This window comes from Bactrocera oleae, chromosome 3 (assembly GCF_042242935.1).
Source record: "Bactrocera oleae isolate idBacOlea1 chromosome 3, idBacOlea1, whole genome shotgun sequence".
Taxonomy (NCBI): Eukaryota; Metazoa; Arthropoda; class Insecta; order Diptera; family Tephritidae; genus Bactrocera; species Bactrocera oleae.
Window position 1 is genome coordinate 11,466,898 of NC_091537.1, and position 108,945 is coordinate 11,575,842.

Below are 108,945 nucleotides of genomic sequence, written 5' to 3' on the forward strand. Positions count from 1 at the left end.
AAGATCCTTCTGGATTTGGCTGGAATTAATATTAACCGCCTTATTAAGTTTATGCAAGCTTAAAATGCTTCGTCGTTCTATGATGATCTGATGATCCACTTTAAGGAGTTTATGGATAACACAAAGAACGAATATCTGTCTAAGTATGATTTTACCTTGTATTTCGTATTGGCCAAATTTATGTTAATGACTTTAGGCTTTTAATACACCAACGTTGTTATGTTTTGTTAAGGTCTGAAAATTTAGTTCACTATCAACTTTTCAATGCATTTTTTTTGTTGATATGTTACTAAAAAGCGAGCAGCACTGAGGTGTAGCTCTGCGCTAACATGTTCTCTTCTTTTTTTGGTAAAGAAATTTATAATTTTTTAGTTTCGTTTTGTATAAACAGTTATAAAAACAATATAAAAATATATAAACGTTTGTTTTTTAATGTTTGACAGTTTTTTGTCGTTTGAGCTATTCACAATAGTAAAACTGGCCTAAAACCTGTTAAATAGAACTTGGTAGCGTTGTAAAAAGCGGTTATACAACTTTAAATATGTATTCGCATATTCTCTTGTGTTGAAATCAACGCGATAATTTTGTTGTTACTCTCACTTGCAAAATTTTTGACAGGAGTAGAGCGAGCGTTCAAATAAAGCGGGTAGAGAAATAGTGATATGAACATAGCTATTATATAGTTCATGGATGACTAGAACGGATGGGTTAACTAACCCATGTACTAATATGTATGTACTAATATCTTGTTATTTTAAATCAAAAGCCATATTCTTTCCTTTATAAAAAATCAAAATATTAGTAAACAAACCAATACATCTTTATATTCACTATCTTTCTAGTTTGTCTCTTTATAGAGCCATAACTCAAACAGTATTGCGAATAAAGCCTTGATCGCGACCATGAAATATAATCACCTACTTGCTATACTGTAACGCTTAATTTAGAGTTAATGTAGTAGCCTGTCTTTATTTTAAGTGAATGGCGAATTTTAAAGTGTTGTTTCGTTAAAAAAAAATATCTCGTTATTGGTCTTTTAAGTGTCCGACAGATTGAATTCCATCATAAAATTGTACTGTCATATATTTGTGGCTCAAAAGCGCGCTACTGCATTTTTAATAGGTTATACGTAATCCAAAATACAATATTTGCACTATATACTTGTATATGGACATAATTGGACTCTTATGCTCTAGCATGCGCATTTAAATTATGCATGTATTGACTATAACCCTTTGAGGGAAAATGTAGAAAAGTTATTAATACTTATATAACTGTTATGGTTATATCTTTCGTTAACCAGATATTAATTTTGGATATTATAAAAAAAAGGAACAAGTTCATATCTTCCGGTAAGATGACTCTGAGCTCAATATGTATGGTATTTAATATATCTGGATATATTTTTGACTTATATTCAATAAAATAATTAAACTATATGAGTTTGTGGCAAATAAATTGCTTTTATGTATTATTGACCACATGAGGGTTAATGGGAATTATATGACTTGGTGCATGCATCAAACATTTATGTGAACATATATACACCTACATAGTACATATATGATATAGATATGTATGGTCGCTATGGCTCAATTGCCCTTAAATGTCTGACCTCATTGCAAGTCTGGCTATTAATCAAAAATACTTTTGCATATCGCCTGAAAAGGCGGTACGAACACATAAAAAATTGTGCTATAAAAATAAAGTCCGAAATAGAACTGTACGGCACACTCAACACTCAACGGTAAATCTAAACGCGTTTGTGGCATGCTTTTAGCAACACGGTTGACGGGGCGTCGACAATTTGAAGCAAAGTCACGGTGGACTTCGAATTCAAAGTCGATATTCATATATGCATATACATATTCACATAGAATTTCCTAATGCATATACATATATAAAATATGTGGATATCTTTATATAAATGCAATAGATTTGTTCGTAAGTGTAAAATGTAGCAAAACTATAAAATATAGTTCAAATGCAATCTTGTTGGAGCCTTTTGAGTTACATAAAGCCATTTGATTAATTTGTAGTTTTTCATGTGCCACTTCTTCTATTAAATTACTTCGTAAATGGCATAACTATATGCATCTCTATGTGTTTATACTTATATTATACTTATACCACTTTTTTGTTTGATTCCGTAGAACTCTAAGGTGGTTTCTCTTTGACTAAGTCAATCTATTTTACTTATACAAGTTGTGTTCAACTGCATGTTCTCTAGCAAGACCTCTATTCTGTTCTATATGGTATATTCCATTACACTATTCCTTTATTTTACTTTATTTATGCGAGTTTTGTTATATTCGATACGCTTCTGGTGGAACTCTTTGCAGTTATATATACATCTATCCTATTATACCAATTATTTTACTAATACCAGTTGTTTGCTTCACTTATTCCACTTTTTGTTTTTGTCTGTGTATCTCCAAATAGGCTTCTATTTTGCTAAACAAATCTATTTTATTTATACCAAATGTATTCGACTCGATACACTCTAGTAGGTATTCTATTCTTTTATATCAACTTTTCGATTCTGTGGATCACTAAAGCGCCTATCTATTTTATTTATACCAGTTGTGTTCAACTCGTTGTGCTCCAGAACTTACTCAATTCTGTTTCTATTCTACCAACTATTTTAATTATGCCAGTAGTTTCTTCGCTTCGCCACTTACCTAAAATTGTATACGCGTCTATATCCTCATATCCATGAATTTCCAGAGGATTTGGTGCGCACTAATCGCAAATAAAATCTTAAATTCTTTTAATCTCTATTTTATCATATTTATGTCTATGCAATCATTGATATGCATTATAAATGATTTATTTCGCAGAAAATATGTCAACTTAATTAGCGTAAAAAGTCGTTGCGGTAATCATAGTGTCAGCCGTGATGGATTGCTCCAATACTTGTATTAGTATGTACGTGATTTACTACAAACTACTCGTATGCAAATGTTTATTTATCTTTATGAACTTAACATGCAAAACATTTAGCGATTGTTCGAATTATCGGGAATATCAGTGCAAAAGATCGCTATGTCAGCAATTATAAGCAACACCTGGAGGAACTTTTATTTGGCGCGACGTTGTAATATGAGTAAGCAGTTTTTGTACTAATTTATAGCGACAGTATTATATTTGTATACCATAATATAGACATATTCTGCACATATGGAGTTTTATAATAATAATTGCTTATGTTATGACAGCAGTTTCAAATTTCAGTGTATTTTATTTGTATTTGTATCAATACAATAAATTATCGTTTTTAAACACAATTATATATATGCTAAAGGTCTTATTAATGCAATTTTTCTATTTCAGTTAGACTATTCATTCGATTTGATTCCGAACTTGAGATTGTTTTGTAGTCATTCCAATGTAATTTTACCCACACAGTGCATCATCTAATCTATAACGATGGACAAAATCGATTATGCAATATTTTCATCGATTGTAAGCAGAATAACGATTTTACCTTTGAAAGTGTTCGCTAAAAGTCTTGATAGTATTGCCAAACCTTAACCTTGGTTTTTTATAGTGGTTTTGTTTCAATAAGTATTATTTGGGAGTTTAGTGTCAAATATTTATCATTTTTTTGAAAGGATACGATCTAATTAACCTAAAAAAGTATCGTCTTATGACTACCCATGATGATGTTCGAGGATATCCCGTATTTCTGTGACGAAAACGATAGTCATAAAAAACGATCATTTGTAGTTAATTTAAGACTTTTACTATGATCTCTCCAGCTAGCAACAAGAATCTAGCTAAGATGCTACATATACATATATATAATATATATATACTCATATGTCTTCTTAAATACAGCATTAATAATATATATCCGCTTTTAAATCCGTCACAAACATATTTTTTTATAGTAGTTCCAGTCACCTCAATTTATTTTATAATAACCTTTTTTAGTCTATTAAAAGCCTTTTATTGAACGGTAAACAAGTTCTTTAATAGTTCACATTTCCTGCAAGAACTCCGCCTACGTTTATTGTAAATCGTTAAACCAGATCGCTTTTTTAATTGAATTAACTGCAAAGCTCACTTCGGGCAATTGGGGCCACTTGAGGCTCTGTGTGCCGGCGGCCACTACAAATCTTATAACCGCTTATTTTTTGTGCAATACTCTTTGGGAATGTGGGCGTAGTCCTGAAGTGTAGGTTATTTTTACTTTTCATTTCTATGCGCTGTTACAAAAAAGCACATATGTTGATTTGTATTTGCACTGAAGGCACATAAAACACAAGCCGCTTTTGTTCTGTTATATTATTACTGCCAATGAAATTGCTATGGCTTTAGTGACACTATCTATTGCAACTGACTTTATTATTATATTATTGCTAGAAACTCATAGTTTTCTAAGTGGAGCGGTGTGCTGTTAACTCTATTATTTGGTACTTTAAATTTACATTTTTTTGTGAATGACAACTGACCGTTATTTGTAGCAAGCACACCTTAAATACCTTATTTATTACATATTGAAAAAATATAGTATATATATGTTACCAATGTACATGCATAAATATCCATATATAATTACTTACATAGTGTGTAGTATTTGTGGAGCTAATAATAGAACCACTGCTCTGCAGCACAGTCCTCTTCAGACTGGTTGCTATTCACTCCGTTAGTCGAGTGGTGACACTAGCCTTGATCTTACTGTATGCTCGAGACTAGTGCCTACACTGGATTGCGAACGAGTAGTAGCTGCGCAGGCTTCTTGCTGTTTCTTCACTAGTCTAACGCACTACATAGCTTACAGTGAGCATGAGACTAGTGAATGGATGTCTAGACTACAACACGAACAGGCTTCTTGCTGTTCACTACTGGATGAGTGAGCACGGCAAGCGCTGGTCAGCTGCTAGAAATTACGCCGACGCAAAGTCCTTCTAGCACAGGGTAAATCGTAAGAAGTCCAGGGAGCTCTCCGCTTTCATCAGGAGTTCTAACTGGCCACAATTCGAGCGGGGCTTATGCGGAACTTTCGCTACCGGAGACCAGTTTCGAAAACTGCTTGGTAGAAGTGTATCTCGTCTAATCTCAGCATTTCCTTTTTGAATGACCCGCCTTTGCAATATCAAACGTAAAATACCTCAGATCTCATACTTTTAGCTATCCAGGTGAAATAGCGGAAATATAAATAATACGTCTAAGCAGATTTGTGATAGAGTCAAGGTGCTTGGTGTAGATTTAATATTCAACTATAGGAGTTTTTATATGGCGTTGCAGAGGATTATATATAAAAGACTAAGTGTGATCCCCACACCTTCTTGGGAGATTAGCTATGTAACCTAACTGAGATCTAACCTAACAATGAGGCTGAGCTTTCATAATATATTAAAACGAATTTGTTTTAAGTTTTCAATTTTCAACTGCAACAAGTCATTATGTTCCTGCAGTATTAAATGAAAACATTTACAATACCATTTTCGTAAGCTGTTCGACATGCTACTTACCCCAAAATCAAAAATCTCTAAACCAATGAAATAAATATATGCCACCTTATTTAGTAGCGTATAAAATCAGTGTATGCAATATAGTCCGTCATAGCAATTATTGTAACAATCATTAAATAACTGTTTTCATATAATCATATCATAACAAAACAGGTTATTTACTAAGAATTTGTATTTTATATTAGTTTTTTTTTTCAAACTAATCAACGACAAAAACCTTTCAACAACAGCGAAAAACAAAGTAACAGAACAAAAACAAAAACTAATTCAGCAACAAATTACTCATACCAACAAAAAGTCATCGCTGATAAGAAATAATATATATGCGCAAACAATATTTTAAACGCCTTCAAACCAAAAGCTAAAAGCATATGTATAACGGTGTGCTGTGAAGTTTTGTTGCACGAAAAATATACAAAAAAAATATGGGCATTCAAATTGTATGGAAAATTAACTTGTAGCAACATAATTTAGCGCAGATTGAGAATTGAGTAAAAATATTAAAATAAAGTTGCGCTTTTGTTTCCTACGATTACTTTGCACATTCTACATAACATACTTTGGCATGCAGAATACAGTTGCAGCTATGTACATGTATGTATGCATGACAATGTAACTATGTGACATTTAATATAGTTTCTGGCATTTTTTTTTTTAGAAATATCGATATTTATAAGTGAGTGTTGTGGTGCTGTCATTCCGCAAATACACCAGTGGCTGCCAACAGCACCTCTGACTACTTTATCGCACTTGAGTCGTTAAATCAAGTCGACAAACTCGCCACAATCAGTATAATTGCTTATGATTATCTGTTGATCAAAACAATTAACTGAGATAATTAGCCTTGCAATTATAAGGCGCATTTTAGTTATTTTTTATTTGTGTCAAAATTTGATTTGTAGACCAAGTATTATTTATTTATGTATACCACCCTTCTACCATTCTTTATGCTCTTTGACCAGCATTTAGGAGAGCTAAATAGACTTACGTGGGCGTGCTGGCTGAACTATGTATTGAATTTTGTATAACCCCTTCACCAAGCTTGAATAACAAGGGCAGAAATGGATGATTAAGCCACAGCAGAATCTCAGCAATGTGTGAATGCGGCTGACCTTTGTTAAGAATATTTTCATGACTTACCCAAGTGTCTTGCAATTAAGTTTGTTTGTTGTACTTGAACGCCTAGCTGATAAATATTCATATATGACGTTGTAGAGCTATCAAATTACACTTGTAAAAGTCAGCGATAACAAGTATTTGAATAGTACATGAAAATACCTTGTAGCAGTACTTTAGACTACCTTAGCAATTATTTTCTGCATATTTATTAAAATAGTACCGATAACATTTAGTAATAATTAATGATCCTATAATATTATAGAATTACTTAATAATGATCTTAATTGCTACAATTACCGATCGGCTATCACTAAAAATATGTTCAGTGTGAATGGATTATGGCACATACTTGTATTGCAGCTTGTAACATCGTACCTAAAGAGTCTTTCAAAATGCGTTGGATACACCGCTTGATATACAAATTTGTAATTTGACATAAACTGTCTTATTTTTAGGACAATCACGGTAAAATTACTTTGTATATATAATATAAGATCACTTATAGGTTAAGTTATTTCTAACTTAACTAACTCAAAAAAGTTAGGAATACTTACTAAAATGACAATAATGTAAGCCAAGGGGTAAAGCAATGACCTAAAAATGACTTACATACATAACGCGCAGTGAATACTATTAATTATACTTGTAGAATAAAATAATGTACTACGACTTTGCAGAACATATAATTACCTACAAAAAATGTCGCCACTGTACAAGTATATGTCTAACTCTAACTCTAAAAAAAATAATAATTAAAATGTCGCCTCTGTAAAATCTCTTTTACTATACCATTGTATTGTATTGTACCGTATATTGTATTGTACCAAAATTATTTACTTCATATTCAAGACTCATTCAATATCTGTATATAACTCTTTGAATTATTCGATTCGTAAAATGCATTCGAAAGATATCACAAATATAAAAATGTAAGTATTAGAAAAAAGTCGCGTGAGTGAGGCCCATCATCGGCGACATCAAAATTATTCGGTTTCTGGAACAAGCAAATTGGATTTTCAAACCTAATCACTTCTTAGTTATGAAAATGGTTTTTTTTATACCTCCTTTTAACACTCAGAAATAAACGTCAGAGACACTATAAAGTAGTGCTATCTGTGGTAAATAATCAGCAATATAAATCATCAGAAAGAAAAGTTGAGTCCATTCAGGCATGTCCGTCCGTCTGTCTGTATATACGCGAATTAGTCCCTCAGCTTTTGAAATATCGATCTGAAATTTTGCACATGTACTTCTGACCCCAAAAAGCTGATCATTCGTCGGAACCGCCGATATCCGACAATTATAGGCTATATCCACCATACAAACTAAATGATCGAAATCAAGCACTTGCATCGAGAACTTTTTGATTTGACAAGACATCTTCACGAAATTTGGCATAAATTATTGTCTAGAATCCGCAAAGATAATATTATATACAGATCGGATCACCATAGCATGCAGCTGCCATACAAACTGAACGATCAAAATAAATAGATATCTTTTTATACCTCTCAAAGCTATAAAAATATGCACGTGTGAAGGGCATTATAGCTTTGGTGCAGCCGTAGTTAACTTTTTTTTCTTATTTAGTCTGCTTTAAATAGATACATTTTCTTAATTTAACAGCTTTACGCTGAATGATAAATTATTTCATTATCTCAAAGACACAGTTTCAGTGTAAGCACGCGACCATTATTTTGTAACTGCCAAAGCTAATTGAGATTTAAGCGCCACGAAAAAATCATAAAAGTAATTCAAAAACAACTTATATTAATATTTAATATAGATATGCAGATGTATGAATGTGTACACTCATGCAAGTCAAATCGGTGAGTGAGTATATTGAGTGAATTTACGTTTGGTTGCAACGACCGACGATATGCGAGTAAAATATATATATGCATGTATGCATACATATATATACCGAAATATGTATGCATGTTCGTATGTGTTCTTATGAAATTTACATGTCATTCGAACACAATTATTAGGTTTGCTTCATTTTTCATTAAAATATTATAATTCATTAAAAGCTTGGCATATTTTACTTTTAATTGAACTTATAAGTTATTCATAATTTCTGCGTACATATCCGTATATTAATTATACAATTAGTATGCTCATCAACAATAAAGGGGGCGGGCACTAGTGCTCTTGTGGCATTGCTGAAGCAGCTGTCTAGCACGAGAGCATTCAAAATGACAATCTGACAGGCGGTTTCCAGCACATTTCTGGCGGTTCTTTAGACTATGCTACTAAACACATAACACTAATGCAACATTTTGCAAAACTAGCAATAATACATAAATATATATTCCGGTGTTTACATTTGGCCATTGAGATTTTTTCAAACCGATTACAGCCGGTATATATGCATAAATGTTGGTGCATACGTATCGTTGCATTGGAGCAGCGTTGAGCTGAGTTGAGTAGATTTGAGTGGGCTGAGATCGGAATTTCGTATTGGTGGCGGCTGCAGAGGCAACCGGCAGTGAAAGGTTATTTTTGGCTTTTGTATAGACAACAGACTGTTTGGACAGGGTGGCGGTTGAGGGGCGTGCAAAAACACCAACACCAAATATTACTCTACTTCCATTGCATTTATGCGGTCGCTCACACATTTGCTATATGGAATTGTTGTTGCTTTTTTTGAGTACGTAACAAGACAAGTTTCGTTGCAATTTGAAGTTTAGCCGACGCCCGGCGTTTGTGCTCCTGTCGCTCTTGCTGCTAAATGCTAACTGTTAATGTTTTGTAGTTATTTTTTGTTGCTTCTTATTTATATGTAATGCACTTGTTGTTGCTGCAATTATTTTACAGTGGCGCTGCATATGAAGTTCAGCGAATTTTTTAGTATAAAAGTTGGTATAATTTCGTATTCGAAATCAGAATCAAGTCAACACTTCTTGAGTGTGTCTAGTAGCGATACAGCAAGTCCTTTTCTTCACTTCTCAACTCCTTCTCCGCTTTAATCAGCAAACATGAAGGTAATACATAGTAAAACAGTGCCACAGAATTTACGAGGAACATCGATGCAATTGAGAATTGTGAAAATAATTAAAAAAATATAACGTTAAAATGACAAAAACTAATCTCTAAACTTAAGTAGTAGTACAGTTTTAATAAACCAAAATTAAAAAAAAAAAGTTTTTATTAAATCACTTTAAAGTTTTCTCAAAATTTTGAAGATATGGAAAAGTATTAAAAACAAAGAAAAAGAAAATTTAAAAATAACTAGAAAATAAAAATACTAAATAAATAACTTAGTAGCATAAATGCTTTAAAACCGCTAATCTATATCCCTCACTCTTTTCCAGTTCGTTGTTGCCGTAGTCATGTTGGCTCTTGCCGCTGGTGTACACTCTTCTCTGCTGACCGCTCAAATTGCTCCAGCTGTGTCATATGTGACCTCTTCTTTGGGCGGTGGTCCTTTGCTAGCACAGGGTGCTTGGGGAGGACCTTCCGCGTGGGGAGGACCTACCGCGTGGGGCGGATCAGCTGCCATAACTGGATTGGGTGGCGCTGGACTCGGTTTGTATGGTGGAATCCCCGGCATCTCACTCAGCCAAGGACCTGTAGGTGCTGCCATCGCTGCTCCAATTGCCGCACCTATTGCTGCCCCTCTTGCTTTGGGCCATGGTGCTGGTGTGTATGTGGCAAAGACCCGCGGTGCTATTCATACTGCTCCCTTAGCTGGACACGTCAACTCGGCGACTTCATTGAACTTGGCACCAGCTCCTGGAACACACTAACATGGTTCATAATGTTTTACATTCAGATCACCGCATATCCGTTCATATATAAACCCAAGCAAAAATATGTATGGTTGCATGCTGTCAGCAGCTATATTTAATACAAATTTGACGACATTGATGACAAATGGAGGATGCCACCGCACACACTGATTATGTATATTTTAGAGCGAGATACAGATTTCCGCCGTGTCTGTAGTTTCGTTTCCGATATCCCACAACCCACATCCTAATGCACTTACCGACATTTTTATGCAACATATGTTTAAGGCATATCTATATTTTTTATGTATAATAAATAATATAATATGTACATAGTACACATATACATACATATAGTTCATTTTAATTGCTTAGATTAATTTCAAATTTCGAAAAAAAAAAATAGATGAATGGATATTCGTTTGTTGACATTAAGGCATATAATATCCAAAATCATATTTTATAACTCCAATGCATCTTCAGTCTATTTTTGTACAATAATTTTGAGAACTTATGACAAACGTAAAGCCTTCTTCTAGCTTTGACCTTTCTGAATTTTCTTCTTTTATAAGTTGTTGTTCTTATTACATTACATAACCATTTTTTTTAAACTTGACAAAATATATTTTCTGTATATTTTCTCCAACCACATCAATCCGTTCTATCTATCCAGTCATTTATATAAATACCACAAACTAACCATAAATGTATGCCATATGTTGTATATTTTAAATGTATATTAATCGTGTAACAATTTGAAATTGTTGAATATTTTTGTTTAAATAAAGATTTTGCAAGATTTTTATAAAGTCAAGATATTCTTATGTATGTATTTATGCACCGTCGGGCTCAAAGTTTTTGATGGATCTGCAAGCTGAATTCACTGTTACTCTCTTAATTCGCTTAAAATTATTTTTGATACGATTGCTTGATTTAAAACCACCACTAATACCCTGAATAGCGAGGACCGAGAGAGAGAGAGAGAGAGAGAGAGAGAGAGAGGACGATAGTTAGATGTTTCAGTTCTTGGTTGGACATTACGGTATCCTGTTGTAGAGAAAAAATATGTGAAAAATTTTGCAGCAAATATACTTTTCATATATTTATTGCGGATATAACCACTGCGCTAAGCTTTGACATTAAAACGATCACCACGCCGAGGTTATTCAGACAAATTATTCGAAACGGTCATACTGTCAATTAAGAAGAACATCTCAAGTTCTCATGTCAGACGTACATACAAGGGATTGTTTTGGATCTATGCCTGCTGAAGAATTTTGAGCTCTATAGCACAATTAAAAAAAAAAAACCTTAACTTCGTTTGCACCAAAATCCTTACAAACTTCACATATAAAAAAGTGCTTCACAACTAAAATGTTTCTATAAAAGAATTTGATTTCTATTGGTCAGTGTGTATGGCAGCTATATGTAACAATGGTCTGATCCTAAAAATTTGTTCGGAGATTGAATAATAATCCATACCAAATTTCGTGAAGGCCATTTTTTAGCTTTGATCTTTCAATTCGTATGGTAGCTATATCCTACAGGTGTCCGTTTCCAACAAATAAGCAGCTTTTTGAAGAAAAGGATGTGAGCAAAGTATTAGATTGATATCTCAAAAACTGAGCAACTAGTTCGCGCATGTACAGACAGACAGACGAACATGGCTTAATCGATTCAGCTCGTCTCGCTGATAATTTATTTATATCTTAAAGTACCTCCGATGTTTGCTTCAGGGTTGTACAAACTTGGTGTTTTTAATAAATTGTTTCTTTCTGAGTAAAACTTATGTTGCACCTGTTTCCTTAAACAACCCATCTCATTGATGTGGCAGTGTCCTTGTAAGTTTTGGACTTGGTTCTTAGAAAGTTGTATATAGATACTGATTCCGGAGAGTCAGCGGTATATTTGAGTAATGTACATAGTCAAGACCTTTAGAACCCCATACGAGTAGTCCCAGAACAGATAAGTAAATAGTGAATTCAAAAGCTTCAATATAAATCACTTTATTCTGTGTATATGTAGGTGTTCAGAGATTCAAGAAGAGGAGAAGAGGAAGATTATATTGACTACGTTACCGAAAAGCCACCAAAAATCGTCCACTAAAGTGTTGTCTTGGTAACACTTGATAAATAGCTTCTTTCAGGTTAAATACTAGTAAAATACCATTTAACTTGATAATGCTAAAGTTAATTGAGACTTAAGCCTTTCACTAGTGCATGAAAAGAACGAACGCTAAATTGAAATCTTTGCTTAAATGCATTGAGTTAATTATTACAACAACTACTTAATATTAATGCATATGCACCACTTTGTTGTTGTGATATACTCTGCGCTTTTATTTTATTTCAGTGCCGCGTATTGTTTACATCTATTTGCGCAATAATATTGTTGGGTGGCGCACAGCTAAGTGTAGAGAAGGTTTGCGAGGGAGCGGACGGTATTTGTTTTGGTATCTTGCATAGCCAACGGCTGTTGTCCATCAGCGCATTCGAATGCAAGCCAATTTTACGAACGATGCACTGACACATCGACGGTTTGTTGTTGCGAGCAAACGCCAAATTCGCAGGTTGCACTATTACATACAGCAATTGTGGAGCGTTCTTTTGGGCCTTGCCGCGCAAGATATGCATCAGGGTAACGCCAAAAGCGTGCCCACACACACCACACACATATTTATATATACATATGTACTAACAGAGCATGTAAAAGGCTTCCAAATATAATACTTTGTTGAGCCAACATTCAGCTGTTGAGATATTTCCATAACGATTGTAGAGTAAATTGTAGTGCGGTGCAGTCCCGACGAGCACAATTGAGTTAAAGTGAGTTGAGTGGTTTCGAGGTTCGGCAATTTTCCATGCAGCTCACCCAGTTGATGGCGGCGCTGGTGGTGGCCGCCTGTGAAAGATTACATATATTTTCGGTAGTGTGTGTGTGTGGACAGGTGGTTGGCAGGGTGGTGGCCGGCAGGCGTGCAAAAAAACAAACACCAAATATTACTCTAGTTCTGTTTGCGTTTATGCGGCCGCTTATGCCAATGTTATTGTTATTTTTATTAAGTACGTTGCCGTTGTTGTTGTTACACAACAGTTTTTTCCTAGCATTTTTTGAGTGTGTAACAAGACAAGTTTCGTTACAATTTAAAGTTTAGCCGGCGCCCGGCGTTTCTTCGCTGCTTACACCTCAGCCATGGCTATTGAATATTGTTATTGCTATTGTTATTATTGTTGTGTTACAGAATAAGTTTTTTGCACACCCATATTGAACTTATTGCTGCTGCAATTAATTTATAGTGGCGCTGCATATGAAGTTCAATGAATTTTTTAGTATAAAAGTTGGCATAATTTCGTATTCGAAATCAGAATCAAGTCAACACTTCTTGAGTGTGTGCAGTAGCAGTACAATACATCCTTTTCTTCACTTCTTAAATCCTTCTCAAATTTAAATCAGCAAGCATGAAGGTAATACTTACTAAGTTGTGATGCCTTAAGGATGTATATATGTTTATACGCTTTTATAGTAGTGTTTAAAAGTGCTTTTTTTAAAACTATAAATAATATTTAAATAAAATCTAGCCCAAAATAAAGGGCTAACAAGATGTGTTTTAGAAAAAATGGCTTAAATAAATAATATATGTGTATGTGAAATTTTTGTGTAAAATAAATTGTTTAAAATGTTAAAAAAAAACGATATTATCAAATTATTTGCTTTTGAAAAAATTTGTACACATTTTTGCTCCGTAATAATAAATATTTATTCATATTTTCCAGTTCGTTGTTGCCGTAGTCATGTTGGCTCTTGCCGCTGGTGTACACTCTTCTCTGCTGACCGCACAAATTGCACCAGCCGTGTCGTATGTGACCTCCGCAGTGCACCCTAGTCCATTGCTTACCGCAGGTGGTTGGGGAGGACCTACCGCATGGGGCGCACCAGCTGCCGTTTCCGCATTGGGTGGTATTGGACTCGGTGGCTTGGGACTAGGTGGCCTGGGACTCGGTGGTCTCGGACTCGGTTTGCGCGCTGGCATCCCCGGCATCTCACTCAGCCAAGGACCTCTAGGTGCTGCCATCGCTGCTCCAATTGCCGCACCTATTGCTGCTCCACTTGCCTTGGGTCATGGTTCGGGTGTGTATGTGGCAAAGACACGCGGTGCTATTCATACTGCTCCCTTGGCTGGACACATTAACTCGGCGACTTCTCTGAATTTGGCACCAGCACCTGGCACTTGGTAAACTCAGTATGCGCATACCAACAAGATCCTCACAAAGAATTAGTAAAAACTGACATTCACATACACACACACACGCACACATTATGCATATATGCTGGAGTATAGAAGCGCGTTGCCAACTATAAGCACAACAAACAATTTGACAGCACTTATTGATGCCAAATGAAAGAAGATGCCACCGCACTGATCTAATATGTATAATTGACACCGAGCTCACCTATTCGCCGTTATGTATACCGCGTTCCGTTATCCGCAACTGCAATCCACACCCTGACACGCCTACCGACATTTATATGCGACGCACACACACACACTGTCTAACGCATATCTATGTTCTTAATTATTATATTAAACGATATATTATGTACCTTGTACACTCATATATTCCATGTTATTTACTTATCATAATCACTATGTTACACTTTATTTGGCGCAAACTCGTAGTCGTAAATGTTTGCCGATACGCCATGCTAAGGAAGGAAAGGATTTTAAGCACAAATCCGTTACAACAACTGCGATAACAATAACAACAACAATGATACTGATATTTTTACCGACAACACTATAATATATGATGTTCATTCTAGTTTCGTACAACAACTTTGAGAACTTTTCACCGCTCTGTATTTCTAAATCTTCTTCTTCTTTCTAACTATCTTTCGCTATTCTCGTTTTACGAGAAATCTTTTACTTTCACCTCATTTTTACACCTTTATTCTTAATCTTATACAAAACATATCAATATATTGCATAAAGAAGCAGAAAAAAATCAATAAAAATAATTAAAGAATTAAAAAATAATCGCTTTACTCTTTTTACTTCTTTTAGGCTTTAGATTTTTGATTCTTTGTTTAATGTTTTTGTGTTGCTTATTTCTGCAGAAAATATACAATTTCATTTCGTTAAAAACTCATATGTTTGTATAACTGCAACCGACTATTTGCTAACTATGAAACAATAGAAAAGCTTCGAGTATAAAAACTAACCATCTCAAATCTAACACATCCACCCTATTATAGTAATTTAAAGCTAAAAAAAGTTAACTTCTGCTACACGAAGCACAGTAGCATTTTTTTATAGCAACAAAGGTATAAAAAGATGTTTATAAGGTATTTATATTTAGCAGATGTGCACATATGTACGGATATTGTGGTGATGTCTTCAATAATAAGCTATGCAAAATTTTGTCAATATATCTTGTCCAATAAAAAAGTTTGCCATACAAGGACTTGAGTTTTAGCTGTCAGTTTGTATGACAGCTATATGCTATAGTTGTCTGATCTTGGCGATTTCGACCAATAAGCAGCTTCTTAGGGAGAAAAGAACGCATGTAATATTTTAGACCATTATCTCAAAAACTGAGGTATCTGGGGGACCTGACTAAATCGACTCAGTGTGTCAGTCTTCTCACTCTTTTCAGTGCATAATGATTACGGGAATATGGAAGCAACTATTAAAATTATTATACTACGAATATTATAAGATGAGGTCATTTGATTGAGCTAAAATTGGAACTATTCAAGCAGGCAATGAACCTATATCCCACCGTACTGTCGGTTATCTTCACTGCTACTCTCAATTAAAGATTTTATTTTTTAGTAGATTTATTGTATGGACATATTGTTTTGGATCTTTGAACCAACTATTGCATAACTATTTCTATGGATATTTCTAAAGTATGTTTATTTCGCAAATAAAATATTATGGTACAAATAAAAGGGCAAATATAAAAAGTTTAGAAGCTAATATATTGTTCAATGTTACCCAATAAAATCTATTAAACGTCTAGCACAAAAAAAAATATTATCTTTCCAATAGATGGCGTCAGTGACCTATATCTCGCAATTATAAATATATACTTTTTACCAACAATACCTGATCTTTTTTAGTTCGAAGGCGAATTCGGAGTATTTTTCTTTAGAATTTTTACTTCTTATTATAAAGTCTGGAAATATTTGTAGCTTATCGCCAACAAGCCCTTTTTATAATAAGAACGTGATGCAATAAGGAATCTTAGGGATTAACTTTTTGATTAGCTATTATACTACAATGACTTTGTGGGGTTATGCACTGGAAGCAAAGTGTCCATTAAGATTTTTTTCTTGCTATTAGAAAAAACTCTTGTTAGATATTTTGTAAGAAAAGTTGAAATAATTAAAAAGAGCATAAATTAGAGACTTCAGTTTTGTATTGTAACAATTTAAGACTGCTGTCTGATTTTCAATTGTTTTTTTTGCGAATCAAAATTCAGGAAATCGCACTAAATGCAACGGAACGCAAAGTTCGATTAACCATTGCAATGTAAATCACTTCAGCAGCAACTAAATGTAAATGCATATGAACATATGTATGTACATATTTATAAATATGTTACGCCCACGTATTGGTCGGTGCACAGCGAAGAGAGTTGTTCGGCGTCGGCAGATAAAGCTTTAATTGTGTGCAAAAATTGCGGAAAAAGTTGGACCATTAACCCAAAATCGCAATTTACACCAAAAGCTGCTAACAAAACTGCAAAAAAAAATTATTTTAAAACAAAAATGCAAATATCTAAATAGCAAAGCAAGTTGCAGATAAACGCACAACCTTTTATATATGTAATAATTTTGTCATCGAATGGACATGAATCACTTCTGGTTTGACTCGTACACAGAAACAATAATCAAACACGAAAGAAAAGAAAAAAAAACTAAAAATAAAAATAAATTAATAAGAGTCAAAAAAATTACAACAAAACGCAAGTACATATAACTAGATTGACAACATTTGCAAAAATATTTGACTTTTTGCGCATTTCGATTGCAAAATATTGAAACCAACACCTTCAATCACGAGACGAGGGCAGCGAGCATATGCCGATTGAGATAAAAATCCTACGGACAGGCAGTGTGTGTTGCTGATTGTTGAATACCCTGCAGTAAATTCAATTAGGTATAAACGACTGAACAACTAGTAACAACAGCAATCCCAATTAGTTGGCCAACTGTCTTTTTCCTATACAAACATTTGGTATTTGTTGATGTTTTACGAAATTTAAATCGATGAAACGGTCACGAGTTTCAGTTGAAAACTGATATACTTGTATAACGCTAACTATCTAGTTGAATTTATTTGAGCCATCATCGATTCGTCAAACGTTACAGAGTAGCGTATCGAACGAAGAATACAAACTTATCAAACAGACTGACAGAAAGGCTAGACCTTAATTTATTGCATCCTATTTCACTTTCGCAATTGATGTTTTCAAATATTTCAATGAGAAGAAAAAATAATTTTGCCTTAGCCAAGGACAGTAAAAAAATGTGTTAAAAATCTAATATTAGCTGTCTTCGATTCGCCGTTTCTCTGCTCACTATCTCTGCGCGTCGCTCTCTTGTCAAAAAATATTACATTCAAGATTTTTAAGAAAAGAAAGCTGGGATTGGCAAATCGGTTACAGCTATTCTCAAAAACAGTTTTTTCTTCAAATTTTCCGTTATTTTATTAAAAATATACTGATTCGTTAACTTAGTTAGAATTTCTTTCTAAACCTCTTTTTCACAAAAACTATATAAACCTGACGCTTTACGATTTTTGTTATTTATTCCGACTAGTTTGGCGTTTCAATTCAATAGAGTAAAATTGATCCAGTTGTATTGCAATAATCAATATTATTAGTAGGCATGTATGACTTCTTTTATTTTATCCTGTTTAGGGTTAAATTTGTCACGAAGTTTGTAATGCCCAGAAGGAAACGTTGGAGAACATATAAAATAAATATATAAATGATCAGCATGATGAGCTGAGTCGATTTAGCCATGTCCGTCTACCTGTAGGACGGTCCTTCTGTCTGTATATACGCGAACTAATCCTTCAATTTTTTAAATCTCGATCTGAATCAAGTTCTTGCAAGGAATCTTTTGTATTTGTGAAGTGTGTTATTGCCTCAAATTTGCTTCCCAAAGCCTAGTCGATATCTTGATGAAAACGAATAGAAAAATACTGCTTAATTTCTTACAGCATTACAACTTACTTTTTAATCTACCACGAACTAACAAAAATTTGTGCATTTTCACTAGTTTGGAGCTTCATAGTTTAGACTGTGTCTTCCTACTGGGCTTTTGTATGCGTTTTGTTTGTTGCGACTGCGTCGTTGCCGCTCGCAAGTAGGTGGTGCAACATTAGCATGGCACAGAGTGGATCGCAATGACACAGAACCAAGGCAACACGATGTGCTGTATAATTGAACCGTTTGTTAATATAACCCATACATATGTATATACAAATATACATATATTTAGATAATGTATCTATTTGGTGGCATGCAACCAAAAGTGCGCGCAAACTACAATGCAACCGCTTAAATAACAATTGGCAAACTTATGTAAATTCGTACGAGTGTGTATGTGTGTGTTAGGTTAGTTCTGCATGTTAACACATATTTATCGTTCAATGATAATTAGCACTTTAAATGCCGCAACATTTTAGTTATGGATACTTCTGTTATTTATTTGTAGCAATTGCATGTGTTTGTATGTAAAGTAAACTGTATTATACTTTAAGTAATTGTTAATCGTCCAACAAAATTCAAAATTCTCACACATACACACTTATACTTAACTGCAACTATACGAGTATTTCAATCATTTATTACTTTATTACTTTAGCGATAAGGTACTAAAATCGAATTGTTCGCAGCAATTGCATTAAATGTAGCGTGAATCGATTTGGAGCAATCAAGTACTCGCGCTGGAATTATTTATGCATTTTTGCAATACCAAGTAATTAATAACCATCAACTGTTAATTTTAGTTTCACATCACTCTTACGTAAATATTTATGTACATATGTAGAACAATAGGAGTGGTGCTTAGTATCCTCTTGCCGCACTTGTACTTTCGCACCCCTTCTAATCGTAGCAGGTGTTACAAATCGCCCCGCGAAGGTTATAATTTATCAATCATCGTAAAGTATTCATTTAATTACCACTTTAAAAATAATTGTATTGAAGATTTAATAATACAATAATACCACTACAAAGTCCAAAGTCATATCCATAACGAGTGTTGTAATCAAGGTTAGACTACTTGCTACACTTCTTTAATTAATGTGTGTAACGTGTGATTTAAAATTGCATCGCAATAAATTTAAACGAATTATGCCATTTGTAGAGCATAGTTTTATTTGCATTTACAAGAACTGGGTACAAGAATGCTGCCGGTTATAAAATAATGTGGGAAAACTAAAATGCAAATTGCCACACATCGAGCAGCTGGAGCGCGGGTGATGGAGTACTTGGGAAAAATGGTATTAAATCGCAAACATTTTCGCGCAATTATTTTTTACAACTTTCCACGTGGTTTAACTCAGCAACAGTACATCGAAGAACTTAATTAAATTTTTGGCGATAAAGCTGTATCAAAGACCAGTTTTTACCGATGGTATCGTCAATTCAATCGACGTCGTAGACCACACCAAGACGCTGTTTCCAAATGAAACGAATTCAACAAAAGTTGTTCGCGCACGAAGCACTTCCAAGCAAATGGACAATTAATCAGAGGCGCTAAGGTGCTTCGACAATTGATTGTTTTTCTTGAATAATATTTGTTTTTGTTCTCTAATCTTGAAATATAAAAGGTCTTACCTTCTTCTAAAATCAGAAAGTTTAGTTTTTCTATGACATTCAATAACAGTTGCCATAAGTATACTCTTATTTTAATTTTTTTTTGAGTATATTAATACCCCTGGCTGCCTCCAGCTGCCTTTTCAAAAAAGGCCTTTCTCGACTGATTATTGAAATAATTAAATTTGAGTGAACGAACCAGTACAGATTTAATTCCAACCTAGAACTGTTACTTTAGTTACATTCCTGGAATATGTACTAGAAATTTTTATGGCATGCAAGTTTTTTATATTAATAATATATAAAGCAAATTACTCACACATATGCATAAGTGTTGTTAATTTGTTATTTTTACAATTACAAACATAAAAAACTTAATCAATATAGTTTTATATAAGATATTTTTTTAAATTCCTTTTGAGTAAGTCGTTGCAACATTTATCGATTTCCAATTTTATTTCCTATGTAAACTAGCTCGAAGCATATTTTAAATTAAATTTATTAATAGATCAACCACATAAATATTACTTAATGTGGACAATTGAATTTGTGAAGTAATTTTAATTACTCCATTAGTACAAATGCGTAATCTTGTAGGAATAAAATTATGCAGTTAGACAAGTGTGAAACGGTGAAGCATTGTTTAAGAGCACTTACAGAGTTAAAATATTTCATGGCAAGACAAGCGAAAATTGTAATTAGTACAAAAATTACTGAGGAAATCAAAAAAGTATGTAATCTGTGGTTGTTATTGGTATTTGTTAATTAAAAGCGAAGGGCATTGCTTTGGTCGGTTAAACACAGATATACACAGAATTATGCAATTGATTGGGAATTCGAATTATTTTGTTTCGCTAAGATAGAAGTTAACTCGTTGCCTTTGTCAGGCTAACTAAGATGGCATGATTTTGATTATACATATGTGTGTCTATAAGTATTAGAGACTTCTTAAAAAGAATTTTCAAGGTTCTAAGATATTTGCAAAGTATAATGTGATGAAAAAATGGTGTTGCCATATTTTAGCCTAAAAAATATGACACATTTTTTAAGAAATCCAGTTGGAATTTTTTATTAAAAAAAAATTGCCAGAAGTTTCCCTAAGTCTGCGGTCGTGAAGCTTCATACCAGCGTTTTTCATCAGAAGCCCCGCCCATTTAGAAAGCTGAAGATCGGCTGCTTTGCCATGCATCCCGCTTGAGTGCGCATTCACTCTGATAGCAGAGTAGCGATATTAGACCTGAGCTTGCTGATAGTATGTTCCAAACTAGTTATGGATTGCTTACCCTGTGTTTCGATTACTTTGAACAATTGATTTAAAGGACCCTAGCTTTATTATGATCGCTGTAGTTTGTAAGTCCGAGGAACCTAAGTACAATAATAAAGTTGCCTTTAAGGACATGTAGAAACCCGCTTGCCTTCTTGCGATTTAGTATCGCGCGGCTAGCCTTCACGTAACCTAAACAAGCGCTGGACAATCACCGGCATTTGGGCGGCCGCAAAATTCATCTAGCAAGGGATAAAGCTGGTTATAGGTGTCGGACTAGTCACCAGCTGATTAGTACCCATGTGGCTTCTTTTTTATATATCTATGGTTGAAGCATTTCGACTCTCATTGAGTCATATAGAAAATTTTTGGTTTTGGAATTAGTTATTTTAAGGAATTTCTGTTGGACTGTCCTCAGCCGTTGTATAAAAATAATAAAATTGCATAAATTGTTTAATAATTTTCAATTCATATATGTATATTTTATAATAAAAATTATAAAAAAATGCAACCGTGTTAATGTATTTAGAATGTGTGAAATAGCATCTGATGCTAATATTTTGCACTTAGTTGTAGTGACTTCCATGTAGCACTATGTCAACTATTTCTATCACAAATAATTACGTCAAGTTAATTGAATGAAGTGATCAATTAGAAGTACATATACCAGAGGAGCGGAAAAAATTAAAAAATACTTTTATTTACACACTTGTCTATGTACATTCGTGTACATAAGAAACACTTGCATTCATTGTGAGTTAATTAATACGTTCGCATAGTTACCGGAACTGCAATTGCAAATGGGTTGGGCGTGGCGTCGTGGCTAGCCGTGCAAGAAACGCTTTGACAACATATATCGTCGCTAAATTGTCGCGCAAACGCAGTGAATGGTAAATCAAGTGCGCAGTCAAGTGGCAATTATATATACCCATATATATATATATAACATACACTTCCCAGTAGGAATATCTTCTACCTAACACGTATACGGATATGTCGGTTCAGCTGAGTCGATTTAGCCATGTCCGCCCGTCTGTTCATATATACTTCTATATACTTCCTCAGTTTTTGATATATCTTACTGAGATTTGCACAAGTTCTTTTTGCGCTAAGAAGCTGCTCATTTGTCGGACCACTACAGCATATAGCTGCCGTACAAACTGAACGATCAGAATCAAGTACTCGAATGGCAAACTTTTCCATTTGAAGAGATATTTTCACGAAAATTTGAAAAGGTTTTTTTTTTAAGCATTAATATAGTATCCGAAGCAATTGTTCAGATCGGATCGCTATAGCACATAGCTGCCATACAAACTGGCCGATCAAAGTCAAAGTCATGTATTGAAAAATTTTTATTTGACAAGATAACTTCACGAAATTTGGCTTAGATTATTGCCCAAAGCAATGCCATAATCGCTCAAGATATTGTCCAGATCAAACCACTATATCATATAGCTGTCATACAAGCTGAACGATCAAAATCTAGTTCTTGTATGGAAAATTTCTTTCTCTGTGATGGACATTATTGCAACTGAAGTTAACGTTTTTTCTTGTTTCTGTATAAAAAATAATATATTACCTGAGAGGATGTTTAGTCTGCTGTATAATCTGCTTGTCTACCTTGAAATTTTTCACCTAATGTAAGCTGGCGCTTATTTAATTTGAATGAAAGGTATAAAGTTTATGATGTTTAAATGAAAACTAAAATTTAACCATATGACTCTCTACTTTTTCCTACTGGGTCATTATTTATCTGTATCGAGTAAGACCAGTTGCTATTTGCATTATGCGATGGCGGAAGGCGGTTTACGAGTATTTACCTTATTTATTAAATACTACTTTTCATTATTAATTTAGCGATAGAATGTTAGGTTATAGAGGTCGTCGTTGCTCGCTGCGGTAGAGAAAAAAATCAATGTGATACTGCTTGTGCATATGCAAAAGAGAGGCGTTGACAAAAGCAATCACGTTAGAAACCAATATATAATAAGCTTTTGATTGAATGCTTGTTGCTTTTTTATATCACCTGACGGTAATATTCATGTGCATCAATTAAGTTATGTTTGTAGGCGTGATATTGGCGGGTGTGCTGTAGCGCATGCGCACGTCATATAAGCTAATATTTAATTATCTGTGTGTGTGTGTCTATTTTCTTTCTTACACATATATACATTTTTTGTTCTGCTTTATATTTTTATTGGCTATTCTTAGATGAATGTGGGCCCAGACACAGTGGTTTTGCATTTTATTAGAAACCGGCAGTTTTAGTTACACATTTATATAAGCGCATATGTATTTATATTTGTTTATAGACATTATGAATTTTACATTATATGCATTTATCTACAACTAATAATAAAAAATCTTTTAAGTTCTTGTTTTACATGTTATTTTTTACACTTTTTGTGAGTAATTGCTTGAACAAGAAGTTTTTTCTTCCTATATTCATACAGGTGTCGATATACTGACCACTCTCGCTTTCATTGCGACACTAAATAATCTGATTTGGTTTCGAATAAACACGCTGATTAGTTTTCTGTATAAAATCACCGTGTTTATGGTACTGAAATCAGAACGGAAAATTAGTCCAAACGGTCAAGTACAATAATTCGCTCAGCAGCAATTAATCCCTTAAACAAAATCAAAAATATCAAAATGAAAGTAAGTGGAACAAGGATTAAAAATTACTTACAATGTGTTATTATTGTAATTGTGTTATTAAAATGAAATATTAAAAGGATTGGCACCATTTATAAGAAAGAAAAAATCAATATAAATCGTCAAAATCGAAATAATAATTCATAAAATTAATAAATTTTATTGCACAGTGCTCCACACTTTTGTGAAAAAATTAAAATGAAAAAGTATGCTTTTACATTAAAAATATAAATAAAAAATTGTTGTGAAATTTCTAAATTTTATTAAAACATTGAAATGTTCAGATTTTTTTTTTAAATCGTAATTTCAAAAACTACAATTTTTTTTAAACTTTTATTATTACAAAATTATCTATTGAACCAATTAATACATGAAAATCATATTCTTATATTTCATATTTTTATAATATTTCATATTCTTATTATATTTATTTTTCTTATTCTCCTTCCCCTACCCAACTAGTTCGTCATCGCCGCTGTCTGCACTTTGGCTCTCGCCATGGGTGTTCAATCCTCAATTATTCCCGGTCTGCTGCCCGGTCTTACACAAGTCGCCGGACACGGTCTCTCCTACACCGCCGTCTCTGGACCATTGGCCGTTCCCGTTGCTGCTCACGCTCCAGCTGCTGTAATTGCTGCCGCCTCACCACCATTTGCCTTTGCTACTCGTGCTGCTGCTTATGCTTCACCTTCTTACGCTACTTATGCTTCACCCTCTATCGCTGCTTATGCTTCACCCCCTGCCGCTGTGCAAGTACCTTCTGTCGCAGTGCAAGTACCCTCTGTCGCTGTGCAAGTACCTTCTGTCGCTGTGCAAGCACCCTCTGTCGCTGTGCATGCACCCGCTGTTGCGGCGGTAGGTCATGCTGGTTTAGTAGCCGGTGGTGCTTACGTTGCCAAGACCCGTGGTGCCGTGCATTCGGCTCCATTGCCCGGACACATCTCCTCAGTGGCCAATCTGAATGTTGCTCCCGCACCAGGCACTTGGTAAATTCAGTCAATCTAGCTACACATCCATCTACCTATCCCCTATTTCCATAATACTACCACTAATACGGCAAGTAAATGCCGTGTGTAGTGGTGACACGGCTAACTCCATAAGGACCTGGATTAAAATTATAAATGTGTGGCCGAGGCGCGCATTAGTCGATAAACTCAAGAAGGCGCAATTTTGTACACACGCAGAATGCAATGAACGAGCAACAACAATAACTATATTACTTGATTTCAACAACATTCATCACAACAACAAACGCAACAATGCAACAAACCCTAAATTCATGTGGTTTTTTTCATCTTCTTCTAATCTTCATTCACATTGCACTTTCACTCACTCACCCCCCTCCTATTGTAAATTCCTCTTTTCATCGAAGCTTACTTCTGCAGATGCTTGTAAAAAGTATGGTTGTAAATGAATAAAATGATTACGACTAAAAAACAAAACTAAAAGATTTTTAATTTTTTAAATATACAATAGTTGGGTTTAAACCGAAAAAAACGATGAAGTCATGATCACCTGTCCTAGTATTTGTATCAAAGATAAATTTGTGACGATGTAGAAATGATATAAATTAATATTACAAAATTTGTCTATAATTGACAACTATATTTTAAAAACAAAATAGTCTAATTTCCATCTAAAATGGTTAGGTTTTGTATTAAGACTGACTCTGAGATAGAAGTCCACAATTCAACAGTCCCAGACAAGTCCTTTGTGTTCCCAAAACTACTTCAGAGAGATTTAAGATCTCTTGAGCTCATCACAAATCTGCGAGTTCGCCGGGATGACTTAAGGTCTGAGATGACATATGTTTTAATCTTAATATCGCGATAGTTGACTATCCCAACCTTTTACTAAACAAATTCGACAATTGTCATCCGGCACGATTTTTAGCCTCACGGCATCCGCATTATGATTAGTATGAAATTCTAAAAAAGGAAAAGCGAGCCTTACTGAAGACAGAGAGCTTACCGAACTTTGTCACCACATAAGTAGGCAGTAGGCAAACGCTCGTAAAACTCACGTGAGACTAAAATGCAAGAAAAAAGCAAACTTCGATTTTGATTCGAACAAACAAAACAAAACAAATATCGTTAAATCTTGAAAATCTTATAACAGATAAAATTTTAGATATTTTTGGCTCTGCATCCAATTTGCAGCTGCTATTAATAAAAAGAGAACGGATCGAAGCTCCGCTCTCTTCATGCGTTTTAATACTGGATAGCTGGACTTCGTGTGAGCTTTGGCAGCGCTGGGCTACCGTTAGTTCTTGCGCTGTCATAAGATTTTTTTAGCACAACGTGGATCGCAAGAGGTATAGTAAGCTCTTCGCTGTACTGCTCTTGCGAGATCAATGCTTAAACACCTGAAAGCTCACATTTTCAGTTAGCCCGATGAGTTAGTAGGTATAGAATTAAACGGCAAGGCAGATTTGTATTGTAAGTCACTTTGTCGGTTTATAACATCTGTTCAGTACAATTCTACAACGTGAAATGATGATTAAACGATATTTTTTCTGTTAACTATTTTGATTGCTATATATTATGTTACCTGCTTCTGATAAATTTTTTCGCAGAATGAATTATTCAGTCTGAAAACAGTTAACAACTAAAGATGACGATAAACGTCAAATTAATTCTGTCTTCAAATGATTCAAAGCATTTATTCAAAAAAAAATATACCACAATGGATGTGTTTTTTGTGATTGTGCGACTACTATTCCTCTCACTTTTAATACGAGCCCCAAGTACACATGTATATCAATTTAAACTGGAAACAGCTTTAATTTCACAATTAACTGTCAAGACAAAGTCCGAATCTACGTAAGCTTGACATACCGAATGTCACGCAAGTTCAAAATTAATTGGTTAATTAAAATCAAAGTGGATACTTTTATTGTGAATACAACAATAACTGCAGTACACATGAACATACATATATATTTATAGGGTCGTTTTCTAGAAATATGAGTTTTTAGTATTAAAGAAATTGGCAATTATGAAGTTATATTATTTACCAAAATTCTTCTGGCATGTCACAGTAACTGTGTGCTAAGTTTTCTCATAAAAAAATTACTTATAATGAATATTTTCTACTCTCAGCGAAATAAAGGAATATGTATATATATATGAGAACCAATATTTTACTAAATATGTTTTTGTTAATTTGTATAAATATATATATTTTTTATTTTCTCAAGTACGGGCACCCTTTTATCCTAAATACACAGCAAGTGCAGTTAAAAATAGAAAACGTAATTGCAAACAATGGAATGACCCTCAAATGTAAGTGGACCATTTAAACGAGTTTAAAAGATTTAATTACCATTTGTTTGGCATAATAAATACTTGCAACGTGTAATACAAACACACATTCTTGGCTAATCGCCACTGTTTATATTACTGCTATTTACATACACATGTCTTAATAAACAGCAGAAAAGTTATAAATTGCAGAAGACTCCACGTTGAATATATATATATATTTTTAAATTTTGATATCAAGTTATAAGTATATATATGTATATAATATCGACAATTCGAAAATCTATAATTAGTAGAATGTTATCATTTTTAGTCCAAACAGGATATTCACTGGTTTTTTAAATACTAAATAATATTTCAATGAAAAAAAAATCATTTAAAAATAAATCTTTTAATTATTTGCTTTGTAAAATTATCGTTTGAAATATCGGTTTCAATTGATTTGATATAATTGCAGTTATAAATATTGATAACTATTTATTAGCGTAGTCAACCAACACATCTTACTTATTTACTCACTGCGTTTTTGTTTGCGATACAAAAATATAAACAACAACAGTCAAGTGTCCACATATTCATATTACTTTTCAAATTGCACCCTTCAGGAAATTCAGAGGCAAACTTTTTGCATAAAAAAAAAATTAAAAATTAAATATGAAATTGATAATAAAATATTATATATACTTATTGAAAAACAAGAAAAAACGGCTGCACCGAAGCTATAATAGCCTTTAAAAACAAGTTACCATACAAGAACTTGATTCCGTTCGTACAGTTTGTATGACAGCTATATGATATACTGGTCCATTATCAACGGTGCGACAACTGAGCATCGTGTTAAAGAGTAAAGGACGTGTGCGAAATTTCAGATCGATACCTCGAAAACTGAGGGACTGGTTTGCGTATATACAGACAGACGGCCGGACTAAGTCGACATAGCTCGTCATGCTGATCATTTATATACATACTTTAGGGTCTCTGACACGTGACAAATTTAATATACCCTGTTCAGAGTATAGAAGAAAAAACGGTTATTTCGGCTGCACTCAAGCTACAATACCCTTCACAGGTGGATTTTCTCTTAGCAAGAAAAGTATTAATGTATGATACTGATCAGTAAGTTTGTATGGCAGCGATTTTAAATTCAAAAATTGTTTGTTAAAACTAAAAACTTTTATGGTTTAAACCTGATGTTGGGAGACAAAATTAAATAATTTAATGGATAATAATGATGCATCTGTACCAAATTTCGTGAAGATATCTTGCCAAATAAACAAGTGTTCAATAAGTAATTGATTTTAATCGATCAGTTTGTTATATAATGTAGTTGTCCGATATCTGCGGTTTTTTTCTTGGAGAGAAAAGCACGTGTGCTAAATTCCATCGATATTTCAGAATCTGAAGGACTAGTTTGCGTGTAACTTACTTCACTTTTGCCACTCGATATGCAAAATATGCAAAAATTTCCTACCGACTACAATACGTATGCGAAAGAAGATGTTTTCCGTACATTGGCTTTTGGACTCGCGCCTTTTCGCAATACTCGTAGCAACTGCACAAACGTAACTATACAAACAACACTAAATGAGCATAACAAATACACGAGCTTAGCGAAAATCTCTCGCCAACTCTCACGGCAATGAATATTCGCTGGCGGCGCTGAGTGATGCGAATAATATACAAAAAAAAATCGAATGCCGGTGCTCCAACGAATGCTTTTGTGCCTACTCGGCGGAGCGACCAGTAGGCCTCGGCTCTCCAATATCAGCAGCCAACCAACAATGCCAACTATTGATAATAAAAGGTAATGCCAACAACAAAAATACAAATACAACAGCAACTATACTAACAAATATGTACACAAACATTTGGTGGAAAAAGTGCAATGAAAATGAAAATGAAACGCTTCGTCGCAGCTTTTTTTGTTTGTGCTGTGTCACATCATGTGGATTTGCTGTCTCAGTGCTGTGCGCTTTGTGTCGGCAACGACTTCGGGTGGACGTACGCGTCATTGGTGTCGGAGCGTTGCATTGATTAAAATCGATTTGGGAGCAGAATAAAGAAAATTTGCCAGTTGTTAGTTGAAAGAGTTGGAGATTGCTATTTAGGTGTCTAGCTCAAGCAAAGTAGGTTCGGTACGGCAGATGAGCGTTGTGTATTGAACGGCGGTGTTGTTGCTTTCTCGCCTTAGTCGGTATATGCACACGGCGTAAGTTGAAGTGATTTTTCTGCAACTTTTCCGCGTTCGATTTGGCTTTTTTGGTTGCACGTAAGTTAGTTGTTTTGCTGTGCTTTGTTGTTGTATGCTTTATGCAATGTGTTTTGCAATTTGCCATATTGTTGTTTGCAATTACATGACGGTGCTAGTCGAAAGTTGTTGCTGGTATGGCTAACTGCAGAGATAAACAAAATAGAAAACAACAATAGCAAGAACAACAATAACTCAAAAACCACCAGTGAAAAGTTGAAAGCATTGCACAATAAAAACTTCTAGCCGAGCCGTCGCAGCGAGTGTGATTCGCAGGCCGCAGGCCGCAGACAGCAATCAGCAAGCAGTAGTTGTGAAACGGTGAGCGAGTGTGCAGCTTACAAAATTCACCAGGAGCGTAGCGTGAAGTGCGAAAAAAAAGAATTCTACTTAAAAGTGTTAAATTTTTTGTTATTATAAAAACAACAGACGCTCTGTGTTAAACGGAACTGAAAAAGGTGTAAAATATATGCAACAACCATTACAAAGTGCATAATTGTGGGTTTTCCGTTGAGCAAATGTAATGCATGTATGTAAGCAACATAGGTCGCAAGTCGCAGCAACAACAGCATAAGCAAGAAGTAATGCAACAAATATGCATACTCATGCTTATACCATTCATATGTATGAGTGTGTAAGTAAGTGGCGCCAGCTTGGTCTGACTGTGTGTCTGCTTGATATTTTCTGTTTAGCTGCAAAGCTTTGTGCATACGCACGCACTTGGTGCGCATATATACAAACATACGTACATAAATAAGTTTTATTTTCAAACCTATGCAAAACTGTGTATTACATAGATGCATATGTATGTGCCTATTAATATTATATATCACTATGAGCATCGCTGTACTTATTCAAGCAAAGTTATGTCTTAACGTGTGCGATTGCAACAGCTCTACACCCACTCTAGCACTACCCAACAAACCAAATTGCGGCGAAAATAATGTCAAAATACATAGAAAACAAGAAATCTTCGACTGCACCGCAGCTATAATACCCTTCACAGCTGCATTTCTTATTGCTTACAAAGGTATTAAAAGATCTGTATCTTGATTATTATCGATCAGTTTGTATGGCAGCTATATACTATAGTGGTCCAATCTGAACAATATGTTGAGAAATCATACCGTTGCCCTAGATAATAATCTATGCCGAATTTTCTGAAGATATCTTGTCGAATATAAAGTTTTTCACGCAATAACTTGATTTCTTTCAATTTGTATGGTAACTATATGCTATATTGGACCGATAAGCGCAATATATGCGAAGATTGAAGCGTTGCGTTGGATAATAATCCATGCCAAATCTCGTGCAGATATCTTGTCAAATTAACAAGTTTTTCAGACAAGGACTAGCTTCTGAACGTTCAGTTTGTATGACAGCTATATCCTATAGTGATCCAATATCGGCAGCTCAGGCAAATTAGCAACTTCTTGGAAAGAAAAGTATGTGTGACAAATTTCAGATCGATATCTCAAAAAATATATACATAATTTTTATTCAATCTAAGTATACTTTATAAGTATAACGAGAATTTTAGACATTATCAAAATGTTCTTAATTTTGTTTACTGGTCACCACTTTTGTGTCTATTTTAGTTGCGACCTCTTATCATTATCTCTTGTTGTTGCTACTTGTTGTTGTTGGTAGTGCTCCTTGTTGCTCTTAAACTTGTGTCTGCGCATATTTGACGCTGCGCATAAATACTTGTAGTCGGATTATGTGTGTATGTGTGTGTGAGTGTACTTGTAGAAAGCAGTATAGCCAAGTATTTACCAAACTCAGCCGGAGAAAGTAAACAAGAATTTATGAAAAGATAATTCTTCAAGCGCTAATAAAAATAGAGCAGCCAACAAAATATGACTGATATATGGCATGAAATAAGCACACGTCCAAAGCCTCGGTAAATAGCGATTTAAATTAAAAATACTATGAAAATATTATAAATAAAACAGGTAGTTGTTGTATAAATAAGGATACAATTTTGATAAAAAGTGATAAAATTAAACATGAAGAATAAAAAAACTTGCGACGAATTTGAAAGTGCGCAAATTAAAAATAAATGCAAAAATTAAAAATAAATTGTTGAAAGTTGAAAAATAATGCGAAAATTTGAAATAGTATGCGTGTGGAATTGAAGTTAAAGTGAATACAAATACCTAGCAAATAATAATAAAATATTTGTTTAACAGAAATATATAAAAATATTATAATAAAAAAAATTCAATAATATAGAAAATTTAAGCGATGGCTAAAATTAATAAAGTCAATATAAAATGTGCCTTTGCAATAAAATAATATATTAGATGGATGTGCTGTATTATTATAACTGGAAGATTCAAATAACAAAGAGTGCACAATAATTTCGCATAAATCATTTTAATCAAATAAATCTTTAGCTATTCTAAGTTTATTAGCATTTTTTTTGCCTGGCAAATATTATCGCTAAATTATTACACATACACACAAACAACAGTAAATAATCAATTTAATGTGCTTGGCAGACTGGTAATAAATCGCTACGACTACCAACAAAACCAACAACAATGAGCTATGCAAAATGCTAAAACTTATAGGCTCTTTGCGAGTTGATTTGACTTGCTCACGAATAGCATTAATAATGTCTAATTGCTGCAACAATCCACAAAATGACTCAGATCCATTTATAAAACCGCAACTTTGTACTACAAATATATGCACATACAAAAGTAAATAGCGTGTGATCAAATTAGTAAATGACTTTTGCACTTCAATGTTGATTTAATGAGTACAAAGAAAAAATAAACAAATGATTAGAAAGGAAAGGAAAGCGCATTAACGCTACACAAAGGCAATCACTCGTTGTGTTAATTTGTTTAAAATAAACAAGCGTTAAGCCAATTCAGTAACGATAGGCACTAAGCTGCTATTCGCATTGGCATCAAAACAAAAATCAGCTGTTTATCAACATATGTGTATATGTCTGTATGTATATGTGTGGCTATGACGCTCTTTTGGCAGAAAGTTTGTTATTAGCGTGCAAATGAGCAAAGCAGCAACCCTCAGTTTTAACTACTCTCTAATTCACATGTTCTCTCTGAGATTTTTAGCGCATTGTCTATTATATGAATATATATTAATGAATGTATATGTATTTGGTTTTGAGCATTTATTTTGTCAAAATTATGCAGTTTGGTATTTTTGCGCTTTTCTTTCTTTTTGTGTAACGTTAATTCGGCAATCGGGAGAGAAAGAGAGAGAGGAAGCGAAGGTTTTTAGCGAAAAACCAAAAAAACTTAACGCAGCAGTATAGTTGAGGGGATCCTGTTGTAAATAAAAACATTTAACAGTATGTTTAATAATAAAAAAAATTTATTTTAAATTTGTTGTTAAATATTTCTTCCATTTTTACTTAATTAAAGTTAAGTTATTTAGTTAAGTTATTTTAGAATTTAGTAAATATTTACGCATTTTCTATGTTTGACTAGCAATTGCTTTGAATTATTGTATTACTACTATAAGTATATGTATAGTATTACATATATATATAAGTATATATATAGTATTACATAACCCATAGGTGACAGATACTTATACGCCCTGTGGGCTCAAACACGTATTTTAGACGGTCGTTTTTTATTAATCATACGCCCTGGCGACATTCCTGAATCCTTGCTCAAAACAAGTTAAAAAGATTTTGCGTTTGAAGTGGAAACTTAGAATTTATTTTATTTTATTTTATTAAAATAAATAAATTTTAAAGGAAGCGATACGAAAAATATTTACAAAATAATAAAATAATTACTAGTAAAACCAAATGTAAGCAAAGACAAAATTAAAATTTTTATAGCTAAAAAATTCTTATTCAGAACAAGAGGAAATGTTAACTTCATTAAATAAGTAAGTTTTCATACAAGCAGTGCATTTTGCTTGGTCAGTTTGTATGGCAGCTATATGCTATAGTGGTCCGATCTAAGCAATTTGTTCAGAGATTATTATTCCTTTCTTCTGATAATAATACATGCCAAATTTCGTGTAGATATTTATATATATATTTGAATTGTATACTAATGTATTTTTATTTATGCAAATTCACAAAAGTAGCTTATAATTAGCAAAGTGGTGATAATTTTTATTTCTTCGGAAGTACTTAGTGCTATAAACACATATATTTTTTAAGAAGATAAACAATCTCGGTGCTTTGATATGCATTTGTTAAGTATGCAATAAGAAAAATAGCACTTGTTAGACCTTCTCTTCCCATTAATGGGGTGCACTTTGATGCTGTCCGACAAATCGATGTTTAAAGCCAATTCTGAAAAAATGGGTTTTTTTTGAGAAAGAGTACTTTTCGAGTGAATGAATTAAAAAAAAAATGTTTTATGATCTTAGTCTGTGTTATGACTGAACACAGGTTCTGCATATGCCAAATTAATTCGGCCTTTCGCCAGAAAGATCAAAAAAAAAGTTCTGAAACGGAAACAAACAATTTCAAGTTGGATTTTTGGCATTCAAAATGCTTCATACAACAAACCAATAGATATTCAATGACTGCGCAACGCTAGGCTTCTTAGAATAATACAAAAAATACAAAAAAAAAACAAATTCACAAACAAAAAATTCTTGATAATTACTTTCCTTCATAGCTTATTATTAAATATTTTCTAAAAAAAAAATAAACTTATATACTAACTATAAATATAATATCATCTTATGTATATATATATATATATATATACAGATAAGTAGACATGCACTAAATTATTGCAAAACCACACTAGCGCAAATAAAAAATCATTCAAGATGGAACGATGGAAGCGTGCTTTCAGCGAACAAAGATAATACATATGGAACAATGACGACAGCAGCAGCATTGACCAGCCATACACACACAACTAAACAAGTATACTATATATATTTAAGTGTTGTATATGTAGTTGTTGGTGTGTGTGTCGCTAATCACAAGCAGACGCTGCCAAACAGTCAGTTCGAGCGGACAGCTGTTGCTGCTTTCTCACTCCCATTAATTCCCGCCACCATACGTCGGCTATTGGAATTTTTAACAATGGCCATCTAACAACACAATGCTTAGAATACTATACAAATTATTTGCTTATTTTGCTGAAAAACGAAACTTCGATGTTTCAATATATTTCAGTTCGTTCGGGAGCCCGGTCCAGTGCACAAAAGTGCAAAGTGGCAAAAAGGCGAAGAGACACTAGACGGGAATAGCTACTAAATATACGATCGCGCGAAATTTGTACGTGATTATGTGATTTCAATTAAAATTTCATGCGATTTCAGTAAAAATAAATATCCGCAAATTTGGCACTTTATGGTAAAAAAAATATATTTTTTTTAATGAATTAAAAATTAATTATATTTTAGGCGGCTACTTACGAGTAATTGGATTTTGGTTTAGGAAGATTTTTTTTTATTCTACATACATTTAGGTATATATTTTTTTCAAAATATATGTATATACATATACATATGTATGTATAAATATATATTCGCACATGTACATATATAAAAGTTTTGCTTAACTGTGGCGTGCTGGATATCGTTTTCGTTAGGTTTTTTGGTCTCAAATGTGTATTTAATTGCATTTCAAAAGACAATTAAAATGTGAAAATATTTTGAAATGCATATGCATGCATATAAGGGCAAAAATGTATAAATTTGTGAATATTTTAACCAAAACCGCTATAACAATACGTATGGTCAGTAAGTTGAAAATATTTGCGTTGAACCGAAGTGAGAGTTTGAACTATGGCTTATATAAATAAAACTCATTTAAATTTTACCAATATATTTGAAAGTGAAAATGAGCAAAATTTGAAACGTAGTGTTTAGAACATAAACGACGGCTCAACAAAGTTTTTGCAATTTTAACAAAACATATATAGAAAAATTAATGAAATTTCACAACAAAAAAAAATTATTTCAAATATTTAAAAAATATAAAATCGTATCAAAAAGGTGCCACAAATATCTGAAAAAAAGTGTATGTGTTAAATAAATTTTTTGTTAAAACATCAAATTTCTATTTTTTACTAAGCGAATGAATATTTATATTTGTTTTTTTTTGTTTTTTATGCCTGATTTCGCCAAAAAAAGGTCACATAAATGAACAAATTTCTTATCAAATTAACTTGCAGAATCAAATATATTTTAAAATAAATTTTGTATAATTTTTACAGTTGAAGGCATTACTAAATTTTTTAACTCCAGCGTTCCTACGTGATAGTTGAGAAATGTGGTAAATCAATAATAAAATAAAATAAATCGAGTGGAGATTACTGAAAGTGCAATAAATATTTAATTTAAAACACAATTCCTGCGCGCCGCGCACCATTCACATTAAAACCACTGCGCAAATACAACAACGTTTACTTACAACACACCAAATGCGTGCAACACAAAACGCTCCCACCCAAATGTATGACAATGGTGAAATAATTACAAAATCACTTAAAAACAAAACATATTAAACACGAACAACAAAGTGTTGCAAATTGCTTCCTCTTCCCCATATTGGCAACAACAATAAACCCAAACAACCACAATGAAATCGATCTTTGGCGGCGCCAAACAACAACTCAGCAGCTGCATGCAGCACGACAGTGATGATACACCGCCCGTTATATTGGTAGCAAACAACGACTATAACCACCACCATCATGAAAACCACTACCAGCAGCATAATGGCAGCTATCAAGTACCCGTAACCCGAAATCATTCGCCGCGCCACTACAGCCAGCCCCATACGGAGCTAACAGATCACAACAATAGTCAGCACAACAATAATAACAATGTCAATAACAACTTTATCACAGCCGTTACAACGCCCATCACGGGCACGAGCACTTATGAGACCTTACAGCGTCCCTTCAAGCACGATCGTCGTCGCGGTCAATGGTCAGCGACGGCAGATTTCTATTTTGCCTGCACAAGTCATGCTTTCGGTTCGATTATCTTCTCGGAGGTGCCAGTTTATGCGATGATTTTTGGTGGCGGTAAGTGCGCTCATACATACATACATACATACACAGATACATGCGATAGCTTGGTTTGATAAGCCACTGGTATGGTCATTCTATATTTATAATTATTGGCTATGGCATCAATTCGATTTCATTTTAGTTCGTGTAGCGCAACAGTAAATAATTGCCAATTTGTCTATCAATATGTCAGTCTGCTCTTATCACTTAAATGAATAACCTTGCAAGAAATCGGCGTAGATATCTTTTGCGGTTAGGAATCATGCTAGTTGCGGTTAGGAATCATGCTAGGTGTGAACTAGATTGCATGCCTCATGTTTTTCCTAAGTGAAAACAAAGACTATCAAGAATATGATCGTGAATATGAATGCAGAGTTACCATACTTTTGAAATCTATCTCATACGAGCTTTTGTTTTTTTTTATCTGTGATATTTAAGCTTTCCCGATCATTAAAATATATGTACTTATTAATTTCGGAAGCTATATTAGGTTAGGTTAGGTTAAAAGTTCGACCCAAAAAAATGGATCATACTTGGACAGCTGAAAACGCCGGTACATTGTGATACCCAAATACTCCTAAGTATTGATCGAAAAGACACTTAAAAATCGACAAAGTGCATTCAGTCTGCCACAAATTTGTTGAGGCGGCTAATATAAATTCCGGCTATTTCACTATATTCACGAAAGATATGACTGCCGAGATGTTTCAATCTGTCTTGCAAAAGCTGGACCTCCATACAACTTCGATCACTCGCATTCTAAAAAAACGTTCAGCCTTACTGCATGTATGCCTACTGGACAACGTTTTTTACTGAAAACAAGTAGTTCAGTGGTACTCCTGCGTTCTACTCTTGCCCAGAAGGATCTCGCAGTCGGGCAGAAGTTAGTTGCTAACCAGCGCTTGTTGGACTCACGCGAAATACAAAGGTCCACCGCTAGAACGCAAGAGTACAACGGAGACTCAGCTTATTCTTCCCAATCTGATGTAAGCGAGACAAGGGAGTGCTCTCTGGCGAACTCATCGGTTTTGCAGTTTCCAGCGATATGTCCGCTATGATCAGACACCTAAAAGTTATAGTAAAGTCATCTTAAAATTATGTGCGCACACAGTGGGTACTCGGAAATGTTTTTAGTCAGTCTGCAACAGTTTAAAAATCTAACTATGTCCAGAGAATATTCCAAGATCTTCCACAGATTTATGTTTTGCAGTTTGCTTCCTTTTAAAATTTACTCAAATCAAAAAATAACCCAACTATATCATAAGTTCATCAAAATGTTATTAAAATATTATGTACATCAAACTCTGCTATATTAATTATTTGATTTTACAGTTTTCTTTTTGCCGATGTACTTGATAGCGATATTTTTATATGCCATTCCAATTTTTATAATACAAACTTTCTTGGGTCAATTCTCAACTTCGGGATTAATTTCCGCCTTTCGTGTGGCGCCGCTTTTCAAAGGTGAAACTATATTATTTTCTTACTCAATTCAATAGTTGTTAATACTTCCACATATATAATTTTCGGTACAACAGGCATCGGCTATTCCATACTGCTGCTAAATCTCATTTCGCTTGCCTACTATGGCATTGTGGCAGCTGTACCGCTTATCTATGCTGCCAATTCCGTGCACACTGTGATACCGTGGATGAGTTGTGATAACGCGTGGAATACGCCCAATTGTTCAACACATTCTACATATAACGCGGATGAGATCTCGCTGGATCCGCATGCGACTGTCGAGTTTTTTCGGTAAGTGTGTGTATAAGGTTTAATTATTTAATAATATCATAAGTATAAATTAAATACAATATATCAAAAACCGTACAAAGTGAGGAAATTGATGCATACTTTCAGGCGTTTTATAAAAAATAATTTATAAAATAAGTAAAACAATTGAAATCCGCATATTAAATAGGTATACATATATACAAACATAATGTTGTGATATGAGATTTAAGAGGCAACTGTTATTTAAATCACTGCCGATAGTGATTTTAAATGCGACAAATAAATGCTTTTATATAAAGTTTAAAAGAAATAATTCAATAACAAGAAAAAACTTTTACTTCGGCTATAACACCGACCTATAACACCCTTCACAAATAAAAAAGGTTTCTTACAAGTACTTCATTCCAATCGTTCAGTTTGTATGACAGCTATATGCTATAGTGGTCCGATATAGGCGGTTCCGACAAATGAGCAGCTGCTTGAGGAGAGAAGAACGTGTGCAAAATTTCAAATCGATATCTCAAAAACTGGGGGACTATTCGCGTTTATACAGAATGACGGATAGACAGACGGACTTGGCTAAATCGACTTAGCTCGTCATTCTGATTATTTATCGTATTATAGAGTCTCCGAAGTTTTTTTCGGGGTGTTACAAACATTGTGGCAAACTAGGTATGCCCTGTTCAGGGTATAATAAATAATTTAGAAAACTTTTCGTTACCGAAACTCAGGCGAAAAATGCAAATAATGATGCTAAATTTAATTTTTTATCGCCGACCCTATAAACAGCTCAGAACCCTATCTTCTTCCATTTCTTTCATACAGATACATCATTCTCACCGATGATAACACGCCGCACGAGTATGTGATATCCTGGCCTGTGCTATGTGGTGTTGTGGGTGTGTGGCTGCTCACACTCGGCATATTGCTGAAGCGCATCTCATTTGTAAGTAGCGGAAATAAAATAAACAGAAGTTTTTAATTATTTGTCTTACGCCTTTAGATTGGTAAATTTTTTCGTTGTATATGCGTCATTATGTTTGCCATTTTTTTGGCGATATTTCTGCACCTTATCTGCTACATAAGACTTGACTGGGACACCTTCGTGGACTACTTTAAACCAACGTTGCAGAGCAGCTTTAGCGGAGTTTTGGGTGGTTTGCGCACAGCGATTTTCATGTCCACCTGGCTATTGGGTCCCGGTTGGGGCAACGTACTCACACTAGCCAGCCACAATCGCTTTCACCGCGACAGCGAGAAGCTGACCTACTGGGTGAGCGGCACACATGTGCTGCTCGCTTTCATGGCGATGATTTGTGGGCGTATCGCTTTCGATCACTTCGAAGGTAACTGCTAAAGTGAAGTCTATTAAATTTATAAGTGATTCTAATGAATATTTTTTCACAGATCACGTGGGCTTCCTGCATTTTCATTTCGATGAGGAACATTATATGCAATTTCTTTACCTCTGTTTTGCATATCTATTCGGCAGTTTTACGAGCTTACCGAACTTCTGGTGTTTCCTCTTCTTCAGCATGATTTTTCTAGCGGAACTAAGTGCAATTGTAAGTAATGTATTTCATATATATACTTATGCATATATGTGTAATGCTTATAAGGTCATATTTTAAATAAATAAATGTGCTCTTGGTTTTTCCTTTGTTTACCTACTAGATTATTCAAATGATGTCTGTGCTGACGGCTTTATTTGATGAGTATGAGCAATTAAGAACAAAGAAATCACGCATTACAATCGCTTTGACACTGCTGATGTTGACTGTGTCAATTTATTTTTGCACCAAGGTTAGTCTCTGTACCATTGTATGTATATTTTCAATACAATTTATATACTTATAAGTATGTTAAGTAAAGTAGTCAACTATAAGCGCTCATATACTATGTAAATATGTCGGCATGTATGGAAGCTACAAATAGTTCGTTAATGTGTAATGCTTTGTTTTTTAGGTGTTCAAGTTTCGCTTAGAAAACTAAAGTTCAAAAAAATTTCAGACTTTATTTGAAGCGAACAGTTTCTGCAGGCAATGTATATTTGATACATATTTGATCAAATTGGACACGGACTGTATTTTGATACAAATCCTTATTATCGCCTTCAAAATAGGCTACTGAGCCATACAAGCATGTCAACGCTTACATTGATTGTAAGCCTCAGCTTTTATGATCTTCAGTGTGCTCGAAAAATTTTGGTTTTTCGGTTTCGACTCATGCTATTCGCTAGATTCTTGGACAGTTTCGGCTATGTGCCACTCAAATCATTTTGTTATCACTAACATGCTACCCAAAAAACTTCTGCACCATTTTCAACGATTCTCGTTCTAATTGGCATGTGGAGATCAAACTTAAACAAGGTTCTATCAATCTAGGCAGGAAATATTAACCGATACGTGCAGTTTAAACGGTTGAGTCAAATTTGATCAGATGGTATAGATATATGTAAATTATTATTTTTTCAAAAATACTCTAGAAAACATCAGATTTTAATATATAAAATAGAACCTAGAAAAGAAAACATGATAGAAACGAAGGTCTATATATGAAATATTAGTTGCTTTCAATTCCCCAAAGCTTCGAGAGGACCATATGGTATATTCTCAAAATTGTCTCTACTATCTCTGCAAAATGCTTTTCTGAACTTCTCCTACAATTTATCTGATTCGCATTGTTGTAGTCTTATTAATATCTTAATCTAGGCTCTTTATCCTAATATAGAGCTTTGACGGACCGACCGATATTTTAACTGTTCTCACGATAGTCTACCTTATGTAATCGGAACTGACCCTAATTTTTACCCAAACAATTAATGTCAATTCGTCAGAACCGCTAAAAGAGTACTTTTAAAAAACTGTTTAACAGTCTATCGTCGATTATATTCACCAAACCGGTTTGATTTTAATTCGAATCTAGAGACATTCTTTTAACACATTTTTAAGCTTGTGCGAGGTGTTATTGACAAATATTATTCACACACACTACAAAATCATATATGACAAAAACATTAAAAATAAAATGATTTACTAATCTTTTAATCATTACATTTTAATAACAAATTTTCAGAAAGGCTTTGAACATCTGGACCTGTTACCTAATATTGTCATACTCTCACATTTGATGATCTCTTTCGTGCTCTTATTGATGACCACATGGATTTATGGACGCGAACGGTTTCAGTGTGATTTACAATTTATGTTGGGAAAAACGATTTCGAGTTTTAAGATATTTCTAATACGCTTTCTAACGCCCGCGTTTTTTGTGTTGAGCATTGTAAGTAGCACAGCAGCATTATTATCGACATGCATTATACTTAGATTCTCTCTTTTTCGCTTACAGATTCAAACGCTTTATTTTTTGGAGCGTGACAACTCACCAACTGCACTAGTTATCGTCAGTCAATGTGTGATATATGCCATAGCACCTGCCTATATGATTTATAAAATTTGCCAAACCAATGGCACATTGCGTAATAGACTGAAACAATGCTTTGCACCGCACGACTGGCATCCCGTCGATGCTGATAATCGCCGCTTCTACGAGGAGATTATGGGCGTCTCGGAAATGCTAGTAATGGAAGGCGGTGAAGAGAACTGCGCTGTGAATGCTTAAAACTATAAATATTACAAGCAAACATGCATACATACAAACACACTTATTTATAGCATACGAACAAATAAATTTAATAGTCAGATGAAACGAAAGATGTTTAGAACATTTCGTGAGTTTACATTTTTAAGCTGGTAAAATTTATAAACTAAGTTAGTTAAAGCGTCTTCTATGAGTCTTAAAATCTTAAATGAGTTTAGTAAATAAAACAATTTCCATAATTAATTTCTACTTTTAATTTTCAAAATATTTTCTTTTAAATGAACGCATTTATGGAATCAGTAAAACGGGATTTTTCATTGTTTACAGTTAACTTAACAAATAATACGAGAACAACTATTTTAATTAATAAAATATTATATATCTAAAAATTTATAAAATGATCATATGAAGCCATAAAAAATCTTAAAGCTCTTTTATACTGACTGAACATTAAGTAATATTTTATAATATCAAGTTTGAGCGTATGATTCGCCTATAAAAATGATACAAAGTTATGCTGTAACTTGATTGATTAAGACAGTAGGAAATTACGCATGTATGTATGTATGTATGTATGTCTAGTGGTCTACATGTAAGCGCTTTTATATGTTAAACATTTTATAAAAATCCAAATCTATATATACGTACATATGTATGTATGTATGTTAATAATAAGTATGTAGGAGAATAAATATTATCGGAATGCTTGTAGTTTTTTAAGCTGCCTTTTTTATAAGAGATTATATGTCAATTTATATACACACGAACTAATTATATTATACCGAAGTGATATAACAATTAAGAATACTCGATGTTCATACCAATGCAAGAATGCAAGTTTATGTCTAGAATATACATATTTACTTGTATGTATGTAATTACATACATGCCCAAAATGTATACGTAAGTTCAGATATCATGGAACTACTACAGTTATGTACAATATTTGATTACGATATGTAGACATTTTGAAAGTCGTAAAGGCTGAAATAGATTTGAAATGCGCAAAAAAAACATTGAAATGGTATTTCAACTCTGTTCGAATATGCGTAAGTACACGAGAAAGAAGCAGAGAGAAAAATCGTTCGTAAACGCAAAAGGGTTAGTCACTGCCGAAAAGTTGAGAGAGCAAAGTGTCAGTGCGATGCAAAAGATTCGAAAGTGTTGTGCTGAAGCTGAAAAAATTTAAAACTTTAAGTCTTAATAACTTTTTAACGCCGGAGTTTACGAAAAAGTTGTACCGAGCAAAAATTCTTAATAGCGATAGATATATGCTTAAAACATTAAAACGGTAAGGTTTACGAAAAAGTCGTACTTTTGTAGAGAATTCAATTTTCTGCAAATATAAGAGTTAAGATATCTTTTCAAATAATAAATGCTTAGAAATATTATTTTTTCTTTTCAATAGTTAGAAAAAAATTTAATCTGGAGGACCTTCCTAATAATATTCTTTCCTGTGCTGCATACTTGACTAGAATTTTTAATTTCAATTAACCTTTCGAAGAAATGATATGTTTACAACAAAAATAATATTCAAGTAACAGTAAGGGTGTAATACGACATGCGACATATGACAAATACACTAAGAAATTTGGATAGTTTAAAAGTTTCACTTTAATAATATTTTTAAAACAATATTTATTTGCTCTTTATTATCATTTTTTGCGTTACACAAATGATATAACTTTTTTTTAAATATATATTTGGAATATTTTTATTATATACGTGCACTATATACTCGTATATTTAGTTTATGTCAAATATGGTGTCTGAACACCTTTAATAATATATTTCGTTAATTTTTTTGAGATCTTTCACAACTATTTTTTTAGAGTATAAGGTAAAAAACGTCGATTTATTTTGACCCAGCATTGTTCATATAATATAATTTTTTGAAAGAGCAAGTATTTATCAGGCTTAGAATAAGATATAAAAATATAAAACCAAGCTATAATCATTAAATTTTAAGAAGAGATTAGTGACTTACGCAAGCCAAGTTTCAAACCAATAAAACACCGTCTACCACCTACCACGCACTCAATAATGATGTTTAGCCATTACACTAGTTTTGACAAAGCAATAATAATATTTTTTATATCTTAGCAAAATAATTTCTTAAAAATTCGCACACAATTTTATAAAAGCCTGTACCAATTATGTACTTGAGAGCAATGTAACCATCCTAACTATTGATATGTTTTGAATATGGACCTGTGAATAAATTCTCAATATGCGCTACATGAGATAGCGACAAGCCTGGGTTGTAATATTTACAAAAATTTTTAACAAAAAAAAAAAAAATTATACATATTTATGGCATGATTATGTAAAATTTTATACATAATTTTTTAATTAATGGCATTGAACTTCAAACGCTGTTAATGACGAAATGTTTTCTCTTATTCAAATGCTTATAATAATGAGCAATTATTATTTTTTTTGTTTTTTGTTTGTAAATTGATAGATAACTGTAATAATGTGTACAAAATAAACAATTATTTTTGTACACATCGGTATATACTCTTATGTACTGTTATTTACATCATTAGTACACGTATAAACTATTATTGCCGTCGCGTTGCCATAATTCCACATGCTTATATTGAGAATTAATGGCAGCATTCGTATGAAAACTAAAATATATATAGATATCTTTGATTAATACAAAAAAAGACCTATAAATATATATATAAGAGAATTTGTATGCTTCATTTTAATATTTTACATACAAACATACGAGTATATACGCAACTCTGTGTTTGCATACGCTCATGCATCACAGCAGCGCCAAGAGTTTTCCGATAACGCTCGATTTGGTCGTAAGCTGAGAAATTGCAACGAGCGTAAATGAAACATGCAAGTGATTAAATTTTATATTTTTTTTCTTTTGTTTTTGCTCATTTTTCTCTTTAACCGTATTATAATCACCCGCAATTGTTGCTACATACATATGGACATGTGAACGAAATTTTGAAATCGAGCAGAAGCGTTTGAACAGTTGCTTTTCGACACTCTGCGCACATGGAACGCTTCATAACGTCGTGATTGTTAGCAAAATTTGGTGCATACGTTTTAATGTTTTTTGTGTGAAAATTTAAAATTTTGCAAACAATTATTTAATTAAATACGAGATAATCATTATATTGGCATGAATAGCATGCCCGTGTGTTTGTGCGTGTGCGTGTAAACTAAATTTGTTATAATGATTTACGAAAGTTCTTATGACAGCGGTCGTCTGCCGTACAAACCGGATTTGGCACGTGGCTATTGGAGCAAATCCAGCGACTTCATATTTACCGGCATCAGTTTGGCTTTTCGCTTAGATGTCTTCTCCATTGCTTGGATTGTATTTACATATGCTGGTTGTGAGTAAAGATGTTGTTTAAAGCAAAGATATGAGAAAACCACTAGGAGTGAAATAATTATTTTGAGACGCAGCCTATCTACCTGCATATACTTTTGTTTGCTTTGTGCAATTTTTTTTTTTTTCAATAAAATCATAGAAAAAAACAAGTAAGGAAGAGCTTAATTCGGGTGTAACCGAACATTTCATACTCTTGCAACTTGCAAGGAACAAAATTGGAGTCACACCTTTCGGTTTTGGCAAAACTTTATATCGAACAAAGGAAAGTATCGACGTGATTTCTTTCATTTAAGGAAAGATTTTTTCTGAATTTCTAGTTATGAAATTTAATGCGTGTTGCTCATTTATTCGGTGAGTTCTAGTACCTTTAGTAGTTTTCAACATAACCGTTATATGGGGAGTGGGCGTGGTCATTATCCGATTTTACCCATTTGCACAGCGTTTGAAGAGGTGATAAAATCATTTCTTCTCATCAAGTTAGGTTAATATATCTTGATCTGCTTGGAAGATATATATTGAACATTAAATCATTTAGGGGTGGGGCCATGCCCACTTTTAATAACTTTTTAGCTCACAGGTGTCCTGCTGCACCGATCTCCTGTACCAAATTACAGTTTTGTTTCTTAATTTGCAGCTTAGTTATGGCACTTTATAGGTTTTCGTTTAATGGCGTTTTGTGGGCGTGGCAATGCTTCGATTACGCCCATTTGCAATACCAACCTTGCTTGGGTGCCAATGAATATGTGTAGCTTCTCAATTTTTACACAAGTTTTGTCTTGCATGGACAGACAGTCACCCAGATTTCAACTCGTCTCGTCATCCTGATCATTTATATATAGGTATATAACCCTATATCCAATTAGTTTTAGGTGATACAAACAGTCGTTAGGTGAATAAAACTATTATACTCTGTAGTAACATGTTGCAATAGTATAAAAACCACTCTTCTGTGTGATGTGTCTATGCATTTTTGAAAACCAATTTATTTTTAGGCGCTTCCGTAATACCGTATATCATATCTTTGTTCCTATTTGTTGTTCCACTTTTCGTAATGCAATCATTTCTGGGCCAATTTTCGAGTAGTGGCTTCATATCGGCATTTCGAATAGCGCCGCTTTTTAAGGGTGAGTACTTTTTACTTCAAACACTTTAAGTATATTTTATTTAATTAAGTGTCTTTAATTATTTACATCAAAATAGTAATTATTATTTATATAAGCATCAAATATACATTTTTTTCGTGCATCGACAAATTTTGAAGAGTACAAAGATTGCAGCTGTTAAAAAAAAACATTAAAAAGTCTTGGGTGTTAGCAAAAAAATTATAAAATTGTTTTTTATTATAATTCCAGCACCACTAATAGGAAGAATATATTTATAGTAATAGAATTGCAATTATTCTGTATAAAAAAAAATATTTTTATCTAAAAAAAAGTATGTAATCTTTATTATATTTAGGAATTGGCTACATTAGTCTGGCTGTGAATTTGGGTGTGCTCACTTATTACAGCGTTTTTGCTGCCGTTCCATTACTCTATTTAATTCACTCAATGCGACCAATTTTACCCTGGAGCTGTGAGGGAATAAAGCATTGGTCATACAATTTTACAGAAAACCAAGTGCGACACGTAAGTAAAAAAATTTTGAAAATACTTGTCAGAAATGTCAAAACAAATCGAATAGAAAATATTTATTGGGACTCTATAAAATAAAACAAGTTTTTATTATTATACAAAAAAGATTAAAAAATAATAAGGCGAATGATAAAACATGGAAGCAAAGATATTCAACTGTAAATTTTACTTCACTATTCGTATTAAAGTACAGCGCACAAAAAAAAATTTTATTTCTATGAACCTTCAGAATAAACTAGTAAAATAATATGCTGGCAACAAAAATAATGTTCACAGTAACAGCAAAGTAATGCGACATGCGACATTCGACAAATAGGCTAAGAAATTTGGATAGATAAAAGCTTTCACATTAATAATATTTATAATACAATAATGCATGTTCTTTATTAGTATTTTTTGCTTTGCACAAATGTTATAACCCCCTTTAAATATTTTTATTATATATGTATATACATAGACTATATATATTTGTTTTAATCAAATAATATTTCTGAGCACCTTTAATAATAGACCTCCTTAATTTCAGCTTTGTCATATTCTGTCAAATGACACACTGCCACCAAAGAACAACTTTAATTGGTTTTCAATGCATGAAATACCATCGAATTTATTTTTAAAGTAATGCTAATTAAATATTATATTATTAATAACTTTTACGCAAAACCTTTTTTTGTAATTTTTTCAGATCTCGTTTTAATCACATGGAACTGTTTGAGCACAGTAGCGAGGGTTTCTACATCTCATGGGAGGTGTTGCTTTGTACTTTATTCACATGGGCACTCATTGCGGCTATATTCTACAAATGCAACAGCGTAGAAAAGGTGTAGAAAAATCGGCATAATTTATTTAAAATAAAATAAAAATGTATACACATTTAAATATTTTTTAATTTTACAGTTGAGCACCATGCTGCGCTATAGCATATTTACTGCCTTCATTTTGCTAATAATTTCTGTGATACGTTTCGCTTTGATACCGCAAAATCCTTTGCTTTCGATATTTGATTTCTTTGTGCCGAGTTGGGAGATGTTTATGCCTGGATTTCCCACTGCGGGCATATTCGTGATATCAGCATTTGGCGCCGGTTGGGGTACCATCATAACCCTGGCCAGTTTTAACAAATTCAAAACAAAAACTGTACAAAATAGTTGGATCATCTGTGTTGGGCAAATGTTTATATTTCTTTCCTTCGGGTATATTGTCTATGTAACTGACCGCTATTATAATGGTGAGTTTAAGATGAATTGAATAAAGGCCTTTATACACTTTATATATACCGTTATGAGTATTAAACAAAAACATTTGCAGAAATCAAACAAGCATATAACAGTAAAAATACAGATTCTTATGTGTATATAAGCAAGTTGTGGATATTATTTCTCTCCACCGGCAGCGTTATGGCGGATATGTCTTGGCCGAATCTATGGTGTATTTTATATTACGCAATGTTGCTCTTAGCAGCGCTAATCACAGTAGTATGTACAACTTAGCAAAACTAATTTTCCAATTCTAATAATTATAATTTTATTTAAACAGACCGTTAGCTTGCTTTCGACACTTCAGAGCATTTTTGATGAGTTCGAAGAATTTCGCACGCGTAAAACTGAAGTGACGCTCATTATTATTGGCCTTTTGGGCATATGCTCGTTATACACTTGCTCCAATGTAAGTGTTAGGGTGCTTGATAGTGAAGAGTTTTATTTATTTAAAATCATAAATTTTGCAGCAAGGTGTCTTCTTACATGTGATTTTCGTCAATGACACAATCGTCACACAAACCGCCCTCAATCTCTTACTATTTTTCGTAGTATTGTGGGTTTATGGGCGTGTGCGTTTTCAGCGTGATCTTGAGTTTATGTTAAGCCAAAGCTTTAGCACATGCAAAATTTATATGTTGCGATTTGTATCTCCAGTTTGTTTGGTATTGCTTTTGGTATGTATTTTTTATTTGTATTTTTTTTTCTCAATAATATTACGATATTTCAATATTTAAAGCTAGCAGCGATTTTCATTTCTCTTATGTACCACTTTGTGGGTGCAACGGTTGTACAAATAGCTGCGGTGCTATTTATTGTACTGCCCTGGCTGTATGTACCCGGTTACATGATATATATTATGTTACAAACGACAGGCACTTTTAAAACGCGCTTCAAACGCTGCTGCCGCCCCATGGATTGGTATCCCGTGGAGTTAGAGGACCGACAACGTTACGAGCAAACAATGCGCAATACGGATATGACGCATCAATTACATGAGCTAGAAGAAGAAACGGTGACATAGCTAAGAATTTGATTGTGTTTAGCTACAAATGTGATTTTTTAATAGTAAAAATATTATATTTTGCACTGAAAACGATTTATGCAAATACAAAAATATATTTGGTTTTATATTCATATGAAAAATAACAAATTTAATTTCGAAAATTTTGGAAGTGAATGAGTTCCATATGTAAAGAAACTAGTAACATTCTTTTTTATACTGACGACTGATAACTGACAACTAAAAGTTGTGGACCTTAACCAATCACCAGTAAGTGTAACAAGGGCTGGATTGTATATGCTAAAAAATATGGCATTTTAATTTTAGTTAAAAAAATGGTACTTTTACAATTTATAAAACTGAACCAAGATGGCTCGCCAGATAAGCTTTTAACGTCGTAAGATAACACTAATTGGCATATGGAGATCAAAAAAAAGTCTATCGACTCCGCGCGAGTTTAAATGGACCCGTTCAATTCAAATTTGATATTGAGTGTATAGTGTAGTGATAAGTAAAAAAAAAGCATCCGTCTTTTGTTATTGGTACTCAGCAAGTTTATTGGTCATCAAGTTTCTTGGTAATCATCAAGTTCAATAATACAGACAACAATAGGAAAATTATTGTTTTTCAAAGAAATTTCCTCATAATTTGATAATACGAATATTTTGTCTACTAACGTCAGAATTCACCAGTATCTTAATACATACATACATAAATATATTGTGTTGCACACACTGAACTGTACATACACATATACACTTACATCACAAATTTTGCTCTGAACAAATTCACTGACGGCATGCGATAATTTAATCTTGAGCCTATATTATTTTTTTTTCAATTCGTCCCTGTATATGTGTATCTGTATTAGCATGCAAACAGGTTTTTTGATTCATTGCTTCCCAGAATAATATTAAAAGTTGTCCAATGTCTTGTGTGAGCGTTTAAGAATGTATTGACTTTGTATTATCATAATAATGCAATTCACAAGAACTCACTGTGCCACTGCTAATTTGACTCTTGATAATGTTTGGTTGCACATAACCAGACAGCAGATAAGTATTTAAAAATAAAGTTAAGAAAAGGGTCGTTAATAATCGCTGTTGCTTTTCTTTCGATTGCATTCATTCAAAAAGAAAAACAAAAAAATTCTGGCCGTACACATAGTTATATAAAATATAAGATGTAATCTAATGATGTTCATCCCCAGCGGTTAATATTGCAGAAACGAGTATAGTTTTGGCATAAAAAAGCTTTTAATAAAATTGAATAGTCATTCGGAAGCTGCTCAAAATTGTAAAACTATTAATCATACAAAAGCTGGACAAGTTCCGCCGCATATGAAGCAGAGAAATACTAAATACCAAATATATTTATAATTATAATAATAATTTTTTCATTATTATAATTAATTATGAATTAATTCTTTCACATAAATTAATAAATTACGTTTTCGATGTTATCGTCATTAACAGCGGTAAATGGACGACTCGACTGACCAGATCGTATATTTTAAGGTTTTTCTGTGAATATGAAACTATTTTTAATTAAATTAGTTTTTTGTTATAAACTACCATTAGTTTTAATTAATAGTTTGCATGTGTGCCTTATTTTAATGACTGCTGAAGCTACTTTTTATTTTGTTAAGCTTAATGTTCTAGTTGTTTCCACACTCCGTTTGTGTTTGCTTTATGTTTGTTGTGTTTGCCATCAAACTATTTCGTAGATAAGAATTATTGCAAGTGAAAAGAAAACAAGTAAGGAGCAACTAAGTCAGGGTGGAACGGGACATTTGGAATTCTCGTATATTCACTCTACTAGAAAAAAGTTTGCGGCAAAGTTTTAGGTAACGAAAAGATCTACAACTTTTGTATTAATTTCAATATCTGTGTTTAGGTTTTTAATTTTTATTTTGTACGAAAAAAAATTTCGTGAAAGAAACTTATCTCATTATGTCCCACGCACGCTGTAATTCTTTTTTTTTTTAAACATTAAGTAGGAAACCTTATATCGACTTAAAAACGAAGAAACATTGATTTTCAAACAACAATTCTCACATTAAAATATTAGTAAAAGTTATGTTTTTTGAAAGCTTTGAAATCTAAAAAATACACACATTAACCCATAAACATTTTTATTTATGGATACTTACTCATACTTTTCGAAAATAACCTCACAAAATATCAATAAATAAATATTTTCCGATAATTGTTTATGCATTACGAATTCACCATTTTTAAATGCTTATCAGTTTCACGAAATAATTGTGGAATAACAATAATTGTTATAATAAGCAATATGCAAATTATAAATGTGTGTGATCTGTGATGTTCTACATATAATACATTTATTATTTATATCACATATGCACATATGAATTGTATATGTGTTTTCCTCTTCACTCAGTCGCTAATTTTAATAAAATTTTTTTTAATATTCTCGTAGCTTTTACATATGGTATATAGCTGTTATCGTATACAAATTATTTAAAATATTTACAAAATATGCACACAAACGCTTGTTTATGTGTGCACTCACTGATATGAATTTAAGTAAATAAACAAAGTCAACTAATCATTCAGCCTCTCATGCACTTGGCATTCAAATAAGTATCGTTTTACTTCGACATTCAAAGTACTTGCGATAATATATTATATTGTTTGCAAAGTTAAATATTTGACTTAAATAATTCACTAAAGTTCATAATAATCAGTTGAAATAGCCTCAGATAAAGCTAAGTCGTACCACTTGGCAAGTTATGGCAGGCAAAGGACTTTCAAACCCAATCTGAGCGCTGACGGTATTTATCTGCTTCAAGTAATTTCATTGAACTTAACTTACGCATCAATGCTTTCTCAATGGATTGATGCATTCACCAGAAAATTTGTGTTAAAAGATTATACAACATGTATACATTTTTGGGACAGTAAATAAAATCTGAACTATTCCAATCTATCTGATTTAAGAGGCGCACCTAGTGTGACAACCTAAAATAACATTTGGGAATTAAAAATAAAATGCTACTGTATCAATTTTTTTGAAATTTTTAGAATATATTTACACATATTTCAAAAATATCACCGCGAAATTGAGTTATAAGAGATCTCTGACGGCGCTAAAAGAAGGCCCTCCACTGCTGCAAGGATTACAATCTCCTCCGTGTATGAAACCTATAAATAAAAATATAAAAAAAATGGTTAAACTAAAATATTATCCGTACAGATCAAACCAGATCGAAAAAATAATATTAAAATTTACAAAAAGGCGACCTTTTGTTTTTTTAAAAGAAAGGTGAATTTTACCACAAATTTTGTCGTTTTGGCCTGCCAAAATTCGAATTTTGGTCAGATATGTATAATTATATACAGAGGCAGCAAATTGGAAAAATGCTGTTTCGAGAGAAATGCTTTTAAAGATAAACTGTTGGAGCTGATTGAACTGGGTGGCTTCTCTTTGAATATCTGTAACGCAGAAACTATTTTAGATATCGATTTGAAATTATTATGTTATTTTTATTGCCATAAGCTATCGAAATATGAAAACACATAACATTTTTTTTCAAAATTTCACAATAGGTGTGCCCTTAATATATGCCATCATTCCTAATTTGCTTTGTCACTTTGTTTGTTTCTTTTTGTAGTAGCAATTACTTTAATGCAATCTTTGCTTAGAAAACTCAGATAATCAGAAGAATCAGAGCTGATAATACTATGAATGACTATGGCATTGATGACGTATTCGATTTTCTTTGTGTATTGCTCACCTGGGGTACCGTAGCTGTCCTATTATATCGATTTTGTCGATATAATACAATCTTTAATCTCTCATAACTCAACATATTTTTCTATTTGCTTCGCTCTTCTTTTTGCAGATGAGCAAAGTACACAATTTGAAAATCCCCGATCTTCTATAGCAAGTATGATATGATATGATAATGCAAAATATTCGTGATATCATTGCGAAACTAGTAGAAATAATTAATTATCGTTTTTTTTAAAGCGTAATATTACAGTCTGGCTTCGACTTACTTAACCACAATGTCAGCGCATCAACTATTTATGCAAATATCGCAGGATCTTTTACGATTACTAGTCGTGCTGTTAATTTATGCCAATGTTTGAACTCATTCTAGGTCAACGTTCTTCCAAACATGGAAAGTGGATATGTGCGATGAAAGTGAATATGTTGCGGTTTGTTGCGCCGAGTTGCTTCATCGTACTTCTGCTATGTTGACTTACACTTATATTTCATTAATATTAAAAACTAATGATATAAATAGTTGTTAAGATTAAATACATAATATCGGTATAGATATAAAACGGAACTGTAAATTTCAGTTAATTTCATTTTACGGTGAATTCTGCAATCTGACTACCACTTTAAAAACAATGTATTTTTCTGCGGCTGTGTTCATAATTTTACCTCGATACTATGATCTATGCCCTCTTAGAGACGTCAGGTGTATTTAAAAGACGTTTCCGATCTTGCTGTCAGCCATTATAATGGTATCCGCTTATAACGAAATTGAATTGCAAAGCAATCAAATGAATTTACGGATGAATTACGCCGTAATGAGTTTATGCCTCTGTTTTGTTTGTGCTGTAATTTTTGGATTTATACACATATACATCCACTAGCCTTAAACTCAAAACACGTCTGCCCCTTACTTTTCCCAACCAAATGGGAAATATATGGTATACAGCGTCTACCAATAGGTATAACGTGGTTTTGACAGCTCGTGCTGGCCATGTTTGTTTACGGATTTGTGTCAAATTATGTCAGTGTAACAGGTGTTTAGGTTTGACATTTCATCATGTCACGTTTTACTTTGGTACAACGCTTTGAAATTATTACGCAAATTCGCGCTCTCGAAAAAAAACGTTGAAAAAATGTTAATCGAAAAATCATTTTCTCAGATTAGGCCCATTTCTGGCTTAATAGCTTCGTCAACAAACAAAATTGTCGGTATTAGGGTGAGTCAAATCCTCATGTGGTTCAGGCAACGCAATTGCATCCACAAAAATTGTCCGTTTGGTGCGGATTGTGATATGGCGGTATCATCGGGCCTTATTTCCATCGAAATGAGGCAGAAAATGCCATTACCATCAATAGCGGAATTTGATGAAATCTAGATTACTTTCTCCGGAGGTACAATATGCCAAATCAATGATTTACGCCAATCAACCAGCAACGCTCGAGAAGCTCAAAGACCGAAATTCCATCAAAAATGCTTCACTGGATCATCGAAAATTGGCGTAAACGGGTGAAGATATGCAAACGGAGCCTTGTTGACCATTTGGCCGCCATTTTGTTCAAATCATAAATGACATAAAATTAGCTGCATAACAGAACCCATTTTGACCAAATTTGAGTGTTTTATTTCATTTTAACACCACGTCGTTCTTGTTGGTAGACCCTATATGTACATTTCATTGCTGTACATTAAATTATAATTAAAGTAAAAATATATGAAATTAAACAGTATGCAACAAAATGCACTCATACTCAGCATCATCAATTATTATAGATATGCTAACAACTGTATTAAAATTAAATGCTTTCATCTGGTTATCCATATTTGATGCGCACATTTTTAATTCATAAAGCCCTACTGTAAATGATTGAATTACAAAACGAAAGCACACTTATTCAAATAAGTGCACAAAGCGGTATGTACATATGTAGGCACCCCTAAGTGAAATTAAGTTATTGTAAACTAACTTATAATTAGTATAAATGCATTGCAAACTAGTCGGCTACTGCTCTAAATTACAACGCGATTTATTACAAGATCTTAATTTCCAAATTTTGTTTCGAAATACAATCGATGTTTCGAAAAAATTTATTTATAAACTAAAAATCTAAAAAAAATTTAGTTAGAACTGTTTATGACTGATCTGATCAAAACAGACTCGGACTGGTCCATATAAACTTCGAGCACAAACCTAATCTATAAATTTTTTTTTCCTGAATTGTTACAATCATTTTTATGTTCATGTGAAATTCGATCTCCATATGTGACTTATTTTATGTTCAGCAACTGTCTGTTTACAACACGAAATGTGCAATAAATTTTTTAAATCATGTCAATAACTCGTTAATAAATCGTACTAAAATTGCCATGATTTCGATATTTTTCGGACTAGTTTATTTGCAGTCCAGTACTGCCACTTTAAAATACAAATTTTTAGAATAGTTTTATTTCGGCCAAGAATATTTAGTTTTATACTATAATTTTTTCTGCTAATTTGTTGTTTCACCACAGGCTACCTTTATGATATGCGAGCACACGTAGAGATGCAAATCGAGCAGAATTGCTCTGCGCGTCATTACAATGTTTCTACACGTATCTTCAATATGTGACAGTGAACACTCATATATGGTATACTCCAATTTTTTTTAAGTCTAGAATTCGTTTAGTACCGAATGCATGTACATGATACATATGTATGTGCAAACACCTTGAACTTCAAATGCTTAAAGCACTACATTATTACATATATACAAACAATGCACTGCAATTTTTGTTGATAAATCAACGAAGTTCACAGGCATCGACGGTATTTCGAAGAATTGCATGCGCTCTGTGTTATCGCCTATTCGCCGCCAACGACATTAGAAAGCAAAAACAACAATTATATTGCATATTATTCATATATAAATAGTACACACACACACACATAAGACAATAATAATAAATGTGTGTATGCATGTATGTTTAATGCACTGATGAGAATGATCAGCGCGGCTCAGTAATGCGCCGGAGCTGTTGCTACTAATTACAACGTATAAATATTTACGGATAGCGAACAGATCGGCGCGATCTTTGCAAGCCGAAACATACGAAAAAGTCAGCATTGAAGTACAACTAAAATCAACGATTATCAAAAGCAAAATAAGAACACAACAAACAAACCAAAAAAAAAATATATAATATATATATAACTATATATACAAAAAACAATAATAATAATAATAGCAACAACAAAGACACAGCAGGGAAAAGTATTGTTTGTTGCACAGTTAAATATTATATGAGTTGCAAAATTATATTTCACCGATACATAAATACAAGTACATATGTATGTATATAAATGCCACATATATAGGTATGTAGATATGTCTCTTCATGATAAAGGCATGTAAATGGCACTGAGCATCCGAGTATTAATTTAGTGTGGCTTTTCTATTCATTTAACTGCTGTTGTTGCTCACGTTTTAATTAAAATATTGCTCATACTTTTATAACTTTTACATATTTGTATATACCTAGTATTTGTTATATACAACGGTATTTAAGTGAATTTTTTGGTTTTTATTATCGCATTGATGTAATTAATGTACGACGGCAGGCAAACATTTAGTGTGGCATAAACTTGGCACTCATTTCAGTGTCGATGCGCTTGCCGTCGACTCGTTTGCATACTATACACTTGCTCGGATCAAAACGACGTCTAACATACGCACTAACAAAACCACCTTGTTTACAACTATTCAATTTGCGGCTGCAAATAAATTGCATTACAAAAAAGAAATTTTGAAAAAACAAAAAATTAAAAAGTGAAAGTGATAAGAAAAATCGGCATTGAAAATGGTTTACGAATCCTCATATGATAGCGGTCGCAGACCACACAAACCCGACCTGACACGCGGCTATTGGGCGGCGCCAAGTGATTATATTTACACCTGCATTAGTTTGGGCTTCCGCATGGATGTGATATCGATGGGCTGGTTTATCTACCAACACATGGGCGGTAAGTCAACGCAGTCATATTTATTTTTATTTTTGTCATTAAAGTGTATTAAAGTGATGCTGTACACAAAGTAGTAATATATATTTATTGCGGTGTACTTTAGTGAATATTTGTGCATAAATACTAAATATATGTCGATATGTAAGCCAGGTGATAAGTTGTTTTGGAGCACGCGTTGCTCATTATATTTAGTAAGATATTGTTTACAAAATTATTTTAATTGCAATAAAAGTGGTTTGCGGTGGTAGCGTGAATCAAATTTAACAGTAAATTTATCATAAAAATATTTGTGATCTCTAGATATACCTATATACTTTAAATGTATGGTATTGTATAATGTATACTTGAAGCATAGACATGTAGTAATATGAAGCAATATTACAGTAAAATCGCGCATTTTAAACTTAAAAAGTAAACTTAATTGCATTTTTTGCCAGATATGAAATAATTTTATCCATGCAGAATAAACTACTTTATTAAAAGAAATTTTTATATGAATTAGAAAATATATTCGAAGAGGCGACATTCACCACTGAAGAACGCTTGTTTGCGCTTTTCTTAAAACTCAATAAAAAAATTTTAATAAGAACTAGCATTTCGTAACTATAAGTTTTTATTTGTCAGTATATTTTAATTTTATTTTCACTATTTTTCTTTTTTATTTAATTTTTACCAATAAAATTCAAAATTTTTAATTTTTACTTTTTATATTTACTTTTTGTTTATTAAATTTTTTTTTTTAATGTTTACCAATAAAATTCAATTTTTTTTATTTTAACAATTTTTTTTTACTTTTATTTTATTAAATTTTTTTATATATTTTTTTTTAATTTTTACTAATAAAATAGTTAATTTATTCATATATAAGTATGTATGTATTTAAATTTCAACGATTTTCGCAACCTTTACTAATGCTTCTTACTGATAAGCTGTGTCAAACTGAATATGTTTACGCCTCTAATTTATTTGAAATCATATATTATATATGTCAATAATTAACTGCACAATAACCTTTGACAAAGTGATAAGCAAACATTTTTTTCAAATAAACTTACAGTAGGTGTAAATGCACTATTAAAAGTTTTTTATATATACTTTTATATTAGTAATCATGGCTCAAGAACTATCTACTCATTTATATATTGAAAATAAAGAAAAAATTTATTTCGGCTGCACCGAAGTTATAATAGCCTTCGCGGGTGCATTTCTCATAAAAATATATTTATATACATTTTGATTGATCATATGGTATTGTCGCTATATGCTTTAGGTTTCCGATGTGTTCAGACAATGTAACGTTGCTTTGGGAAAAAATACATGTCAAATCTGAAGATATCTCGTCAAACAAAAAAGTTTACCGTACAAGCACTTGATTCCGATCATTAAGTTTGTATGGCTGCTATGTGCTATAGTGTTTCGATCTGAAAAACTTATGTGGCGATTGTAGCGTTGCCTTGAAAAATAATCCATGCTAAATCTTGTGAAAGTATCTTTTTAAATAAAAAAAATTTTATACAAAGGATTGAGTTGTGCGATATCACCTACAATTGAACAACTTCTTTGGGAGAAAAAAACGTGGGAAAAATTTCAAATCGATATTTCAAAAATTAAAAGAGTAGTTCGCGTGTATCCTGATAGACAGACAGACCGATGGACGTGGTTAAATCGACTCAGCTCGTCACGCTGATCATTTGTGTACATATTTTTTAAACTTTGTAGCAAACATAATATAACTTATACCTATATAGGGTATGAAAATGAGTTTAAGTAGATATAAGAAATAGATCCATCTCTCTATCCTCTCTCTCTTTCTCTCTGCTAACTTAATGCGTTCAAATGTTGGCAAATTATAAGCGGCTTGTGCACATAATTACTTCTATAATTAATTGTAATCAAGTAGGACCGAAGTAGGCCGAATTTTAGCGAGATGTTATTGACTATTGTTTTTTAAATTAGAATAAAAAATAATTGTCATTCATTCCTTTATTTATATCTTTCACAGGTGATCTTATACCTTACATTGTCTGTGTGTTTCTTTTTGTGGTGCCAATTATGGTGATTCAGTCATTTTTGGGACAGTTTTCCAGCAGTGGTTTTATATCGGTTTTTCGCATATCACCAATTTTTAAGGGTATAAAAAATTTCAAATATTTAAAAATCTCATACGAGTACATTTATTAAAAACGAACAAATTCTAAGCGCATTACTCCGCTTTTAGGTTTGGGTTATATAAGCTTGGGCGTCAATTTGGCAGTGCTCACCTACTACAGTATGTTCGCTGCTGTGCCGTTACTCTATTTCTTCCACTCCATGCGCCCTACAATACCTTGGAGCTGTGAGGGCATGGAAAAATGGTTTATAAACAGCACCGAAGTGGATGTTGAACATGTAAATATAATAATATAATAACTAAATCTGAATTAAAATATAACTAAACATATTAATATTTCTTACAAAAAAAAAATACAAAAAACAAAATGAAAAAATATGGTAATAGTCCTGCAAACTTAAGGATGTAGTGGAAATTAATGCCAGCATGGCAAAAAGCAACGATTCCTATAAATATATTGGTTATGAAGTGCCGTCTGTGTTATTCTTCAAGTAAGTTAGCGCCAAATGCAATAATTTTTCACAATTACGATCTTACAAATATTTATTTCTAAACAAAAACAATCCAGCTCGATTTTCGGTGGTGACGATCTGATGGAGAACTATGAGTATAATAGCCCTTTTATGTTTTCGTGGGAGTTGTTACTTTGCACAATACTTACCTGGGGAATCATCGCTGCCGTGTTTTATCGCTTCTACAACACGGATTTGGTACGTATCGCATTATTTTTTAAGCGTTCATAATTTAAAATTTTCATTTCTTTCGTTCTCTCTCCACTTTTTGCAGATGAGCAAATTTTTACGTTACACCATTTGGGCCTCCCTGTCTTTGCTGATCATCTCTGTCATACGGTTTTTGCTGCTATCACTCGATTTCAAATTCTTATTCAGTTATTTCATAGCAACTCCGCGTGAAATGGCCGAAGGCATACCAAATACACTGTTGTTTATCGTATCCGCTTTCGGTCCCGGTTGGGGTTCCATTATTGCCTTGTCTAGTTTTAATCGCTTCAAAACAAACATTATGAATTTCAGTTGGCTTATTTGTATAGGACAAATGTGTATTTTTATGGCTTATGGCATTTTAACGCATATAATTCAGGGATACTTTCATTGTAAGTATTAAAAAAATTATAAAATAAAAAATATATTTATAAAACATATTTCTTATCAGCTATCATCGAACATTACGATGAGGTAGATAATTTGTATGTGTATGTGAATCATCACTGGGCTTTGTATTTATCGAGTGGCAGCGTTTTGGCCACGATGAATTGGCCGAACCTCTGGTCAATGGTTTTCTTTGCGATGCTCGCACTAATGGCGATTGTTACGATGGTAAAGAATGGGTTATTTTATTTTATATTTTATTCAAATAATTTTTTTTAAATTTCTTTCTTGCAGATCACATGTTTATTCTCTATTTTCCAAAGCATCTTTGATGAATTTGAAATATTGCGTTCGCGAAGAACTGAAGTCACTTTCGGCATCATTAGTATACTGGCAGTTTTGTCTTTGTACACGTGCTCCAATGTAAGTTTAATCGATTTTATACTGAAACTAGTTATTGAAATCTATAAACACTATCTGAAAGAAAATACGGCGTTAGGATTCTAAAATGGATTCCACATCGCACTTTAAAACCTTTTCACATTTTTTTAATCATTTTTTTATTCTCAATCATTATTAATGACAATAAGGAATGAATAATGAATATAAAACTAGATATTGGCATATGATGGGATGTGATGTGATGATATGATGTGATGATATTTGATATGATGTGTGAATTAGAACTACCACATGTTTTTATGTGATAAGATGATCTATAATTTGATGTGATAATGTGATATGATGTGACCACCAGAACTGCCACATGTTTATATTATATGATGTATTGTATTGAGATGTCATACAATATAATATGCCGTTAGGCATGATATGATACTATGCATATATTGCTATACCATTATAGTTATGTGACCTACATATTTTTTCCTCCGTTTACTATTGCAGCACGGCGTCGTTTTCTTCAGCGCCATGTCAATGGATTCGCTATTTACGCAAACGTCATTGAATCTCTTTCTTCTGCTGGTCGTACTGTGGATTTATGGCCGTGTACGCTTTCAGCGTGATATAGAATTCATGCTGGGGCAACGTTTCTCCACGTGGAAAGTGAATATATTGCGGTTTGTTGCACCGATTTGCCTCATCATATTGTTAGTGAGTTGGCTTACATTTACACATATAGATTTAAATATCAAATCACTCATTTTCTAAACAACTTCATTAACTTCATTGATGATAGCTTAAAAAACTTTGCGTTACAACTAAAATATTGTAATTACAGCTAATTTCAGTAATCGCTGCGTTCTACGAGCACAGTGTCGCCTCAATTGTAGTGCATATAGCTGCGGTTTTCCTCATCGTTTTACCTTGGCTCTATTTACCTGGCTACATGATCTATGTACTCCTTCAAACATCGGGTACATTCAAAATGCGTTTTCGCCGTTGCTGTCGTCCATTGGATTGGTATCCTCTTGAAATGGAAGAGCGTCAACGTTATGAAGAGGCCATGGGCAATATGGATATTACGCATCAGTTGAGTCAGATGGAAGATGAAGTTGTGCCATAACGAGTTAATCATGCTGATCTTCGTGGGATGGTTGTGTAATCATATAAAATGTATATATGTATATATTTGCTATTGAGGAAATTAAATTGTGATTTGTAGACAACAACAATTTCTATATATATATTGTTATAAAGAAATCTATTCGAATTTGAACTCATATTTTTACGTTTTCTCTAAGCCAAAGATGATTTTATAATATTCATAATTCTTTTTTTATTAATAAATGCTTTTATTACATTTTTGCTTATACAAATTATTTATAATATCTTATTATTTTTGTAAATATACATAATATACACTTATGTTAATACTCAAAAAAAAATTATGTTACTTAATCATTACCTAACTTTACTTGTATCTCATATATAAAGCAAATATATATGCACACTTTGTGACGTCACACTCGCGCCTTAGCTATCGACTCCACTCTGATATTATTCAGTTCACAGGTTAATTTGCGTGAACGCTGATATTCCTCATATTCGAGGCGATATTCTTCGTTTGCCGGCGTCCAATCAACAGCTTGTAATTGTCTTCGCATAGTTTTTAGGGGCGTGCTCTGCCCTCGCACTAATACATAAATCATATATGCTGGAATGCATGCAATGGAGATGGAACAACTCAGCCAACCGAGTGCTATGGCCCAACGTGGATATACATTACCGTTATAGGTTATATCGCGATTGAATATGATGCTAGTGAAGAACATTCCCTATTATGAAAAGAACGTCAAATACGAACGGAAAAAATTATTAATTTATCGGTACTTACAATCAATATAATCGGCGTGATGTACATCCAACAAAATTTCCAAACAATACCCGGTCTTTTGCCGATCATAAAGTAAATATCGGCAATAAAATTATCAACGCCATAGATCCAGGCGACCATCACAACTTCCAAACCACATATGAGTATTACCGAAATCGATGCAGAATACCAATCAAATAGTTGCAGTATGAACATGCCGCCCTGGAAAGGAAAAATATAAGATTTATAATTGCTTGAAGAGCCTTTTCCTATTAGCTGACAAGCTAAAACTGCCTAGAATATATGCTTCAATTAAAATTAAAATAAATACAATATATTCGAGATTTGTGCAGAGTTTTCATCCATATGGAAGGACGTTTTAGGCTAAATGATCAGAAAAATGTAGTCGCATCGAAAAGATTATTTCTACCCTTATTAATAGATTTATTATATCGAGACGCTGTCACGAACAACTGATAGATTGTGTTCCTGAGAGCTTTTGACGTTATGTAGAATTTATCAAGGTATTATTATATATAAAGAGTAACAAGTACAAAACCCCTTCTGTATCAAGTGTCTATCAACCCCTCCTATAATATTCAGATAAATACTTCCCAGCTCATTATATCTGAGGTGTCACCAATATGAGAGAAATGTAGACTAAATGATCAAGTTAAAATTATGGTAACATCGAAACGATCATTTCTGAGCTTATAAACAGAATTACTACATCGAAATGCTGTTACAAACATATGTATATACTGGAAGTAGAAAGAATTTGTACTTTCCACTTAAGCGGTGCTCCAACCACTCCTTTAATATCCGGCCGAGCTAAAAATTCCCTCCAGCCCATTATATATGAACTTAAAGTGATACGAAAATATACATATAACATATATCGGGCATACACAAATTCAAAACTATCTTAAAAATTATTATTTCAAAACATATCTAATATTAAAAGATCTAAGTGTAGAATTAAGTTATAATTGTTATTGTCATTTTCTTACTCTTGTCACCATAATTATTGACATTAAAAACATGATTAAAACCGATCCCAATGTAACTAGCGCCTTATGCTGTCGCAGCTTTGGTATCTCATCGATTACCGACGATATAATCGCCTCAATTTGAACAAACTGTAAGTATTTGTTATTAGAAAATTTGTATAACTTTACATAGCTTCAGCCAACACTTACCACACTATCCAAACCAAGCAGAAAGAGCATGACGAAGAAAAGCGCAGCCCACAAATGTGGCATTGGCAGCATGGCGATCGCCTGTGGATATGTTACAAATGCCAGGCCGGGACCAGATGTGGCCACCGTGGCAACAGGTATGCCGGATTGATCTGTTAGGTCAAAAGTGATAAGTAAAATACGTCAAATACCTCAAGTAGTGAATGCTGGATGTCTGCGTACTTACGTGAGAGGAAACCCAACACGGAGAAAACCACGAATCCCGCAAATATGCTAGTCGCACAATTCACAATCGGTATAACGAATGCATCGCCCCTAGCATTATTGCGAAAATTATTAAAACTAGCCATATTCACAATACCGCCCCAACCTGGTCCCAATGAAAAGAATATCTGTATTGCAGCGTCGGCCCAAACTTTTAAATCCAACAAACGTGACCATTCCGGTTTGATGTAGAACAAAATACCTTTCCATGCGCCAGGCAGCGTTATGCCGCGTATAAATAATACGAAGAGTATGAAAAAGGGAAAGACTGCGGTGAAATAAACCACTTTGCCGACCTGGGGGAATATATGTATATATAAATTATAAAACTTCAAACTAAAAACTATGAAACAGTTAAAAATGCCTACCGTTTTTATGCCGCGTATAATGCAGACATACACCGAAAGCCACACAAAGATCAAGCAATAAAACAGCGGCCATACCAAGCCGCCTAATTCCTCAATACTTCCAGATATTTTCAAAATCTCAAAACTGTAAAAAAAAGAATATTGAAAGTGATTTCAGGAATGTGCCAACAATTAAGTATTAATACCCACTGAAAGAACTCATCGGCTGGCGTGCGAAACCCAGTGTGATGTGTGAAGTTACGTTTCGCTAACTGAAAGGATTAAAAGAAAAGTATACATAAATAATTAAATTGTCATTTCCATTTTTAGTTTTTTTTAACACAACCAAAATTTGTTGAGTCTAACCCACTAATATGTTAGAGTCTTAAAAGATAGTTAGTCTGAAAACTTTATGTGATTCAAAAGAAGACTTATCTTTGAAAGTGATACAGCATAGAAGGGGTTAGGAATAAATGACCAAAGAATCCGGCATGTCCGTGGAGAAGCTGCTTAGGCCCGCATATCACTTTTTCATAACGACAAAAAAATTAATTATTGCCTTATTGATATGCTAGCGACAAATTTTTGTAAAATTTTACACTATTAGTCCAGGATATATATATTTTTTAGACTGTTTAAGGGCAATTATTATATAGAAATAAAATATAAATACTTTTTTTTTTATTTTAATTTTTTTGGTTTTTTTCTGTCATTATTTACTGCTTCGCGAGCAAAAATAACTGCAATCTATGCAAAACAGACCTGACTTCAGCATTCACCACATATAACAATGTTTTCGACAGAGTACACCGCTATTTGTTAAACAATAAAAAAAGTTTGTACAGATGTCGATAGCTTCATAATCTAGCAACATAACTCGATATATAATATATCCGGCACCCACTGCCTGGCATTTCTGGGCACCTGGTAGCGAACCAGCGATTTGCCTACTAAACTGAATCTTTCTCGGCCGCTGATCGACCGGATGGGGAAAATTTTATGCAGTATTGTAGTATAAGCACAGGGGCAGGATGCGAAAAATTGAGAAAAATATTTCCGGCACCCACTGCCCGGCATTTCTGGGAACCTGGTAGCGAACCAGCGATTTTCCTACTAAACTGAATCTTTCTCGGCCGGTGATCGACCGGATGGGGAAATTATTGTGCAGTATTGTAGTATAAGCACAAGGTCAGGATGCAAAATATTGAGAAAAATATTTCCGGCACCCACTGCCCGGCATTTCTGGGAACCTGGTAGAGAACCAGCGATTTGCCAACTAAACTGAATCTTTTTCGGCCACTGATCGACCGGATGGGGAAATTATTGTGCAGTATTGTAGTGTAAGCACAGGGGCAGGATGGAAAATATTGAGAAAAATATATCCGGCACCCACTGCCTGGCATTTCTGGGAACCTGGTAGCGAACCATCGATTTGCCAACTAAACTGAATCTTTTTCGGCCACTGATCGACCGGATGGGGAAATTATTGTGCAGTATTGTAGTGTAAGCACAGGGGCAGGATGGAAAATATTGAGAAAAATATATCCGCCAGCCACTGCCTGGCATTTCTGGGAACCTGGTAGCGAACCAGCAGTTTTCCTACTAAACTGAATCTTTGTCGGCCGCTGATCGACCGGATGGAGAAAATTTTGTGCAGTATTGTAGTATAAGCACAGGGGCAGGATGGAAAATATTGAGAAAAATATATCCGCCACCCACTGCCTGGCATTTCTGGGCACCTGGTAGCCAAGCAGCGATTTGCCTACTAAATTGAGTTTTGCTGAGCCGCTGATCGACCGGACGGGGGAAATTTGTATGTATCCATCCATCCATACAAATACATACATAGTGAAATATGTTTGTACGCTTTTTTTTTAATTTTAGGTGAATAAACTCAACCGAAAAGACCAAATTTACCATAATATATTGAGTTGATGTGGAAAATTCAAAGAGAGGATCGCAATTCATAATATTAGGGATGTAGTCCAATTTTGAAGGCACTATTTGTGCAAAGTTTTATCCGAATATATTCATTGGTGTTTGATTTGTGTACTGGCTAGTGAAAGAATCATATGGAATTAATATATGTGGAAACTATGCGTGGTTTTGGTCCGATTTCGACAGCACTGTAACATAGGAATGTCAGGATAATCTAACGTACCGAATTTGAAATCGGTCGAGTAGGTCCGGAGATATGTTATTTCACCTAAAAGTGAGGGGTGTCACGCCCATCGTCCAATTTTGACACCGGCTCCTATTAAGCACTCTTATACTATCCCGGATATAAAATTTAATGGCAATAAATATTTCTCTAAGGAAATTTGGTTGATTTAGCGTAAGAGGTTTGGGGAATATGTACATTAAACCTATTAGAGGGTGGGGCCACCCCACAGATGCCCTACTCTAATGCGATCTTTATTACCAGAAGACAGTCTTGCATCTTATTGTGGAGCTTAGTTTTGGCCCTTTATAAGTTTTCGAATACCAAACCCCTTCCAAGTTTCATCAAGATCTCTCTATTTTTGCACGGATGACAGACAGACAGTCACTCGAAATTCCACTCGTCTCGTCATACTGATCATTTGTATATATACTTGTATAATTCTATATCTTACTCGATTATTTTGTGAGACAAATAAACGTTAGGTAAATAAAACTATTATCCGTTGTAGCAACATGTTGCAAGAATACAAAAAGTAGGGTTCGAGACTCAACACAGTGTATGATCTCAAACAATACTAGGAGCGGTAGCTACGTTAAAATATAGTCAAACAACACATCAGTATTCCGGTTAGAAATCAAATTATTTGTGTTGTATAATGTTAAGTCGACTTAAGCTTTTTTAACATACATTATTTTATGTATGCATCAGTGGCTTTATACGTGATTTGTGTTAATTTTCATGTCTATAAACATACACTTTTTTCAACTTACATCCAAAACCTCCACACAATGATCTGTGTTCCACACATTCTGACAATCAATCCAAGGCAATTTTAGGGAAAACAATTTACTTAAAAACATAATCGGATAGGCGATGACCACCGAATAGTAGCAGGTACAAATAAAGTTGACAATTACTATAGCGAAGCCGGCGCCTGAAAATGAAAATGTAAGAAGCAGAATAACAATTTTAGATATTATTGAATATTTTTTAATTAACCTTTAAATAGCGGTGCTAAGCGGAAAACACCAATACAGCCAACGCTCGAAAATTGTCCCATCACAATTTCCATAAAAAATAACGGAATGCCGCAAAGGAATAACATCAACAGATAAGGCACCAAAAATGCGCCTAAAAAAGCAGAAATGAATTCGAAAAAAGTAAAAAGGAAAAATTATAAAAAAGTAGAAAAATTCATGAATCAAATTATAAAACATAAAATTACAAAAAACAATAAGTGAAAAATAGAAAGCGGAAAGTTAAAGGAAAAAAAATAATTGAGCCTCCTTCGAGCCGGATTTGAACCAGCGACCTATGGATTTCAACATATCAAGATTGCAGTAGAAAATGGCAATGCGAAGCGTTTTATCAATTAACCCAATATCTTGATGATGATGTTCATCATTGGGGTCGAATATACCGCAGCACCGCCACTCTATTTAACAACTGAACTTCTACAGTCCACCGCTCTACCAACTGAGCTATCGAAGGCGTTACTTAACGGCTGGAAAATAACACTTTTAGCTAGTTTAACGGTGCACCAAACGAAAGTCAGCGCGCGCGCACCACAAATGCAAAGGAGAAAGAAATTCCATACACAAAAGGTTCAACGAATGCCACCACCACATGTATGTATATGTATGTGTGTATGTATGTGTGTCTATACGTGTGTCATGTATGTAAGTGTGTCACAGCAGCATGCTTTTGCATATTTATTGGCGAATGAATATTCTCTGAATATTTTTAAAATAGCTTTCAATGTGAATTAGACGAAAGCAACACACAAATAATTGTATAAAAGCGCATAAAAACAAACAAACGCAGAGAAAAAAACAAGCGGAAAAAATAAAAGCAAAAATAAATTGCATTACGGCAATTATGGTGTGAAGCAATTTCGTATTCCTGTAGTGTACGACAATGTTTGTGTGTGTAGCTGTGTGAACTGCTCGTTGCTATTGTGATTACTGTATTTGCATAAATAAAGACTAAATTAACAATTTGAAGCAATTTGATGATGAACAGCAATCTAAAGGTAGTGCTAATGTGCGCTTATAAAAGAAGATTTAGCAAAAAACGTTAATCAAATCAAGACTCGACAGAAGCTTAAGCAAAACTGTTCGTTGAAGTAGTTAGGAATTTTTACACCCTAAACAGGTGTACGAAGTTTGCCACGACATTTGTAACACTCAAAAAAGAAACGTCGGGGACCCTATAAAGTATACATATACATATGTAAATGATCAGCATGATGAACTGAGTCGATTTAACCATAGCATAATCTATATATAGATTTAAGTTTTTGAGATATCGCTCTGAAGTTTTGCAGACGTCATTTTCTCACTAATTTTATCGAAACCACCGATAACGGACCACTCTAGCATATAGCAGCCATACAAACTGAACGATCGGAATCGGGTGTTTGTATGGAAAACTTTTTCATTTGACGAGATATCTTCAAGAAAATAAGCACTAATTATTACCGATAGCAATGGTGCAATATCTTAAGAAATTGTGTAAATCGGATCACTATAGTATATAGCTGCAATATAAACTGATCGATAAAAATCAAGTACTTCAATGGAAAACTTTTTTATTTGACAATATATCTTCACGAGATTTTGCATATATTATTGCCTAAGGCAGTGCTATAATTAGCGAACATATTGTTCAGATCGAATCACTATAGCATCTAGCTGCCTTACAAACTGACCGACCAAAATCAGGACAAAGATCTTTTTATACCCTTTTATGCCGTAAGAAATGCACTTGCAAAAGGGTATTATAATGAAGTTAAGATTTTTTTTTGTTTTTTTTTTTTGTGTTTAAAATACCAAGCGCATACTTACCGCCACCGCTGCGATAGCAGAGATATGGAAAACGCCACACATTGCCAATGCCCACCGCATAGCCAATACAGGACAACATAAACTCTGTTTTTGAGGCCCATTGACCGCGATCAGCATCACGCTCGGCAGTTTTCACACCAGCGGTTGTGGACTTGGCTGAGCTGATATTCGTAGGCACCTGTGTGTAAGCGTCGGCTGGTCCATTGCCAGGATGTGAATTACTGCGACTGAACATTTCTGATGATTTGTTATTTTAAGTTATTTCAAAAATTAGCTGAACAAACACTTTACACAAATAAAAACAGCAAAATACAATATTTTTAAACTTCTTCTCATTGTTGGCAGTGCTTTTGAATAACAATATACTCGCTTTCTGATATTTTCTATAGCACGAATTCATACAATAACTCAGAGTTTAGCAGCCGACAGTAAGAACTTTAAATAATTTTATAAAAAAATTTGTATAAAATTTATTATAAAACAATTTGTTACTTGTATCACAGCAGTTTCTTATTATATTATATATAATATTAGCACATAATTTGTACTGAAGTGCGTATGAGTAATATAATTTTTGTACCAAATACCATTAGCATTCATTTAACACTTCTTGTCATTTTTGTTGTAATAACACACCACTTGTTGCGCAAAAATGATTATTTTTCAAAGGCATAAGCGCAAGGACCAAAATTTTGACACCAGTCAATAACTCTTACAGCTTTTGTCAAATGCATCGCTTGCTGTTATCACACGCGCCATTACTGTACTAAACGCTACCGACCACTTTAGTTTATTACACGCTCGCCGTCCATCGATAACTGACTCAAAATCTCTTTAGGCGTGCAGTTTTTAGTGAACGTTCACGAAATCACCAGTGAATTTGCATGATTTTTTCTAAACACTTGCCCATCTGTCTGCCGCATTTGCTTTTTACAGCAACCAATTTTTTAAATAGTAATCAGCATGCGCTCCCACATCGCTACTTGAGTGTGTGTGTGTGTGTGTGTGTATGTGCTTCTAGAGATTTTATTACTATTAAAATGACACTTACACAAATCGCGCGGCCAGTTGATGGAAAGCTTGATGATGACGTCGCAACATTTCGTGTAGCACATGCACGCACATACACACATGCCAGTATGATTACTTTGCCTACGAAGGCGCTCTGACGGCCTAGTCGCACTACTTACATAAGTGAATTTAGCAATGAATGCGCCGAGACAAAAGATTTAACACCTAAAAGAATAAATTGAGATCATTTAAAATTGCGCTTAAATGTGCGCATTAACGGTCGCATATACATACAAACATTTGTATGTACATATGTAGATGTGTCTAAATTTGAGTGGAGCTAAATAAATACATATGTATGTGTGAATGTGTGAAAACGTGTTGCTGATTTATTCTATTTTATACCGGCGGGATAATTCAGGCATAGAGTATAATCGTTTTATGCAACTAACGGTCATTTGGAATGAAAATAGTAAACATTACAAATTGATATATTGCTTTGAACAGATCACTCTTCTTAAGCAACGGTTAATTCGAAAGTTATACCGTATGCATATTCAAAGAAGTAATGTCCACCCACACTTAACGCTGCCTCTTTTCTTATATTTATTTATTATTTAAACATAACATATATGGTATATACTCCGTGCATTGCTGCTATTTTATAATTTCCATACGTTCGTATAACAATATACATATGCATGCACATATTCATTAATCTCACAATGTCTGATTCACATGAACGTTTTCTCCCCTTAATTATTTAAATTTAGTTCGTGGCTATTTTTATTTTTATAGAAGTCACTATGCCAACAATGCGCTTACCCGGACGTTCCACTTTCAAGAAATTGCTTTCAAGTTGCAATACACTCACAATTTTCTACTACTACACTCTCACTTTTCGAACTTGAACGTCGTCTTGATATGAATTTTTCCATACAAGTTGTGTGGCAACTTGCCGATTAAATTAAATAGTTTTATATTATTTTGCAAACAAATGGCATGCAGTTGTCGACAATATGAATATTTCGTTATATTCATGGATTGCTATCATAAAAGCACATAATTTTGATTTTGAATATACCATACTTTAAAATTGTTTTGGTACAACTTAGATAGAATTTCTCAACTCCTTTCTTTCTTGGCATTCCATCTTTCTGTTAAAGTATTTATTTCGTGCAAAAACTTTAAGAATTTTTAATGGTTTTAATTACGACGGTATCTTGTTAGTATTGGGTCGTTAACTAAGTAATTTCGTTTGATGATAACAGCTGATCTTGTTGCAATGTCGATCTGAAGGATGCACCACGTCCAGAAAAGCCTCTTGAAGCCGATGTGGATAAAATAAAGTCGTTGGTTGATGTAAATCGTCGAATAACAACTCAAGAGATTGCTGAAAGTTTAACTTTGTCTAAAGCGACCGTTCACGGCACTCAATACAAAAATCGTGTTTAAATTGCACTAAGCAAACGAAATTACTTAGTGAACTACACAATATTATTGATTATTAAGTTGCTTGTAGCTTACATCCCGACTGTCGATTTAAATTAATTTTGACAAGTAGTTTATGTGATCAACTTGAAAGCTAGTTCTTGATGGGTTAACTGCAGCGTTAATTATTCATACAAATAAACACATGCATATATTGTACTTACGTATGCATATGCATGGAAATAGGACCCAAACTTTATGTTTAGCATACTAAAAGGATGGTCTTTGCTGCCTGAACGCATGCTTTGTATTTTTTCTCGTCTAACCCGGCAAATTCTAAACGAATACGAAGCAAAAGCAGTTAAAATGTGTACAGTACAAATAAAAATTACTTTACGTTTATTTTTCATTTCTATTAAACACTCTGTGTGCTACATATATAATATGTAAAGATAAAATTAAAGCATTAATTCTAATTACACGATTAATCTACTATATAAGTAGCTTTAAACAACGTTTATCTATTAAATAAATTATTATAAAGTTTATGAAAAGTCAACAACATTAGAGAATGTATATTATATAATATACGTTCTCTGACTATGGCACCCTGTGAGAGCTGCATTATCTTCATTTGTCTGCCATTCTATCGTTTGAAAATTTTGACAGCTTGGCGCAAATTTAATAATTGAATAGTTCTTTTGTTTGAATTTTGATTGGAATTGTACATATTTAGTGTTTTTTATTTACATTTATAGAGTGATTATCAATATTTCAATATTTTCAATATACAAACAAAAACGTCCGATGGCGCCTACCAAGCACGCAAATGGAAGTGTGACTGCCGCAGCTCTGGCCACATTAGGTGAATCTACAAATGATTCGGCCACACAGCAGGCACTTAGTTATGTGCGAGACTTTTGTACGCATGCCACAAATTACCGAAACCAACAAACTATTGAATCATTAGCGTTGTTAAATCGCTCTGCTTCATTACTTAGCACAACTGTACATCCACAATTATTTAATCCTTTGCAGTTGGAAACATCCAAACTATTCATAGACTTGCATGCGGTTATGGGCAATTTAGCTGCCGACTCCGATGCACTTTGGGCTTGCGTAGCGCTTTTGCAACATTTAAGTCGAAATTTGACAGCACGCCGCGCATTAGTGGAGGATTTTCGTTTTGTGCCGCTTTTATCTTTCGTGCTTAAACGTTCGCATGGACAAGAGAAGATTCAAAGATTATTAACACTCATGCAAGATTTAACATATGGCATACAAATAAGCTGGGAAGAACCATATTTAATAGTTCTACTCGAACAGCTTGTAAATTTAATATATCAAGCCACTGAGGACAGTGAGGACAGTCTGGCACAGTTGGCACTGTCTGTGTTAATCAATTTGTGCTACAAAAATTTTGTGGTGATGTTTTTATTCTTACGTTCTGTAAATATTTCAAATTTTACGAAACGTATACAAAGTTTTGGTATGCTGGCCAGTAAAATGTTGATAATACTCAGTGAAGATACGCATGCGCCGAATCAAAAGGATTTGGAGCTATTTATACGTTCCACATTTGCTACAGTTGAGGAATGTATCAAAAGTTGGAATGTGCCATATTTACAGCATTTAATAGAATTTCTACTGGATTCCAAGTCACACACGTGCCTACATCGCTCAATGCTAAGCTACACACATTATTGTGAAGATGTAGAGCGTCTACTTAACGTATGTACTTCTATTTAAATTTGTTTGTTTGATGTATAACATCAATCGGTATAATTGCAGCAATTGGAATCCTGTGGTCTCATGGATGATGCAGAAGAGCAGATCTCCAAGCAACAGCATGCATGCCTAAGCTTAATTTTCCGACTGATACGCTATATCTTACAATTGAGCACAATACCTCAAATTGATGGCAAAGAAAATGTAATAAGCCTGGACTCGAATGTGCCAAGAATATTTGAGCTGCTTGGCAAGTGGTTGGATTCCGATATATGTGGTGTTGATACTGTGCATTTACTAAATGGTTTAATAACATTGGGTATTTACATCTTTAAAAATATTTAAATCGTTTTATTTATTTGATATAATTTTGTAACAGTTCCTAAGGAGTCGATACCGGCACGCATTGCCCGTGATCCCTCGTACATCGTGCAATTAATTAGTACATCTGAAAAACCGGAGACAAGCGCGCGACACATATCGGTAATCCTTCAACTGCTGTCATCGCTCTTACATCACCCGAAGACGGAAAAGTTGGTTTTATCGCGTATAACGGAGTCATATTTTGACAAAATGTTTGCACCGCTAATAAGCAATGGCCGAACAGATATACCACTGAATGCAACGACACCGGAGGAGATCGAAAAATACACCTACTGCCTGCTGTTATTAATCAATTTCGCGGGTGTGGCGAAGAAGGCGTATTTTGAGAAATGTTGCACGCTCTTGCAATTTCCAACCATACAAAATGCATTGGCACGTGCCATGGTCGGTGGCAGTGAGGAGGTGTGCGGCGCTGTTTTTCAAATTTCGCAATTCGAACGTTTCCCACAAGCAGCGGTGGCAAATGTAAGTGTTCTTAAACCTTTCTCCTATTTTTTATTTATATATGTTTGAATTTTTTAACATTAGCATATCTCGAAACTAACACCCTTCAAAGGTGTTGCTGGCAATAATAACTCCACAACTGACAGCGATCAGTGGCAAAAGTTGAATATTATAATGAAAAGTCACAAAACGTTTGTGGGCAAGGAAATGGAAGAACGTCTAAATGCGCTTATTGAACTGATAAGCAGCGCGCATCGTAACAATCAGTTACAGAATGTCGCAATGTCACAAATTATTGAGTTATTCAATTACAAAAGTGAAATATTTAGCTGTTCTGAGAGTTGCATGCAAAGACGTTTGGAAATCGCTAGTGAAGAGGTAAGTTTGTTTTTGTTAGGTTATGAGTATCGAATTTCCTCTTGTTACAATCTTTTATTTTTCTAAAATTTTAAAATTTTGTTTTTATTTTTTAAAATTTTTTTAAAATTGTTTTTTATTTTTTTTATATGTTTTGATATTTTTATTTTATATATTTCTATAAACCTTTTTAATTTTTTTTCCGTTTATTTTTATTTTATTATTTTTATTTTATTATTTTTATTTTTTTTTTTTTGTTTGTTTTTTATATAATAATTTTTTATTATTTATGTATTTTTTATATTATTTTTATTTTTTATTATTTATGTATTTTTTATATTATTTTTATTTTTTATTATTTATGTATTTTTTATATTATTTTTATTTTTTATTATTTATGTATTTTTTATATTATTTTTATTTTTTATTATTTATTTTTTATATTATTTTTATATTTTATTTATTTTTATATATTTTAAATTCATTTATATTTTTATATTTTTAATATCTTTTTCTTTCATATTTTTGTTTTAGATCACAAATTTAACACAGCGCATCAACTTGCAAAATGCTGAGCTGCAAAAGTATGAAATGATGAATTTTGAGCTGCACGTCAGTCAAGAGGGGTAAGCTAAACTAACGTAATGTAAATAATAACTGTTATTTAATGTATATCTGCACACTCGTTCACAGCTTACAAGCACAATGTCAAGATTTGAAACAGCAAAAAGACAATCTGAAACACAATTTGGCGAGTTTGATGAAAAAGTTGTCAGAACAATCGGAGTCGTTGCAAATAAGCGAAAAGCGCTTGACCGTTAAAGTCTCCGAAGTTATAGGTAATAAAGGAAACATATGTACATATGTATATATATATATATCATATTTCTTGTTAATAATTAATTAATTTAAAAACTCATCAAAACTCATTTTCTAGTATTGCAAAAGGAGAATGGCGAGCTGAAGGAGGAACTGAAAACAAAGACAAAGGAATTGGAGAAAATGCAAACCAATACCCGAGAAAATGTAAATATTAATTATTCTCGTTTTTGAAATTTTTGAATAAAATTGTCTTTTTGTTTGTCGTACTTTAGGCAACACGCATAGAAAAGTTGAAAAAGTCGATCGTTGCCTTCGAACTAGATATCAAAGAAAAATCACGTCTTATTGAAGAACGTGAACGCGAATTGAGCAAAACACACAAGCTTTACGAAGAGCAGAAAGAGGCAAAGAAGAAATCCGACGACGTTATATCCGTGTTGGAGGCGCAAATCCAGGACAAAAATGAGCAAATACGCAATTACGAGTTGGAGCTGAGTGAAACAGAAGAGTTGCGTAAAACTATTATGAGCTTAATGGAAAGTAAAAAACCAAAACGAAAAACGTAAATCCAAGAAAATTTGATTAGGTTTAGTATTATTAGAAATATTTATTCCTTTCTGTATAGAAAGTACGGAGAGAGTGAAAGTTGTGCGAAATTTTCGGTGTTAGAAATTGTTTTTACAATAGTAGTTCGGCGCTTATATTACTAAGTACATATTTAGTTAACATTTTAATAGTACATATACATACATATATTACTTTTGCATATTCGATTTTGCAATGTAATAATGCACATATTTCATTTACATTTTTATATATATATATATTAATCTGTCAAAATAAATTTTAACAACATTCTTAACATGCATACCTTATATGACTCCCAAATGTTTTGTAAAATGTTTGCAAATGTGCTTCTATGGACAGCACCGCACACTGTTTAGTATCACTTTTTGTTACGTTGTAATTGTTAAAGCTTTGTGTTTTTTGTTTCTTTTTTTTTTGTTTTGTAAAATTAGTATATATTGCAAATTAAATTAAAAATTATGTTAAATTTTGCTGCAAGCACTGACAGCGTTAGCAGCAAGAGCGCTGAGGCTATGCTGCGCGCAGCCGCGTTGCCAGATCTTCTTTCCACATCGCCATCACTGCCACTGATGGGACGAGATGCGCGCTTCTCCGCTTTCTCACAGAGCGTGCCACAGTTGGCGTACTCGCATATATCGCAAACAACGGATTTTGGCGCACGGTAAAATTGACGCGCGCGACGAGCTGCGTACGATATAGTATATAATTATTTATCGACCAATATATGTACGTATTAGAATATTGAGTTTGTGTTCTCACCATTATCATAGTAGTCGTACATGACTACTGGCACCAGCTGATGACCGGTTACTTTTACAGTTTTATAAGCATGCAAAGTTGGACAAACCTCCCGTCTATCCAAATAGTCGAAGTAAATTACGACGACTGTGTTACGGCGTTGCGTCTCCACACGCTGGAAATTCGATAAAATATATGGTTAATTTTGATAGCTGGAAAGTAATAAAAATATACTGCGCTTGTTACCTTAATTCTTTCGCTGGATTCCAGGGTAGGCAGTGTTTCGGTGTCGACCACAAAGCCGCTGGGTAAATATATTTCCATTACTGCCATATTAGAGCGACTAGCATCACCCTCTACGGACACAAAACTAAAAAACGGAAAAAAAAAAAAATTGTTATGAAATCATAAAAAAATTGGGTGTACTTTTTAAATGCTCACCTAGCACAAGCCGATAAATGCAAATAATCCGAATGTGAGTTACGATTCACTGTCGGATCTAACACAAATCTCGGCCACGCGCTTGTCACATTCGTATTGTAAGTGTAACTTAATTGTGCGAACGCCATGCCACGCCCTGTAGCCGATATGGTTAGATTTTTTATGGTATTGGGTAGCTGTTCCGAAATAATTTTGTGTATATGTTTGAAATATGTAGACCATAATTCAATTGTAAACTCACCTCGTAATTTTGCAGCGCCAGCGAATTCTGCGCATTCACATTAAGCGTTGTCTCGGCACCCTGTCCATACTGGACACTGATCTGCACATTATTCGCTTGACTCGAAAAGCGTTCGGCAAAAGACATCAGCGCTTGTATGCCGACCACAGTATCTTGCGAAGAGATGAAACCACCGAATGCATTACGCTGATCCGCCAGCCATTTGAGCACTGGCAAAGCGTCGCCGATCAAGTTGTTTTCGAGCAACGCGAGCGTAGCATATGATGTGATCTCAATGTTGACTGAACGTGTGCGATTGTACCAGGGTGAGGGTCCTTCGGCGGTTGGTGCTGTTTTATTCCACCACTTTTTGCCATCTAAAAGAAATCACCGTTAATAGTCGGTGAAAATGTGGAACAGTTGCATCGATGTACAAACCTTCATTGACGGCCATTGCATCAAGCCGTTGCAGAAAAGCGCTTTTGGAGTTGTGATTGGCACGCGACAGCACATAAGTACCAATGGCGGTCGCATGCAAATCGTTCGAATTGTCCAGACCACGAGTTAGGTAGTCTAAAGCCTTGTTAAGTAGGTTCGTGTACTCAGGGTAAGATTTCTGTAGAAATAAAAAGTATTCAAATTTATTTGATCGTATGCATATGCACTAGAGCGTTTGGTATTCAACTAATCGACTAACCGGATAGGGCAATATTTAAATAATAATATTCGATATGCAATATCCGGATAGTCGTAAGTTGTCGACTATTCGGTTAACCGTTCGTTTTGGACTATTTGAAAAATAAGCGTTCGCTCAAAAACGAAATGGCAAAAATCAAAGGCTGCTTGTATTCAAATAATTTTAAGAGCCCTGATATGTACACATATGAATACCGTTAAAATAATATTTTTGTTTAAACTATTTATTGTTTTTATTTATTTTCTTTAATTATTATTTATGTACAATTTCTTTATTTTTAATTTTTTTAATTATTTTTTTATTTTTATATAGTTATTTTTATTTTTGTTTGTTTTTAATTATTTTTATTATTTTATTTTTATTTGTTTTTATTTATTTTATTTTTATTTGTTTTTATTTATTTTTATTTGTTTTATTTTTATTATTATTTTTTTCTATTTCGTTTTATATTTGAAACTATTTTTTTGTGATTTTTTAATTATATATTATTTAAATTAGTATACTTTTTTTTTAAATTATTTATTTTATTATTTATTAATTTATTAAATTATTATTTTTTAATTTTATTATTAATTTTTATTTTTAACTATTTTTTTAATTGAATTAAATTTTTTTTATTATTATTTTTTAACTAAAATGTTTTTTTTAACTATAATTTTTTTTTTTTTTGGTTGGAATTTTGTTACTCTTTGCTAATCAAACTCTTCATTTCACTTACCAAATTCTCCATAAAGGCTAATGTTACAAATGCCGTTAAGCTCAAACCACCATCACCGAAATCCTCAAATACATCTCCTCTCTCTTCGAAGCCGCCATCAGCATTTTGTGCGCTAACTAAATATTCCAAAGCACTTTTCACAATCGCTTCATCCACATAAATATGCGGTGCTGCTTGCCGCAACGCACGTGCCACATAGGCGGTTAGCCACGTAGAGCCCCGCTTCTCCTCTATACCAAAAGCGCTGAAAGCACCGTTCATGTGTCGGTAGTAGAGCAAATGCTGATAGCCCACTTCCAGATTGCGTTTGATACGCTGTTCAATGGCGGGAGTCAATTGGCTAATACGCTAAAATGAATATTTTAATTTAAAATTCATGTAAATAAGTCCTGAAAGTAAGTAAAAGTATATTTTCGATGTTATTATTACCTGCAGATAACGGAGCACCAAGAGGTTGGGCATAAAATGCACCATGGTCTGTTCGCCACAACCCGTAGGCAGCACTATCAAATGCTCTATATTGCCCAGCAAACTACCTATAACATCACCGACGGCAGTCACTTGTATTTTGGTTGAGTCGGCAATTGCATTTCGTGGCACCTTGACGGTGATGTTCGTTTTGGTCTGTGGACTTGAGCTGAGCTCAAAGAGGAAACCGTGATTAACAGTTTCCGTTGCGCCGGGATATTCGACAAGTAGTGTCGTTTCAATCGTGTCGGCAGCCAGCTGAGCGTTTGCCACAACCTTAACATTAATGGCGCCGACACGTTTGGGCTTTACAATAAAAGCGACGGGCTTCACAGATTGCGCTAGCACACGTACTTTACGACTTCTATATAATTCGATTTCTGCAATGAAGACGATGTTTAGAAAATTTTGCGGTAAGTGCGTTGTTGCACGCAAAAGTATATTGGAAATTGATGTGCATTATTTACTTGGTGTGGGATCGCCGTTACTGTTGAGTGGTGGGAATTCGAATTCCTGTGCGGTATTGTAAAACGTCACTTCCACGTCCAAATCGGTATTCTTATTGTTGGTGATAACGATTGGCAAAGCGATGGTCTCTCCTACGTAAAAATAAGTTCAAGATAAGCAAATTAGATATAATTAAAAATACAAATGTATGGATGTATGCAGTATCGCATTACCCTTTCTAATCGAATATGGCACTTCGGTGGTAATATAGAATTCCTTATATGACTGTAGTAATTTCGACGATTTCGTCAAACCCAAACCGGTTATTGGATCTAATGAAAATGCGGACAGCACCCATGAAGTCATGGAACTAGGTATACGACGATGTAAGGTCGTGCGTCCTTCATTACCCGCCGACATGTTTAGGAAGAGCCAAGTGTCAGCCGGTTCATGCATCAAATATATGCGCGGATTATGCCAATAAGGTTTGGGTGTATAGGAGAAAGCGTAACGACCCTTGCCCGGTGCCAAAGTGTTTACTTCGATATGATGTGCTGGCCCTATATCAGTCTTTCGTATTGTAGTCAACTTATTGTCGTCATCATCATAGTCATGCAGTAAATTCGGTGTGGTTTCCGGTTCTGAAATGTACGAAATGTTTCATTTTAATAATACATACTAACTGCAAGGTGCTTACCTTTTTCTATTATGAAATCTGCATTCGACATTGTGATAACGCCCGATTCTTTGCCAGGCGAACCGCGTTGTGTATTGACATCGCGCAATTCATAAGTGTTTAATGCTGCCATTAGCCCTTCATAACTAAAATCGTTGCCTAAAATGCCCAATTATGTACCATATGTAGATAAGTTGAGCTGGGTTAAAATAGATAAACAATCGCTTACCTTTTCTTATATTTGCCGCATTTTGATCAACGAGCATTAGTCCGACATACGAGTATGGTTTTGTGGTGATTGTTATATCGATGTCTTGGCCTGGCGGCGCTTTAAGTGGCGCTTCCACTTGCACCTAGCAACGAAATTGATAATTAAAAAATTATCGCAATTTTCAATTTTTTACTCACATTGTTTAACAAAGTGTGCTCGAACTCGATCACTTGCTCGTCATAGATAAACTCCCCATTTACCACCATATAGATGAGAAGTTTGGCGCGCGGCAGCATAGCGAATGTGGCCAAAAATTTAAAAGTATGATAATTACTGTTATCCACCTAACAAAAGTTTATTTTATTACTAATTTATTTCATATGTTTTTAAAAAATATACTATATTAAAAAATAATTGAACTTTTTAAAATGAATACTACTCAATTTTATATCGATATATACTATATGTAAATAAAGATATTACCTGTACAGCATGTGTTGTTATAATATCGCCCCGCCCTACAATTTGATACACAAAATACTTCATCGGTTCATTGGCACGTACAGCTACAGCGACATCCTGATTTATCATAGACCTTAAGAAATAACAAAAAAAGTCAGCAGTTGCAAAAATAAAATTACGAAAGTTCAGAGCTCAATTTTTAAAAAATATCAAAATTTATTTGTGTTTTGTCTAATAATAAGCAGCTTATATATACGCCTAACAAATATTAAAAATATCCAAAATCACTTTGGCTATCTTCAAACTTATCGGGCACACACACCTAGTGAAATTTTGAAAATATCGATAGTTTTTCATAATATAGTTTCATAGTTTACCATATACTTTTAAAAATAACATATTTCAACAAATTTCAAATCGATATCTCAAATAGTTTTTGGGTTACAGCCATTTAAAGAGTAAACGCTCAGTGCAATCAGCTGCCAAAGTTCATTTTTAAACAGCTTTTTTCGAATTTGCAGTGATAACTCAAAAATGTTCCGATCATCAAGAAATTGTCTGCATGTACTGCATATAATTCTATATCGGTTTTTTGATCAAAATCATAATCAAATTTTGGCCGGCCGAAAGCGAGCAAAATTTGGGGAAAGATTCAACTTTTTTTTAAAAAGCGCCGCAATTTTGTCAATACAATTTTTTTTTTGTAGGGAGAATATTTTTAAGTTTAACGAAACATTTTTGTTTTTAGGTTTCATCCAAGTAGAAGGACGGAGAATCTTGTTTTTTAGCGTTTTTTAAGCGCCATCGGAGATCTCGTAGAACTTAGAAACTATTATTTTTTTAGTTTTTTAAAAATTTCACTATGTTCTCTTGAAATATGTTTAAGTACGCTATGAAAATTTCAAAACAATCGATACCGTAGTTTTTTTTTTAATTCCCAAAAAGCGACCTTTTTTAAGCTGTTATACTAGATATGCCCTTAAAGAACAAACCGATCAGTTTTATAAAACACTTATTAGTATAAATATATATTTCTTATGATATTTTCAATGGATTTTATTAGTATCTCTTTACTCACTTGTCATTCAATATTTTTGCGGTGATGTAGTGTTTGCTATGCAAGTGTTTACGTGGTATTTTCCCAACGTCCGTGATAATGCCAATATAGTTCACCTATGGAGAGGAAACTTGAATGTGAAATTCTGCTAAATTCGAAAATAGAGATTTCTACATATATGAATACATCTTTGAATCAGTAATCATTTCTACAAACTATTTTAGTTTCTAAACCGCCTTCTTTCCATCGCTTTCTTCTCACAACTTACAATTACGGAATGATATTCATCCTTATCACCCTCTGGCACTGTAAATTTCATTTTGAATTCACCATTCGTATTTATACCGTATGCAGTTTTGTTGTACATTTCACTACTACCATAGACATTAGTTAGATATGCGATCGTCTCGGGTGGAAAGTCTTTAAGTTGAGCACCATCATTGCGTACAACTTTTGCCTAAAATAAAATATAATATATATATATATATACATACAATATTTTCAGTGCCGTTATTAATGTGTTAATGCTTATAGACTATATTGTGCTGATTGTGAGCACTCCCATTTGTATTTACTTACCGTCACCTCAAATGGCACACCAGGTATATAATAGCTAGGAATTCGTACAGTCTCAACACGGTAAGCATCTAAATGTACGGTTATCACAGTAGAGTAGTTCTGCACCGAACCTGTGGACTTATCTTCAACTAAGGCATCCAACAAGTACTCGCGTTCGTAATCCTCCTTCAGTTTAAGCTCATCTCGGATATCGAATTCAAAAAAGGCATTGCCATCGATGGGCACCACTTTCCTCGTAATCAAATCATTAACGAACGGCTGCAACGAACCGAAGAAGGTTGGGTAAATGGAGAGTGTAGCCTCGCCTTTAATTGGTTCACCAAAGGCATAACTAGAAAGATACGAATTTTGTATTGGTCGCATCTTTATTAAACGAGTTGCAAAAGAACACAATCAAACTATCGATTTTTTAATGTAATAAATAAGTGCAAATTTCAAATGGCGGTTGGCTTTTGCGGTGTTCTTTTGCGTTACAATTTTACGACAATACGTTTACATACTTTGCCTTGACGTTGGCTCGAATTTTGCCATCTTTATAGATCGCGTGTTTCGCTGTGTCTATGTCCACAACGAATTTCGGCAGTATATATTCAACTACCTCGAAAGTGCCTCTGTGTGACTCCTCCATCACATCAACATGCAGTGACCATTCACCCATTTTCGGATAGTCGGACAAACGTAGCTCATTGCTATAAACGGCATTTGTTAAGCGTACATCTCTATAGTTTTGTATGATATTATCGCCAGCATCTCGTATTACTAGATGTACACGCCCGGTATTTCGTGCTGGCTTCAAATTGGCATCCAATACCAGCACACGATAATGCACCAAATCACCAGGCCGATAAATTGCTTTGTCGGTTTGCACCAATACTGTGAATTGCTTTGAGTCAAAGTTAAGCTGCGTTTCGTTGGTGAATATGGCGCCACTGAGGCCCTCAGCCGTTAAGTTGTAGCGATCACGTTTTAGTGCTGGTATCTAATGTTCAGATTAAAGGTACTATATTGTGATAAATTATAAAAAAGTTAAGTTTGTTTATTTACCTCAAAATACACCAACTCCGTGGAGTACGGTCGCACTTCGGCAAATTTAAAATCGGTATAACTGCTACCTATTATACCCAATTTCACTTTGACCGGTTCGGGCGATTTATGTACACTCACCGCTACATGGTATTGTGAGTTGGGTCGCAGCGTGTTCGGCGCAATTATTGAATAAGTACTGTAGCAAAACAAATAAACAAAATAAACAAAATAAACAAAATTTAAATACTTTTAATGTTTATTTAAACCTAGTTAAAAGGAGTTACGTTTACAAAAAACCGAGTGATTTTTTTATACAGAAAACCTCAAAAACTTATTCAGCAAATTCGACGTAAGGACTTTGAACTGCAAACTCGAGCAATAATACGAAAAAAAATATATATACTCGAACCATGACTAATCTTTACTTAGAGGAAATATAAGCCGAATTTTGTCAACGTATTTTTGTTGGGTATCTTATAAGGAATCTACAAGTTTTTTGATCTGATTAAGAATCGAATTTTGTCAGACAAAAAACGACAAAAGTTTTGAGTAAGAACCACCCTTTTTAAATGTCGTCATTTTAACAGTTTTTTTTAATTTGTTTATTTTTTTTTTAATTTATTTATTTTTAATTTTTTTTTAAATTATTTATTTTTCAATTTTTTTTTTTGACTATATCTTCTAGTGAAGAATTTTTTTTTTGATGTTTCATCCACCGAAAAGCCGGGATAACTGAAGCAATAGAGGGCCTTTTTTAGCGCCGTCCGTCGGAGATCGCGTTAACTCAAAACGTTTTAACGGTGAACATACACTTAAAAGATAATGACAAAGCGAACGTAAATTTTCTTAACAGAGGTTGGCTTAAAACTTGTGGACCTCTTCCATGGTTGGATAACATCATAGAATATATGTATGCTTATATACATGTGCATTTTACATTTTGTTTTATATTGCAAATGTAAATTAAAATTGCCACAATAAAAGTCTCCACGGAAGCGGAAGTAGCCACATATGGTATATACATAAATATAATATTTATCACAATTGTGCGCGATGTGAACACTGACATATGCATCTTGGGCATCTGCATGTACAAATTGTTGTTCACATGGTTAAGCAATCATTATAATGATCATTATGCATTTATTTTTTTAAATGAAATAAATATTATTACTTTAATGAAGGTATATACATGGAGTTAAGTAGATATTTGCGGTGTTAGAGACTTGCTTTTTAGACTTAAAAATAATTTTTATAAATTTATATCGTCCAAAAACAAATAACGTACATCGTATAGAAAATGCTAAAAAAATTGATATATTTCCAAACAAGAAGAAAATATTTGCCGAAGAAATGTGATTAAGTTGGCGTCAAACGATTTATTTATTTTTAGCTGCTACTGTCGCGTTACTTTTCAAACAGTTGCAGCAAAATATTATTAATACTCTGAACATGGTATATAAAGTATGCCATAAAGTTTGTGACACCCAGAAGGAAACGTCAGAGCAATGTTGAACGTGGCGAACTGTGTCGATTTACCCACATCCGTCTGTCAGTCCGCCTGCCTTTAAATAGTTTTTGAAATATCAATCTGAAAGTTTGCACACGTCCTCTTCTCTCCAAAAAGCTACTCATTTATCGAAAGCAACGATATCGGACCACTATAGTATATACATATCTGCATTACAAACTGCATGATCAAAATCGAGTGTGTGTATAGACAATTTTTTTATTTAATAAGATATCTTTGGGAAATTCGGCATGTATTATAATTCAAGGCTACGCTGCAATCTCTGAATATACTGTTTAGATCGGACCTTTATAGCATATAACTGCGACATAAAATGAACTTTTATATTTTATCATTTCACTATAGCATATAGCTGAGATACAGATCGACTGGCCTATTTTATCCTAAAATCAGTTGAATAAAAACGTGCCACCCTAGTACACACATTATATTTGTAACGCTAAAGTTTTATTAGGTGTTTAATTAAGCTGCTTTTTCACTAAAAAATATTTTTCCCACAGCAATACCAAAAGGAAACGCATTTAATTATTACTTTTTTGTGTGTGCTAAATTCCAGTCTGCAATACATACATACATATGTACATTTTATAGCAATATTTTTTGCTATTTATCTACTTAAATGTACATATGTATGGGATTGCTGTCTGTACTTGTTTTCTTTGCAGCTTTTAGCGGTCTTCTAACTGGACATATCTATGACTCGTCAACATTTTTGGTCAGATTAGTTGCCACTCGTAATAGTAGACAAAGCGCTGGCGTTTTTCTACTTAAATATAGGTATACAAACATATATCGTATACGCTTGTACGTATGTGAGTAACTACAAAATAATTATGTATGTAGGAAGCAGCCGGTAAGAAAATGCGAACAGAACGTGTGGGATTGTTCGGAAATGGTAAAGATAAATCCTAACAGTCAATAGTTACGTTTTTGCAGGTATTTACATACAGTTGTATGTTTGTTTGTCTACTCGCTCTTATGAGATATGCGGATTACAAAAATACATTTAGGTCAAGCGTTAAAGTTACTTATAAAGTGCTTTTCTAAATATAATTTTATTAGACATTTTACAAATATTTCAATAAATAAAATATTTAAAAAGCTAGAAAATAAATATCTACATATAGTATACATAATTAATTAACAATCAACAAAAATGGTTTTAGCCAAAACAGTCATAAACGTTGTGATTATCATTATCTTGTGTAAAAAGGAGAAGAAATTAATTATGTTTCCTACTGAAAAGAGTAAAATTGCAAGCTTTGCAAACTCTGTGCGAAGAGAAAGAAATCGTTATGGCCAATTAAAGTTAATAATCAATTTCGGGTTTGTGAGTGTATAGGGTACATAAAATTACATAATTTTCATCAATTTTTTTAATAACAAGAAAAAACGTTGACATCGGCTGCACCGAAGCTATAATATTCTTAATAAATATAAAAGATTCCTTAGGACGTTTCCTCCGACGTTTCCTTTCGGGTGTTACAAACCTCGTGGCAACCTTAATATACCCTATGCATGGTAGAAAATCCATTATACCTATATACATATATGAATTTGTGTATAATCTGTATGTGAGTACAAAACCATAGAAAAGGAAACACATGGAAAAATAGAAATAATATACCATAATACATATTTATTAATAACAATATATATTTATTTCTATATTATATATAAATATGCTCATAACTTTTTGCACTTCAGTTAATTACGTAAAATTATTTTAGCTGAAATATGTAGTATGATACTTGTATGCGTTTATTTAAAATAAACCTACATGGATTTCATTATATTTGCAATTATAAAAATAAAGTATACACATTCCCATTAAAGACAAGTTTCAATGACTTCTTTGCGCATAGTTTGTGGTTGCTGTTGTTTTTTTAATTCAACATGTAGGCGTATATAGCACTTCAATAACAATTTCATAAAAATATTCAAAAAATAAAAAATAAAAATAAAAATAAATAACTTGGTTACGTAAAATTGTATAGATAGAGGGAGAGGTCTCTATTTTGAACTAGTTGACGAAACGCATAAGCTTCAAGTTAATTGAATAATCATTAGCAGAATGATAGAATCACCATCTGTACGAGTAATTTATTCAAAGGTATAAAACTTCATAAACTTCAGCCGAACAGATGTACCATCACTTCCGAACACATGGATGTCCTATACGACTATATCTTTTTAGTCTTATAGCGAGTTATAGCTCTCTCTCTCATTTCTTATGCAGTGGACAGTGCAACAATCATATTATCTTCGACAAATGTTAGTTAAAAAACTTTGACCATCAACGGTAGTTGATAGTTTTTATGGGGTTATATCATTTACCCTACCTCGTTTTTTTGTACGTTTTTTGAAGAGGCATTTTTTTTAATACATAATGAAAAATAATGTACATTTACAGAATTTAATGTATTTTAAAAATCGGTAATTCAGTTTGAAAAACCGACCTCCTCAGGACCTCCGAGAATAGGTGGTTGGATGTGACGAAGATTTTTCGGCTAAAAACTAATACAAATCCAAAAATCAAAAGGTTGTATCATAATTATAGATTAATACAGGTTATGGTAAAAGAACTAGTCAAAGTTTAGACATTTCACAAAAAGAAAGATGATTTTTGTAAAACAATTTACATTTCAGCGTGGCCTAAAAATTCGAAATTAATAATAAAAAATATAATTCCTACGATCATCATTTGACAAATGTGTCTAAAAAATTCGTGTGAAAATTTCAAGTCAATCGGTTCGGTCGTTTCGGAGAAACTTTTCTCGCAGACTCTGACAGCAGTGTTTCGAGAAAAAAACGTTAACATTTTTAGAAGCCGATAAGGTTTGGTTAGGTTAGGTTAAGAGGTCTACCCTAACCGACCCTTACAAATTGATAAAGCGTATAAAGTACGAATACCGAATTGAGAAGAAAGTGTCTGTATGTTTCCACCTCATCTTCTTCCATACAATTTTGACCACTACCGTCCGACAAGATTTTTAGTTATATAATATATTATAGTATCCAATAAGAACTCCTACGATTGCGGCAATATGAACTTTGCTGAGGACAAGTATTTCAGTCGATCTACTTCGTTCTACTCTAGGCAAAAGGATGTCGCAGTCGCACAGGAGCTGGTCGTTGAACAGCGCCTGCTAAGCACACGCAAGGATCATTGGTTCAGTACTGGAACGCAAAACACTAATGGAGACCCAACTCAGTCTCATTTCGAAGTGAGCGGGACAAGGATGCCCCATATGGCTGGCTCATCGGCTTTGCAGTTTCCATTGATTCCGCTATGACTAGGCACCCAAACGAGTCTGATGATGAAGTAGTTTGATACTATTTCTAGTGAGGACAGACACTCCTTGACCAGCTTTGAGTTTACAGTTAGCGAGCTTAGCGCTAGTATTGCCGCACTGCTGTTGGAGTGAGTGCTCACCTCCCTGAAAGAGGCTGCACTTCATAGCAGTACATCTAGATAGTTTTATGCTTTAATCAGGCATTGCATATCACTTTCGAAACTGCTTCAATCATGGTACTTGTATAATCTTAATCGGAGACTTGTTATAAATTGTATTGAATAAATATTACGTTTGCAAAACATCACAACTTGTGTTTTTAATTTTAGCTTGTGGCAATTTAATTTTAAGTTTTGGGGTAGTATAACCCAGCTTCAATCTCGCCCGATTCATAAACCCTAGTCTACTAAGAACTTTAGTCGAATTCAATGTTTTCAGTTTTTATTTTTCTGCATTTGTTTCATTTGCGTTTTCTTACGTTTATTTATGTTTTTTTTTTAATTTTTTTTTTTGTATTTTTGTTGTGCTCGTTCGTCGCTTAAGTCTTTTGTTTCGCCAAAGTGTGCTGCAAAAGCCGAACTGTTGTATACAATGCGAGGTGCTGCGCTCCGTATGAGATCACTTCATAACCAAAAATCAGCCAACAAGCAAGGTATGCGATATTTTGTAAAACCTTAGAATGACTCAATGCTGAATACGTAATAATGACACTATATGAGAAATGTGCACATTGCAAATTTGTTAGGAAGAACAAATAGAAAAATGGAAAAACTCAACAAGTGACTAATTTCGATGTTATTTGGCTAGCAGCTGTAACAACAAAGTTCACAACTCGACTTACATATATTCATTTGGCCATACGAATGTGAGTTTTAACACCTACGTGCACTCACTTACAATACATAACAAGTTGTTCAACAAACAAGCACTCGACACATTCATTCACTTTCTTCTTTTGCATTTTTGTTACACACTGCTAACTCATACACATAAGCCGACAGAAGTACATATACGGTTGATGTTGGGTCAAATAATTTACTAACCCCTGACCAGCGGTCAACTGTGTCCAATGCAGCAGCGTTGCGATGACGACGAAGAGCACAGAGGTGAAGCAGTTCAGCGACGCTTTACGTTGATAACATAACATATTTTGTTTTTGTTGTTTTTGCATTCACTAATCGCAATTATTTCAAGTGTTGTTGTTTACAACCGATGCTCGATGCTTGTACGTAGGTGTTGTAATTATATATTGTATATATATATATATACGTTTATATTGTTTTTGCATTAAATTATTGTTAGGGTTTTTAATGTCTTATTGACGCTTGTGTGGTCGGTGCTTTGTTTTTGTTTCTAATATACTCGGCCAGTGCTGTAATTGTAAGTGTGTGTGTGCACATATTAAGCGTGCACGCTTGTTGTTGTTGTAAATTGATGCGATGATGCGATCACTTCTACGCTCATTGATTTATTCACCATTCACAATTTGCCTTTTTAATATTGGGCAATCTCATTGACTTAATTAGTATGCGCTTGCCTGCATCCCCTCATTATATGTTACGTATATAAAACTAAATACATATAATTGCATACATTTTGCAATGGTCGTATTTTGTAACACATATATAGGTATGTATATTCACATTCACTACTGCTCTACTCTCTACGCATTTACTAGTAATCACTAACTCCGTCACTCTCGTTTTGTTGTGCGCTAGCGCTTTTGGGGATTCATGTGTTGCGCGCTTGTTGCGTTCCGTTTCGATACTGATTTTGACCATGTTAAGTGTTAGCAACGAAACTGGCTTCTATGTGGGTAAGCTATGGTTTGCTTGAGCTTTTTTAAAAGTAGTTACTTATGTAAGTATATACGCCAGCTACTGTGCAACGAAAGCTTTTTTCGGTGGAAACTTGCGGGTTGGAAAGTTCAGAATGACTTGACGATCTGCATATTGTGGTTTCAGTCCATGATTTGAATAAGTCAGTTTATTTGACTTAACTAAGAAAGGTATTACCTAACGTTTTTGAATATTTCTCTATATATATCTTTTTTATAATTACATTATTACATTTATAATACCATTTTGAAATTGTATACTTTGCTTACAGACACACGAAGATATTTGCTTTCATTGGCATTAAGCATTTTTGTCGAAGTTGAGGAAAATTTCCCCGAAACGGCTGAATCGATCAACTTGAAATTTTCACACGACCTTTTTAGATATATTTTTCAGGTATGAAGCGAAGGAATAACATGTTTCATAATAATTTCGATTTTTTATCCGCCATGAAGTAAATTTTTTCACAAAAGCCGCCATTTTGTCAAAAATCAAAATTTTGACAACTCCTTCGATCATTACCTGTATTGATCTATGTATAGTAATACGATGATTGCATTTTATATATCTGGATTGGAGAACAAAAACAAATATTAATGATCGAAAATCGCTTTATTGTTTCTGAAAATATTTTCCATTAGGATCTATACACTTTTGCATTTGTTTAAACAAATAGCCGAAGCACTTTTGCCACTCTGATTAAGGTATTTCCGAAACATGCGTTTTGAATGCATCAACCGCCTCTACAGGTGTCGAAAAACGTTGACCTCTTAATTAATTTTATAAAAAAAAGAGTTCATTCGGTGCCAAGTCAGAACTATATGGTGAAAGTCTCATCAAACTGATGTTTTGAGTTGCTTTAGTCAATGTGTGAGAGTTCGTATTGTCGTGGTGAAGAGTGATCCGTATTCGGTGGTTGGGTTTCCTAATTAAAAGACAACTGGCAAACAAATGGTTGTGTATAACTCATAATTTACTGTTTGGCGTTGTTCAAGTGGTATGGTTGCGACATGTCCAAAAGAAGAGGCAACCGTTTGCGCAAATCCACGACTAGACGTGTTTCGAAGCATCGTTTTTTTTTTACATTTTTCTCGATCAATCGACATGAGCCATTTTTAGAGCGATTGATGATGAGAATTGTTGTGGGAGATTGTTGTGATTGTGATTGAATGTGTTATGAATTCACCATACCATCGATAAATACTGGTCCTTGATGTAGCTTCATCGCCAAAAATTGAATTAAGTTCATCGATGCGCTGTGACTAAGTTAATCCAAGTCAAATGTTGTAAAAAATAATCGTGCGAAAATATTCGCGATTTAATTCCATTTTTTGGCCGAGATGAATAATTTAAGTTACTGTAAACAACACAAATAGCGCTCGTATGTCAAAACATCTTGAGTATGTGTAACATCAAATATGTCAAACTTTACCATAAAGTTGTGAGATGTGAGTTGCCAGATTGCAGCACTAGGCTTGCCTCATCCCGAAATATGAAAGGCAACCTACGTAACACATTTTTTGGTTTTTGATTTGAGATAATTTTAAGCAAAAGAAACCTCCCTCACTCTCATACACCTGTTTCCGTCCTGAAGTAAGGCTACTACAAGTAGATCAAGAGAATCCAAAATTTTTAAAAAATAATCACGGATTATTAACGCAAATTAAGGTCTGCAAATGTATGTCATTTTAATTTCATATTGTAATCATATTTAGTGGTACATTTCTGTCTTAACGAGTACGAAAATAAGGATATCAATCGCGAAGAGACTTTCCACGTCCTCCAAACTCCGTTAGACTACTTACTGTTTGTGTGTTAGGCATATTGTTGGTCAGCTAAGCTGGAAAAAATGTTAAAAAAATTGGTCTGATAGGGTAGTCTTTATACGCGGTTGTCACGATGGTCAAATCTACGAGAAAATTTCAAACACTCAAAGTCATAAAATTTTCGGTAAATAAATTCAAAACTTGGTTTATTTCAAATACAATTTATTTTAAAAGCTCTATCAGCTTTATTACATCGAACAACTGAAATACAATTAGGGCGTAACGTTGTAAAAATATGTATCAACCAAGTTCTTTTCGTAGTAGTCATACATGGATATCACCGCCGGTTTTAGATTATCCACATCAAATTGTTTAACCAATGGAATATTTATGCAACTACTGTCATCTCGCCTTATATCTTCAAAGTACACGTGAAGTTTTTGTTTTGATTTTCGAACAATTTTCTAAAAATATAAATTATAAAATATTTGTACTTTTTTTCTTTACTTAAAACTCATCTAAAGATTTGTATGCAAGCTGACCTTTGCATAGACGTTGTATAATCTTTTCGATTAGAAAAAAATCAAATTTGATATTTTATAAACCCATTTACCTTTGCTTGTTTTGGGAGCTTAACGTTACAACAGTCGGCACCCAATTCTTCACTTGTTGGCAGGCTAATTTCAAATATCGCCATATTGGACTGTTCAATTTTCTCACCAACTAACTGCATGCAGGCTTTTAAGTTTTTTCTCGCAACTGCGGGATCAGATATAGTAGAATTTATGTGGAAAATATCGTTCTGGGGTTCCAAACTATTGTATTGATAAGAAATTTGTAAAGTAGCCTTTCCGCTTCCCGTTGCAGTGAACTGCAATTCTCGGGTATAGTTAGGAAGCTGTGTGATATGAGAGTTTTTTATAAAAGTGTCTTCTAAATAGTATATTTTTTTGTTAATTACCTCAACTTTTTTGTTAAAATCTTTATCCTTTTCGCCAACTGTGAACGTGTGCACCAGTTTCTTTTGCGAGAAAACATCAATATTTAAAGTGGTGCCATGCTCTTTATATCTGGCGGCATAAATAGATAAGGCGCGTAGGCCCACTTCAGTTTCAAAAGTTGATGCAAAACCGCCGTTACTATTACGTTTGGACACTATCCACTTGATGATTGGTGTTACTGGCTTTTTCAATTCCATCATAGTTATTAATATATAACCAGTTATATAAACATCAATATTCGCTGGCGTCTGAGTACGTTGCCACCATTTATGATCACCGCTAGTCTTTGCTTTCGCTTCCAATATTCCGAGTAGCTCTTCAACCATGGGATCCTTGCGCAGATGCAGCACATATAAAGATAATGCAGTTGCTCGCATATCGTCATTTTGCTTCACATTACTTCTAATGTATCGTATAGCATTATCTATAACTTTTTCATGTTGATCTAAATATTGCGTATTTTCCAGTAGAGTGAGTACCACAGATGCAGTGACACTCAATTTATTGAGTGTAACAAAATCATATAAACTGCCATCTTCTCTGAAACTGCCATCGCCTTGTTGTTTGCTCGTTAAAAAAGCGAGTCCTTTCTTAATGATATTTTCATCCACGTAGATGTACGATTTCGCTTCGTTAAATATGCGTATAACATAAGCCGTAAGCCAAGTATTACCTGGAGCTTTACCCCACGTACTAAACGAATGGTCAGCAACTTTGTAGGTGAGTTCCCGCTGATAGCCGATCTGCAGATAACTTTTTGCTGAATCATAAATTGCTTTATTCGTTGTACTTGTGCTCTAAAGAGAATATTTGATGGTAAACATTTTAATGATAATTATTTATTTAAGCACATCTTGCAATCAATCACAGTTTATTTTATTTTAAAATAAATATCCTTACTGGATATTTTATCCTACTTTCAGAAAACTATTGTATATCTATATATATTGTATTAACGAAAATTATATCTAACCTGTAAGTATTTTAATACCATCAAATTTGGTACTAGATGTATCATATTTTGCTCGCCACAACCTGTTGGGCTTCTAATTAGCTTCTCGAAATTCTCACCATTGGTAATCAAATTCAACATAGACCCCATTATAAAGTCCATAACAGAAATTTCAATCCGTTCTGAGCCTAGCACAATGTTCTGTGGTATATTCAGTTGTAGTGATTTACTTTCTTCGCCATTTATGTAGAGGTCTACATTGTTCCACTCCGTGGTACCTTCGTGTTCGACTTTTAACTGTTTAACAATCACATCGCTTTCATAAAGGTTTTGCGACGTAATTTTTATCGTTATTATGCCAGTCACTTTGGGACGTATTCTGAACTTTACAGTTTTAGTTCTATCTGCTGTCACATTTACTTTCACTGTATGCTGTTTCTCATTGGGATTTAAGAAGAACTCAAATTCATCGTTTACCGATTCCATTGTGACATTAGTGAGTACCTTTACACGTAAATAGTTAAAGACCGTTGCTTCAAGTTCTATAATCTCTCCTATAAAATATTAAAAACAATATTCATATATATATTTAAACTTCAATAGCTTCAATATTGTATTTACTTGCCTAATTTCACGGATTGTGGCAGTTTAACAGTAAGGAAAAAGTTTAAAAAAGTCCTTATATTCGTTGGTGTTGTCGTAAGCGTAAATCCAGTTTTGGGATTAAGAGAAAACCCTGTAAGCTGCCAAGTAGTAATAGTATCAGGTATTTTTTGCTTTAATACATCATGACCATCCACACTGCAATTCGAAACAGCTAACTATTAATATCAGTTGCAACATATTTTATAGAAATTATTTGGAGTAGTTGTAAATATATCTTAGAAAAATTTTGTAGAAAGTTAAGTTTATATTGATACAGCTTTTTAGGTGTTTTAGGCACCACAACGGACCGGTGTTCTAAGTTGTCCAAGTGAGATCCTTCTTAGAATCGACCTCTTAACCTAACCTAAATTTTCTGCATATGTAAATTTACATAGCTTACCCGAAAATTATCATCTACATATCTATTTATTCTATTTGCCCACAGTAAACTATCGCAGCTATACATACCTTAGAAAATCTACAAAAGCAAAAGTTTCAAAAAAATTACGACGTACGATTGCCTTGGCACCTCTAGAATTTACTACGTCATTCACTCCAATTATTTCATTATCTAGAAAAAAAGGCAAATATTATTTATTAAATAACAGTAAAAGCTAATATTACCCACCTATGTTGTAATGCGCATTCGTCATTGTTACAAGGCCAGAAATTATGCCTGGCAGTCCATGTCTTACTGATATTTTACTGCTCACTTTCCTTAAGTCGTCAAAAATTACGTCGGCGTTGAAATCATTGCCTGACTTTAGCAGCAACACGCTTTTGTCCACACCCAATAAGCCAACGTACGAATTTGGCTCCGTGTCGATACTTAAGGAAATAAATGACGACGGTTTGACCACTTCTGGCGCATCGATCGAAATCTGTTAACGAAACATATATGTATATATATACAATATATTAAATCTAAATTGATTTGATATTCTCAAGAAAATTTAAAATGAAAATCAAAATTTTCGTGTGAACCATTTACAAAATAATACATATTTAAACTTCGTGAAGATATTTCAGACAATTTTAATATTGTATGTATATACAAACGGTGTTACCTGTTCTACTTACAGTATTTTTAAATTGACTCGCAACCCGAAATTTTGTCTCGTAATGAATCATTCTTTCGTTTTTGAAAAAATATACAAACATATGCGCTTCCGGCATCATTTCGTAAGTTGGTGTAACAAAGAAAGTGTGTGTATGGTTCCAGCCGCCATTGGGAATTTCAATGGCATCAGTATATACAATATCGCCACGTCCGACAATTACACATACAAAGCTGGAAAACGCCTCAGGCGATATTAAACGTATTTCCATCGGATCGTCTACGGTTGGACTAGAGTTAAAAATGAAATTACTTATTAAGATAATATCTGTGAATATGAAAGTGTACGTAATCGTACAATTGTGTTTTAACATATATTCCACCTTCGCCGCCTTCCTTGTTATGATATAGTTGTATAACGCCTGTGCTTTCGGAGTTTTCATATTTGATGGTTATATTTATGTTGACGTTGTTTGCACATTCAATCTCCACATCAACATCGCCATTGACTTCTGCATAAGTTACACTCGTCTCACTTAAGATATCGTCTTTTGTATGCATATCAAGGGTTACGTAAACTTCCCGATCGATCGGATTTCCATTGTTGTGTGATATATGTGCGCGATAGAAAAATGTTTCACCTTCTCCGCTGCACTCGCGAACAACATCCGGTGTTGATATTTCAAAATGATTGGCCACAACATTTATTATTTTCGAAACTGTTCGTGAGGTTTGTGTGGCAGTGTCTGCAACCTCGACATTTATTGGGATGGGGCGCAGCCTTCCACCAAGGTCCCTGACGTTGATTGGAATTTCCAACTGACCCTCATGCATGTTATATTGCCTTCTTAAAACATTATTCTTCGATACATTGAATGTGAGTACACAGGTACCAAATATCGGTTTGCCAAAGGTGTAACTATAAAAAATATCATTTTATTTATATAAATTTCTATAGGTTGTAATCATTCCTTTGTATTCATCTTTTTAATCAATAATTTGGGACCTCAAAGCCTGTGAATAAGGGTAAAACGTCATATTTTGATAGACCTACAGTATGAGTTATATAGTGTAACATGCAATAAAATTTATATCCTGAACAGGGTATATTAAGTTCGCCACGAAGTTTGCAACTCCCAGAAGGAAGCGTCGGAAACCTTATAAAACATACATATATACATAAAATAATCGACATGACGAGCTGAGTCAATTTAGCCATCTCCGTCTGTCCATCTGGCTGTCTGTATATACGCGTCACTCAGTTTAAAAGATATCGATCTGAAATTTTGCTCACGTTCTTTTCTCTCCAAGAAGATGCTCCTTTGTCGAAACCACCGATATCGGACAAGTAAAGCATATAGCTGCCATGTAAACTGAACGATCGGATTCAAGTGATTGTATGAAAACATTTTCATTTGAAGAGATATCTTCAAGAATTTTGGAATGAATTATTGTCCAACACAGTGGTGTTGTCTCCGAAGAAACTGTTCAGATCGGATTACTATATAGCTGCCATACAAACTGAACGTTCGATTTTTGTAACTAATATTTGTATTTATGAAGGGTATAATAGATATACCATTTGCCTGTCAAGAGCCCCATAATATGGGTATTCGCTTAAGCACATAAGAGTCCATAATTTAGAAAATATTAAGAAATTTTTCCATATATCGTACAATCGTACGCTTTTATAAACACTTTAACCTCAACAAGGACAATTACAATCAAACATAGGTACAAGTATAAGTATGCTCAGTTCAATGTAAACTAATGCAACTTACCGCGCTTTTACTTTTATTGAAAATGTTTTATCTTTGAGCGACACATGGCTAGGTATCTCCAAGTCAATTTCAAATAGTGGCAAGTCATAATGTTTCACTTCGATAATTTTTTCCGTCAACATTTTTTGTCCCAGCAAAACTTGCATAGACCATTCGCCCGCAACGACTTGCTCAGCTAACTTAAGTTTTCCCTTGTATACACCGGTGTCAAGCACAACATCATCGAAACGTTCAATGATATTATTTTGTGCATCCTATGACAACAAAAACACATATATATTTATAAAGTGTAATAATATAATTATATTCTATGTATACTATGTACACGTATACATATTGTCTACATACCTTTAAAACAACAGATATTTGTTGGTTAACCTTTGCTGGTAGTAAGTACTGATCTAGGAATACGGCACGAAATTGTATGGTATCTCCGAATTTATACAGTGCCTTATCAGTTTGCAAATATACCATTGGTAGATTTTCTACGAATTCCAGATTCGTGGAATTTTCAAAAATAATTCCCGATAGTCCCTGCGCCTTCAAAGAATATGTGCCATTTGTAATATCACCAAATTCAAATGTTGCACTTTGTCCAGAATTAGGTGCCACCACAAGTTCGGTAAACTTGCTATATTGTGGCCCCTTCAGAGTAAGACCGATTCTCGCATTTTCCTGTATATCAGAAACACTCACATGTACACTGTATTTAGAGTTGGGTCTTATGGTAGCCGGTGATGTTATTGTATAATATCCTTTTGCTTGTATCTCTACAATTATCGCAATCACTAAGCCCAATACAGGCAGCACCCTTGAAAAATTGACCATTCCGATCGTAAAGTATTGAAACACTGAAGTTATATTGCTCGTATTACTGATATTTATTTCAAAATTCGAAAGCATTTATGTTTAATTGTGCTCTTACGTTTGTATACGTGATGACCCTCTAAGATATGGTTACTTATTGTACATATACGACTGCTATTCTATCGGTAGACTATATAATATGTTGGGTGTTGGCATAACTTCACTCAAAACTGAGTGTAAATGAAGGAAAGAATCATTAAATCAATCAATTAATGAAATGTTTTAGTATTCAGTTTCAAATAGTATTAGAAGATTAAAGAAAGTTTCTTTTATAAACAGTACTACACTACTTTAGTGAATAGTGAAATACAACACAAGAACGCGAAGAAACGTCGATGATATTTGCTTTAGAATTATTTGAAACAAGTCTTGGTTTAATAATAGTAATACTATTACTATTATTATATTTGATTGTGCATTTTGTTCCAAAGCATTAAAATCAGATTGCTTTTTTTTCTATAAAAATCAAATTCACAACTGAATTATGACTTTAGAAATGACAGTTGCTGCAGATTTTTCGACAGGGAATAGCAAAATATTCAAACATATTTGTTTTATAAAGACTATATTCATGTTTGGGTTTTTATAAGCTTATCAATAAAATTTAATCGTTTCACTGTATATACTTACATACTTATTCAAGCATAAATGACTGTATTTGTATAAGTTTAGAAGTAATTCTACATCTAAATACATATTTCATAATTTTATCAAAAAAGTAATTAAATTTCACAAAATGATTATAAATAATTGGAAAATAAAAAAAATCACAAACTTTTTATTGTCTTTTAAATTTATATATGTTTGTAATAAGATTTTTTAAAATAAAGCAGTTCAAATGATAGTCTTATTTCAGACATATAATCAGAGAACGATCGTGCTTCGGCTTTATCAAAATAATGATAGCAGCAGAAACGTTTGACGATTGTCATTAATTAAACAAATTTGTGAAATAAAAGGAGAATTATATGGAATAAATTACGCGAAATTACTTTGAAATAAAATACAGATTATCATATGTATGTCAAGTTTTTTATAGTCTCGCAATATGTTGCAAAACGGGGTTTTTCAATAGGGATGATATGATTTCTATGTACGATTTCTAAATGTCGTTTCGGCCATTTTTATTTTGACTTGGTCTGCAATTATTTGTTTTTCATTGTATTTAGCAATATTTACAATTACATCGTGAAAAGATATACGCAAGAACAACGTTTACTAATTATTCAATTTTATTATCAAAATTATCGTTATCTAATTACAACTTTTCGTGCGCTTTTGCCATATTTTGGTCGTAATAATCGTCCATCAGTGCTCGCTATTCGTCGAACTGTTGAAAACTTCTAGCGTACATATTCTTAACATTACATAATGTTCAAGTGCCAAGAAGACAAAGATCCGCTCGAAGTACAATATGTAAGATATTGTTGCCATTCTGGCAAGTCTTGTTGCATTCGATTATAAGACGATTAAGAATTGGGAAAATTAAGAAAATCATCTTCTCCGATGAGGCTCACTTACATTTGAGTGGTGCGGTAAATAAACAAAACTGTCGATTCTGGTACAAAGAGAATCCCCAAATTATTCATATACCACCATTACATTCATCTAAATTGACAGTTTGGTGAGGTTTTTGGTTTGCTGGAATCATCGGTCCGTACTTCTTTCGAAATAAAGCTGATGACACCGTTACTGCCAATGGAGAGCGGTATAGATCGATGATAACCAACTTTTTATGACCGCAATTGGAATAAGTTGATTTTGAAAACATCTGGTTTCAACAAAACGGAAAAATCATATCACTCTTATTTGAAAATCCTTCATATGTTATGCAATTGCTGCAGATGTCCTTGGCGCTCCAGAAGGGTATCGGGTCCTTCACTAAATAATTTCGTTTTGTTTTTTGGTCAATTTATACATGATTTTTTTATTGTGTAAAACATTTTATGAAATTATATATTTGACCCAATACCTTTTGGCATCTTTCGGGCAAGAGATTGATTCCACGCTCATAAAATATTTGATCCACTGGTCCAAGTGGTTTTCGACGTCCTATATTGAGGTGAAGGTTCTTCCATTCAAAATTTGCTGAGCCCGGAACAAGTAATAGTGCAAAGGTGCCAAGTCTGGAGAATATGGTGGGTGGGCTGCAAAAGCTCCTGGCGAGTCATCAAATTGGTAAGAGGTCCCTCATTATCCTAGTGGAACACTACACATTGTCACTCAATTGTCCAGATGATCACTATACACTTCAGACTTAATCGCGGTTTCGTCGGGAAAAAGCTCAAAATAAAGGATCCCTTTGAAATCCCACCAAACAAATAAACCTTTTTTTGTGGTGACTAGCGGCCTTCGAAGTGGTTTGAGCTGGTTCATTTTTTTTAGACCTTGATCTCTTGCGCTTTACATTCTTGTAAGCAATCCACTTTTCGTCGCCTGTAACTAAGCGCTTCAAAAATGAATCACTGCTTTGTCGTTTGAAGCAAATCACATCGTTAAAGCGACGAAGCGAATTTAGTTCTGTAAGAACATGAGGAACCCATGTGTCAAACTACGAAATTAATAAGACAAATTTAATCTTTTAGCAATCTGTAGAGTTGACCAACTACTTTTTTATCCATATGACGTGGTGCATCCCCAAAATCGTTCGAACCGCAACGAAATTTTGCAAACCAATTTTGGCATTGGCGTTTGGTCAACACATCTTCTCCGTATACTTGTATACTTGTATAACATAATTTTCACCTTGCTTGAACTGCATTTTTACCCTTTTGATAGTAAAACAGTAAAATATGCCGAAAATGCTGTTTTCGATCTTCTATTTTCGATAGGACACCAAACGTAAACTATTTCAATGAAAGTTAAGAACATTTTTTACAAAATAGCCTTACTAACATATATCAGCTGTTCAAATATATAACGGTAATGCGGTTAAACGTAAAGTTGGTAGCGAAAGAATTCAATAAGTTCAGCTTTTGTCATCAAACGAATTTAATTTTAATGTGTGTATTTCAGAAATTCCTTAAACATTATCCATTTTCGATCTTCTATTTTCGATAGGACACCAAACGTAAACTATTTCAATGAAAGTTAAGAACATTTTTTACGAAATAGCCTTCCTAACATATATCAGCTGTTCAAATATATAACGGTAATGCGGTTAAACGTAAAGTTGGTAGCGAAAGAATTCAATAAGTTCAGCTTTTGTCATCAAACGAAATTAATTTTAATGTGTGTATTTCAGAAATTCCTTAAACATTATCCACTGGACACGGCGGTTCTCATGCAAAAATGGTCGAACTCGGTCGATTTTAAAGAGTCTATATACCGAATATGTGTAACTCAGTATCTATGACTGACTTTATACCGGTAATATTAGTCAATCTATGATAAGACATAATGAAATGAAAAGCATATCTGCTCTTGATAATTGGATCCTGGGGCTAGAAATTGATAAAATAGGTTCAGTACTTTCCTTAGCTATTTTCAAATATCCGTTTAACCGTATATATCGGGCAATATGATATCTTAATAAGATTGTGTAAACTATTATCTTTGATAATCCATAATTTAATAAAAATAAGGGCCGGGCTATTTTTTCGAACATAAAGAGTCGTTACAGTCCACTACTGGGAATATACTAGGAATATACTTTTTATATATAAATTTTAAAGCAATTTTACTCCGAGCAATAACTGTTTTTTGTTTTTTTTTTTTGATTTTTCATAAAAAAATTTTCAGCTGTTTAATTATTTTACAAATCTTCCTTTTTCAGGTTGGCAATACCAATAAAACTTCAACTGTTACTACAAAAAAGAGTTGGGTTGATCTGAAGTTGAATTTCTTTAACTACAATTTAACTTAGTTTAAAATGGTAATAGGGCTATAATAATTGTGATTTGAAGTTAAGACTTTTAGCATTATATTTTTTTAAAATTATGTAAAACTTTTATTTGGTTTCATATGTCGTCTGAAGTAATGGACAAAAGTTCGTAGAAATTAACGCAAGTCAGATATGCACTTGACAAATTTGTGCATAATTTGTATGGTTTTTGAATCATTATTAAAAATATTTCATAAGCACAATTAGTGTATTACCCGGCCTAACCCGGAATTATTGAAGTTCTCTTTCATCCAGCATTGTTTAATTTATTATGGTGAGGATCGCACCGAACTTCTTTAGCCGCTTTCGAATAAATTGTAATGATGAATGTACATTTGTATGTCAGATGAACGTTAACTAAACCAATATCGAACAAATTAAACTCAGATGTGTGCATTTTTAGAACCTTTATTATACAATTTTAGCACCTAATAATGCCTTATCAATATACCACACTACTCTTTATGTAACTCTCAGCTTCTTAATGTTCACATAATTTGCTAATGAGCATGAAGTATATATTTTTATTGTAATCATGCCACGAACTTTTGGGCGTATTTGGAAATAAATTTTTTTGGATTTCCCTGGTAAAATGAAATCCGTAGAAACACTCTCTTTGGCGAATTCTTTTTTTGTAACAACTTCAAACTCTTTTCTGTTTTTTTCCAAAGAAACAAGCATTCGCATACTTTTATGTAAGTAGTTGTAAACTTCAACTTCCAAAGTTACGTTGTTTCCTAAAATCCAGTAATGCAAATTTCAAGTCAAGAAAATTCACATACTTTTAATTTTTTACTTAGTGCCCTTACCCTTCTTCACATAACTTGGCAAGTCGATATCAACATATATATCCTTCACAGTTTTCATTGCCATTGAAGTCGTAAGCGTGAATCCTGTTTTTGGGCTAATCGCAAACCCGGTTATGATCCAAGATTTGAAGAAAGTCGTTGGTAACTTAGTAGGTACTTCGTCATAACCAGTAATGCTGCAATAACAGAAAAGTACACCGTAAGATTTCAGAATACCCTAAGCATATTTGGACTTGTTGGAAAGCGAAGTGCTGAAACAACTTTTATATTTTCGAATCTTTAAAAACTAAATTTACGTGCACGCGTACGTACCTTACATAATCGACGAATGCAAACGTTTCGAAGTAATTACGTCGAGTGGTATGTTTTGAAATCGGGTCATTCTCTTTCGCAATGGGTTCGTGTACTTGAAATGAGATTTAAAATAATTAATAGGTGAATATAAAGAATTATTACTAATATTCATACCCAAATAGTAATTGGCGTTTGTCAATGTTACAAGGCCAGCAGTGCCACCTGGATAGGGGGTGTTTATTTGCAAATATGTTGTTGGTGTCTTAGATTGCAAATTTGATAAATCATTGAAAATTTTTCTTGCATTTAAATCGCTATCTGATTGTAATATCAAAGCTTCTTTATCTGTACCCAATAAACCAACATAAGAATTTGGTTCAGTAAAGATACTTAAGATAAGAACACCACCCGGTTTGATGATTTCTGGTGTATCGAAGGTGAGCTGCAAATATTTTAAATTTTCATATGTTTTAGTTTTGAAATATATTTTTATGTTTGTTTTTATTTTTATTTAATTTCTTGAGAGATTATCAAAAACTCAATTTCTAACATTCCTTTTCAGTAGTCTACTTGCGTACTTAACATCTTTAACCGATTTCCTTGAACGTTTTGTGGCTGGTAAAAGCGCTTTAGAGACATACGATTGCATATTTTAACTTACCGTGTTTATGAATTCCCTCTTTACCGAAAATGTTGTCTCGTAGGAAACCATCTTGCCATTTTTTAAAAAATACACAAACATATGCGCTTCCGGCATCATTTCGTAAGTCGGTGTAATAAAGAAATGGTGTGTTTCGCTCCAGCCGCCATAGGGAATTTCTATGATATTACTATACACAATATCGCCACGTCCAACAATCACGCAGGCAAAGCTGGAGAAGGTCTCTCGCGACACTAGTTGCACTTCCATAGGCTTATTAATCGTTGGACTGCATATACAGAATTTTTAAAAAGATAGAGAATTAATTATGGCATATACTGTTGGAGGCTTATTTTTTAAATGTTTCTCTATACGAATACATATAAAATAAATGTTTATTGGTTGCGAACAGATAATCTTACTATTGTGTGTTAACTTGAACTCCCTCCTTGCTATTATGGTTTCCATGTTTTAGTTCGATTTTACCTGATTTTTTTGAGTTTTTGTAGTCGATAGATACAAATATATTATTATTGATGTATCTATAATAAGAGCATTGTATATTCACATCAAGATAACCCTCATCATTGACATGGCTAATAAATGTCTCAATCCCACCATTGGTACCCGGGTTCAACGTTACAAGAACATTATCATCCACATCAATCGGATTGCCGTTATAATCATAAATGTGGGCACGGTATAGGAATGCTTCATTTTGTTCATGACATTCGTATGACATTGTTGGCATATTTATTACGTGCAGATGTGGTACAATTCTTACCACCTTCGAAACGGTGCGTTCGTTATGCGCTTTATCTTTAACTGTGACATTTACAATGACATTTTGTATAATTCTACCTATTTGATTTAGATTTACTGGTATTTCCTTATTGCCATTAACAATACGATATGTCATCTTAATGGCGGCATTTTTCTCTGGGATGATATGAAATACACAACTTCCCGATACAGCACTATTAACGTCATAGCTAGAAATAACAAACAAATATATTTCGTTTTAATATATATAGAATATTGTTACAGCTTCTTCGATTCATTTTTTCATGATTACTGCACAAGCAGAAAACCAAATAAGCAAAATTTAAATTTAAATCTTTAAAAATAATCTGAGCTAATTTTTTTTTAAATTAAATGTTAGTAAATTTTTTCTTACACATTCACTAGTTCTGTCAATAAATGGGACTTTATTTCATTCGATATATTTTCAAATTAACTTACCGCGCTCGTACCCTTACGACGAATTCATTTTGTTTGAAAGGCACATGACTGGGTATGTCCAAGTCCACCTCGAATGATGGCAGTTCATAATCTTTCACCTGGATAATTTTTTCCGTCAACAGTTTTTGCCCCCACAAAACGTGCATAAACCATTCGCCCGCAACGACTTGCTCAGCTAACTTAAGTTTTCCCTTGTATACACCGGTGTCAAGCACAACATCATCGAAACGTTCAATGATATTATTTTGTGCATCCTATGACAACAAAAACACATATATATTTATAAAGTATAATAATATAATTATATTCTATGTATACATATCTACACGTATACATATTGTCTACATACCTTTAAAACAACAGATATTTGTTGGTTGCTCTTGGCTGGTAGCAAGTACTGATCTAGGAATATTGCACGAAATTGTATGGTATCTCCGAATTTATACAGTGCCTTATCAGTTTGCAAATATACCATTGGCAGATTTTCTACGAATTCCAGATTCGTGGAATTTTCAAAAATAATTCCCGATAATCCCTGCGCCTTCAATGAATATGTGCCATTTGTAATATCACCAAATAAAAATGTTGCACTTTGTTCAGAATTAGGTGGCACCATAAGTTCAGTACACTTGCTATAGTCTGGCCCATTCAGTGTAAGACCGATTCTCGCATTTTCCTGTATATCAGAAACACTCACATGTACACTGTATTTAGAGTTGGGTCTTATGGTAGCCGGTGATGTTATTGTATAATATCCTTTTGCTTGTATCTCTACAATTATCGCAATCAGTAAACCCAATATAGGCAGCAGCAGCTCCGACAATTTATGCATTCTGGTTAAAAGTCGACTAAGTACTGATATGAATGTGGAAATTATTCAAATGGTATATGCTCCTTTTATACGCTTAAAAATGTTTTAAAATGAATGTTTTAAAGTGAATGTATATGTACATATTTGAATGTATAGATGTGAGCACGTATAAGCGTAGATTAAGTCTTGCTTGGCAACTAGTTACAAACTACTTAACAACCAATCGGCCGACTGTTTTTTTAAAACTCAAGCAACTAGAGCTTTTAATATAATATATTGATGTCGTACAAGATGGCAACTGTCAGATTGAGGTCAGGAATAAAGAATGGTGTAATTATTTACATTAAAAACATAAACTTGGAAATTACGAGTTTATTTTATTATTCTCAGATCCTTCAAATGTATCTATATACATATGTACAAACGTTTTTTTATTTGTTTCAAGTTTTGTATGGTTTTCCGATTTTAACCAAACCTAAGTATGCATAATTTTTATTTTGTAAAAATATTGAAAACTACTGATTAGGGTTGGTAAAAAAAAAATAAAGTTCAAACTGCAATCGTCAATATCTTTTAAACAATTAAGTTTACAAAAAAAATCGTATTGAACTTTTTTCGAAAGGCATTCAATTTAATAGAAAATTGGAAGCGAGATATGAATTTTTCTATCCTATAGTAAGAAAAAAATTTTAAACTGTTGAACCGAGGACCTTAAATTAAGAGTTTAGAGGTGTCTGTCAACCAATTTTTCAGAGTAGCAAGCGAAAAAAAACATTCTTGTTTTATAACCCACCCTATTGCTCATCCAATTTTAGCTTTAATAATTGCCCATTGACTCTCACTTTTTCGGTTGTGGATGGAGCCGTCTTTTACTGTTAATTATTAAGCAATATGCTTAATTACGGGTTACTTCGAAGAATTGATAACTCTTTTCACTTTGAAGTTCCACAAAATTATTTTTTTTTACATAAAAGGTTCTTGGATTATATTAAATATTGCCGGGGGGATTTAATCGAAACGTGTACACTAACGACAATATATACCATTAGGTTCTTTTTAGAAAAATATAACAGGAGTATATGTATGTACAAAAAATTGCGCTCATAAGTCAAATGAATTTCTGATACACTGTTTGACCAAGTCAAGCTACAGTTTTCCTGCACAAAAGTTCTACTTTTATATTTTGGCTATATAAAAAAAAAATTGAGAGGCGGTAGTCAAGTCAAGGCAAGTAGTGATAAGCTTATTTAAAAGAAAAGTTCAATCAAAGATTTGTGAACTTAAATATATGTACATTACAAAAACAAAATTGTATTCTCACTTATGATCTTAACTGTGCGCTAATAAAATTAAATATAATTAATAATATACTTGTACTTATGATGAATTTTATACACATATGTATGTATTTTCGGGTTACTATCACTTTCGAAAAAATTGTTGAAAAAAGTAATAAAAGATTTCCAAGAATGTAGAAACAAGATCGCGCCATAGTGGCGTAATAAATTTAAGATTGGCGAAACCTTAAAAATTATCAAAATCGGATCATAACTATACAAGCCCCCAGATATCGAAAATATGGACACCCTGAACCCATGGCTGACTTTCTACTGAAAATATCAGTCAATGTGTGAGATATATTATACAAATTAGGAGAGAGTATTTTCCTCGTTGAATCGATTCAATATTTCCTTTAGCTCCCATTTATCTAGTAGAAAAATTTTCGAACTTCCGGCTGCCTTTATACACCATATATCCGCCAATATGTGAGTTATCTTAATTAAATTGAGCCCACATTAAACAAATGTCAGGTTTTTCAAACATCCGGTTGGCTTATATATATATTGTTGACGGTATGGGAGGTAGCTTAGTAAATTAATAATATGAAATATTGCCAAAATAGATAAAATAGTGTCACTCTTCCATATAACTAATAAAATATTTTCAAACTTCCGGTTGGCCTTATACCATATATCTCGGTCAATATGTAAGATATCTTAACAAAATTTACTGAACATATAATATTGGATATACATTAGTTTACTACATATAATAATTTCCATTATTCTAACAAACCGCTGAATATGATTGGAGTTGGTCTAGACCTTGATCTTAACTGAGTCTATGACCTATAATCAATCTTAATAAAATACCAAATGTGATCATAATTTCTTTCACGATTTCGTCGAATAATGAATGTTGAATTCTTTCGCAAAATTTTTTAATATGAAGTTTGCCAACACCGGCAGGGATTTTCCCGAATTTGATACATGCAAGTTGCAAGAGTATAAATTGTTCGGTTACACCCGTACTTAGCGCTTCCTTACTTGTTAACTTTCAATTCAATCTCTGAGAGATTTTCTCAATTATTTCTTATTTTCTCATCAGATATTGAAAAGAATGCACCATACTTTGCCATTACAAGCAGGTTATGGATATTCTTGCCGGCTACTGTTGTATTTATATGTAAACATTAAAGTGAAGACGAAGAGGTAAGGTTGAGGACTCAAAACTAGTAACGCATCTCATTGTATATATGTATGTATTTGTAATGCATGTGCATTTAAAAACAAAAGTTGAACGTAAACAATGAGTAAGTCAGGAAAAATAAAATCAATACAAATAAATCAAAAGCAAACGTAAATAAATTCTCAGACATAACATACATTACTTACAGACACATGTTTAACTTCTGTGTATAATGAATTAAAACAACATGTAGAGGTACAAAGACAACAACACTGTATTGACAAAAGACAGAAACATACAAAAGCCAAATACAA

At 33.5% G+C, this 108,945-nt stretch overlaps 10 protein-coding genes, 2 long non-coding RNA genes and 1 other non-coding gene across 26 annotated transcripts; 8 read left to right on the forward strand and 5 right to left on the reverse strand.

Annotated features, from left to right (window-relative positions):
• The first annotated feature begins 9,474 nt into the window (after positions 1-9,474).
• Positions 9,475-11,147, forward strand: LOC106615269 (adult cuticle protein 1). Its single transcript, XM_014231410.3, has 2 exons — positions 9,475-9,586; positions 9,917-11,147. Exons 1-2 carry the CDS (start codon positions 9,581-9,583, stop codon positions 10,349-10,351), a joined length of 441 nt encoding a protein of 146 aa, XP_014086885.2. The 5' UTR covers positions 9,475-9,580; the 3' UTR covers positions 10,352-11,147.
• Positions 11,148-13,677: 2,530 nt separating this feature from the next.
• LOC106615261 (adult cuticle protein 1) lies at positions 13,678-15,368 on the forward strand. Its single transcript, XM_014231400.3, has 2 exons — positions 13,678-13,797; positions 14,107-15,368. The coding sequence occupies exons 1-2, from the start codon at positions 13,792-13,794 to the stop codon at positions 14,566-14,568; spliced, it is 468 nt and encodes a 155-aa protein (XP_014086875.1). The 5' UTR covers positions 13,678-13,791; the 3' UTR covers positions 14,569-15,368.
• Positions 15,369-23,981: 8,613 nt separating this feature from the next.
• Positions 23,982-25,539, forward strand: LOC106615273 (adult cuticle protein 1). The gene is made up of 2 exons (XM_014231414.3): positions 23,982-24,094; positions 24,554-25,539. The coding sequence occupies exons 1-2, from the start codon at positions 24,089-24,091 to the stop codon at positions 25,079-25,081; spliced, it is 534 nt and encodes a 177-aa protein (XP_014086889.2). The 5' UTR covers positions 23,982-24,088; the 3' UTR covers positions 25,082-25,539.
• A 3,784-nt stretch (positions 25,540-29,323) lies between these two features.
• On the forward strand, positions 29,324-42,941 carry LOC106615245 (sodium- and chloride-dependent glycine transporter 1). 10 transcript variants are annotated; one of them, XM_070107475.1, is made up of 11 exons: positions 29,324-29,623; positions 29,722-29,923; positions 35,785-36,600; positions 37,918-38,049; positions 38,124-38,340; positions 39,145-39,265; positions 39,323-39,665; positions 39,727-39,884; positions 39,994-40,122; positions 41,395-41,601; positions 41,668-42,941. In XM_070107475.1, exons 3-11 carry the CDS (start codon positions 36,150-36,152, stop codon positions 41,938-41,940), a joined length of 2,031 nt encoding a protein of 676 aa, XP_069963576.1. In that variant the 5' UTR covers positions 29,324-29,623; positions 29,722-29,923; positions 35,785-36,149; the 3' UTR covers positions 41,941-42,941. The 10 variants fall into 10 exon arrangements, with proteins under 10 accessions (XP_069963576.1, XP_036222306.2, XP_036222309.2 ...); XM_036366413.2 differs by lacking the exon at positions 29,722-29,923; XM_036366416.2 differs by lacking the exon at positions 29,722-29,923 and having other exon boundaries at positions 35,816-36,600.
• A 1,968-nt stretch (positions 42,942-44,909) lies between these two features.
• Positions 44,910-49,290, forward strand: LOC106615253 (sodium- and chloride-dependent neutral and basic amino acid transporter B(0+)). The gene is made up of 10 exons (XM_014231391.3): positions 44,910-45,284; positions 46,276-46,407; positions 46,742-46,911; positions 47,444-47,535; positions 47,603-47,738; positions 47,815-48,145; positions 48,226-48,392; positions 48,454-48,582; positions 48,644-48,850; positions 48,913-49,290. Exons 1-10 carry the CDS (start codon positions 45,122-45,124, stop codon positions 49,195-49,197), a joined length of 1,812 nt encoding a protein of 603 aa, XP_014086866.1. The 5' UTR covers positions 44,910-45,121; the 3' UTR covers positions 49,198-49,290.
• Positions 49,291-52,204: 2,914 nt separating this feature from the next.
• On the reverse strand, positions 52,205-55,748 carry LOC138856394 (uncharacterized). Of its 2 annotated transcripts, none has more exons than XR_011395663.1 (2): positions 55,447-55,748; positions 52,205-52,346 (listed from the first exon to the last, which is right to left on the reverse strand). It is a non-coding gene; the product is annotated as an uncharacterized lncRNA (long non-coding RNA). The 2 variants fall into 2 exon arrangements; XR_011395664.1 differs by lacking the exon at positions 55,447-55,748 and adding an exon at positions 53,599-55,023.
• Positions 52,816-53,507, forward strand: LOC138856395 (uncharacterized). The gene is made up of 2 exons (XR_011395665.1): positions 52,816-53,092; positions 53,176-53,507. It is a non-coding gene; the product is annotated as an uncharacterized lncRNA (long non-coding RNA).
• Positions 55,749-55,937: 189 nt separating the features above from the next.
• LOC106615247 (sodium- and chloride-dependent neutral and basic amino acid transporter B(0+)) lies at positions 55,938-61,930 on the forward strand. Its single transcript, XM_014231386.3, has 10 exons — positions 55,938-56,930; positions 58,933-59,061; positions 59,149-59,318; positions 59,428-59,531; positions 59,609-59,750; positions 59,827-60,154; positions 60,214-60,377; positions 60,444-60,572; positions 61,056-61,262; positions 61,390-61,930. Exons 1-10 carry the CDS (start codon positions 56,768-56,770, stop codon positions 61,672-61,674), a joined length of 1,821 nt encoding a protein of 606 aa, XP_014086861.1. The 5' UTR covers positions 55,938-56,767; the 3' UTR covers positions 61,675-61,930.
• Positions 61,883-70,119, reverse strand: Ntl (Neurotransmitter transporter-like). Of its 4 annotated transcripts, none has more exons than XM_070107478.1 (11): positions 69,961-70,119; positions 69,245-69,679; positions 67,398-67,529; positions 67,169-67,332; positions 64,445-64,506; positions 64,256-64,379; positions 63,850-64,183; positions 63,624-63,775; positions 63,435-63,563; positions 62,446-62,646; positions 61,883-62,386 (listed from the first exon to the last, which is right to left on the reverse strand). In XM_070107478.1, the coding sequence occupies exons 2-11, from the start codon at positions 69,477-69,479 to the stop codon at positions 62,072-62,074; spliced, it is 1,848 nt and encodes a 615-aa protein (XP_069963579.1). In that variant the 5' UTR covers positions 69,480-69,679; positions 69,961-70,119; the 3' UTR covers positions 61,883-62,071. The 4 variants fall into 4 exon arrangements, with proteins under 4 accessions (XP_069963579.1, XP_036222316.2, XP_014086862.2 ...); XM_036366423.2 differs by having other exon boundaries at positions 69,881-70,119; XM_014231387.3 differs by having other exon boundaries at positions 69,832-70,119.
• On the reverse strand, positions 67,683-67,889 carry TRNAY-GUA (transfer RNA tyrosine (anticodon GUA)). The gene is made up of 2 exons: positions 67,853-67,889; positions 67,683-67,718 (listed from the first exon to the last, which is right to left on the reverse strand). It is a non-coding gene; the product is annotated as a tRNA-Tyr (tRNA).
• Positions 70,120-72,348: 2,229 nt separating the features above from the next.
• LOC106615302 (protein CIP2A) lies at positions 72,349-76,296 on the forward strand. Its single transcript, XM_014231474.3, has 8 exons — positions 72,349-73,417; positions 73,478-73,733; positions 73,794-74,263; positions 74,327-74,620; positions 75,134-75,225; positions 75,293-75,438; positions 75,537-75,625; positions 75,694-76,296. Exons 1-8 carry the CDS (start codon positions 72,494-72,496, stop codon positions 75,985-75,987), a joined length of 2,565 nt encoding a protein of 854 aa, XP_014086949.2. The 5' UTR covers positions 72,349-72,493; the 3' UTR covers positions 75,988-76,296.
• On the reverse strand, positions 75,999-90,339 carry Tep3 (Thioester-containing protein 3). Its single transcript, XM_014231367.3, has 20 exons — positions 89,620-90,339; positions 83,768-83,945; positions 83,224-83,702; positions 82,724-83,054; positions 82,413-82,601; positions 82,166-82,260; positions 81,109-81,220; positions 80,823-80,969; positions 80,644-80,767; positions 80,436-80,573; positions 79,972-80,379; positions 79,759-79,890; positions 79,253-79,671; positions 78,824-79,171; positions 77,847-78,024; positions 77,430-77,785; positions 77,189-77,364; positions 76,994-77,117; positions 76,769-76,922; positions 75,999-76,693 (listed from the first exon to the last, which is right to left on the reverse strand). The coding sequence occupies exons 1-20, from the start codon at positions 89,745-89,747 to the stop codon at positions 76,437-76,439; spliced, it is 4,473 nt and encodes a 1,490-aa protein (XP_014086842.3). The 5' UTR covers positions 89,748-90,339; the 3' UTR covers positions 75,999-76,436.
• A 2,046-nt stretch (positions 90,340-92,385) lies between these two features.
• LOC106615256 (CD109 antigen) lies at positions 92,386-106,206 on the reverse strand. Its single transcript, XM_070106188.1, has 19 exons — positions 105,701-106,206; positions 105,352-105,605; positions 104,532-105,101; positions 104,131-104,398; positions 103,644-103,911; positions 103,488-103,581; positions 103,176-103,351; positions 102,838-103,103; positions 97,965-98,495; positions 97,617-97,870; positions 96,194-96,754; positions 95,859-96,126; positions 95,407-95,659; positions 95,247-95,349; positions 94,759-94,934; positions 94,155-94,687; positions 93,142-93,978; positions 92,794-93,078; positions 92,386-92,644 (listed from the first exon to the last, which is right to left on the reverse strand). Exons 1-19 carry the CDS (start codon positions 106,181-106,183, stop codon positions 92,453-92,455), a joined length of 6,372 nt encoding a protein of 2,123 aa, XP_069962289.1. The 5' UTR covers positions 106,184-106,206; the 3' UTR covers positions 92,386-92,452.
• Between the last annotated feature and the right edge of the window lie 2,739 nt (positions 106,207-108,945).

Coding starts and splice junctions, on each gene's coding strand:
- LOC106615245 (XM_070107475.1), top strand. CDS start 36,150: ATGAAATCGATCTTTGGCGGCGCCAAACAACAACTCAGCAGCTGCATG. Junction 39,266..39,322: donor TGCTGAAGCGCATCTCATTT/GTAAGTAGCGGA, acceptor TTACGCCTTTAG/ATTGGTAAATTTTTTCGTTG. Junction 41,602..41,667: donor CGTTTTTTGTGTTGAGCATT/GTAAGTAGCACA, acceptor TTTCGCTTACAG/ATTCAAACGCTTTATTTTTT.
- LOC106615253 (XM_014231391.3), top strand. CDS start 45,122: ATGATTTACGAAAGTTCTTATGACAGCGGTCGTCTGCCGTACAAACCG. Junction 47,739..47,814: donor AATGCAACAGCGTAGAAAAG/GTGTAGAAAAAT, acceptor TTAATTTTACAG/TTGAGCACCATGCTGCGCTA. Junction 48,851..48,912: donor TTTGTTTGGTATTGCTTTTG/GTATGTATTTTT, acceptor CAATATTTAAAG/CTAGCAGCGATTTTCATTTC.
- LOC106615247 (XM_014231386.3), top strand. CDS start 56,768: ATGGTTTACGAATCCTCATATGATAGCGGTCGCAGACCACACAAACCC. Junction 56,931..58,932: donor TATCTACCAACACATGGGCG/GTAAGTCAACGC, acceptor TATCTTTCACAG/GTGATCTTATACCTTACATT. Junction 60,573..61,055: donor CTTTGTACACGTGCTCCAAT/GTAAGTTTAATC, acceptor TTACTATTGCAG/CACGGCGTCGTTTTCTTCAG.
- Ntl (XM_070107478.1), bottom strand. CDS start 69,479: ATGTTCAGTCGCAGTAATTCACATCCTGGCAATGGACCAGCCGACGCT. Junction 64,380..64,444: donor CCAGCCGATGAGTTCTTTCA/GTGGGTATTAAT, acceptor TTTTTTTTACAG/TTTTGAGATTTTGAAAATAT. Junction 62,387..62,445: donor TCACGCCGATTATATTGATT/GTAAGTACCGAT, acceptor TTTTCATAATAG/GGAATGTTCTTCACTAGCAT.
- LOC106615302 (XM_014231474.3), top strand. CDS start 72,494: ATGGCGCCTACCAAGCACGCAAATGGAAGTGTGACTGCCGCAGCTCTG. Junction 73,418..73,477: donor ATGTAGAGCGTCTACTTAAC/GTATGTACTTCT, acceptor GTATAATTGCAG/CAATTGGAATCCTGTGGTCT. Junction 74,264..74,326: donor CACAAGCAGCGGTGGCAAAT/GTAAGTGTTCTT, acceptor TTTTAACATTAG/CATATCTCGAAACTAACACC.
- Tep3 (XM_014231367.3), bottom strand. CDS start 89,747: ATGCAAAAACAACAAAAACAAAATATGTTATGTTATCAACGTAAAGCG. Junction 82,261..82,412: donor ATGAATATCATTCCGTAATT/GTAAGTTGTGAG, acceptor TCCTCTCCATAG/GTGAACTATATTGGCATTAT. Junction 77,786..77,846: donor TGCAATGGCCGTCAATGAAG/GTTTGTACATCG, acceptor GATTTCTTTTAG/ATGGCAAAAAGTGGTGGAAT.
- LOC106615256 (XM_070106188.1), bottom strand. CDS start 106,183: ATGCATAAATTGTCGGAGCTGCTGCTGCCTATATTGGGTTTACTGATT. Junction 96,127..96,193: donor ATATATGTTAAAACACAATT/GTACGATTACGT, acceptor TTTTAACTCTAG/TCCAACCGTAGACGATCCGA. Junction 93,979..94,154: donor TGGTATTAAAATACTTACAG/GTTAGATATAAT, acceptor TATTCTCTTTAG/AGCACAAGTACAACGAATAA.